Raw genomic sequence first — 144,179 nt, forward strand, 5'->3', positions numbered from 1 at the left:
AGAATTTAGATTATAAAAAAATGTTGGTTAGTATACATAAGATTAAAAATATCAATGGTAAACGGCTGTTGTACATTTTGAATAACATAAAAAACAATAAAAATTCTTAGCAAAAACACTTAACAAAGGATAAAAATTGGTTAAATTTTGAAGTAATGATCTAAATTTGATTGACTTTTAAAAAGTTTAGTTTATCATAAATACATGGCTGACAAAAACTAAATGTAACTATAGTAATAGTATATAGGTGTTTATAAGGAATTGAATAAAATTCTATGATAAGAAAATAAGGAAATTTATGTTCTCAAAAAGCAGAAAAGTTAATGTTAAATATTAGTTATATTAATTAATTTTGTCAAAGTTTAGTACCAATTTCAAAAGTATAGGAGATTTGAAAAATCTTATGATCTGATATAGATCTATGATTATTTTTCAAAAGAAAGAATGTATTATCAATTCAAAATAAAAGTTATGTTTTCAAAAAGCAGAAAAGTTAATGTTAAATATTAGTGATATTAATTAATTTTATTAAAATTTAGTGCCAAATTCAAAAGTGTAGGAGATTTGAAAAATCTTATAATCTGATACAGGTACCTATGATTGTTTTTCAAAAGAAAGAATGTAATTATAAATTTTGCTAAGATTGTCCATTTCAGATTTTTTGTTCATTGTGTTCAAACATAAACAAACATAAACGTACTTTTCTTGAAATGGTTTATATCAGCAAGGGTTTGAACACAATGAACAAAAAATCTGTAATGGACAATCTTAGCAAAATTTATAATTACATTCTTTCTTTTGAATAATAATCATAGGTACCTGTATCAGATCATAAGATTTTTCAAATCTCCTATACTTTTGAAATTGGTACTAAACTTTGACAAAATTAATTAATATCACTAATATTTAACATTAACTTTTCTGCTTTTTGAAAACATAAATTTCCTTATTTTCTTATCATAGATTTTTATTCAATTCCTTATAAACACCTATATACTATTACCATAGTTACATTTAGTTTTTGTCAGCCATGTATTTATGATAAACTAAACTTTTTAAAAGTCAATCAAATTTAGATCATTACTTCAAAATTTAACCAATTTTTATCCTTTGTTAAGTGTTTTTGCTAAGAATTTTTATTGTTTTTTATGTTATTCAAAATGTACAACAGCCGTTTACCATTGATATTTTTAATATTATGTATAGTAACCAACATTTTTTTATAATCTAAATTCTGGTAAGTTACTCATTACTATTTGTTCTTTGATACATATTCTAATATTTTTTTATCTTATTGCATTGTAGACATTCTTTAAAAAGGAAATAAACATTTCCGAAAGCTCGAATATTAGACAATAGTATACTTTAAAGCCCCAATTTGACTTCAATACCCAAAAAATTTGTGAAATTCGTATTTCCAATCAAGTCAATCAAAATACTACTTGTATATATATATACATATATATATATATATATGTAACTCGTAAAGTTTGGGGACAGTATCGGTTACTTAATGGTGAGTTTGAGGACATTAGTCAAGTTTGGGGACCGTCCTCAAACTTTTTTTTTGGGAAACGGTTAGTTTGAGGACATGTCCCCAAACTGTTGTGCCTATTGACTATTGGTGATTTTGAGGACATATCTGACAATAGTAATGTTTTTAAAGTATGTAAGCTCTCACGGCTGGAAAGTTCATGATGGGTGTTGTTTTTGGGGCTTATAAGTAAAAATTGTAATTGGCTGACGTTTAGTCTGGAACTGCATCACACTTTTTCAAAGTATGGTAAACGTTTATATTACTAATTTAAAAGTTGTTAGGTCATAAATTTTGTGAATTATAAAACATTATTAATATGTTATTTAATTTCACTATGTCCAACCAATATCTTCAGAGCACTAAATGTATTTGCAAAATTGGTTTTACATTACAATCTTAGTTTTTAATAAGCTACCTAGTGATGTTGTAATACAAATAAGGAACGAAAATTGTCGTGGCCGCGCCAAATTTCAAAAGTTGTCATTTTGAATCGAATTCAATCATGTCTGGATTTTAAAGCTATAAGATACCTTATCAAAAATTAAGATACTAATATGTCTGTAAACCTGTATTGCCCCAGTTCCCAATATATTTTTTCACAACTGTAGCAGTTAGTGCTAGGTTTGTTCTAGTTTGTTCTGTAATTTTGAAGTTTGTTCTAAAAAATAAAAGAATTATTGAAAAAAATATGTGGTTTTTTAACTTGACATAAACTTGTATGGCCCACTCGAAAACAAAAACTTTCCGGAATATTCAAGCAGATAGCCACTTAGTGCTAGGTTTGTTCTACCTCCCGGCGGAAGCCAGAAATTAGTTGTTTCCCATAAACAAAAAAGTTATTCAACATACAATGTAGCGCTCCCATTTTACGTAATTTCAGCTGTTTCTACTACGCCAACAATGGATGGGTGATACCTATGCCATGAAAAAAGAAAAAAAAAGTTTTGTGTAACGTGTAATGTGGCCGTTTTTTTTCTGTTTTTACTGTTTGGGGTTGTACGGAGGACAAAGCATTTCCAACCAAAATTCATGTTTATATTCACAAGATGCAAATGATAACACCTCAATGCTGTAGTGGCACTTTTTTACTATTTGACGTAAGTAAAAAAAGAGTTTTGTACTTCTTTTTCTTACAAGACCTCTTTTTTTATTTCAGCATTAGCTCCGATGATGACGTTTATGTCGAAAGCGCTCAGCTAAAGAAATAAATTATTTACACACTTTGACATACTACATTTTTTATTTCCTTTATTTTTATTTAGTCAAATTGACTGAACCGGCTGTGGAAATTGTGCGCAAAAAACAGGAGAAACAATTTGAATTTGGAAAGATCGATCAGGCGCATCTTTAGCGTACTTTTTAGCAATAAAACTCACAAATTTAGATACACTTAAACAGATGTTAGTCAATATACAGGGTGTTTCAAAAGTAAGGTATACTATTTAAGCGGATTCTTTGGTTTATTTTATATGAACGTATGTCTAAAACGTTTTAAATTTTTAGATACAAGGTAATAAAATAAATAAAAGCTACCTAATGTAATAAATATAATAAATAATCATCATCATCATCAATGGTGCTACAGCCGTATGAAAGAGCCTCGACCTTCCCAACTCTATTACGCCAGTCAGTCCTACCCATTGCCAACCGTTGCCAGTTTGCTGCGACTATTTTTCTCCCATCCTCATCTACACCATCGTTCCATTTGAGTTTTGGCCTACCCCTATTTCTACTTCCCACAGATTGTGACATAAGGGCTCTTCTAGAAGGGTTGTTCTGCTGTGATCTTGCTAGATGTCCTGCTTATCTTAATTTTCCTATTCTTATAAGAGATACCTACTACGTCTTTACCACCAAATTTTTGTTTATATCTGTGGTATACCTCGTAGTTGTACCTCATCCCCCAAATGCCATTTTCACAGATGCCAACGAATATTCCTCTGAGGATCCTTCGTTAAAATATAAGCATAAGGTTTTCATCTGCCTTGGAGATGGTCCATGTCTCTGATCCATATGTCAACAATGGTTGTATAAGGGTTTTGTATATGGTTATTTTTGTTTTTTGGTCGTAAGTTTTTGCTTTTCACAATATGTCTACTTAGTCCAAAATAGCATTTGTTTGCTAGGATTATCCTTCGCTTGATTTCTTCCGTCATGACGTTCTCCTTTGAGATCAGGGAGCCTAAGTATGTGAATTTGTCCACCACTTAAAAGTAGAGTTATCAACCGTGAATTGGTGACCGATGTTTCTGGCTCTATTGTTGGGTGTTGATGCCATCATCTTAGTTTTCTCCTCGTTTACTTGCAGGCCCATACTTTTTGAGGAATTTAAGAAGGTGGTATACATTTCTTCTAGCTTGCGTGTTGTGCGAGCAATTAGGTCCACGTCATTTGCGTATGCCAAAATTTGGGATGACTTATTAAAAATATTTCCTCTGTTGTCTATTTGGGCATGTCTGATCGCCTTTTCCAGAGCTATGTTAAACACGCCAGCACATCTCGCCAGTACACCTCGCCAGCAAAGATGTGGACATTATCCATGACTTCATACAATTTATTTCTTAGGAAAATATCATAGGCCGATTGAAATCTACGAAAATATGGTATGTGTCGATATTGAATTCATTGGTTTTTTCCAGTATTTGCCTTAGCACAAAGATCTGGTCTGTTGTTGATCGACAACTAAATAATAAATAAATAAAAAAATAAAAGGTAATCTTTATATACACAACGTTTCAAAAGTAAAGTAAAATATTTAAGGGGGTGATTTTTGGGTTTATTTTAAGAAGAAAACTTTATTCGAGATGTCATAAAGGTCTTAAATTTTGAGATATACGAAATATCTATAAATCCCTAGGTTGTTCAATTTGTTAATAGAACAGTCTAATATTTTGACCACCATGTACAAAGATAGGTATAGGAAACCTTAACAAAGATTGGAAGCTAAGTAAATTTTACATACGATAAACTAATAAAATACAGGACGTTTCATTTAACATAAGTACGTTATTACACCTTGAATATTGTTAATAGAACAATGTATTATTTTGACCACCCTGTACAAAATTTTGCTACAATAAATATCTATTTAAAACGCTGAGTAGTCTATTATTAAGATCCAAGAAAAAAATTTGTCACTGATACTTTTTTCTAAAACGTTACATTTTTATAAAAATCGAAATAAATCAAAACACCCTGAACGTAGGTATAGAGAACCCTCTTATGCCCTTATAAAAGTACAGCTTATTTTTTAAGGGAAATTAAAAAATGTTACCTGATATAGGGTGTTCCATAAGAAAAAATATAACTTTGATATACTATCTTTTGGAGCACCCTCCATAATTCACATTATTTTTAGATTGTAGTGTTAATGGTCCAGTATATTTCTATGAAGAAATTTTTTTAAAATATCAAGTCGTTTTCCGTGCAGAGACCGAGGCGAATACAATAAACCACCCCGTATAATATTTTTCTATGAAATAAAATGAACACTCTTGTCACAAACTACGTTTCCGTCAATAATTGGTTATTGTCGTATTTTTGATTATAAAATTATTGTAATATTCACTTTATTCCCTTATATTACATGGAGTATAAACTATAATAATACCTATAGTAGTAAGAAAATATTTTATAAGACCTTAATCTTAAGCTTATTACGAAGTCATTTGTATTTGAATGGCGTTATTAAGTTTTCGGCCCAGGTAGAAATTAATACATTTTAATCTATTGTACTTTTAATTAATATACCTGCTATTCAGTATGTCCACTGTCCACCTCTTGAAATTTAATGATAATACTCAAATACAAATAACTTTGTAAAAGGATTAATATACCGTTTTATAAAATATTTTGACACGGACTATAGATTACTTCATTTAAAGGACATCGCACACATCTTATGGAAAATATAATGTCACTCAAATTCAATAAAATTTATACGAATAGATTCGTTTTAAATTAACGGTCAAATCTTATCATTGCGCCAACTCTATATTTTCAATAATAAGAGCAGAAATTGATATAAATAAATCTTACATCAAATGGGTACGTACATAAGTTAGAGAGAGAAAAAATATTTAATACCCAAATAATTGTCGGTACTCCATAAATCAGCGGATTAGTTTCACTAACCGCTTAGGCCCAGCGGGGTTTAAGCTCTTTTGAATAGAACCCAGAGCAATAGTGATTGTAACTGACACTTTTACTGACTTCAAAAATGTGATTTCGATAAACTTTAATTGCAATTTGCGCCGTAATTAATCATAATTAAGAGTTGGCGCAATCATAAGATTTGACCGTTAATTTTAAACGAATATATTCGTATAAATTTTATTGAATTTGAGTGACATTATATTTTCCATAAGATGTGTGCGATGTCCTTTTCACTTCACTATTTTATTGTTGTTCTGAAGCTATTTCCTTGTGGCATTTTTATGATTAATTATTTAGATGGGAAATAAGCCACAATTAAGTTGAAAAAAATAATTTTATTAACGTTTCGACGCCCAAATCGGGTGCCGTTGTCAAAATACAAAATACTTAATTAAACAAAAATGTTGTTGCTAAGTAAAAAATTCTTCTAATAATTTATTTAATCTGACTCATTTATATTGGCAATTCAGACATATTGTTATACATTTTAAAGTAGAAGACTTTAAAATTATATTGCCAATATTTATGTGTTGCGTTTCTGGGACGACTTTACTGAAAAATAGTTCATTCGATTACATGAAATTAACCCCAACTCAAGAATATCCGTCACAAAAAAAAATTATAGCATGTGATTTGTCTTTAAAGAGACAACCAAATGCAACGATGACAGTAAAATTCTCGCGTTAGAGATTCCATAGTAAATCACGAGGGAAAACCAGGAAAACCCTCGTGATACTATCCCGACGTCGTGCGTCGTAAGTATTTGGTCTTACATTTAATTTTCTTTCAAAAAAATAATACCAGATTCTGACTTTAATATGTTTAAATTATATATAATATTAATAATACATAGATATATAATAAGTAATACTAAAATATAAAATATGTACCAGCTCGATATGTTATTGACTCACTAATCGTGGTATTTTCTTTCTTTTGACTTCTTCTTTCAATATGGGTAACCACATCCAAATTTCGTTTTAAACATAATCAAAACGAAATTAGAGAATGATAATACATTGACAACTCGGACAAGACTAAATGTATCAGCTAGAATGGAGTTATTGACATTATGTACTAATAATACCTATTTTCCACTAAATAATGATTTCTATAAACAAAATTTTGGTCTAGCAATGGGCTCTTCTTTATCTCCATTATTGGCTAATATATTTATGGAGGACTTCGAAACTAATATCATTTCTAAACAAAATTTAAAACCCACAGTATGGTGGAGATATGTAGATGATGTGCTTTCAATATAGCCTCATAGATCAGAATTGTTGGATACATTCCTGAATATTATAAATGATCAAGAAGAGACAATAAAATTTTCAATGGAAAAGGAATACAATAACACCATACCTTTCCTCGATGTTTTAGTCTCAAAGAAGGATACTGGATAATATGAGACTCAAGTGTATAGAAAACCAACACACACCAACAGGTATCTCAATTACAAATCAAATCACAACATCAGCGTTAAAAAGGGAATCATCAAAACCTTATATGATAGAGCCAAAATTACTTGTTCTAACGAAAATTCATTTTAAGAAGAAAAACAATTGTTAACATCTGACTTATTAAAAAATGATTATCCTTTATCGTTTATAAATAAGGAATTGTCAAGATTGGATCGAATGGAACAGAACAACTTAGAACGGGATCCTACAACATTCACAAGAAATAATACGAGGAAAATATCAATACCATATATAAAAGGACTATCCGAGAAACTTAAAACTATAGGAAATAAATTCAACTTTTCAATAACATTCAAAACAACAAACACATTGAGATCTATACTATCTAAAACTAAACCTAACAATGAACAAGAAAGAACAAAGAATTGCATTTATAAAATACCTTGCGAATGCGAACAATTTTATTTAGGTGAAACATCAAGACCCTTAAACGTTAGAATAAGTGAACATCAGTCTTATATTGTTCTATTGGAACAGCAGTTTGGTTTCAGGCGCCATAAGTCGACTGAACTCAATTTGCTGACATATACTAACTTCTTACTGAACGCCTTGGACGAAATACTACAGGTGGACGCCCTGTACACCGACTTCTCTAAGGCTTTCGACAGAGTTAATCACAATATTCTATTAGAAAAATTGCAGCGATTAGGGATACATGGTTCACTTCTGCTGTGGGTTAGGGAATATCTTCTGGACAGAAAACAAATCGTCAAGCTCTACAGCTTTTTTTCCTACGAAATAGTTGTCCCTTCGGGCGTACCGCAGGGATCTCATCTTGGACCTTTGTTGTTTAATGTTTTTATTAACGATATAAAAGACTGTTTCCAATATGCGAAATTTCTTTTATTTGCTGACGATGTTAAGTTTTACTGCCACATTAGGAATCCACTCGACTGTTTAAGGCTTCAGTCCGATTTGAATCGGTTGAATGAATGGTGCAGCAACAATGACATGGTTCTCAACTCCTGCAAATGTTTTCACATTTCATTCACGCGTTCGGAAAATCCTATCTCTTTCACTTACAAAATAGGTCATATAAATATCACAACAGTCACATCCATAAAAGATCTTGGAGTTACACTTGACTCTGGACTATCTTTCAATATTCATATAAGCAATATCATCTCAAAATCGCTTCAACTGTTAGGTTTTATTAAAAGATGCTCCCAAGACTTTAAGCAGTTGAGATCGTTTAAACTGTTGTACTGTGCAATGGTGAGGCCAATCGTGGAATATGCATCTTGCGTCTGGTCACCCGCCTATGAGACATACAACTGTAAGATTGAAAGGATCCAGCACCTATTCCTTAGGTTCGTCGCATTCAAAACAAACCGTAGAGACTGGAATCATATGGATCTTGAACTAGAACTTAACATTGACACCTTATCAAGCAGACGGAAAAAGAAGGACATGTACATGTTGTATAATATTATAAATTCAATTCACGACTGCCCTGAGCTCCTTGAGGAAGTAGGTTTACATATTCCCTCCAGAATCACACGTTCAAGATCTACGTTTCATACTCCCATCAGCAGAACTAACTTCACTGCAAATTCTTTCATCTCGAGGGTTTCTAGACAGGCAAATGCTTGCTCCAATTGTGTGGATTTCTTTGCGGATAGTTCGCGATTTTTAAAAACGCTAAAGGATTGCACCCTCTAGTTTTATGTTCTTGAATATTTTAAACTTGTGATTATATATCTTTACCTGTTATTTTTACTTTTTGACTTGCTTTATTGTCGTAGTGTTTATTGTATCTTATTGTATTTTACGTATATTTGTAATATTTTGTTAGTTCTTCATATCTTCTGTAATGTTTTATTGTAATGAGCTTTGCTCGTAAATATATATAAATAAATAAATAAATAAATATATTAAAAATAGAGAATTTGATAGATCTCAAATATGTCAACACGCATGGGACAATGAACATATAGTTCATTGGAGAGATTCAAGTATAGTCCTGAAAGAATCAGATAGTAAAAAGAGAAAAATCAAAGAAGCGGCTCTAATTATGCTAAATGAAACTAATTGTGTCGCAAATTCCTCGGTAGAATGCAGTAGGATGTGGTTACCCATACTGAAAGAGAAAGTCAATAGAAAGAAAATACCACGATTAGTAAGTCAATAACATATCGAGTTAGTACATATTTTATATTTTAGTATTACTTATTTTATTGTATATATATGTAGGTACTATTAATATTATTTATAATTTAAACATATTAAAGTCAGAATTTGGTATTATTTTTTGAAAGTAAATTAAATGTAAGACCAAATAGTTACCACGTCGGGATAGTATCACGAGGTTTTTTCCTTGTTTTCTCTCGTTATTTACTATGGAATCTCTAACGCGAGAATTTTACTGTCATCGTTGCATTTGGTTGTCTTTTTAAAGACAGATCACATGCTATGATTCTTTTTGTGACGGATATTCTTGAGTTGGGGTTGATTTCATGTAATCGAATGAACTATCTTTCAGTAAAGTCCCAGGAACGCAACTCATAAATATTTGCAATATCATTTTAAAGTCTTCTACTTTAAAATGTATAATAATATGTCTGAATTGCCAATATTAATAAGTCAGATTAAATAAATTATTAGAAGAATTTTTTACTTAGCAACAACATTTTTGTTTAATTTAGTAGTATTTTGTATTTTGACAACGGCACCCGATTTGGGCGTCGAAACGTTAATAAAATTATTTTTTTCAATTTAATTGTGGCTTATTTCCCATCTTAATAGTTAATCACTATTTTATTATTTCACCTGCAATTTATTTAACATAACAAAAATTGCTAATAATTTTCAAAATTTGGATATAAAGAATCGACACAGATAAATATAATAATTGATTAATCCTAATACTCCATCAGTTTCTATATTGTTCCGTTAATTATCTAGATATTTATTTAAAATAAATATGTAATGTTAAGTATGTAAATACCAAATGAAATATAAAATTTCTTAAGCCGGCCCTTTCCCTACTTATTACCTGACGAGGCAGAGGTCCCTTTATCGCTAAATTCTGCATAAGTAAATTCTTATAATTATTACTTATTAAATTATTAAAGTTAGCACTAGTTGTTGTCTATTCAAAATTTTCTTTGGATTTTATATGGGGCAGTACATTTTTAGGTAGAATTGAAGCAACGCATAATATATTGTGTAACTTTTTTTTGCGCAAATTTCACGCTTTGGCAGAAATGCAAAAAAAAACCCAGCACTAACTTATGGTCAACATATTTAGATTTCCTCCAATCCTTCGGATCCTATAATAGGTGGCAGAGCGCTATAAGGTCGCCTCATATTATAATGCACGTCGCGTTTTCGTCACGTAGCGTTTCGTTTGCGAAAAATATAATTTAATGGTTTTTAAATTGAACCATTCCTATTGTGCGTATAAAACACGTAACGTAGCGTATAAGACACGTTACGTCTGCGTTCGGTTCATTCGAAAACAATATTTTTCGGATGTTGACAGATACGGGTCGTTTTCCCCTTGTTGTTTATGTAGGTATTTCTTTGAATTTGATACCGAGTATTTAGACCGGTCAGTATCGTCGCCCTCGCTAGCGAAATTATTCCGATTCGATTTTTTGCACAAATTTACTCAAAGAGAGGTTCTTATAACATATCCACAGGGTGCCAAGCGGTGCCGTGGTCGAAAAATTGTTTAAACAATCTTTTTTAAACAAATTCACAAAAATATTTTTTCATTCGAGCAATATTTTTTTTAGATAATTTGGGTAATTCTGAGCAAAAAAGGTTTCTTGTCATTTTTCTCTAAAATTGCGAAAAATCAAGGCTTAATAACTCGATTAAAAATTATTATTATGAATTTCAATAAGTGACCAAATCAAGTTTCAAACAACTTCTTCAAGGTCCTGAAGAGATTTTTGTCATTATTTTATTACAAAGCTGTCATTTTTAACTATTAACAATTACCGCTATAGTCCAACTGTATCGTCGCCCCCGTTAGCGAAATTAGATTTTTTTGCACAAACTTGCTCAAAAAGAGGTCCTTATAACATATCAACAGGGTTCCGGGCGGTGCCGTGGTCTAAAAATTGTTTAAACAATTTTTGTTAAACAAATTCACAAAAATAATTTTTTATTAATAATTTAATTAAACCCAAATTAATAATAATTTGAGTTATTCTGGGCAAAAAAGGTCTCTTGTGATTTTTCTCTAAAATTGATTGTTGTCGAGTTATATGGCCATTTCCGCATTTTTGCAAGATATGTTTTTTGCTAAGAATAACCCAAATTATCTAAAAAAAATCGTTCGTAATGAAAAAATTATTTTTGTGAATTTGTTTAATAAGAATTGTTAAAACAATTTTTTGACAACGGCACCGCCCGGCACCCTGTGGATGTGTTTGTTATAAGGACTCTTTTTGAGTAAGTTTGTGCAAAAACATCTAATTGAAATAGTTTCGCTAACGGGGGCGACGATACAGTTGGACTATAGCGCTAATTGTTAATAACTAAAAATAACAGCTTTGTAGTAAAATAATGACAAAAATCTCTTTGGGACCTTGAAGAAGGGGTTTGAAACTTGATTGGTCACTTATTGAAATTCATAATAATACTTTTAATCGAGTTATTAAGCCTTGAAAATGGCCTTTTCGCATTTTTTAAATTTTTAATCGCATGTAACTCGACAACAATCAATTTTAGAGAAAAATGACAATAGACCTTTTTTGCCCAGAATGACCCAGTTTATCTAAAAAAATATTGCTCGAAATAAAAAAAATATTTTTGTGAATTTGTTTAAAAAAAATGTTTAAACAATTTTTCGACCACGGTACCGCCCGCACCCTGTGGATATGTTATAAGGACTTCTTTTTGAGTAAGTTTGTTTAAAAATATCGAATCGGAATAATTTCGCTAGCCGGAGCGACGATACTGCCTGGTCTAATTTAAAAAGTAGTTTTCGAGGCAATTTGTCATGTAAACATGTGTTGTGACAATAAACACATCTGCACCACACCAAACTGAAACCAACGTAAACGTTCTATGTATGATAATGTGAATGGGCAGTCCGATTGACGGTCTGCAAACTCTACGTGCCGAAAACGCGACGTGCATTATAATATGACGCGACCTATACTGTACATATCTTGAATAACTTTTTTGTGTACGCACAACAAATTACACGCTTTGCCAAAAATGCAGAACAAATCTACCACTAACTTGGTGGTTTATACCCTATTCCAGGAATATACGACTGTTTTGGATTATCTCAACAACGAATACTTCACTGTGGAAAATATAAAGAGCGAAACTAAATTGCAAATTACATTGTTGCTTAGTGAAATAATTATTGGAGCCATTTAATTTCGTACTTCTTATGTTGCACACTAAAATATTCGTTGACTCGATAATCCAAAAGAGTCATATATTCGTGGAATGACCTATATTCAGATTTTATTCAATGGTTTGGATTATATATGGATACGGATATTCTTGGGATTATATATGGTACAGCCTTACGTAAAATTGGAGCGCAACATTATATCTTGTATATCTTTTTTGTTGGATGGCAACGTGGCATTAGATAGAAAACAAAGTGTTTTAATTTTCGCCTGCATTTTACCCGATTTTCGCGTGGTGCAGCGAACATTGAATGCTGAGTGAGTGAAAAAGGTAAGGTATAAACTGTGCCCTACCTAATGCAAGAATAATATAAGTAAAAACGGTAAAAAATAGTATAAAATACTAAACGGACAAATAAAAGTGAGGTTAACAGCTAACAGATAAGCTTATAAACACTGGCGAACGCTGGTCAAATTTCAAGCGGTGTTACCGGATTTAAAAAAAATAGAAACACCTGCCGAAAAACAAAAGCAATTTTGGTGCGTGGATAATTGGGCATACCTCCGCGTGGTTGAAACGGGTGTGCCCAGTTAACGCTACGTACAAAATGGCTGAGAACGAGTATAGTGTGGACGAAAAGACAAGAAAAAGAGGAGATGAATCGGAAGATGAGGCAGACGATAGCAGAAGTAAAAAAGTACATCGGTGGCCTGGGAATGATAGGCAACTAGAAAAAATATTGGAGAGCCTAAATATTATCACAATGGAAATAAGGGAACTAAGAGAAGAACAAAAAGAGTACAGAGCGGAAATGAAGGAACTCAGACAAGAAAATGAAAAGCTGAAACAGGAAAACAGAGAAACCCAACAAAAAGTGGAAGAATTGGAAAATAAAATAGACAGAATGGAAAAGGACAAAAGACGAAATAATATAATACTGCAGGGAGTAGATATGGATACCTACGATCAAAACATAACAAAAGATAACGTCCAAGATTTTTTATGCAATGCACTAAAAGTTGAGACAAAAATAAAAAGCGCAAGAAAAATTGGAAGTAAATCCTGCTTGATTGAGCTCGAAAATGCAACGGACAAAGAAGAAATTATGAAAAATAAAGGCAAATTGAGAGACATAAAGGGAAAAGAAATATATATTAATGACGACATGGACAAAAATGAACGGATGATACAGGGTAAAATCAGAACGAAGGCAAAAGAGGCTAAATTGGAAGGAAAAAACGTCAAGGTAGGATTTCAAAAAATAAAAATAAATGAGGAGGTATGGACATGGAATAAGCATCAGCAACAACTCTTAAAAATAGAAAACCAAAACAGAAACCAAAAAAACTAAACGACGTAAATGAAACGGTAGCAACAACGGCAATGGACAAGGAGACGATTGGGATTAAAAACAAGAAAATGAAAACTAATTTGGGAACATGGAACGTAAGAGGCACTTATGAAACGGGAAAACTTAAAGAATTAATTAGAGAAACAAAAAGATATGAAATAGATATATTAGCTTTACAAGAAACAAAACAATTAGACACAGAAATAGTAGAAATAGATGATATAGTATTTTTTAAAAGTGGGGGGAATAACAGATTGCTAGGAACAGGCTTTATCATACAGAAAAGATGGAAAACCAGAGTGATGAATTTCAAGCCGATATCAGATAGAATGTGCACAATCAGGTTAAAAGGGAATCAACGAAACATAAGCATAATAAATGTACATGCACCAATAGAAGACGCCACCGAAGAAGACAAAGATGCATACTATGAGCAACTAGAGAGAGAATACGACAGATTACCAGCATTTGATATCAAAATAGTAATGGGAGACTGCAATGCTAAAGTGGGAAAAGAGGATATATATGAAAATATAACAGGAAAATACAGTAAACACGATGTATCAAATGATAATGGTCAACGAATTATAGGTTTTGCCACAGAAAGACAAATGGTAATAAAAAGCACATACCAACGCAGAAAAGATATACATAAAGGAACATGGATTTCCCCTGACAAAAGGACAATAAATCAAATAGACCACATATTAATAGAGAAGAAGCACGCCCATAATATAATAAATATAAAAAGTATGAGAGGAGCGGAATGTGACTCAGATCACTTTTTGGTAAGAGCAGCCTATAGAATAAATGCTAATATAAAGAAAGACAATCAAAGGGACAAAGAAATCAAAAAACAATTCAACACAGCAATACTAAAAGATAATATGACACAGAAGAAGTACGAACAACAAATAACCAGCAGACTAAACGAAGAACCAGAAACACTAGACCCGGAAGAAAAGTGGGAAAGCATAAAAGAAGCAGTTTTAAACACCAGTAAAGAAATATTAATTAAAGGTAATAGAAAACAAAAAGCAAAAGAATGGTATGATGAGGAATGTCAAAAAATAGCAGAAGAAATTAGAAAAATAAGAATAAAAAACTTAAGAAATAATAGTGACATTAGCACACAAGAATATAGAGAATTGAAGAGAATTATGAAGAGAACATGCAGAAATAAAAAAAGAAAATACAACGAAGAAAAACTCAAAGTGATAGAGGAAAAATTCCAAAAAAAGGAAATAAGATCCTTTTACCAGGAAACAAGAAAAATGGAAAGGGGATATCAGAAACATAACCCATATATGAAAAATGAGGAAGGAATATTAATAAATGAACCCGGGGAAATAATGAGAAATTGGCAAACTTATTTTACACAACTTTTAAACAAAAACGAAGAAGAAAGGGGAACAATCCAGGAAATTGAAGATGACCATATAGTAATAGAAACACCTACGAGGGAAGAAATAGAAAATGAAATAAGAGGGCTAAAAAACAATAAAAGCCCAGGAATAACGGAAATATCGGCGGAAATGATAAAGGCAGGAGGAAAAAGACTACACAAGGAGATACATAGCCTGATAAAAAGTATATGGGAAACAGAAAGAATGCCAGGAGAATGGACCAGGGCAAGGATATGCCCCATACATAAAAAAGGTGATAAAATGAGATGTGAAAATTATAGAGGTATCGCGTTGCTAGAAGTCGTGTACAAAATATTGACAAACATCTTAAGAAAAAAGCTGAATCAATACACGGAAAAGATATTGGGCGAATATCAGGCAGGATTCAGAAGTAATAGGTCGACGACAGACCAAATATTTGCGTTAAAAGAAATCCAAACTACGTGCTACGAACATAAAATAGCAGTATACGTCCTGTTCGTCGACTTTAAACAGGCCTATGATACGGTAAAGCGGCAACAGATGTACGCACTAATGAAAGAAATGGGCATACCAAGTAAAATCGTCAGGATGGTAAAGATGACTATGGATAACTCCACAAACGAAATAGCATGGAAGGGACATAAATCAAATAATTTTGAAACAAAGGAAGGATTAAGACAAGGAGACCCACTATCAACGACTCTTTTTAATGTAATACTGGAAGGAATAATCAGGAAAAGTAAAATAAGCACACAGGAAACGATTTTTAAAAATGGCCACCAATGTATTGCATTCGCAGATGATCTAACATTATTATCGACAAGTAAGAAAGAGCTAACAAAATTAATGAGCAATATAATAAAACAAGCCAAACCTTTTGGTCTTCTCATAAATAAGGAAAAGACAAAATACATGATAATGGGAGAAACAGATAAAGAAAATGAAGACAATTTCACATTGGAGATAGAAGGAGAAAATGTATGCGCATTTAAAAGAGTTTCAGAATTTACATACCTGGGTGTAAAAGTAGATGAAAAGGGACATGGGGAAGGGGAAATAAAAGCAAGAATAGCAAAAGCAAACAAAAAGTATGGAGCATTGCGTCCATTAATGAAATCCAAAGATGTGTCAAGAAAAACAAAAATAAGAATCTACAAAACAGTTATCAGACCTACAGCTACATATGCATGTGAAACATGGGTGCTTAAAAAATCAGAAATAGACCTTTTAGAAAGATGGGAGAGGAAAATACAACGAGCAATATATGGAGGCGTGAAAATAGACGGTCAATGGAGAAGAAGAAATAATAAGGAACTTGAAGAACTATATAATGAACCAAAAATAACGACGGCAATCAAAGCACAGAGAATCCGATACTTAGGACACATAGAAAGAATGGGAAAGGCGAGAATGCCAAAAATGGTTCTATTACGTAAGCCAATACAAAAAAGAAGAATAGGAAGACCAAGAAGGAGATGGAAGGACAGCGTATATGAAGACTTAAAACAAAGTAATATTGTAAACTGGAAAGAAAAAGCTTTGGACAGAAAACAATGGAAGGAAGTGGTGAAGAAATGTATGGAAAGACTATAATGTTAAGTGTAGTATTAAGTGTTTTATACAAACAAATGTAATATTGTATATATTATAGTAGTATAGGATATAGCATTATATATAAATATGTAATAGTAATTGTAAGGAAAAATTAAATCTTTCAGCCCTAGGCCTTCACGGCCTGTTGAGCTTAATAAATAAATATCTTTTTTGTTTATGCAGAAAAGATTACACCCTTTGGCAAAAATGCAGAACTAACTTGTGGTTTATTCAGATTTTCTCTAATCGTTTGGATTCTATTTGGGGCAGTACAGCTTTACGTAAACTTGGAGCACCACATTATAACTTGTAATATATTTTTTTCTTATGCAGAACAAATTACACGCTTTGGCAAAAATGCAGAACAAACTCAGCACTAACTTGTGGTTTATTCAGATTTTCTCTAATCGTTTGGATTCTATATGGGACAGTACAGCTTTACGTTAACTTGAAGCGCCACATTATATCTTGTATATCTTTTTTGTTTATGTAGAACAAATTACACGCTTTGGCACAAATGCAGAACAAACCTAGCACTAACTTGTGGTTTATTCAGATTTTCTCTAATCGTTTGGATTCTATATGAGGCAGTACAGCTTTACGTAGAAACAAAGATTTCTACTTGTGAAAATCAAAATATTATATTCAACATGCTGGACCATCGGCCTGGACTTTTTCGCCTTTGTAGGTTTTATTATAAGAAACTCGATGAGGAATCCAACAACATTGTTGGAAGTCAACTAAAATTAATATAAAATAGTTTACATTATCTATATACATATATCGAAAACTACTTTTTTGTATTACAGGATACTTATAAAAATTGGTTTGTGGATAATCCCCACAAAGTTATGACGAATATAAATTATGACTTCAGAGAATATTTTGACGACACGTCCCTTCTGTTTATACCTGTTCTGTTCTGTTATACCCAGAGCCGTGCGGTAGGGGAAGGCGGGCAAAACGGGGTAGCTGCCTAAAACGGGGTACCCCCTTTTTTTTTCAATATCACTCGTTCCATCTATACGACGTTAATGAAATTATATTATAGACTGCTGTTTACGCCTTCTGTCATAAAGCAGATATAATTAACTGTTAGATGATTGTTGTGAAGAGTACATGTGCGTTTTTAGTTAACCAAGTTATAAAATCGGCCGAAAAATAATCCCTCGTTAGTATTACTAAAACAATTTATTAATTATAAATATCATTACTTCCAACTAACAGTGAATGTGTTCTAGAGTATTTATTTGTCATTATGTTAAAAAATAAAAACTTGTAATAATTTAAACAGGTCATAATCTCAAAATCTGCTCTTTGGGCAAAATGGGGTACCAATAGGTAGGGTAAAATGGGGTACCCTTTTTACCATACCTATTGGTAGTCTTTACCCTTTTACCATACCAAGTAAGATAGCCGATGATCAAACCAAATGACAGACGAGTAAGAAATCGCAATTGAATAAAACTAAAAAAGTAGAGTCAGATTCAGAAGGCGAAGATAGTGACACTGACTGGTTCTGCGGAAACTTTTATTCAAGTTCCACAGAAGGATAGATAAGCTGATCAAGTTGCCTTAAATGGGTTAAAAATTCATGTGCAGGTGTAGAAGATGAGGATGATGAAGTAGTACTTGTATGCGAATTTTGTCAATAGGCTTTTCTTGGTTTCAATTTGGTACCCCATTTTACCCTATACGACGGGCATAATGGGGCAATTTACATTAGTTTCTGTTTTTTTCATATAATAAAAAACACTTTGACTTTTTTAAATTTAAATTATATTAATAAATAATTACTACTATAACAATGATATTTGTCTTATTTTAAGACCTTAAAAGTTACAGATTTTTTTTAAATCCCAATTTAAACCTTAAGTACCCCATTTTGTCCGCCTTTCCCCTACATATTTTAAATACAGTGCGTCCATAATATAACGCATAAATTCATTATTTTGTAAACCTGCCATTTTAAGGAAAAATCCCGAAACAGGTAGATTTTTATTTTTAAATTATGATTTTTTGGCATATATATCGTAGTAGTGACGTCATCCATCTGGGTGTGATGACTTAATCGATGATTTTTTTAATGAGAATAGGGGTCATGTGATAGCTCATTTGAAAGGGTATTCAATTCTCTATTCACTAATATAAACATTAATATAATTATTTGTACCTGGTGTCCAAAAAAATGTTTTATAAATTAAATTAATTGATACAAATAGATGAATGTATTTAATTTATTTAATCCTAAATACATTTTACTGCTGTCAGAAAACAGAAAAAAAATTATTTGAAAAATTAACATTGATTTTCGCTTAAAAGAAATGGTTAAACTGCTAAGAGGCTAGTGGGTGGGAGCTTTAACACTGAATTTAAGCGAAAAACAGTATTTATTTGATAAATAATCATTTTTCTTCCTTTTCTGTCCTTGTGGAATCGGTACTCACCGGAGGGACCGAAGATGTTCGGATACAAAATTAGCGTCTCTTTGCAAAGACAATGACGTCGACTTTGTAAAGTAACAAGACACTTACTCAACACACACACTACACATTACTCCCCTGATTTAGTGATAAGTTATACAATTACGTGGCTAAAGGTTCTAGTTCTAAACCAAAGCCAGAATAAGAGAAAAAAAAATTTTCTTCCTGTTACCTGACAACAGTAAAACGTATTTTGAATTAAATAAATTACATACATTCTTAACCCCCTCCGTGGCTCAGTGGTAAGAGCGCCTAACGTTTGGATCGAAAGTTCCGAATGGTAGTGAGTTCGAATCCCACCAGGGTCAGAAATGTTTTCATTTATTATAAATTAATAAATGAAAATAGTTTCTGTCCTTGTGGGATCGGTACTCACCGGAGGGACCGCAGACGTTCGGGTACAATTAGCGTCTCTTTGCAAAGACAATGACGTCGACTTTGCAAAGTAACAAGACACTTACTTAACACACACACTACACATTACACCTGAGTTAGTGATAAGCTACCTATACAATTACGTGGCTAAAGGTTCTAGTTCTAAACCAAGGCCAGAATCAGAGAAAAAAAAACATACATTCTTTTTTTTTCTCAATTAATTTAATTAAAAGATAATATTTTGAACACCCTGTATAGCTAATTATGTTAATGTTTATGTTATTGAATAGACAATTGAATACCCTTTTAACTGAGCTATCACATAACACCTACTCTCATTTAAAAAAAAATCATCGATTACGTCATCAGACCCAGATGGATGATGTCACTAGTATGATATATATGCCAAAAAATAGTAGTTTAAAAATAAAAATCGACTTGTTTCAGGATTTTCCCTCAAAGTCACCTGGCCATGGATTCCGTGCACTGTAGATATCTACACGTCGCTTTCTATCGATGTCAATTTTCGTAAAAATATTTGAATTTTTAGCTTTAATTGAATTATTTTCTAGTTTTACTAGGTTATAATCTAATTGATGTTGAAGTGACACTTAATAAAACAAGAAAATATTTGAATTAAAACTAAAAATTAAAATATATTGACATCGCGCCGATCGCTTTCTATGAATGTCAATATATTTGAATTTTTAGTTTTAATTCAAATATTTTCTTGTTTTACTAAGTGTCACTTCAGCATCAATTAGAGTATAACCTAGCAAAACTAGAAAATAATTCAATTAAAGCTAAAAATTCAAATATTTTTACGAAAATTGACATCGATAGAAAGCGAGGTGTAGATATCTACAGTGCACGGAATCCGGGCCCTGTTTACGAAATAATTAATTTATGCGTTATTTTATCTGTATACTGCAAGTCTTTGAAATGCCGCCCCTTATACAGGGTGTTTTTAAATAAGATGACAAACTTTAATGGGCAGTAAACTACATGAAAAAATAATGACAGTTTGCTCGATAAACATAATATGTACGTAAATGCTTCTTTTCCGAGATACGAGGTGCTGAAATTGTGATTACAAGCTGACGATTTATTTATTGCTCTAAAACCGGTTGAGATATGCAAATTAAATTTGGTGGGTTATAAGAGGTAGTTATGGTGTATTTTTTGACATATAATTAATAATTTTATACGCACCATTGGTGCGCATATTGGTAATGGCCTGAATTCTTTATAGAAAAAAAAAATAGTACGCCGCTGAGATATTTCAAATTAAAAATAATTTTTAAATCCCTTGTTTAATTTGTGACAAAAATATATCTTCCCTTTTTTTCATACGACGACGCTGTGTTTTTATGCAAAAAATATCTTAACGCTTACAAAGTTATGAGTTTCTAGAAGCCAAAATCGATTAATCAAAGAATTAAGAACATAGGCGAAAATTTGCTTGCAATGCTGTTTAAATGAATTCATTTTTTTCAAATTCTGAAAAATATATTAAATATTTTTGAAAAATTTAAACGCAGATTGAATGACTGAAAGAAAGAAACCGAGGGCCGAAAGTCCCTTAGAATAAACAAATGTTTCTTTTGAATAAGATATTTGAAATTAAAAAGTAGACTCAATTTTCTCTTTTTTTTTTCACCCCTGTAACTTGTTCAAATAAACATTATAGAGGTTTTCATGGACTTTCGGCCCTCGGTAATAATGTAATCTTTTATTCAGCGTTTAAATTTTTCAGTTTTCTCAGGATTCGAAAAATATGAATGCATTTAAAAAGCATTACAAGCAAATTTTGCGCCTACCCACTTAACGGCAATGTCTAAAGCCGGCCACTAACGATACTGCGGCGTCGTTCAATTTTGCCTAATTCCACCTAATCGGTAAATATTTTGATCGTGTGTGACCGTGCATCCAACGATATCGTACAATTTTACTGCAGACAGACAGTCTACTGCTGCAGTACTGCAGAATTGATATCATCGACGATTTTGTCGAACGACACCGCAGTACTGTGAGTGGCCGGATTAAAATATAGATGAACAAATTCATTTTAAATTTAGCTCCATCTGTTAAGACCGCGTCCAAAGATTTTTCGTAATCAAATAAACGCTTTTCCTCCTGGCTCGAATTTTCTTTTTCAGCTGGAAATTCGGAACTTATATCAAGATTTTCTGCAATTGTATTAAATTTTCCTTTGCTCATTAGCCATATTGTCTTTAACTTTTCAGTTTTTCTATAGTTTCTGACAACATTTTTACACAATCTGACACTACTTTAATTTTTGATTGTACTGATAATGCCGCCCCCCTTGTAATGCCGCCGAATGCGAATGCCTCGCCGCATCATAGCACGGCACGGCCCTGATTATACCCCATTCTGTTACCTGTTACTGACTGACTTTATTGTAGTTATCTCAAAGAAGAATAATCCCCTTTTTGCATCTCTTCGGAAATTTACAATACTCTGTGAATTGAAAGGAATATACTAATCCCGAGCTTAATTATTGTATTGTTACAGGCTTAAAATTTTTGGACTTTCCTAATAGTTACGATTTTCAGTATTGTGAGATATAAATGTATGGACCTTTGACTAATTGAATTTGGCACTAAAATGAAAAATGTGAATTTTAAGTACATAGAGATATAAAACTAATAAAAATATACCGGGTGATTCATTAAGCAATCTTATCCGGCAACCGGCAACCAAAAGCAGCCGGCAATATCTCAGAAACTAACAGTCATAGAACTTTGGGAAAAAATCCATATTGTGAAATTAACAAAAAAATATTAACATAGCACCTTTATAATATGAATTTATACATACACATTTTATTACACAAAAGTTTATAAGTAAAGAGTTTCTCAGAGGCTTCTTTCAGTGCGTCATAGTTTTTCGATTTCTTTCTAACCCATTAAGTTGGATGTGACGGAAAAAGTGGTAGTTCCGTGATTAAATATAAAAATAATGCAGCGTACATAGATAAGCGATCTATTTCTAACCTACGTTTGATTCGTTGATATTTAGATGCTCGCTTTTTCCAGCCAATCAAATACGCGTTTTACGAACATGTGACGGTTGTCGTTCAGGTCAGTATTTGTGTACGACTTGTGGTATTTCGAGTTCAACTTCCGACATAATAATATTTGATATTTCTTAGCGTTGTGCAGTTGTGTATTATTTTGCAGCTAACAAGTCAAAGAAAAAAAGTGATATTGTGACGACGTGTGCTTTTGCCCTGGGGGTGACTTTCACCCCCGAGAGGGGGTGAAAAAACTCGCTATCGCCCATTCTGCAAACTTTCACATGCGTGCCTTAAACGTGTACTTTTAACACTTATATCATAAATAACTATTAAATAAAGAAGCACGTTTTTGATTAATTCATGTGTGGACATTTATTGACCCTCCTTGGTCCTCGCCGTTTCTAATAAAAGGTTGGTCCTGCAAGGGTTAATAGCAAAATATGTAACAATTCATTAGCACTAACTTCAAATTAATTTTTAATTGATCTTTCTAGAAATACGAATTGTGTAGTACGTTCTTTAACGGTAAAATATTGCAAAACCTCTAAATTTTAAAGAACCGCTTGGATTGACATGAAATTTCTCATACACATAGCTAACAAGTCAAAGAATAAAAGTGATATTGTGCCTATATGTGCTTTTGCCCCGGGGGTGCTTTTCACCCCCTCTTGGCGGTGAAAAAGTATTCTTCCAAAGTAAGTCCGGAAATTGATAAACTGACTAATTTTAAGTAACTTTTGTTCTATAGAGTTTTTTCACTAAGTCACTACTTTTCGAGTTATTTGCCAGTGAATATGTTCATTTTTTCAACAAAATAACCACGCTTTTAGACGGTTTTTTGCAAATAACTCAAATAGTAAGTATTTTGTCGAAAAAACATTCGTAGCAAAAATATAGCCTTTAAAAAATGGTGTATATATCACGTTTCTATAAATAGTAGAAGCAGAGTTATAGCTAATTAAAAATAGGTTCATATTCGTCAAAATCCAAATTGAATATTTTAACGTGAAATAACCAAAAATGAAGCACATTTCGGGGAAAACTCATTACAACTTATTTAAAGTGTTCAAAAAAACTTCATTTTTGTTTTATAAAAAAAATTCTAGCATCAACGCTCAAAATAAAGTTAATCCCTTTTTTTTGGTAAAAAATCGGGAAAATCACCCCCTAATTAGTATCTCAAATGAACGTATCGTTACGACTTCACAAGTTTCTTGACTCGTGTATGTATTGTTTATATGATCTGTAAGTTTCATCGGTTCAAAGTACTTATTTTTGAAAGGGCTGTAGTTTAAAGGGGTTGATCGAATCACTGATCACGAATGTATGCAAAATTTAGAAACACCAAATCTTAATCAATTTTTGTCTAACAGAAAACCAAAAAAATACATGATATTCAAAAAAGCAATGCTGACTTTTTTTGTTTTTAGAGATTTTTGGTATCTCTAACAATTTTTAAGTTATTTTGAACAAAAGCATATTTTTCAAAATTAAAATTTTAAAAAATTTTATTTTAAAATGAAATTTTTTCCAAAATAAGCACTTTGTATCGATGAAACTTACAGATCATATAAACACAACATAAGTAAAATAATTTGTGGAGCGGTAACGATTAATTTCATTTAAGCTGCTATGCTAATTATGGGGTGGTCTTCCCGATTTTTTTTGCCAAGACAAAAGGGACCAACTTTATTTTGACCATAACTTGCTTAAATTTAATGCTAGAAACATTTTATAAAAACAGAAATAAAGCCTTTTTAAAAACTTTAAAACAGTTATAATGGGTTTTCCCCAAAAAGTGCTTAATTTTTTGTATATTTAACTTCGAAGTATTCTATTTGAAATTTGGTGAACATGAATCTATTTTTCATTGGCTATAACTCTGGTTTTACGAGGTCAAGAGACCTAACGCGTACACCATTTTTTTTTACTTTTTTACAGGCTATATTTTTGCTAAGAACGTTTTTTTCGACAAAATACTTACTTTTTGAGTTACTTGTGAAAAACCGTCTAAAAATGTAGTTGTTTTGTTGAAAAATGAACATATTCACTCGCAAATAACTCGAAAAGTGTTGACTTGGCGAAAAAGCTCTATAGAACAAAAGTTACTTAAAATTAGTCAGTTTATCCATTTCCGGACTTATTTTGGACTTATATTTTTTCACCCCCGAGAGGGGGTGAAAGTCACCCCCAGGGCAAAAGCACACATCGGCGCAATATCACTTTTTTTCTTTGACATGTAAGCTATGCGTATGCCAAATTTCATGTCAATTCAACCGGTTCTTTAAAATTTAGAGCAAAAACCGTGAAAGAATGGACTAGTGGTTTCATTATTAAAATCGTAATAGCCACAAGCGCGTATGTTAGAGGTATTTACGTTTTTCGCTGATGGATCTATCAGAATGACAGAGGAGTGCTATACTTTTTTTTATTCCATTTTGACATGTAAACGGAAGTTTATTTCGCTACCTGCTTAGTGTCAAGATTTCCTCCGCCCTAAAATGGATCTGCCAAAGAAAACACAAACCCTCTATAAAAATAACATTATTTTTGAGCATACATATCTGTTGTTAAATTGTTATTTACATTATATGTTAAATGTACAATTAGAAAAGTTGTTATATATTTCTTTAAACTTTAGTTTTAAATAAAGTTTTTGCAATATTATAGCTCGATATCTGTCCCTTTTTTGACAAAAATAATCTGATATTAAGAATCGTAAATAGAACAGATTATATATATTCATATCGTTTTGAAGTCTGTAGATACCATAGCAATTCAATTAAAGTAAAAAAGTGCTGCAATCTATTTGCAACATTTTGAGTTGAACAAAATGACCCGTTCCCATTATTTTTATCTAATGTTATAGTTTTGCGCAATAATAGGTCTGGATCCCGCGTATGAAAAAAAGTTGATTAATAGCAAGCTGAAAATTTGTTAATAGCTTAAGGGTGTCTAGTCGGACAAACTTTGATATATGGGAACATTGGAACAGGGGAAATTTTAATTGTGAAACCGGTTAAAAATTTGGAACGTCAGACAACAAAAACGTCACATGTATTTTGTACGACAGAACTTCCAATTAATTTGTTACCCTTTCATTAAACTCATGCAAAAATCAGACTGCTATTTATCACCTGTCATAATTCCTGTAATTTGACATGTTCTACGTGTTCCACTCATTAAAATGCTTATTTGGTCATAAATAGCAGTCTGATTTTTGCATCAGAGTTTAATGAAAGGCTAACAAATCAATTGGAAGTTCTGTCGGACAAAATACATGTGATGTTTTCGTGGTCTGACGTTCTATATTTTTAACCTGTTCCACAATTAAAACTTCCCCTGTTCCAGAGTTCCCATATATCAAAGTTTGTCCGACTAGACACCCTTAAGGTATTAACAAATTTTCAGCTTGCTATTAATCAACTTTTTTTCATACGCGGGATCCAGACCTATAATATATTATGTTGTTTGATCGCTGTAAGATCCAAAAATTTGATAATTTTTATCTATTTTTATGATCCTTCAGCATTATTGCTACAAACTTAAGCAATAATATATTATATCTGATGGCTGTTTCCAGATGGTGGTAAGATTACAAAAATCGATCGTTTTTATATATTTTCGTGATTTTTCTGCAATATTGCTACAACCTTGCGCAATAATATATTATATTTGAATGCTGCAAGGTTGCAGCAAAACTAAAAAATCAATGATTTTTATTTATTTTCATGATATTGCTAAAATCTTGCAGGATAACATATTATGGTATTTGAGTTATGTAAGATTGCAGCCAGACTTAATAAATTGGTGATTTTTATATATTATTATCTATCAATCAAAGATAGAATAAAATTTTTATTTTTTTAATATAACGCGGGCACATAAATTTGATACACCCTGTATATTGATTTGTAAATATTTATTAGAAGGTAGCTTTCACGTAGTAGATTTCTCCTTAATTAGTTTTTCCCTGAAAAATAAAATACATTTGTAAATAAAAGTGAAGTGAAAGTGATTTAGGAATATAAGTTTAAAAATATTGTTTACGGAAAAGATAAAACCACAGGTAGATGTAATTAGTAGTTTTTAGAAAAACAGGTAAAGAGAATTGGAATTTTAAATATGTTTGTTTAATGACAGGAATATTTAGATAATTTCCGTAAAGTCATTAGTGTTTGAGTAGAAATATTGTTTGAAAGAATGACTGGGTTTTTCGATTGAAACAGAGGAAGGTGGAGAGAGAAATGTTTCTGATTGGCTTGGCAATTTGGAATGGGAAGTTTTGTTTGAATGTTGAGACATTTTGGAAAAGAAAAGATCATTGTGTTACCGGCATCCGAAAGAAGCAGTCAAAAGTTTTCGTGAGTAGTTCAGAAGCAAGTACTAGTGTTTTGTTTTGATAGTGAGAGTAGCTGAAAGTTGAACGAGAGACAAATCAAATCGAGAAGAAATACCTCTTTGATTCTGTAAAGTCCAAGAGAGTAAGTTACAAGAATTATCATTATTAAAATAATTTGTGACACCAAGTGAAAAAGATACTTGGGTCTCAGGAGATTATTGTTGAGAGAAAGAGAGGAGAGAGTTTTGGAGTTTATTGAACGAGTACTGGTCAAAAGGAGCCTGGCTTGTGTTTTGGGAGAAATAGTGCTGGTTTGCTGCTGGATTTTTGCTGAGAACGGAGAGGGCTTTGATTGGTAGCCTAACATAATCAACAAGGAGGAGCTGTTTGGGTCAAGAGGAGACATCATTGTGTGTGAATCAAAAAGGTCAGTCAATAACCTATGTGATAGATTTTTTTTATAATCAGAAGTTAATTTTTTTACGTAAAAGCATATGCATTTAAGATTTAAATATTTCAAAAATTTAATAGGAAGTATAAGTAATTTGCGAATACCAAATTTGTTTGTTTAGCTTGTTTTATTAATAGTATCAAGAACAAAGCAATAAATATTTGTTTGAATTAGATTAATTTAAATGGTAAAGGTTTCTTTTGGACAGTTATGCCCACAGGATTTAATTAATAAATTTACAGAGCATTGCTTTTTATAATAAAGGTATTTGTATGTGTTTATTTATGATTTTTCTATTTATTTCCTTTTCCTATTTTATCCCGATAAGGATCAACTAAGAGATACTGAAGCCACGAGAAAGGATAAGTATAACCTAAGAGAATTTAATTAATTTTTTTTTTGTCAAAAGGCACCCTGAGATTTTTTCTTAATAATTTTTATGTATGATTTGTGTTAATTAAATAATTGATCAAATAAATAATAATTAATATAAAAATAATAAGCAGATCATAACAACATGGCGAACCAACGTAAGGCGTGAAAGTATCTCTGGTTGTGAATTTGAAAGGATAGGAAAAGGAAAAACAGCTGAAGGAAAATTTATTTGCCCGTCGGAAAAAGTTGATATATTTAAAATTTTTGAAATATTTCGTATCAGGCGGGGATAAATTTTAACTACATGTCGATAACCAGAAGCAAAAGCAAAGAAAACAAAAAACAAGAAGAACATTTGGAACAAGAAGAACATATAGATCAAGAAGACATTTTCGAAACAACAATCATGGCATCAGAACAACAGGAATTATCAGGAATAGATAAATTATTACAACTGATGCAACTCCAGTTACAAAAATGGGATGAAATATTAAATAAAATGGATAAAAATCAGGAAGAAACATCAAAGAAGATGGATAAAATGGATGAATCACAACAAAAAATGGATCAAAAAATGGATGAAACATCAAAGAAAATGGATGAATCACAACAAAAAATGGATAAAAAAATGTATGAAAATCAACGTGAAACGAAACAAGCCATGGAAGAAACATCAAAGAAAATGGATAAAATGCAAGAAAATCAGGAAGAAACAAAACGAGCCATGAAGGAAACACAACAAAAAATGGATGACAATCAACAGGAAACAAAACAAGCAAAAGAAAAAGAACAGGACATTCTGGAAATCGACAAGGAACATGAGAAACGGAAAAAGGATAATTTAGACAAAAAACAAACGGTGGAAATGAATTTGGCAATGAAGCAAGGACAGAAAAGAAAGAGGAGAAAGCTGCAGAAGATAAGTAAAGAAAATGAAGCCTGGGATTCCTCGAAAAAAGAGATGAGCCCAGAAGAAGAAAAAGAAGAAAAAAGAGTGATACAAGAAAATAAAGCTTGGGATTCCTCAAAAGAAGAGATGAGCCCAGAAGAAGAAGAGATCAGAATAAAAAAGGAAGGCGAAAGAGATACAATTGAAACTGGGATATTTGAAGAAGAAGTATGCAAAATGGAGGAGGCAGAATACACAATAAACATGTGTAAAGAATCGGAAGAAAACGAAAGAAAATTGACATGTGGAGAAGAAAAGGAGAAGGAACTGCGTGTAATATTGAGGGAGTATGAAAATCTAATAAATGAAGAAAACAGAGTAGCCAAAAAGTATGAACATTCATTTGAGGTTAAAGATGTAGGAAATTTTCGATCGAAAACGTACCCAATCCCATATAAGTACAGACACTGGGACAAAGGAAGCAATTGTTTTTCAGGCGGGAATAATTATTTTGACATAAGAGAAAACTGTTGTTGTCGAGAAAAATCATTTTTTCGTTGCACTTATTAAAAACGATTTTATCTCAAAACAAGGCAGGGATGTTATTGTGTATTCAATCTATCAATCAAAGATAGAATAAAATTTTTATTTTTTTAATATAACGCGGGCACATAAATTTGATACACCCTGTATAATGATTTGTAAATATTTATTAGAAGGTAGCTTTCACGTAGTAGATTTCTCCTTAATTAGTTTTTCCCTGAAAAATAAAATACATTTGTAAATAAAAGTGAAGTGAAAGTGATTTAGGAATATAAATTTTAAAAGATTGTTTACGGAAAAGATAAAACCACAGGTAGATGTAATTAGTAGTTTTTAGAAAAATAGAGGTAAAGAGAATTGGAATTTTAAATATGTTTGTTTAATGACAGGAATATTTAGATAATTTCCGAAAAGTCATTAGTGTTTGAGTAGAAATATTGTTTGAAAGAATGACTGGGTTTTTTGATTGAAACAGAGGAAGGTGGAGAGAGAAATGTTTCTGATCATTTTCATGATCTTGCTACAATATTGGGCAACAATATATGTATTATGGTATTTGACTGCTTCAAAATTAATTCAAACGATTATTTCCATGATTTTCTGCAATATTGCGACAATCTCGCCCAATAAAATTGATGGTATTTTACTGACGTAAGATAAAAAAATCTATGTCATCTATTTTCACGATGTTGATGCATTATTGTTAGAATCTTGTGCAATAATATATTATATTTTTGGATTACTGGAATGTTATTGCAATCTGGTCAAGATTGCTAAAAGTTTGCATATATATTAAGTGCTATTTAAATAGCAATTTTCAAAACGAAGGGCCGTGATATAAAAAATATTTGTTGGATAAAATCATCCTTCGTCTTTTATTGAGACAGAACAACAACTTGATTTTTGTAGTAAAAGGATCTTTAATGTTTACAATAAAACACCAGATATGATAAAACTAAATGTATATCCAAATATACAAAAAAATACTGTTAAAAAAATAGTCCTCAAAGTTGACACTTTACAAAAATAAATGTTCTCAAACTTTACAGTACATGACCATTTCTTTAAAATACTGTATTTTTCAAAAATTCGTATTTTTTTGTGATGACAATATAAATGTATACGAATGTATACAACAAATGTTCGATTTGTACAATGTCCCCAAACTTTACGTTTTACAAACATATATATATATATATATATATATATATATATATATATATATATATATATATACATATATATATATATATATATATATATATATATATATATATATATATATATATATATATATATATATATATATATATATATATATATATTCGGAAGGGTTTCCGCGGTTAATACAATGAAACTTAAAGCTAAAATCAATATCAATAAAAGAATTAATATTAAAAATAAACTCACCAGGCTTCCGGGTTGAACCGCGTCGTTGGTTTCTAGGCCGAGCTTTCGACGCCCTCTCTGACGTCATCTTCATGGCTTCCGGGGTCTCAGTCTCCTGAGGCTCTAGACACTACACTCACTACTCATGATCGGCAACATGGCATCAAATGGCATAGGCACGTTGGAAAATGCTCCTAAGCCAAAGTCCTGTAAAAAGTGTAAAAATAATGTTTTAAATGGTGTAAAGTGCAGTATTTGTGAAAGCTCTTTCCATACTGGCTGTGCCAGAAATCTTAGTGCAGTTACGTTTATTACTGACGAAGTAGTCACATGTTGTACTCCGACAGCGGCCACTACCGACCTAGACCAGGCATTTTACGATGCTATGGAAACTCAAGGAAGTAAGCTAGTTGACTCACAGGTATTTACATACATATTAAAACAAAAAGATGTAATAATAATTGAATTAAGAGACAAAATAAATATTTTAAATGATCTTATTGCCGTATTAAAATGTGAATTAAATAAAAATGAGACAAAAACTGACAATTTAAATCATGTACAAAAAAGTGGGGAATCCTCAAAAAGCTTAATTAACAACAAAACTTACGCTGATAAGCTTACTGTCCAACCAGACAAAAATAAAAGGTTAATTGAGCCTGTTGCCAGCTCTTCGATAAAATCAGAAGTGTCAAGAAAAGATGTTTCCTCTGCTATACTGAATGCTGCCACAAAAGAAAAATGTCACGAGATCATAAGTTTGGGGGAGGATACTTCTTCTCGTATCAACAACGAATGGAAAGAAGTGAAAAGAAACAAACCAAGAAGGCATCTTATAGTAGGCAAATATGAAACCATTAAAATAAACGGCAAAGAATTTAAGGGAGTTCCAAAAATGGCAAATCTTCACGTATACCGGGTGGATCCACAGGTAAACGCAAATGACCTACGAAATATGTTACAACCACACTTTCCAGAAGTAACTTGTGAGGCTCTCACTTCGAAACATCCTAATATATATTCGTCATTTAAGGTAAGCATTTATGAATCTCATTTCCAAAATGCTATGGACTCTGATAAATGGCTCCATGGAGCATATGTCCAGCGTTTTTATACCTTCAAAGAACGCACCAGACAAATTTGATATAACCAACCACGCTGATGAATGTACCATAAATAATAATCAGCTAGACTCTTTAAAACATTTTAAAATCATAAGTGTTAACTCTCAATCAAATGTTCAAAATAACCTAATTCAACTAGGCACGGTAAGCATGTTTCATGTAAATTTACAGTGTATATCAAATAAAGTCGATATGATCGATCAATGCTTTTCTTGCGGATAAAAAGTTCTATGACGTCATATGATTTTCAGAACACTGGCAAACTGAAGAAAATCTAAAACCAATTAACATCTCCGGCTTTTCACTAGCTAACTTTTTTTGTAGGGTTAAAAAAAACAAGGTGGAGTTGCAATTTATGTAAAAGAAAATCTTATGTATTCTTCTCTTAATCTAAATGAATATAACGTAGAGCAAACTTCAGAGTTTTGTGCAATTTATATACCTTCAATAAAAACCACTGTTTTAACTGTATACAGAACAGATCAGGCAATGGTGACTGTGACTTATTTTTGGTGAATTTTGAGAATGTTATAACGTTCTTAAATAATAAAGCAGACAAACTGATTATACTTGGAGATTTTAATATAAATTTAAAAATTAAATCTGACTCTTCTTATGATATTCAAAATGTGTTAATGTCTTTTGGTCTAGAAATAACGATAAACGATTATACTAGAATTACATCTCAGTCCAGTAGTTGCATCGATAACATTATGACGAATTTTTCTGAAAATATCTACAGAGTGGGCGTATTTGAACCCTGTTTCTCTGACCATCGAGCACAATTTATATCTATTGATTCTGAGCTTAAAGTTGTTGACACTAATCAATCACTTCAACGGTCTATTACTTCTTCTGGTTTGCAGAAGCTTAAATATGCACTAGCTAGTACAAAGATGGACTTTTTCTATGATACCAATAGCGATCCCGATGTTTTGATGTTCTTTCTAACTGAAACTTATAACAACTTAATATTAAAGTTTTTTCCATTAAAAAAAGTACGACAAACTGCCAAAATAATACCCGTGCAATGGTTTAATGACGAATTAAGGGCTTACAGATCTAATCTTTCTCTAACTAAACACATTACAGATGAAACTAAGGATCCCGATATTTTCAAACTATATAAACAACAAAAATATGAATATAATCGGCAGTTAAAAAATGCTAAAAAGTCGGCTTACTCTGATTTTATTATTTACTCCAATAATAAACCTAGAGACTGCTGGAAAATATTAAACTTCGAAAGAGGCAATACAAGATCCAGTTCGGTACAACCAGATCTATCTCCAGACGAAATAAATCAATTTTTTATTACAATCACAGAAAACATAATTACATCCCTTCCCACTATTAATAACGATATCCTCTTCCCCGAGCAAGTCCTTTTGTTTCCGACCCGTTGTGGAAGATGAGATCTCTCAAATAATTAAACCTCTTAATAATTCCAATTTTAAGGACGTTCACGAAATTAATAGCAAGCTTTTAAAAGAAACTTACCAAATAGTTTTAACACCTTTCACTCATCTTATTAACTTAATTCTATCAACTGGAGTATTTCCAGGAGCACTTAAGTACTCAAAGGTACTACCTATCTATAAAAGAGGTGATTCAGAAGTGCTCGTTCTACTACAAACGCGGTATATAATATTGTGAGCGAGGTGATTGAGAGACTTAAACGTGGCAATTGCGTAGCAATTTCTCTCTGCGATTTGTCGAAGGCTTTTGACTGCGTTTCACATGACATTTTGCTCCACAAATTAAATTATTATGGAATCAGAGGTATCCCTCTTAAGCTTATCTCTTCGTACCTATGTGGCAGATATCAGGCTGTTGTGTCTAAAGGTCATCTCTCCAATTTTCGACCCGTAAAATATGGAGTCTCACAAGGTTCGGTCTTGGGACCTCTTTTATTCATTATATATGTCAACGATTTGCCTCATTTCATATCTCCGTACAAATCAGTACAATTTGCGGATGATACGACATACATAATATCAGGTAATAATAATGAGGATTTAAAAATGGCTTACGACGAAGTTTCTGATAAATCTAGTACGTGGTTTGCTGCGAACAAACTAAAACTTAATACTGAAAAAACGCAAGACTTGATTATATCTGCAAGTGGTTTACATGGCGATCCAGATGAAAAAGAGACTGCTAAACTATTAGGAATAACCATAGACAATCGATTGAACTGGTCGGCTCATATTTCACAAGTAAAGAGGAAGCTGTCTAGTTCATTGTTTCTTATTCGTCAACTAGCAAGGGTTGTCAACTTTGAGACATTGAAGGTGACATATTTTTCTTTATTTCACTCGCACCTAAGCTATGGATTAATCTTATGGGGCAATTCAAAAAATGCTCTTCAAATTTTCAGGATGCAGAAGAAAGCTATCCGAATTTTAGCAGGGGTTAGTTATCTGGAACATTGCCGACCTCTCTTCATTAAATTAAAAATTATGCCGCTACCTACTCTGTTGATATATCAAGTTTTGACTGAAATTTACAGAAAACGGGCCCATTTAATAAAGCAGTCTGATGTTCACGTTCACAATACGCGAAACTCTCACTATTTGCGAACAAATCGCTGTAGATTGCGTCTTTCAAATAAAAATTGTCTTAATTATAACTATTACAATATTTTACCAAAAGATATTAAACAGCTAAGCTGTAACAGTTTCAAAAAAGTCATAAAAAGGTATCTGTTGAAGCATTGCTTTTATTGCTCGGAAGAATATATGACGCATTACAGAACATCCACTGAAATGCTTACCGTGACACAAAATATTTTTTGTTAATCTATGTTTCTTGTTTGTGATATTAATAAGTTATGTTTTATATTTCTATTTTATACACCTTGTACTTTTATACACCTTCTAATTTTTATAATTTTTTGATATACCTTGTAATTTTGACTTGCTACAAACAATATTTTTGTAAAGTAGTTAAATAAATCTATATATCTATCTATCTCACTACTTCACTACTGCCGTAGTGCAGTAGTGAAGTGGAACTATTAAGTCCAAAATTTCAGTTTTTTACTTTTTTAGCTCACTGGGCTTAAAATTTTCCGCTCTATTCACTGGTGTTTCTTATTCTATGTTTCGACTGAAATTGGCCAAAATAGCCTTGTATGAAAAGTATTAAGTCCAAACTTCGCTTAAAGCAAAACAGTATCTTCTGCACTTCAAATGTATTATATCCAAAATGGTGTATACGTTTCCCAGGGCAAAACCATATTATGTCCAACAAAAAGTATTATATCCTACACAATGTAATTCAGGCAAAGCATTAAGTCCACAATCTTTTAAAAGTTGGCAATTTTGTGCCTCAGAGAACACAAATTCACCGATAATTTTGGAATCATTGGACAACCATAGATCCAAAAAGACAGTTTTTATGTTCTTATCTTGAAAAAACGTGTATCAAAAGAAAAAGAGAGCGAACAGGTGCTCAAGCTAGCCATTGTAACTGGATTTTTTTGCCATTAAAGAAAAGATGCTCAAAGAAAAGTGAGACAAAAACAAGTGGACTTTTAGAATGTGACAAAAGAAGAAAGCAGCCATCTAAAAATAAAGTAAAGAATGAGGTAAAGAATAATTCATGAGCATGTAATGGCCTATCCATGTGAAGAATCACATTATAGTCGAAGAAGGACGGCTAACAAATATTTAGGAGGTCACTAAAATATTTCTACAATGTTTAGGATCTTTAAGGAAGAATGAGATTTGAAAAACATTCCTTCGGACGAAGTAGAAAAATAATGGCGTTGCAATCACATTTTTAATACAGAATTTACTTTATCATTCGCTGTTCCTTCAAAAATGTGGAAGCCACTTGTGATAAATGTGATTAATTTCTAATCAATCTAATACAGTCAACGTCTGAATCTGAGTGAAAAACATTACAAGTGATGGTACAAATTGAAACATATAGACAAGGAGATGTTCATCAATAGCCCTGGACAAAAAGTTTTAATGACAGATTTACAAAAATATTTTCCTTGCCCCAAGCTAACTGATCCTCAAGGCTTTCACAGCCTAAAACTCTGGTGTTTTAATTATACAATTTATGATTCAACGGAAAAACAGGCGAACTGTCTAATGTGGGATGAATCAATTGCTGTTTGAGGTGGAAACGAAATGGCCTCATGCTTGGTCCAATATATTCATTCATTACCTCAAAGCACAACTTGTATTGTTATTTGGACTAATAATTGCTCATCCCAAAACCGGCACTTACAAAAAATGATTATGTGCTACTTTTATCTAGTTTCGAGAGATCCACGTATAAACGAAATCACTTTCAAATTCCTTTTGCGAGCACATACGCACATGGAGGTGGACAGTATACACTTAGTTATAAAACGAAAGGCTAAAAAATGCCATAATTTTCAAATTATTATCTACTCCATAGGATTGGTTACATTTGGCTAAAATTTTCGGAAAAAAACAAATATTTCAAAGTGTATCAAATGACAATTTCTAATTTTAAAGACTTTAGTAAACTGTGCCATTCTTGCGATTCACGGTTTCAAAATAAAAATAATACATAATAATAAAACAAAATTAATTTCACAAAGAGTAGGTATGTATGTAACTCAGAATTCAGACAAGAAAATCGTGGGATTCTGTACTTTAAAACAAAGTTCGATTTGGAATTTCAGAGTGTAGACTAGGGTGACCAAACGTCCTATAAAAACGGGATTGTCCCGATTTTTAACGATTTGTCCCGGAGTCCCGAAAAAGTATCTCGGGACGCCTAAATGTCCCGTATTTGCGTTGGGTTGAGTTTTTTTATCTGACTATATTTTCTCTCTTTAATTTTTCTTTAATTTCTGCATTTGTTTTCATTCTTATTTCTCCCTCTTTTGTTACATTGTGGCCCAGTATTGTTCTCATTATTTTTCTTTCAAATTTCAGAAGACTATCTTCCCCTTTCTTGTTAATCGTCTTTGTTTCCATCCCATATGTAACATCAAGTCTTATTAAGGTCTTATATAGGTTCATATTATACTTAGAGTCTTGCTTCTCAGCAGATTTCTACCGTGTAGATGTTTTTCTGTCCTTCAGAATTCTTTGCTCTGTTCTCTCTTTTCCGGTTTTCCCTATTTTTACTCCTAAGTAGCTAAAGGTGGATACAGTTTCAAATTTATGGTTCTGTGTTATTAGATATTTCTGAGTTGGCTCATCTCTCCCTATCGCCATGTATTTTGCAGTGAGCTGGTTTATCTCTAGTCCTATTATTCTCTTCGCTTCCTTATGTAATTTTCCAACTGCAAGTGTTATCTTCGTCTTCGCTGTGATGACTGAATCATCTGCATATGTTACTATTTGAAGTTGATCTGTAATAATATTTTTGTTTGCAAGTTTGTCATCCTCATGATTACAGATTATGTCAATATCTGATATTGTCAATATCAGATTAAATACTGTCGAAGAGATAGAGTCACCTTGTTTCACGCCTTTGTGTACATTAATCTCCTTAGAAGTTGTTCCGTTGAAACTGATCCTTGCTCTGGTGTTCTTTAGGCTCACTGTTAGCATATGTCTTAATTTTTCTGGGATTCCAACATTCTCTAGCTGCTCCATCATTTTTGTCCGGTTGGTTGTATCAAAAGCGCTTTTGAAATCCATGAATATTAGGTGCATTTCTCTGTTGTATTCTCTCGATTGTTGAATTATTTGCTCCACTGTATGTATGGAATTAATCGTACACCTCCCCCGGTCTGAACCAGTTCTGGTATTTTCCTAATATTCGTTCAGTGCATGATTTAAGTCTTATGTTTCGTATATTTTCTAGAATGTTATAATATGTGTTGTTTAATAAAGTTATTGCTCTGTGTCTGTAATTCTCGCACTCCTCTAGATCTCCTTTTTTATATATAGGTACCTACTATAATACCTGCGTTCCAATCGGCTGGTAGTTTGTTTTTTTCATATTTGTTGTATCAGCTGGTTTATTCCTTTACGTAATTCTCTTCCTCCGTATTTTTTTCCACAGTTATTTCATCTTCTGTGAAAATTTTTTATTCGTCGTTATCTTGTACGGCCTTACTCCTTCATCGCAGTGTATTTACACAGTGAATACCATTTTCTCGTAATATTCTTCCCATATTTTTCTGACCTGTCTGTTCTCAAATAAGGGTTTTCTTTTTTTGCTTTTTTAGTCCTCTTGTTTTAATGCTGGGCGTATTTTTTGCTGCTTTGACTTTTGATAGTTTTCTCTGTCTTTTTCAATATCCTCCAGCGAAACCAGTCATTTTTATTCTTTTCTTCTTTTTATTTGTTGAGTTGGCTTTGTTTCTCGATATTTTGTATTCTTCTCTATTTTGTTCTGACGGGTTGTTGATCAATGCCATTCTGGCGGAGTTTTATAGTTTTCTGTTTCGCAGTCTTGATCGTACATAAATTACACATTCAAAAGTAAATTGAAAAGGATTTATAGGTCCCAAATTGGCTAAAAGACCATGTTTTAATTTCCCCTACCTGTTTTGGGTATCGCTCCAAACCCTCCTTGGCAGTGGCGCACCCAGGGGGGTTTTGGGGGTTAAACCCCCAGGGCATATGAAAAATATACAAAAAATCGTAGGAAAATGTAACATGTCTTTCACAAACAATACCAAAAAAATTCGACGCCCAACCAACCCTATCCCCCCAGAGAAAAATTCTAGGTGCGCCACTACTCCTTGGATGTGTCCCATTTTTTCAAGTTTATGATTTGGTTACCCTAGTGTAGACTTAACCGAAGAGTTTGTAGAAGAAATCATCAATATTGTAGAAGATTCTCCGATTTCGTTGAGAGATACCTTAAATCCGATAAGTATTTACTAAAAAATGCAATGATCTGCTAAAGTGGGTTCCAGCGACGATTCGCGATTTTTTTCAGACTCTAGTGCATAAAGACACAATTCAAATTACAGTGGAACCCCGATAAGTCGGCCCCCGATAACCCGGAACTCCGGCTAACCCGGACCGATTTTTATCAGACAAACATTTCAACAATAAAAATGTATTGAAAAATTGGAATAAATCCTTTGTAAAAGGTATAAAATTTATTAAAATCCCTAAAGGGCTACATCAGAACAAAACGTTTTCGATTTTATTACAAAATTATCATCAGTGTAAGACCTAAAAGTAAGTATAACCTATTTTATTAATGTAAAATTGATATTTAAATTCTGACTAAGGTTTAAAACACGTGGTTATACTCACAGTCTGGATGCTAGCTGAGCCACCAAAGAAATATAGGGGTAATAACCCTTCAAATATAAAATGTATGCTTTACAGATGCATATTTACTTAAAATGCCTTGTGATGGGCAAAAGGCAACAGGAATAATGCCCTAAGGTAAGGTATTTAAATTCCCAACATGTGGGATGCAAAAAAATTGAGTTTACATTTCGATGACTTTATGGCAACTGAACGAAAGTTGAGTGATGTTTCTGAAAGGTGTCAAAGATCAAACCGAACAATGTGACATAATGGTTACCATGTATTACCTCAGCCAACTGATTGTGATATGATATTTAAAAAAAAAAAATTCCAACAGTAATAACTAGACTTAAGCAAATATGCAAATTGCATATTTTGCATATTATGCATAAAAAATGCAAAAATTTCCAATTTTGCATATTTTATATAAGTTTGCATAAAGTGCATATAATTTGGAATTTTGGTTGTAATTATACATATCTCTTTATATTCAGATAACAAATAACTTGGAAATCTTAATATGTTATTTTGTAATCAATTATTTTCAATGGGAAATAGGCCACAATTTTACCCAAAAAATTATTTTATTAACGTTTCGACGCCCAAGTCGGGTGTCGTTGTCAAAATACAAAATAATACATTTTAATAATTGCTTATAAAAATGCCACAAGGAAATAGCTTCCGAACAACATTTTATTTTGTTTTATAATCTCTAGGTATCCAAATTTTTGGTATCGCAATGTGCTAACTAATAAAAGATACCGGCTTATACATTTTGTCACGTTTTGTCCTTGATACAAGGATTCCAAAATCTGCCAGTTTATACCTCTAAGTAAAAATTTTTATTTTGACGATTTCATTTTTGTTGTAAAATAAGCAGTGTCTTTGTAATTGTGAATAATTACTGTGCTTTGAAATGCCGAAAATATACAGTTCAGTACCATTCATAAAATCAAACTATAGTTTTGTTCAGAAAACTATTACCCAATTATGTAGAATCTTCCAAAATATCATTGTTAGACAGTATATTTTTAATAAAAGAATTATAATCATTGTGTCAAAACATTAAAAGTAATACATATTGGGAAGGAAATTTTCCAAAAATTTAAAGCAAGCATGGAAATAAACAGTAGTTGCCAGATTCTTTCTGAAGTGATTCAAGTACAAGCTGGGACATTTTTCGAACCACTTAATTTAGAACCACCTATTATCTTAAATTTGAAAAAAAAAATTGAAAATTTTGAACAGGATTTGATAATTTGTTGTTACCACAATTCGAAATAATATCATTTATTTGTTAAAATACCTACTTAAATATTTAATTACATAAGCTTGGTTTGTAAAATACATAAGTAGGTACATGTTAATTAATAAAACATGTAAAGATATTGTATATATTTTTGTAAATAAAAAATATTGTAAATATTGCTTTTATTACATGCATAATTTCTAGATAAATATGCATATTATTGGGTAAAATACTGCATATTTATGCGCATATTTCATACTTTTTCATTTGCATATTTGCCTAAGTCTAGTAATAACTAACATCAACAAAGATGTGGCTATAATAAAGTTTACCCCAATTTTGTAGGTTGTATTAAATGATTTTTATAATGTGGATGGAGCAGTAGCCAGATTGTATGCAACCAACTATACATAATAATAATGAAAAAAATAAATAAATTAGCGGAAATGGATCCATTTATGTATAGGAACATCTGGGACCCAGTAATTAAGTGGCAAAATCTTTTTGCTAAAATGTTTTATTTATGTGTAAAGGTTGATGATTGTGGTTCGAATTTAAAATGGAATCGAGTCCAACTGTGTTGATGAAAGTTGAGTTTACTATGAATGAAAAATGGTTTAAATGTACTAATTGTAAGAGTAAATTAGGTAGTCTATTGTGTGTGGAGGTCTGATATCACAGTAGTGTTGAAATTATGATAAGTAGTATAATTTACAAGAGGAGGCTGATATGATATAAAGATATGTAGGTTGGTTGGCTAAAGATAGGTGTGTGTATTAAATTGAAGTGAAAACAAGGTATCAATTGAACTCGTAACTTGGGTAGAAATGATAGGTCCTTTTATGTAACATAAACATCTAGGACTAAAAAAAAAAAGTTTCAAGAATTAGGGTATATTTTTAACAAGTTACTGAGTTAAATTGAAAAGGTTTAAAATTGGATGGATGTATGAGGGTGTTTTGGAATACAGCTGGCATTGTTGGGAAATATCAGTTAATAACTAATGAAAAATATATGGTTATATATCAAAATTATTTACTGTAATGAGGTGTGATGAGAAAGGCTGGGAGACCCAGAGATCATACTTTAAACTCTAAGGGTAAAAGAGTGGAAGTATTATGATATGAACGAATTTTTTTGTTTCGAAGTTAAGTTGGACCTAGGGCGAAAACTTGAATCGAATGATGATATGTTGTGAGAATGGGGGGGAAGAAATCAAATAGTGTCAAAGTTGTGACTGGCAGATTTAACAAAACTGTGAGAAATAAAGTTGAGTAGATTAATTTGGAAGACTAGTAGAAGATAAGGGGTAATGAGTTAATGTTTTAAATGTCAATGTGAGACAAGTAGATATGGAGGAAAATTAATATAAATGAAAAAAGGATTTATAAACAGCAAAGAAGTTCAGAGATTTAAGTTAAGAAAAAAGTTGACGATGTAAGGGATTAAAGTCACGATTGAAGGACACATGGCGGTTGACACAATTAGGGCTTCTTTGCTTTTCTTTAATTATTTCCAAGTCCTCGTATAGATCCAGTTTTAAAAAATTATTTTGTGGTATGTTGTGAATTAGAGATACATTTTCCGGAATGTTAAGAGTGTGACTGTTTTGTTTTAAATGTTGAGAAAAGGTGGAAGTGTTCTCTCTTTTTGTGTGTTCAAGGGAACGAGATGCTAGTGACCTACAAGTTCTTCCTATATACGTAGCATCACAGTCAGAGCATTGAAGTTTGTAAACCCCACTACGATTCATGTAGTTAATAGGGTCTTTGGAGTTGGAAAGACATTGTCCTAAATTATTAGAAATTTTAAAAAAGATGTGTATGTTGTCAACATACGTGTGTAAAAGAGATGTATTGCTGTTACAAAATCTCGTGAACCTAATTCATTCATTTGGTGACGTCAATATACGAACGAAACGATTGAATCCGACATTACTGAAAATATCAAGGTGCAGATGGGACCCTGTCGCGCAATTCGCAGCAAATAAAATAGTCGTATGTTTTTGGCTTCATTTTATTTCGGTTATACATACGCATTTTCAAGGTTCACGAGGTTTTGTACCAACTCTATGTAATATAATATTTGAGAGATAATGGGTATTTGTGTAATTTGAACTACATATACCATAGTAAAAATGACTCATGGCACACCACATCCATTGTCGTGTTATCGAAAACAACAGGCACCTGTATTATCCTTTATTTATTTGAAACTATCTTAGCATTGTTTAGAAAAGACTATTAAAATTCTTTTTTTAACAATGGTCTTAGTCATCACTGTTATTAAATAACATAACATCAGAGACGGTATTGTGTGTAGTAAAGTCGTACCTATTGTTCGCTTCCGTTCTGTAATCGTTCGTAAATCTATTCAGATTTTGTGTGCGTGTTTTTTGTCTATAAGGGCAACAAAACGTAAAAATGTTGTAGTGACAATGGAAAAGAAACTAGAAGCATTAAGTAGAATTGATAAAGGTGAATCTTGCAGCATTATATGGTGTCGGTACATCTACAGTATCGGATTGGAAGAAAAATAGAACTAAAATCGAAGATTTTTTTCAAAATGATAACAAAAGACAGTTTGGACAATCGGTGCAAAGCTAATAAAGCTAAGAATGCGACTCTTGGCGACGCTTTGTATGTGTGGTTTTGTGTGGAATGCGAACGTGGTTTACCAGTGTCTGTGTGACAATTATAACGGAGTTTATCTGTAAGCATACCATATTTTATTAATTTTTACCATTTTCTCCGGCTAACCCGGATTTTCGATAACCCAGATCGGCCGCGGTCCCGATTAATCCAAGTTAACGGGGTTCTACTGTACTGATATAGAGGCAGTAGCTCTGCATTTGTTAAGTTTTTAATTATTTTCTATGTACTTCAAAAAGTTATTGTTAATTTTTTTAGTTAATCAAAATACAGTTGCGTTACAACCATTTCTGTGTTTTTTTTTTCGACTTTTTAAGTAGTTTTTTTAGTACTCGTATTAATGGTTTTTTTACAAATATGTCCGTATAATATTTTTAGTTTATCCAAACATTTCCTTAATTTTGTAAAATAGGTATGATATTTTTCGTAATAGAGCTCCGTCTTTGCCATAGGATAGATAGCAAAATTAATATTAAGTCACAGTCACAAATTATTTTTTCAGAACGAAAATGTTTTAAGTACATTTTTCCCAAAAACAGTAATTTTCAAAAAATTTTCATTTTAGTGGTAAAAAGAAACAATGATCATTATTCACACTTATAAGAATTTGCTAAATAAAATTTAATGTATTAAATGGAAAATGTTACAAAACTGTAAAATTTACATTTTGTGACTTAATACACTTTTGTTCTGAGGTACGGATATGTTTGTGAACTCTATCAACTAATATATATTATAAAACAAATGCAACCTGAATCTGGAAAAAAAGTAATTATTAAACATGGTGAATGACGCAAATGTCTGTGATATTAGACGCAATATGTAGAAAGTCATTAACTCTCACAAAAACGAACCAATTTATCCAACGACTCCCCAATAAGGTTCAGTGCTACATCCCAGAAAATTTGCACAAGGAGCGTGCTAAACTGTCCTTCCAGTAGTTATTTTCGGTTTTCTATTTTTCACCTTATAGGTAAATAATAGAAAATCTGGAGCTAGAATGCTCCATAGCTTGTTCCCAAGTGACTTAGCTGTGACTGGAATTGGTCTATTAGTCTGGGCTGGTTATCGGAGAATAGGACATTTTTGGGAAAAGTTATTTACCAGCAATTTTATTGCTGGAATCGAAGCTTATGATTATATATATTAATAATATAGGTATGCAAAGTCCGCAGATAGTGTGCTACTTTTTTTATAAACAAAATGGCGCCCGAAAATCGTGTTTTTTTCAATTTTTGCTCTATAACTCCAAAGATTTTAACTTTAGACCAAAAATACTCAAATAAAAATTCACCGCAATTAAATTCTGCATAGAGACGTGTTTTTTCCGATTTACTTCGACGAAAACTTTCCCCGGAAAAAGCGGGTTTTTCCAACAAAATCTTTAATTTTCAACTAAACTTTTAGATAAGTAGTTGTTAATCAATAATTAAATAACTTGGTAACGTAAAAGCCCTTTCCGTATAAATTATAATTCCAGAAGTCGATGGAAATTGAATGAACAGTTTAGCAACAATTGAAATGTTAATTAAAAATTTACGGTCGCTATAATAACGACAATAATTAAGATGCATAAGAATAACTACAAGTTTTTCATAAAAAGACACTATATCTATCTAATGTACTTTACAGAAATGAAATTGGACTATTTAAGCGGCCTCAGGAATATTTTAAAATTATAAACAATTTTTTGGCTTATAAACAAATAGAATATCTCGGGAAATATTAAACTAAATTAAATAGCAAAAGCGGTATTCGAAAGACAGCGGCAGGACGCTTCTTTTAAAAGAAAAAAGTTTAATTATGACGAGTAGTTCCTGAGATACAACCGGTCAAAGTTGACCGAAATTTACGGCAAAGATATAAACAATAAGATCATGATTTTCAAACCGTCACCTTTTCATTTTTGTCCTCTTTCTCCACACCAATTTTCATATCTTTAAAATCCTCATAACATATATTATTGTAATAAAAACTATCGATAATACGTGTAAAAATTGCCAATAATAGCAAAATTTCAATCAAAAATTAGGATCGAAAAAATGTAACCCTCAAAGTTCAAACTCGGTATACTTTAAAAAATTGCATTTTCTCGGCTTCCCATGGAGCAATTTCCTTCATTCTTTTTTTGTTCCCAAGTAACTCGAGTAGTGCCATCGAACTAAACATTATTAAATGTCAAACTTGCTTTTGTTTTGTTATAATAAATTAATTTATTTATTATAACACAATATTTTAATTTGTTTAAATAAAAATTGTTTAAATAATTATACAGCTTTCAAATGAGGATATTTAAGTTTTTAACTTTAAAAGGTACACTTGTGGTAAGTTTATCTAAAATAAAGCCTACAACTGGAAAAACTATGTAATTTTCTGTTCTTATAAATAAATTAATCTATTATAACAAAACAAAAGCAAGTTTGACATTTAATAATGCATTAGTTTGATGGCTCTACTCGAGTTATTAGGGAACAAAAAAGAATGAAGGAAATTGCTCCATGGGAAGCCGAGAAAATGCATTTTGTTAACGTATACCGATTTTGAACTTTGAGGGTTACATTTTCTTCAACCTAATTTTTGATTGGAATTTTGCTAGTTTTGGCAATTTTCACACGTATTATCGATAGTTTTTATTATAATAATATATGTTATGAGGATTTTAAAGATATGAAAATTGGTGCGGAGAAAGAGGTCAAAACTAAAAAGGTGATGGTTTCAAAATTATGATCCTACTGTTTATATCTTTGCCGTAAATTCCGGTCAACTTTGACCCGGTGTATCTCAGGAACCACTCGTCATAATTAAACTTTTTTTCTTTTAAAAGAAGCGTCCTGCTGCTATGTTTCGAGTAACGTTTTCACAATTTAATTTAGTTTATTATTTCCCGAGATATTCTATTTGTTTATAAACCAAAAAATTGTTTATAATTTTAAAATATTCCTGAGGCCGTTTAGATAGTCCAATTTCAATTCTGTAAAGTACATTAGATAGGTATAGTGTCTTTTTATGAAAAAATCGTAGTTATTCTTACGCATCATAATTATTGTCGTTATTATAGCGACCGTAAATTTTTAATTAACATTTTAATTGTTGCTAAACTGTTTAATCAATTTCCATACACTTCTGGAATTATAATATATTCAGAAAGGACTTTTACGTTACCAAGTTATATAATTATTGATTAACAACTACTTATCTAAAAGTTTAGTTGAAAATTAAAGATTTTGTTGGAAAAACCCGCTTTTTACGGGGAAAGTTTTCGTCGAAGTAATTTGGAAAAAACACGTCTCTATGCAGAATTTAATTGCGGTGAATTTTTATTTGGGTGTTTTTGGTCTAAAGTTAAAATCTTTGGAGTTATAGAGCAAAAATTGAAAAAAACACGATTTTCGGGCGCCATTTTGTTTATAAAAAAAGTAGCACACTATCTGCGGACTTTGCATATCTATATTATTAATACATACAATAGTAAGATTCGATTCCAGCAATAAAATTGCTGGTAAATAACTTTTCCTTGTATTTTGCTAATTAGCCCAGAGTATATCTCAGTGGTGTGAGACTATGACTTCACATACGGATTTTAGATTTCTCCCAAATGACGGACATCTCAGTTATTCATTCTAGTTTCCCTCTAGAAACACTGGATCGATTCCATTTTACTGGAGAACGACCTGTCAATCTAAAATAAGAAGGTCCTCTTAAATCATGAGAGACACTCCGCCATTTTTGGAAGCAGAGACCGACTCAGAGTACAATTCACAGTCAAGTCTTGGTTGAACCTCATCGTTCAAATTACCACAGAACACGAATTAAATGTCAGGGATATCAATTATTTAACAAGTAGGTACCAACAAACATTGAAGTGTGAGGTCATTAAACAAAAAAAAATTTATTATTAATTTTAGTCCAGAAAGCCACTGCGCATCCGCTAGGAAAAATATTCTAATTCGGATTTTTTGCACAATCTTACTCAAAAAGGACTCCTTTTAACAAATTTGCATGTTGCCAGGGCCAAAAGGTGGTCAAAAATTTTTTAAACGATTTTTTTTTTTGTTTTTTTCCTAAAATTATTTTTTTTGCATGGAACAAAGTTTTTTTAGATTTTTTGCATCATTCCAAACAGAAAAGGTCTTTAGTGACTTTTCTCTAAAAATGATAGTTTTTGACATATAAGCGATTAAAAATTGAAAAATTGCGAAATCGGCCATTTTTAACCCTCAAAAACTATGTGAAAAAGTTAAAATTTGAATGTTGCCAAAGTAAGTAGATATTCTTTAAACATCGTTTCATGAAATCCCGAAGAGTTTTTTGCAATACAATATTCAAAACTCTTTTGTTTTTTAATTGATAATCAAGCGTGCGCGACACTATTTTCCACCGACAGTATGGTGCAAATAAAAGGAATAAATTCTTTATTTCGTAAACCGGCGACTTTAAGGAAAAATCCCGAAACAGGTCGATTTGTATTTTTAAGTTATGATATTATGGCATATATGATATACTAGTGACGTCATCCATCTGGCCGTGATGACGTAATCGATGATTTTTTTAAAGGAGAATAGAGGTCGTGTGCTAGCTCATTTGAAAGGTTCTTCAATTCTCTATTTAGTAATATAAACATTTATATAATTATTTATACAGGGTGTCCTTCTAATTCTTTTTTGTCAAATAATTTAATTTAATAAAAATTTTTTGGACAACCTGTATAAATAATTATGTAAATGTTTACATTACTGAATAGAGAATTGAAGAACCTTTCAAATGAGCAACCGCACGACCCCTATTCTGATTTAAAAAAATAATAGATTACGTCATCACGCCCAGACGAATGACGTCACTAGTATACCATACATGCCACAATATCATAACTTAAAAATAAAAATCGACCTGTTTCGGGTTATTTTCTTAAAGTAGCCGGTTTACGAAATAACGAATTCATTCCTTTCATTTGCACCATACTGTATACACATACAACGGTGGAAAACAGTGTCGCGCACGCGTGATTAGAAATTAAAAACAAAGGAGTTTTGAATATTATATTGCAAAAAACTCTTCGGGATTTCATCAATCGATGTTTAAAGAATATCTACCTACCTTGGCAACATTCAAATTTTCAGTTTTTCACACAGTTTTTGAGCGTTAAAAATGGCCGATTTCGCAATTTTTCAATTTTTAATCGCTTATATGTCAAAAGCTATCATTTTTATAGAAAAATCACTAAAGACCTTTTCTGTTTGGAATTGGAATGATCCAAAAAACCTAAAAAAACTTTGTTCCATGCAAAAAAAATAATTCTAGGAGAAAAACAAAAAAAAACGTTTAAAAAATTTTTGACCACCTTTTGGTCCTGGCAACATGCAAATTTGTTAAAACGAGTCCTTTTTTAGTAAGATTGTGCAAAAAATCCGAATTAGAATATTTTTCCTAGCGGATGCGCAGTGGCTTTCTGGACTATTTTATTTGACTATAATTTAACAATGGAACGTTATTAAAATTAAGAAGAAATAAATATAAAAGTAATTTTATGTAGTTGTTAAGGTACCAAGGGTATTACAAGGATAATACCGATTGAGGTCAATGGTGTGTATCTCAAAGGCCTTTAGCCCGAGGGATATACGTTGATCGCAAGCGTTATTATTAGACTTAGGAAAATATGCAAATTAAATATTTTGCATATTATGCATAAAAGATGCAAAAATATCCTAATTTGCATATTTTTAGATAAATGTGCATAAAGTTCATATAATTTGAAATTTTGGTTGTATGAATATTTTTATATTCATGTAACAAATAGCTTGGAAATCTCAATATTTAATTTTGTTTTATAATCTCTTGGTATTCAAATTTTTGGTATCGGAACTAATAAAAGATAGCGGCTTATACATAATTTTGTCAGGTTTTTTCCTTGATACAAGGGTTCCAAAAGCTGCCAGTTTATATCACTAGGTAAAAAATTTTAGTTTGACGATCCTCTTCACTTTTGTTGTAAAATAAGCCGTGAACACCTGTGTTCAGTGTCATTCATAAAATCAAACTGTAGTTTTGTTCAGAAAACTATTACCCAATTGGATTGTTCCAAATTATCATTGTTAGACAGTACATTTTTAATAAAAGAATTTGAATCATTGTGTCAAAACTTTAAAAGTAATACTTATTGGAAAAAAAAACTTTTTAAACATTTTCCAAAAACCGTCGAAAAAAAATGGTTACCAGGGTTCTTTCTGAAGTGATTCAAGTAGTAGCTTAGACATTTTCCGAACCACTTAATTTAGAGCCAACTATTATGATGAATTTGAAAAATGCCCCAGTTACATCAGTTGATGTCGAAAGAAGTTTTTCTATGTACTCCGATAGAAGCCTTATGTAAGGCTGTTAGAAAAAAAAACAGTATTTGATAATTTTGTTGTTACCATAATTCGAAATAATATCATTTATTGGTTTAAATACTTAATTATTTAATTACATAAGCTTAGTTTATAAAATACATACAGATGGTAATTAATGCAATATGTGAAGGTATCTAGTAGTCCAAGCTGTGGGTGAAAAATAGGTCTATTTCAGGATATAATTAAGGAATTCTTGAAACCTATCAGGCGTTGTAAAGGACGATGCCATAAATAACCTCTACTAAAATGTAACCAATAATTTTGTGCGCCTTTTTATTTATGACGTTTTTATTTGTTAAATTTGTTATTTTTTAAGATTTTTAATTTTGCCGTTTAGGATATTCATTTTAGACAAAAACTGTCAAATAGAAAGTAGTAGGAAATTAAAAAACCTACAATTTGGACTAGGTATGTCAAGTTTAATTTCTTTAATTGGTTATTGAAAACCAGCCTGCGAAAAGTCCAAAATGGCCGTTTTTGCAATTGCATTATTTATTGTAAAAATAACTTTTTTTTATTTTTTTAAGGCTTTAAAATGAAGATCTTTCAATTTCAAACATAAAAAATTTGTAAAGCCCGATTGGTGAACTCGTTGCTTAGATAAAAAAATGGTACAGAATTAACACTACATAGATTAACTTTCCTTCTAAAGACTTATATTTTCATATTCTAATGTAAATAAATGCCTAGAACATTTTCAACAAGTGAAGCGGCACATATACATTCTATGAGTTTCTAACTTGCAGATTATTATTGATGGAGAAAAAATAAAGATTTAAAAGAAAATAAAAAATGCTCACCTGCAGCCGAGATAATTGTTTTCTTAAATCGTAGTGACTTTATTTATAACAATTAAGAAATTATTTCACAGTCATTAACTAAAGGAAAACCTACATTATCTTAAAATAAAAATTATTTTAGCAGAAAATTAGATTTAATTATTAAAAATAATTTTTAAAGTGGCATGGACATTGATTTTTCATTACGATTGTGATTTATTTTATCGGTTGCCCTTAGCAACACATAGTATATTGAATAACTCTTTTTGCTCCAAATTTTAAAGAACCGCTTGGATTGACATGAAATTTGACATATTATACATAGATAACATATCAAAAAATAAAAGTGATACTGAGCCGATGTGTGCTTTTGCTCTGGGGCGAGTTTAACCCCTTATGGGGGTCAAAATATATAGGTTCAAAATAAGTCAGGAAATGGATAAACTGGCTAATTCTAATCAACTTTTGTTCTATAGCATTTTTACTAAAAAAATCGTTTTTAGTCAGTTGCTCGCAAGTAACTCAAAAAGTAAGTATTTCATTGAAAAAATATTTTTAGCAAAAATATAGCCCATATAAAATTTTAAAAAATGCTGTATATATGAGATCTCTAGATCTAGTCAAAGAATGAGTTTTAAGTAATAAAAAATAGGTTCATACTCGCCAAATTCAAAATCGAATATTTCAACGGAAAATAACCCAAAATGAAGCACTTTTTGAGGAAGACTCATTAAAACTTAATTAAAGTTATCAGAAAACGCTTTATTTTTGTTTTTAAAAAAGTTCCTAGCATTAAAGTAAGGAAGTAATGCTCAAAATAAAGTTAGTCCTTACTTTTTGGTAAAAAAGTCGTGAAAATCACCCCCTAATTAGCATCCCAAATAAAAACCACTTCACAAGTTACTTTACTCGTGTATGTAAACTTTATATTACATATTATGTAAGTTACATTATTTCAAAGTGCCTAGTTTTGAAGTGGCTGTAGTTGACAGAACTTGATCTAGTTAATAATCAAGAGTGTATGCAAATTTTGAACAGCCATATATTAACCAACTATTGCCTTATATAAAAACCAAAAAATACAGAAAAGCAAATTCAGAAAAGCAAATCCTACATTTTTATTGTGTGTGATTTGCGGTATGATTAATACACTTTAAGTTATTTCGAAAAAAGCATTTTTTTCCAAATTGAAAATTAAAAAATATTCACTTTGAAACCATTTTTTTTTAAATAAACCCTTTGAACCGATGATACTTACAGATCATATAAATAATACTTACATAAGTAAAGTAACCTGTGAAGCGGCAAAGATTAATTTAATTTAAGATGGTAATTAGGGATGTATTCCCTGAGTTTTTTTTACCAAAAAGAAAAGAGACCAACTTTATTTTGAGCGTAACTTGCTTACTTTTGATGATAGAAACTTTTTTAATAAACAAAAATAAAGCTTTTTTTAATAACTTTAAAAAAGTTATAATGAATTTTCTCCAAAAAGTGTATAATTTTTTGGTTATTCCACGTTGAAATATTTACTTTGAAAAGACCCCGCAACACTCCATATGTAAAAGTGGTTTCCGGTCACGGTACACGTACAGACGGTATGCAGTGGCGCATCTCTCTCGCTGGTGTGACGTCACGCGAGAGGAGAATGTTTTCCAAATGCATATCGTTTTAGGAGATACGTTCCAGTTTTATCGAATCTAAAATGATAGCGTCTGATTTTTTATTAAAAATGATTATAGGAGAAAATAGTTTTATGTACTATTATTATTCATAGGGATTTAAAATTTGTCCACCTAAACGTTGTTCATTAAAAATGTATTTGAAAATTATTTTCGAGGAAATACGTCCAAAAATAATAAGCCTTGGTTATTAATTCAAGAATAATATAAATACTTTTTTGCAGTATTGTCTTAATAACCTGATGAAATGTTTTCTCTGTTAAATTGCCAGGTATTGTCCAAGTAAAAAATACTGTAGCATAGCTTTAAGCCGGTGAAATATGATATTCTTCAAATATAGATGTTAGGTCAAACGTTTAAAAAGCGGCCCTTTGTGAAAGCATCTGTGTTTTTACGGCCAGACCTCCCGCATATCTATTCACAAGTTTCGTGCAAAACATTAGTTTTAGTTCGGTAGCCTAGCAGTGTATTAGTACTGGAGTGTACGTGTGTTAAGTGATACGAGTGTTTTGTTTGCTGTAATTATTTTGAATATTGGTTTAGTATTTTGTTTGGAGAGTGTCAAGTGTTGATTATTGTAATTTAATTAATGTGAATAGTGATGTGGCGCCCGTGGGATAATGTAAATATCGCGTACGATAACGCTGATATTGTAGAAATTGCCAGTGCTAGTGTGAATGTAATTACTAAAAAAAAAGAGATCGTAAAGAAGATTCGAATGCATTTAAATGCAGAAACACAGCAAGTATGTTTGAATGTATACAAAAATCTACGTACGAAATTCGGCTTCGATGAAACACTATTGGCACAAGCCACCTCTGATTTAACAGAAATTCCACTTTCTACTGTATATAAAATAGTTAAAAATGAACCCTATTATCGCAAGAAACGATGTGACTACTTTTCAAGACCTTTAAATCCTTCACTTGTAAAACTATTGAAAACCACAATATACGACTGCTACAAAAGCAATGAAATACCTACAATAGAAATAATAAGAAAGAAATTGGAAACAACCGGTCGAAATATGAACTGCTGTGAGAAAACTCTTCAAAATTGAATAAAAAAAATGGGCTTTAAGTTCAAAAAGATAAATAAACGTCAAGCAATTATGGAAAGCCAAAGAATAGTCAACAGACGTAATATGTACCTAGAAGAAATTACTAAATATAGGCAAGAAAATAGGAGAATTTATTATTTAGATGAAACTTGGTATGATACCCACGATACAGTAAAGAAAGGATGGACAGATGGTTCAAGCATGTGCATACCAGAAATGCCTGCAAATAAAGGCTCGCGACTAATTATTGTACATTGCGGAGGAAGTGAGGGATGGGTTCCGAATGCTTTAAAATTATGTGGGAAGAAAATGGAAGATTGTAACGTTGACTACCACAAGAATATGGAAGCTGACATTTTTGAAGATTGGTTTGAAAACTCTCTGATCCCAAACTTGGAGAAAAACAGCGTAATAGTGCTTGACAACGCTTCCTATCACTCCCGACAGCTCACTAAAATACCAAATACATCTTCAAAGAAAGCTGACCTGCAAAATTTTTTAATGAAAAATGATTTGTATTTCGAAGATTTTTACAAAAAAAAACAACTTATTGAAGTTCTACACACGAAGCAATTTAGAAAATTATACGCTCTAGAGAGTATTGCCGAAAAGCATGGACACACTATATTGAGACTTCCCCCCTACTTTTGTGTTTTCAATCCTATTGAGTTAATTTGGGGACAATTAAAACCAAGTAAAAGGCGTTCAAATAAATTTCCTAATTTTTTTTTTTAAAGCTCCATTTTATTTACAATCTGTTATCACTCGTAACAATAAGTAAATTTTATGACAATTATTAGAAGAACAAATGACATGTAGGAATTCTCTCCAGTGAGAGGCTTCCTTTAACATATAATTAACAAACTAAGTTAATAATGTAGTGGTAAATGTTAATTAATTTTATTTAAATCTGTTTAATAAGTCTGTAGGCTTAAAACGCTTTAGTCGACGCACTTCATCGTTGTCATTAAACAGTTCGCGCACTAAGTGATTAGAATGAGCACTAGTTTTGTTTTTGTATTTTTCACTGTACTTTGTGACTTCAGTTTTTACGGATTGAACTTGTAGGTCTTTTTCTATTATGTTGTTCGAAACATACCACGGAGCATTGACTATAATTCGAAGAACTTTGTTCTGGAATCTTTGTAGGATTTCTAGGTTTGAATTGCTAGCAGAACCCCATAATTGAATTCCATACGTCCATATTGGCTTCAGTACGGCTTTATATATTAAGAGCTTATCTGTGAGATTTAATTGTGATTTTCTGCCAATAAGTCAGTAAAGTTGTCTTAGTTTGAGACCCAATTGTTTTCGTTTTGTAAATATATGTGTTCTCCATGTTAATCTTCTGTCAAGATGTAAACCTAAGTATTTGACTTCATTTCTCTGAGTAATCATTTGCTTTTAATAACACTGCTGGACATATACCTCTTCTTAGTGTAAAGGTAACATGGGTTGATTTGGTCTCATTAACTCGAATTTTCCATTTTTTTAACCATGCTTGGATATTATTAAGGCTGGCTTGTAAGTTTCTTGAGGCAGTTACTGGATCATGATGTGAGGCGAGTATTGCAGTGTCATCTGCGAAGGTTGCTGTTATTGTAGTTCTTGAAGTTGGTAGATCTGCAGTAAAAAGCTGGTACAGCATTGGTCCTAACACGCTACCTTGCGGTACTCCTGATTTTATTTGGTGTAATTCTGAATATTCTGAATGGTATTTAACTGAAAAGAATCTGTCAGATAAGTAAGAATTTAGAAGTTCATAATACGGATGAGGCAATAGGTTTTTTAGTTTATAGAGTAGACCTTTGTGCCAGACTTTATCGAACGCTTGGCTTATGTCAAGAAACGCTGCTGAGCAATATCGCTTATTTTCAAAGTCGTTGCTGATATGTTTTACTAGTCTATGGACTTGCTCTATGGTTCCATGTTCTTGTCTAAACCCAAACTGATGTTCTGGTATGAGATTTTTGCTATCTAGTATTGGCTTGATGCTTTTCATTATTAATTTTTCCAGCACTTTGGAAAGCACAGGCAGTAAACTTATTGGCCTATATGATGTTAATTCCTCTAGTTTTTTTCCTGGTTTTGGGATCATAATTATAACTGCCATTTTTAGTTGTTGCGGAAAATAATTTAATCTTATTATTGCATTAAAAATTTGTAATATTGCCGTTATTCCTTTCTCTGTTAATTTTTGTAGTATCCTACCCGTTATCAGATCATAACCAGGAGATTTTTTAGGATTAATAACTATGTTGAGACTTCCCCCCTACTTTTGTGTTTTCAATCCTATTGAGTTAATTTGGGGACAATTAAAACCAAGTATAAGGCGTTCAAATAAATTTCCTAAATTTGACAAAAAGGTAATTGAGATAATTAAAAAAGAAGTAGCCAATATTACCAAAGTAGACTGGCAGAAAAGAATCGTTAAAGTGATCAAAGTGGAAGAATATTATAAGAAGATTGGGCACTTCCACATTAATGGTGGAAATAAGTTTATTATTGAATTGGGCGATGATAGTGACGAAGAAAATACGCAAGAAGGAGAAAATGAGTTAAGTGTATCAGTATTTTAATTGTTGTGTTGTGCAATTCATTTTCCAAGCATAAGTGTACTAATGAAAAGACTCGGTTAAAAAAATATTTTTAGATTTTGTATTTTTAATAAAAAAAAGAGCGGGGACATGCTTGCATTTTGTGCTGAATTTTAAAAGTTTTGAACTGTATACCTAAAGTAATTTTAGATCTAACTGTGTTTTTATAAAGTTCTTTTAGTATCAGTAATTCTAACAATAACAAGATTAATTATAAAATTTATTCTACATCAGTTATTAATGCAAGCATGCGGTAAGAGGGAGGTCCCTGTGAGGTTAAATGTTATTAAAAAATTGACAAAATTAATTTTAACACATACAATATTATGTCCTGCTTTAACGGTATTTACCTAAGTATAAATAAATATTTTTAACTACATATTTAATTACCAGAAAACACCAGCTGCCGGCCTAATATTAAAGAAGAACAACCCAAAGAAAGCTACAAATCTTACCTATTACACTATATAGATTGCTTGAACTATAATTAAAAAATATTTTCACGAAAAGAAAACATTGATGTTATAAATAATACTATTAGTTATATCGTCCTACCAAAAAAAAAAGGAAAGAAAAAATGCAGACATTTTATAGAAATTAATTTATTACAAAAGAAGAGAAAAAAATAAAATAATTTTATATTTTAAATTTGGTTAATTTTGACATTTTCTTCTCTAGGCTCCTTTGAGCATTTTGAAACAAATTTTTCTATTTAACTCTAGTATATAATATAACTTCGAGTTTTAGGACAACTTCGTAAGGCACTGACGTAGTTGTTATTTTTGACATAGTTTTATCAGCTAATTTGTGAAAAATTTTCTCCTCTTTAGATAAAGAGTTACCATGCATCTTATGGAACTCCGTCTCCAGTTTCAGAGCCACTTCCCACAAATCATCATTTGGATGTAAAAGAGAACCTCTAGAGACAGCTTGTATCCAGTCAGGGGCTCTATTCATGGCTCTATTAATGTTAAAATTAATTGTTAATCACATGTTGGAAACTGCGACTCCTTAATAATCGTCTCTATGTTCTTTTGTGCTAACCTACAACTTGAAATACTGCTTGATGATTATATAATATCTTCCACCTCTTCTCTACGTCTTCTTTTTGTGATTCTTAGTGTTATTTCCTCAGATTTTCGCTTTAGGTCAGTATTTGATAAGCCTCCAGGTAAGTTTAGAGTAGGTACTGAACCTTGTAGAGATTCATCAGCCTTTAAATGACGAGCATTCTTTGGAGAGTAATTCAAAACAAAAGCCTTTTTTTAGAGGAAACAGAGTTCACGAAAGAATTTTTCAGACCAAGGTGCCATGGACTTTTTTAATCTACTCACTGAGAACTATCATGGACCGACGTTTCGTTAAATTTGATCGTGACCACTTTTCTATAAGGAGTGTTGCGGGGTCATTTGACGGATAACAACATATTTTCCATTAGCGACAACTTTATTTTTACCGGATCTAGAGAGTTCTTACATACACAAATTTTTTAAATTTTTAGTGAACTACATTTTTCAAGAGAGTATTTTTTTCGATAAAATACGTACTTTTTAAGGTATTTGCAAAAAAACCGCCAAAAAACATGTTTTTTCTTGAAAAATGAACGCATTTACTCGCAACTAACGAACTTATAACTAAGTGAAAAAATGCTATAGAACAAAAGTTGCTTAGAATTAATCAGTTTATCCATTTCCGGACTTATTTTGAACGCATGTTTTTCACCCCTCATGAGGGGTGAAACTTACCCCCAAGCAAAAGCACACATTAACTTAATATCACTTTTCTTCTTTGACATGTTATCTAGGTGTATGCCAAATTTCATGCCAATCCAAGCGGTTCTTTAAAATTTGGAGCAGAAACCGTGATTCCATGTACTATACGTTGCTAAGGGCAACCGATACAATAAATCACAATCGTAAAGAAAAATAAATCTTCCCTCCACTTTAAAAATCATTTTTAATAATTAAATGTAATTTTTGTTTAAAATAATTTGTATACTAAGATAATATAAGTCTTTGTTTAGCCAATGACTGTGAAATAATTTCTTAATTGGTATAAATAAAGTCACTACGATTTACGAAAACAAAAACAATTATCTCGGCTTCAGTTGGTTGTCGAAAATTTTTATTGTGATTTGAATCTTTATTTTGTCTTTAGCAACAATAATCTGCAAGTTAGAAACTCATAGGATGTATAGAGGCCGCTTCACTTCTAAATGTTTATAACGAAATTTGCCTCCTTATTTTCAAACCCAAAATAAGAGATTGAAAAATGTTTTCTGCATTTATTTACATTAGAATATGAAAATATTAGTCCTTAGAAGAAGAGTGCATCTAGTATTAACTCTCTACGATTTTTTTTTCACTCCAATTTGAAAATAATTTTTAATAATTAAATGTAATTTTTGTTTAAAATAATTTGTATTTTAAGATAATAAGAAATAATTTCTTAATTGGTATACATAAAGTCACTACGATTTAAGAAAACAAAAACAATTATCTCGGCTTTAATTGGTTGTAGAAAATTTTTATTTTAATTTAAATCTTTATTTTGTCTCTAGCAACAATAATCTGTAAGTTAGAAACTCATAGGATGTATAGGGGCCACTTCACTTCTAAATGTTTATAACGAAATTTGCCCCCTTATTTTCAAACCCGAAATAAGAGATTGAAAAATGTTTTGTGCATTTATTTACATTAGAATATGAAAATATAAGTCCTTAGAAGAAGAGTGGATCTAGTATTAACTCTACGATTTTTTTTTTTCAAAAAGTTATATCCTTTTACATTTGACCTCTCGTGATATACAATTTATAATATCTAAGCAACAAATTCACCAGTAGGGCTTTACAATTTTTTTTGTATATTTGGAATTGAAAGATCTTCATTTTAAAGCCTTAAAAAAATAAAAATAGTCATTTTTACAATAAATAAATAAATTGCCAAAAACAGCCATTTTGGACCTTTTGCAAGCTGTTTTGCAATAACCGATTAACGAAATTAAACTTGCCATAGCTCAAACTGTAGGTTTTTTAATTTAGTACAACTTTCTATTTAAAAGTTTTTCTCTAAAATCTCTTAAGCTGCAAAATTAAAAATACCAAATTTAACAAATGAAAAACGTCATAAATAAAATAGCGCACAAAATTTTTGGTTACATTTTAGTTTAAGTTATTTTTGGCATCGCCCTTGACAACACCTGATAGGTTTCAAAATTCCTTAATTATAACACGTTTTTTCACCCACGGCCTGGGGTATAGGGTGTTATTTTAAAAAATAACGCGCTAAGAAAATATATCATATTTAACTGACTTTGAAAAATCATGTCATTATTTGTCAAATAATATACCAGTCGGACATTCAAGATTTTAAAATACTTAAGTAACATAACGGAACGTTACAAGAGCTTTGTTGAAAACTTTGACTTTTCTTATGAAAGATTGGTTAATATCAGCCCTTAATATCATTAATAATTAACGTAACGGTATTTAAAAAAAATGGGCCTATCTTGGCTCCTAACTTGATTGATCTAAATAAGCAGACATAAAATTTGACCACATATAGTCATATAACGTGAGTTAAGAGGTAGTCACTTGTCGGCACTCTCCAAGCGCCGTTTTTAATTTAATAAATAAATCTTGTTTTATTAAGTGCTCTAATAAAATTATGTTACAACATTTAATTACCTACCACCAATAATATTAAATTGTTTCTTCTTTATTTTAGTGAATTACATAGGTTCGACGAGATAATTGGATTTACTAGTAACCGTTCAGCATTTATGAAAATAAATGATACGGTTGCATTCATAAATAAAAAGGATTATTGTTTAGATATTGAGGAGGGCATGCTTGCCATTTGGATTTGTGAAGTAGACCTATCTAACCCTTCGGCAGGAACGAATTCGTTATTTTCTGATAAAACATTAGATGCGCAGGCTTATATCCCCAGTAAGTTCTTCATGTTTACACACTTATAAGATGTGCGGTAAGATATACATAGTAGATTATATTATGCGTAGCTATATTATTGTTTATATAGGGAGATAGTTGGTCAGCCCAATAGGTAAATATGTTTGATTCAAATTGAGACAGTCACCAAATATAGTAAGTAGCATGACATCATTAATTAAATTTCTAAATATACTCTTCTAATATTATATATTTTTGCACGGTTGATCATTATTTGACTGTTTACCGTGACAGATTTTACGTCAGTAGGTGACATTTACTAGCAACTCGACGGTAAGTAATTCACTTACCGTCGAGTTAAAAAATCTCTTAATTTTAATTTATTTTTTGAAAGAATAAAGAAAACTAACGAATTATTTATTTATATTGAAACTTATGGTACAATTTGTTAAATTATTTTATATTACCTTGTGAACTAGAAATTCTTCATCCGGTGCTTCCATCAGAAATTTTTCAAATTGCTACCGTGTAAAAATGCTCGCTTTCTTAGGCCTATAGCCAACATTTTTTCTCTTCAAATACGCGATCAAAGTTGAAAACTTGGAAATATCAATGCCATCATAAAGAAAAACGGTGGATTTAATCATTGAATATTCTACCCAGAGGCTTTCAGGAGCTTTCAACTGCATATGTCTTTGAACGAAATATGTCAATAGAATCTTTTCTTCGATTCTTAAATCCTTGCCTTCGCGCCATTTTTTAAAACTTTGGTAGGTATTTTGATAACGGATTTTGGATTTTTCGGGAATAATTGCGGAACACCCTTCTTCCCAAGCCCGTTCAATTTCTTCAAATTCACTTTCGCTCATATTTTAATTTATAATAATCAAAATTGTACTTAAAATTATTGACAACTAAATAAAAACTCAATTCTCCATTGTTGTTATGCACCCTAGTTACTACCTAACAACCAAAGTATCTATCTTGATAAAATGAATGAAACTAGTCAATATGACGAAAATGTTTAATTTTATAATTTATAATGGTATCAATCGTGCAAAAAACGTTATAAGCATGTCGAACGTTAAGGGTAACCGATCTCAGACAATAATTGGAGTCGTCGCTCCGCTCCTCCTCCAAACAATTGTCTTCGATCGGTATAAAACCCTTACCGTTCTCCATACTTAATATACTATTATTTTATATGGCCATATTTTATCCCCATATAAACAATGGCTATACGCTGTGAGCTCTTACGTAGAGGAGATATTTACAAATTCGCGAGCGCCAGTAGTGACAAGTCTGTAAACCTTTACCGGAAATTTGACATAAAAGTCAAAGTGATTAATTTAAAATTAAAATTAAAAACATTAATTATAAAAAATATTAGTTGGTCAAAGCTGTGGTATATATTTTTACCTTAAATATACTTACATTTTAAATGCTGAATTTAAGTTTTTTTAATGTTCCTTAATATGTAATTATAAATTAATCTATTAATCTTAGCGCCATCTACACGATAATTGTGAAAGTATCCGAAGTAAGAGATTCATATTTTATCAATAGAACGTCAAAATGATTAGCAAAATCTTACAAAAATCGATTACAATTTAATTACTTTTTTGCGTTGTAAATATTAAGCGATAACAATTAAATAATAAATTTAAAAATTACCGGTGAAAGTTGAATTAGTAGTCCGCTAGGACTACATATACGCTCTCAGCCTCGCTGGTGTCGCCACTAGCAGATTACTAATGCAACTTTCGCCGGTAATTTTTAAATTTTGCTAATCATTTTGACGTTCTATTGATGAAATATTAATTTCTTACTTCGGATACTTTCAGAACTATCGTGTAGATAGCGCTAAGATTAATAGATTAATTTATAATTACATATTACGGAGTATTAAAAAAACTTAAATTCAGTATTTAAAATTTAAAACGTAAGTATATTTAAGGTAAAAATATATACCACAGCTTGGACCAACTAATATTTTTTCTAATTAATGTTTTTAATTTCAATTTTAAATTAATCACTTTGATATTTATGTCAAATTTCCAGGAAAGGTTACCTGGCTTGTCACTACTGGAGCTCACAGCGTATGAAGTTTTAAATATCCCCTCTACGTAAGAGCTCACAGCGTATATAAAGTATATACTTGCAGGGTGTTTGGTAAAAATGGACCATAGCTTAACTTTAGATTCATGAGCTTAAAATAGGTCGATTTAACTTAACTTACCTTAGCACGAAAGTTGATAATAACCGAAATACGTCAAAGTTAAACTGTTATTTTATTTATTCTTGAATATTTCCTGACAGTGTAACAAAAAAAGAAGAAGAACTTCTGTTGGAGTGAAAGTAAAGAGGATGATAAACTCCAACAGAAGTAATAAAAAAACTAATGTGTAACTAAATGAAAATAAAAAGAAAATAGCTTCTCGTTGGAGAAGCGGAAGTAAATAAAATACTAAGAAAAAGCTGAAGTATTCGTAGAGGAAGATGCAAAGATATAGAATGTGAGATGGATGGATAATAAATCTATGAATAGACAAAGGCAAACTGAATATAGTTGGGCTAGCTAGAGATGCAAGAGAACGACTACTTGACACTCAAGGATGGATACGGCTCATTTGCATGACTGTCGAAGGCGGTAGCTCAAAGTAGATAATGATGATGGTATGAAGACGACAGAAAATGGAGCTGGAACGCCCCAGCTTCTTGTTCCCAGAAGTGACTAGTGGTTGGAAATTGTCCTACCTCTCAGATGGTATTGAGAGATCTAAGTTTTCACGGGAGTGGCTAAAAAAACACAAAATTCCCGTTTACTTCAATTTCTTAAGTGTACGAAAAAAAATCCAAGGAAATATAGAAGAAAAACCACGAAAGTGTCCTTTGGATAGATAGTAATTTAAAAAACCATTAGTTACACACAAAAATTACTGAAGTACTTGACCTTGACAAGAATTTATGTGAGAATTCCTAATTACAGACACGTGGATTTGGGATTTAAATCTTCTTCTTCTTTCTTCTTTTGACCTTTAATTCGTCCAATCTTGAACATAGGCTTCCGCCAGTTTCCTCCATTCGCTTCCGTTTAGTGCTTTCTGTTTCCAGTGCGTTCCTCCTATCTTTTTAATGTCGTCTCCCCATCTCATCTCATCATCTCTGTATTTATTATTTAAATACAGAATAAATATTATTTCTTTAAAATAATTATAGGATATTTTCTTAATGATGGAATAATTCAAATATACAATATACAGATAAATAGCTAAAAATTAGGGTTAGTATTTTCTCTACATGAATATTATCTATAGCTGTTGGAATAATTAAAAGATACCTACTAAATTCTCTGAACAAATTCTACGTAAGATTTAATTGGAAATATTAAATATGTATGTCACCATGAAACAGAGTGACAACAGGTTGTTATAAAAATTAATATGAACTGTAGTTACCATGACACTCGATGATTTTATACAGAAAATCCCATTCGATCGATTACTTATTTCTCCCAAATACCCTGAATAGGTTTGGTGATCCATATTTCGTAATTTACATTTTTTTTTCTGAAACTAGGTATTAACCTGTACTTGACCTAAATTTGTTACATGCCACCCCGAACAATTTCCAACTAAGAGTGAAAGCTGCGGTTCTTTTCGTCTGTCACAAGGACGACCTCAGAACACGAAGTAATATTCACCGCTACCAACCCACGAAACTAACAGGTAGTTTTAAGTGTGTTGAGGTATGTCGTCATACTAATCAACCAGTGATACCACACATACTTAGGTGTGGCATAGTCGCAAGAAATTTTAAATATAAAAGATAATAATTAGAAATAGGTAATTACGCGAAAGTGAGAGAAATTAATTAAAAGATCAAGAGAAAATAATTATGAAAAATAATTAAAGAGTTGAAAAATACTCTCATAACGTATCTAACCGTTAAAATAGACATGGGGTATCAACACGAAATTTGGCAATCGGTGGTTTTTTGGGATGAGAAATCTAAATTAGCCACCGAAAATGATGTATTATTACTTTTATTCTCTTAATATTTTTACTTAAAAAAAGTATACTACATTCATCTTGCTAAACTCAACCATTTTCGAGATAAACGCGTTTTAAATCTGCTATACAATGTAATATCATTGCATAATTTTTTGCATAATATCATTGTAGTTACACGAGAAAAATCCACTTGAAACCAAAATAATTGTGCCAGTTCTCATTATGTATGTCATTGCATCGCAAATTTCATTTTAAGAAATTTGCGATACAGTTTTTCAAATTTTTATGGTTTTGTTATTTTTCGGGTGTAACTACAATAATATTATGCAAAAAATGATGTTGCCTTGCAGAAATAAAATGCTTTTATCTCGAAAACGGTTGAGTTTAGCGAGATGAATGTAGTATACCCTTTCTAAGTAAAAATATTAAGAGAATAAGTTTTGAGCGCTGAAAGACATATGTGGCGCCCTCTGGGTAATACATCATTTTTGGTGGTTAATTTAGATTCCTCATCCCAAAAAACCCCAGATTACCAAATTTTGTGTTGTTATCCCCTGCCTGTCAGGAAATATTCAAGAAAAATAAAATAAAAGTTTAACTTTGACACCCTGTATTTCGGTTAATATCAACTTTCGTACTAAGGTAAGTTAGCTTAAATCGACCTATTTTATGCTCAGGGATAAGCAGATTTTAAGCTATGGCCCATTATTTACCAGGCACTATGTTTATTTTTAAAGGGTTTTTACCCACATATTATATGTATTTTTGTAATATTATATCTTGGTGGTTAGCGTGTTAGATCACGTAAGCGCTGATGATTGGTCAACCAATCGAAAACTAGTTCTGTAATGTAGCCCTTTTAAGAGATTTTAAATACATACCTTTCATAAAGGATTTTTTTAATAACAAAAATTGTAGCCAACTTTGAGCTTCACATTACAAAATTAGCTAGAATGTTACAGCGTGTTCGATAGCATAGTGGCAGACCAAACTTATGTTTTTTTAAATGGAACATCCTGTATTTTATTTTATATTCAAAATCCTCTTAACTTCCCCATCACACGAATATAAAGGTTTGTTACGTTATATAGGGTATTTACAAAGTTATAACCAATTTCCTATGAAAATCGTAACGAGTTCAGCTCCCTGTATAAATAAAAACAAGCAAAACAGGAATGGTTTATTGACGCCATATTTTTTTTGTTGATTGTAAATTTTTTTAAGAATGGTTGATATAGCTAATTATCTTTATATCGAATAGAGGGTGAGTCAAAACGCACGTACATTATTTTCTCAGTATAATTTAAAATTGAACACCCTGTATTTTATGTCACTATCGAAAAGTATCATTACCTTATTTTACTTTTTGTATAATATTTCGTATGTTTGAATTTGTTAGTTTTCGAGATATTTTCATTTTTTAAAGCAAATTATTAATAAGGTAAAAACTTAGTTCTCAATCTAGTAGTACAGAAACCGACAATAAATATCGTTCTCCACACCACCAGATTGACTACAGTTTGAAAATGTTTATACGCTATTAATAAGGTGTCTAAATTTTGCAAAATTGTAAGTAAAGTCCAAACGATCTGAATTGGACCAGACGAATTTTTGGGGTCCGGTCAATAATTCTACGCGAGCATAGAGATTTGTAATGTGTAATGTGTAAGATAAACATTTTTGTAATTGATCATTCCCCGTATATTGTCCACGTGGACACTGGTGTGGCTTATTATTTTCTAACGCATCTTATTGGGCAATACTGAAATGTAATTGGTCAAATTTTTCGGATGTACTTACGCTTAAAGCATTTCGTTATCTCTCAAAAATGCCTTCTCCTTTTTCAAAGGCGGCAAGCAATATAAACACAAATAAACAGTGTCGTCCGTCGTGATAGACTTATATCATCTTACATTTATTTTATTTTTATATTAAAATTATACTCTTATTTTTTAGTTTTCAAAATAAATAAGCACATTAAATTTAATGTCATTTGTATTGTGTACTTTTAATCATTAATTTTAAATTTTAATAAAAGTTAATACGATGTCAATTGGAACAGATGAATTTTTGGGGTCCAGTCAGTGATTCTAAGATGAGCATAGAAATAAATATAAACATTTTTGTAATTGATCACTACCGGTATTATCCAGATGGACGCAGCTGTGACTTATTGCTGTCTAGCTTATCTTATTGGGCATTACTGAAGTGTAATTAGTCAAATTCTTCGGAAGTGCTTACGCTAAGACTTTATCGTTATCTGCCAAAAATGTGATCTCGGGTTTTTCAGCGATATAGCCAGTATCGTCGTAATACGATAGTAAGCGCACGTATATTTTTAATATTTTTGTGCAAAAGGTAGGCTTGTGTTTTAGTTAGACAGTAGGAATAAGTTGTTGTAAATACATATTTAATATGGCTTTTTGACGACCGTTTGAATGTGATACCAACGAGAATACTAGTGACAATCCAACGGACGATTTAGTCATGTAAATTCTTATTTAAAACAATTCTTATTTAATATAAATAGAGTATGGTGCAAATGTTTGGAATAAATTAGTTATTTCATAAACCTGCGACTTTAAGGAAACATCCCGAAACAGGTCGATTTTTAAACTGATATTTTGGCATATATATATATATATATATATATATATATATATATATATATATATATATATATATATATATATATATATGTATGAATTAAATGAAAAGATTTCTCTGGTATACAGAAGAAATCGTTTCCGTAGCGGACGCGAAAATGTAAATTTCAAAGTCTTCATAAAAGACGATGAACGACAAAAGACACCTCTTTGTGTCACAGATTTGTCTACAAAGCCACGTTATTCGCTACACATTCGTCAATAACGGAGAAAAACCGTGATATGAAAGGAAACGGCGATTGCATTTTATTTCACTTCGACCACCACCGATATTCTACACGACGTGTTTCGAGCTCATGTCAAGCTCTCGTCAGGAACATCTAGGTGGATGGTCGAGGTGTAAGAAAATGCTTTTGGCCTTTCTGGTAATAATAAAATAACCAGACTTCAGTACACTTGGTACGACATCTATATGAATTAAATGAAAAGATTTCTCTGGTATACAGAAGAAATCTTTTCCGTAGCGGACGCGAAAATGTAAATTTCAAAGTCTTCATAAAAGACGATGAACGACAAAAGACACCTCTTTGTGTCACAGATTTGTCTACAAAGCCACGTTATTCGCTACACATTCGTCAATAACGGAGAAAAACCGTGATATGAAAGGAAACGGCGATTGCATTTTATTTCACTTCGACCACCACCGATATTCTACACGACGTGTTTCGAGCTCATGTCAAGCTCTCGTCAGGAACATCTAGGTGGATGGTCGAGGTGTAAGAAAATGCTTTTGGCCTTTCTGGTAATAATAAAATAACCAGACTTCAGTACACTTGGTACGACATCTATATGAATTAAATGAAAAGATTTATCTGGTATACAGAAGAAATCTTTTCCGTAGCGGACGCGAAAATGTAAATTTCAAAGTCTTCATAAAAGACGATGAACGACAAAAGACACCTCTTTGTGTCACAGATTTGTCTACAAAGCCACGTTATTCGCTACACATTCGTCAATAACGGAGAAAAACCGTGATATGAAAGGAAACGGCGATTGCATTTTATTTCACTTCGACCACCACCGATATTCTACACGACGTGTTTCGAGCTCATGTCAAGCTCTCGTCAGGAACATCTAGGTGGATGGTTGAGGTGTAAGAAAATACTTTTGGCCTTTCTGGTAATAATAAAATAAAATAACCAGACTTCAGTACACTTGGTACGACATCTATATGAATTAAATGAAAAGATTTCTCTGGTATACAGAAGAAATCTTTTCCGTAGCGGACGCGAAAATGTAAATTTCAAAGTCTTCATAAAAGACGATGAACGACAAAAAACACCTCTTTGTGTCACAGATTTGTCTACAAAGCCACGTTATTCGCTACACATTCGTCAATAACGGAGAAAAACCGTGATATGAAAGGAAACGGCGATTGCATTTTATTTCACTTCGACCACCACCGATATTCTACACGACGTGTTTCGAGCTCATGTCAAGCTCTCGTCAGGAACATCTAGGTGGATGGTCGAGGTGTAAGAAAATGCTTTTGGCCTTTCTGGTAATAATAAAATAACCAGACTTCAGTACACTTGGTACGACATCTATATGAATTAAATGAAAAGATTTCTCTGGTATACAGAAGAAATCTTTTCCGTAGCGGACGCGAAAATGTAAATTTCAAAGTCTTCATAAAAGACGATGACCGACAAAAGACACCTCTTTGTGTCACAGATTTGTCTACAAAGCCACGTTATTCGCTACACATTCGTCAATAACGGAGAAAAACCGTGATATGAAAGGAAACGGCGATTGCATTTTATTTCACTTCGACCACCACCGATATTCTACACGACGTGTTTCGAGCTCATGTCAAGCTCTCGTCAGGAACATCTAGGTTGCAAAATAAAATGCAATCGCCGTTTCCTTTCATATCACGGTTTTTCTCCGTTATTGACGAATGTGTAGCGAATAACGTGGCTTTGTAGACAAATCTGTGACACAAAGAGGTGTCTTTTGTCGTTCATCGTCTTTTATGAAGACTTTGAAATTTACATTTTCGCGTCCGCTACGGAAAAGATTTCTTCTGTATACCAGAGAAATCTTTTCATTTAATTCATATAGATGTCGTACCAAGTGTACTGAAGTCTGGTTATTTTATTATTACCAGAAAGGCCAAAAGCATTTTCTTACACCTCGACCATCCACCTAGATGTTCCTGACGAGAGCTTGACATGAGCTCGAAACACGTCGTGTAGAATATCGGTGGTGGTCGAAGTGAAATAAAATGCAATCGCCGTTTCCTTTCATATCACGGTTTTCTCCGTTATTGACGAATGTGTAGCGAATAACGTGGCTTTGTAGACAAATCTGTGACACAAAGAGGTGTCTTTTGTCGTTCATCGTCTTTTATGAAGACTTTGAAATTTACATTTTCGCGTCCGCTACGGAAAAGATTTCTTCTGTATACCAGAGAAATCTTTTCATTTAATTCATATAGATGTCGTACCAAGTGTACTGAAGTCTGGTTATTTTATTATTACCAGAAAGGCCAAAAGCATTTTCTTACACCTCGACCATCCACCTAGATATTCCTGACGAGAGCTTGACATGAGCTCGAAACACGTCGTGTAGAATATCGGTGGTGGTCGAAGTGAAATAAAATGCAATCGCCGTTTCCTTTCATATCACGGTTTTTCTCCGTTATTGACGAATGTGTAGCGAATAACGTGGCTTTGTAGACAAATCTGTGACACAAAGAGGTGTCTTTTGTCGTTCATCGTCTTTTATGAAGACTTTGAAATTTACATTTTCGCGTCCGCTACGGAAAAGATTTCTTCTGTATACCAGAGAAATCTTTTCATTTAATTCATATAGATGTCGTACCAAGTGTACTGAAGTCTGGTTATTTTATTATTACCAGAAAGGCCAAAAGCATTTTCTTACACCTCGACCATCCACCTAGATGTTCCTGACGAGAGCTTGACATGAGCTCGAAACACGTCGTGTAGAATATCGGTGGTGGTCGAAGTGAAATAAAATGCAATCTCCGTTTCCTTTCATATATATATATATATATATATATATATATATATATATATATATATATATATATATATATGAGATGTAGATCCTTGAAACACACTCAGTGATTTATATATATATATATATATATATATATATATATATATATATATATATATATATATATAGATATATATCATACGAGTGGCGTCATCCATACGTGTGTGATGACGTAGTCGATGATTTTTTTTAAATAAGACTAGGGTCGCGTGATGTCTCATTTGAAAGGTTATTCAATTCTGTATTTAGTAATGAAGGAATGGATACGCCACTGCCAAGACAACAACACAAAAATAGGTGTTCCGATATTTAATTCGTTATCGGGTAATATCGAACTAAATTGGTGAAAAATTGTAGTGAAAGTGGTATTTAACGGGTAAGGTAGACTCAGAATTATTATTGGTTGTAAAAGAAACTGTTCTACGACGAAAAACGTGATTTTTTAACAGTGGGTAGAGGTTAGTTATCCGCAAGGTTGAATTGTAACTAACTTCTGGCGCTAGCTGTGCGAAGCTGTGTAGGCAACCAGTAATTCACACCGAACCCAGTGACGTGGGAAATAGTAAATACAAATTGTGAGAGTACTTCCTAAAGATTAGGCAACCAGTATTACAGTAGCATCCGTTTTAAATTGAATTTAGCTTTATATTTTGATAAACTCCATTAATGTTGAAACTAATTATCAATAATTAAAAGAACGAAAGTTAATAAAAACTGTTAAAATTTGTAAATATTGGTAGACCTGTAGAGGTGGGAACGAATAATTTTAAAAGTTACAAAATAACTTCAATAAGAATTGATATAATTAATTATTAAAAATAGAATAATAATTTTTTTAATTACTAAAAATACACAGAAATTGCTACACTGTGAGAAACGGCAATTTTTTAAAGGGTCGACCTGGATACCAGTTTCTATCGCGGTGTAATCAAAATGTATGATTCCGATGACTCAACTACAGCAGATGAATCAGGAAAAAGAAAAGCTACAGATGTCTTGGATGCTTTTCAACAATCTAAAAAACCACCAGATCTCCAAAGAAAGATGACGGTTCCAACAAAGAAATGCTAATGCAAATTATGTCTATGTTAAAAAATCTTAAAGAGGACACAGAAGAAATAAGAAAACAACAAAAAGAACAAGATAAGAAAATGAAGGAGATTTCCGAGGAACTAAAAGAACTCAAAAAAGAACAGATTGAAAATAAAAACGAAATATCAGCAATGAAGAATAATAATGAAAAAATGTTAAAAGAAATTAATAATTTGCAGAAAGAAATAATGAGTTGCAACGAGAGAATTCAATACCTTGAAAGCGACAAAAGAAGGAAAAATATAGTGATACAAGGCATCCCGATAACTACAAATAATCCAAAGGTATTAAGAGATTCAGTAAAAAATGTTATCGACAAGGAAATGGGTATAGAAGTAAAAATAAATGAAGCAATGAAATTGGGAGATAAAATATACTTAGTCGAACTGGATAGCAAATACGAAAAGATGAAAATAATGAAAAACATACATAAACTAAAAGAACTGCCGAACCGCATATACATAAATGATGATCTAACAAAACGTGAAAGAGAAATACAATCCAAAATTAGAGCAACTGCTAAAGAAGAGAAGACCAAAGGGAAAATTGCTAAGGTGGGATATCAAAAGTTAATTTTGGATAATGAAGAATGGAAATGGAACAGAGAAAGAGAAAAGTTGGAAAGAGTAAATTATAACCGCTCCAAAAACTAATAAGCAATAACGGACAGAACAATACTGTAACAAAAACGAGCGTTCGGGTATTTATTTACGACTTTATTATTTATTTATACAAGTTTACTTTACAAACTTTAGCTTAAGACTAAAAACTATTTACAAATATGCCCGTATTTATACCCAGTTGTTATTCTGGAACAATCGACGCCCATCTCTAGCTATCAGCGTGTTCCGCCTACGGGTCGTACGTTTGAGAAGTTCCTCCTCCTTTCCGCCGAGGCCTAGATCATTCGATGACGTCATTCTCGAGGTGTTTACTGTTATACGGCGGTCGGCCAAGATTTCTCTTTTGTTACACTGCTCCCCTCTTAAGATCTGAGCGTCCCGATCAGCAACTCTAGATGAAGGCCCAGGATGGCGGAATCTACACGACTCTCCAGCTCTGCATACACCCTTCAAGAAGAAATAGCAGTCTACTGTCTTTGAAGGGTATGACATCTTCGGGTTCATGCAACACACAGTAATTCGTACGCCAGTTTCTCTGAAGATCACTTCAAGCATGCTTCTCACAATCTTCCAATCCAGATTTTCTACTGCATGGCCTATTTTTGGTATAGCCAAATCTTTGATGTCATAATTACACACGGTTTTCTTCAAATTAGTTAGAGCACGCCATATGTTCTCGTAGCTTGGCGTGTCCATGTAAGACTTCCTGGTCACCATATACAGCAAAGATCGAGGACCATCTTCCAATCGCAGTACTCTTCCAATTTTAGGGTGCTGATGTCTTAACTCGTCCAGGCGGCCGAACTTTCTATTGAATACGAACGAGATTCCTTTAGTCATCTCGAGGTCTTGGGCAACACAGTGGGCTAGAGAGACGTTTTCTGGAACACCAAACAGATCTTGCTGAACTTCTGTGGTCACGCCGAATCTAGCACTCTTTCTCGCTGCGTAATTTGACATAAATTGATTAAAACTTGGCTGTGCGGCGTCTTTCATCTCCTGTTGGAGGACTCGGGCTTCTTCTGTTTCATTTGAGCCAGCATATGGTGCAAGACGATTTATGTGAATAACTTTTGGTTTACCGTTTGGCAACTTCTTAATTCTGTATATTACGTCATTTATTTTCTTCTTAACTTCATACGGACCTTCCCATTGTCTTTGCAGTTTAGGACACAAGCCGCGACGACGTTGTGGATTATAAAGCCAGACAAGATCACCTACTTCGAAGCTTTCATTCTTGCATCGAGAATCATATTGATCTTTCATTCTGTCACTGGCTATCTGGACGTGTTGTCGGGCAAATTCATGAATGTTGTTCATTCGTAACTTCAGGCGGTCGACGTATTCTTCGCCTGCAACATGTTCCTCGGAAGGTCTGCAGCCAAACTCTAGGTCGCAGGGCAAACGAACTTCACGACCCAACATCAGGCAGGTTGGTGTTTGACCTGTAGTTTCATTTACGGCCGAGCGGTAGGCCATCAAGAATAAATGAATGTGTTGGTCCCAATCTCGCTGATTTTCAGATACAACTTTGGACAAGTGTTTACCCATCGTTCGGTTCATCCTTTCGACCATCCCATCTGATTGAGGATGCAGGGGTGTTGTTCTGGTCTTATTGACACCAATCAATTTACAAACGTTTTGGAAAAGAGCTGACTCAAAGTTTCGCCCTTGGTCGGAGTGGATCTCCAAGGGAACACCAAATCGGCTGAAGAATTCTTTAACAAGTACCTCTGCAACGGTAGCAGCTTCTTGATTTGGTAATGCATAGGCCTCGGTCCATTTCGTAAAATAATCCATGGCTACCAGGATGTATTTATTTCCAGCATCAGTTTCTGGAAATGGACCTGCAATGTCGATTGGTACTCTTTCCATAGGACTGCCAACATTATACTGTCTCATGGGTGCTCTCTTTTTACCAACTGGACCATTACCGGATGCACACAGTTCACATTTCTGGCACCATCTTCTTACATCATCTTTACAGTTCACCCAATAGAACCGTTCTCGAACCTTTTGCAGAGTCTTCGTAATACCAAAGTGTCCACCTGATGTACCGTCATGCAACTGACTCAATACTTCTGACACTTTACTTTTAGGTACAATCAACTGAAGCTTCGATTCTGTACCATCATCGTTCTCAAAGGTTCTGTACAGAAGATCATCTTTTAGTACCAGGCAATTCCATTGGCTCCAGTAGGCCTTGACTTCTGGACTATATGCACTAATGTTCTGCCAACTAGGTCTCTCACCTTGCCGCATCCAATCCAATACTTTTTTTATACATGGATCATCCTCCTGGGCGTCTTGTAACTGTTGGGGCTGCCACTGCTCATTAATTACGGTGGTTTGTCTCACGGGGCAAAATCGTTCCTCTAATTTGGCACAGTGATTACAATTTGCACTGCATGGTCGTCTCGAAAGGGCATCAGCATTTGAATGAACTCTTCCGGCCCTGTGTTCTATATCGTAATCATATTCTTGTAATCGTTCTAACCATCTTGCCATCTGGCCCTCTGGATTACGGAATTGTATGAGCCATTTTAGAGCAGCGTGATCGGTGCGAAGAAGGAACTTTCTGCCATACAAGTATTTATGGAAATGTTCGCAAGCCTTCACTACACCCAGCAGTTCTCTTCTGGTAACGCAATAGATTCTTTCTGGTTTTGACAGGACTTTGCTGAAATAAGCGATGACTTTTTCCTGTCCATCCTGGATTTGGGAGAGAACAGCTCCTATAGCACTGTTGCTAGCATCGGTATCCAAAACAAATTTTCCTGCCTGTCCCGGGTAGCTTAATATCGGTGCACTGATCAGAGCCATTTGTAGTTGTTCGAAAGATTTTTGGCACTCTTCACTCCATGTATATTCTTTGCCCTCCTCCGTCAACTTTGTTAGGGGCTTGGAGATATTGGCAAATCCTTTGACAAATCGTCGGTAATATGTACATAAACCAAGGAAACTTCTAATTTCATGTTTATCTTTTGGTACTGGCCAATCTTTAATGGCTTCAGTCTTTTCAGGATCAGCTGTTACACCATTACTCGATACAATATGTCCTAGGTACTTAACTTCTCGTCGAAACATGTGACATTTCTTCGGACTTAACTTCAAGTTCGCTGCCCTCAATCGTTGAAAGACTTCTATTAGATTCTTGGCATGTTCATCAAAGGACCTTCCAACCACGATTACATCATCTAAGTAAACCAGGCATGTTTTCCATGTTAGACCTCTTAAAACTGCCTCCATTAATCTTTCAAATGTGGCAGGGGCATTACATAAACCAAACGGCATAGCCGTAAACTGCCAAAGCCCTGATCCTATCGAAAATGCGGTTTTCTCCCGATCGGCTGGCTCCATGTCTACTTGCCAATATCCACTTTTTAAATCGAGTGTGGAAAACCAACGAGAACCGGAGAGAGTATCCAATGTATCGTCTATTCTGGGCAAAGGATAACTATCTTTTTTTGTTACCGCATTGAGCTGGCGGTAGTCGAAACAAAAACGTGTTGAACCATCTTTCTTCTTTACCAGAACTACTGGTGATGTCCATGGACTGTTCGATGGTTCAATTACCCCTTGTTTGTCCATATCCTTGATAATCTCTTCGGCTTCATCTCTTTTCGCAAATGGAAGTCGTCTAGGCCGTTGTCTGATTGGCTGAGCGTCTCCAGTATTTATTTTATGCGTTACTATGCTTGTTTTGCCTTTATCCTTCTTATCAATAGCAAAAACATCTTGATACTCTATCAGCATAGACCTCACTTTTTCCGTTCGTTTATGATCAAGATCTTGGCATCTTTCAATGATCATCTCAACAAGGTCTTTTGGATACTTTGACTTCGATGATTTCTTATTGGTATTCATAGAGCAAATTGAAGCCACGGGGACACACTCTCCGATCAAAGCTCCTCTACTTAACTTGATAGCAGTTTCCCTTAAATTCATAACTCTTACAGGGATGACATCTCGAACTTTTACCAAAGTTTTCGCCGTTAGGAACCCGACATTATCCACATCTTCGACCATCCTTAAACTTCCTTCTCGGCAGTGTCCATCAAGCATGGTCATCAGAATTTTCTCACTATTACCGGGTATGGTTACGTCGCATGTAGTTAGTAAGCGGATGGCATCTTCTTTGTCGTCGTGAAAGGGCAACTCTTCACCATTGATCCTGAGAACTCCATTTTGAACATCCAATATTGCCCCCACTCTTCTTAGTACGTCCATCCCCAATATGAACTCGTCGGAGATCTCGACAATTAATACTTGATGTTCAGCTGTGGTCTGGCCAATGGATATTGACATATTAGCCTCGCCATATGTATTAATTAGCTCACCAGTCGCCGTTCTAAGCTTTACTGTTGCAGGTGATAACTTATGGTGGCCTCGTACTACGTCTGGACGTGCGATAGTTCTCGTTGCACCTGTATCCACCAAAAACGATCTACATATATTATTGATACGACCTTCGATGTATAGGTTGTGGATTGCACCGGAGGACGTAAGGTTGACAGTTACTATGGGGGCTTTAGTTCTCGAGGTCGGCAGTTGCCCCTTGGTGTCGACCCGCTCTAGTTTTCCGACGGCTGTACGATCTTCTTGCAATTACGACGAATGTGGCCTACGTCGCCGCAATTCCAACATCTAGGCTCGCGTCTCTTTGGCATCTCGGTACGAACTACTCTCCGTATCATTTCCTCCAGAGGTTCATCGTTGTGTTCGTCACTTTCTTCAATGGTTCTTACTCTATGGCTTCGTGAAGTTTGACTAGCCGTTTCGTGCTCCAATGCAATAGCAAGTGCTTCATCTAAAACTTTCGGTCTTGCTAGTCGTAAGGCTTCCTGTAGTTCACTCTCTTTCAACCCATTGATGAAGGTATCTACGGCAATTTCTTCTAAAATACTGTCTGGCGCCTCCGGATAAGCCAACCGCACCACACGAGCAACATCTGCTTCAAATTCTTGCAGATTCTCACTTGTTCGTTGACTTCTACTTCGCAGTTGTGCTTTGTATACTTGTTGTAGATGAGCATCTCCATAGCGTTTTTCTAGACGAGTGAACAAGGTCTGGTAACATTTTTCTTGACCCTTCGGAATTGACCTTAAGATATCTGCAGCATCACCTCGTAAAGCAGCAGTCAATGAAAAAGCCTTTTCTTGTTCGGTCCAATGATTGGCGGTCGCAATAGCTTCGAATTGTCTAAGGTATATGGACCAAGAGGACTTTCCATCAAATGGTGGTAATTTGAATCTCATATTATGCGACATTTCGTCTCTCGGTAGTTCATCTTTCACTACAGGATCTAAACATACTGCATGAACTGACGGTTGCACTTTTGTATCGGTTATCATGCTCTCTAATTCTTTGATCTTCTCTTCTACGGCCAAAACTACTGCATTAACTGAAGGTAGGACTTTCGTATTGGTTACCATAGTCTCTAGTTGTTTGATCTTCTCTTCTAACATTTCTTTACTGTCGTCTACGCTTTTTTGTATCTTATCGAATGTTCTAGAAACCTCTTCAAATTTCTCGTCGTTCTGTCTACAAACGTCTTTAATTACTTGAGAAACACTTTCAAATTTCTCGTTGCTCTGTCTACAAACTTCTTTAATTACTTGAGAAGTCTCGTCGATCTTTTGAGAAATGGTTTCGAATTTCTCATTATTTATCTTAGAAGTATCATCGATCGTTTCAGAAACAGTTTTTAATTTCGATAAGATTGCTTGTTCTGCTGACTGGAAGTGGAACGTCTTTGGGTCTTCTCCGTTCTTCGTGAGGACATCCTCAAGTCATGCTTGTAGGACTATCTTCAGCCCACTGCTGTCCAGATCCCGTTCCTCTAGCTGTTCACGGAGCTGTTTTACTGTAAGTTCTTGTAGCAACATCTTTGGTGGATGCACACGTACTTTCCAAAATGTCTTTTAAAAGTCTTTCCGAATACCGAACAATCAACTCACTTTAACTATTCCCGACGAATAAAGTCCAAAAGTCTTTTAAAGTCTTTCCGAATACCGAACAATTAACGCACTCCGGTTATTCCCGACGAATAAAGTTCAAAAGTCTTTTAAAGTCTCTCTGTAATTCACTTATTTATATCGCACTAACTTTACCGAACACCGACACCAACTGTAACAAAAACGAGCGTTCGGGTATTTATTTACGACTTTATTATTTATTTATAAAAGTTTACTTTACAAACTTTAGCTTAAGACTAAAAACTATTTACAAATATGCCCGTATTTATACCCAGTTGTTATTCTGGAACAATCGACGCCCATCTCTAGCTATCAGCGTGTTCCGCCTACGGGTCGTAGTCGGCGCACACAGTGGAGGCGGTTTCCGCTAGCGGGCAACGCTAGCGGGACCCGCTTTTAAACGTTTTCAAAAAGAATGCACGTCTTTAAATGTACACGAACATAGTCAAAGCAGGTCCGCGCGGTCCAACCGCCTCAACCCGCCTGACCGCTTTTGCTAGAATGAGAATTTAGTTTTTTCCGCGCGGTTTTAATGTTTACTGCAATGATAATTTAGTTTATTCGCTCTTTTATAATAAGAATTAATAGTTCTCCATGGATTAATTTTATAAATAATTGTACATTATAATAAACAAAAGTAATAAAGTCAATCTTATTGAAACCGTAATTTTGTGTGACTTAGGTATTTCTAAAACCATTCCAGTATTAACTATTAACTAAATCAGTACTTGAAAAATAAATTTACAACATAACTACTTACCTCAATGTTATAACAAGCCTTTCTTCCGGAAGGATAGCCTGCTTATGTAAATTACACCAGTTTTTAATTAAACGATACTCCTTCTTCTTCTTAAAGTGCCTATCCATTCCGGATGTTGGCGATCATCATGGCTATCTTGACTTTGTCTACCGCAGCGCGGAACAGTTCAGTGGTAGTGGTATTATACCACTTTTGTAAATTTTGAAGCCAGGAAATGCGTCTTCTTCCCGGTCCTCTTTTATCATTTACATACCTTCCCTTGGAGAATCAGTTGGAGAAGGCCGTAACGTTCTTGATTTCTCATTACATGTCCTAGATATTCTAATTTTTTTGTTTTGATGGTTATGAGAAATTCACACTCTTTCCCCATTCTACGCAGGAATTCCAAGTTAGTAATTCGGTCAACGCAGGATATACGTAAGATGCTCCTATAACACCACATTTCGAAAGCTTCGAGCCGATTCATAGATGTAACAGTTAGTGTCCAAGCTTCCATTCCGTAGAGCAGAACTGTGAATATATAGCATTTCAACAGACGGTATTTTGTTTTTAATGATATGTCTCGACTGTTAAAAATGGGTCTCATTCTAAAGTATGCTGCTTTCGCTTTTATTATTCGCTGTTTAATTTCTGAGTAGTCCCATTCGCTATTTAAATTCGTACCCAGATATGTATATTCTCAAATCTTTCGATATTCTGTTGGTTGACTGTAAGTTGAGCGTTTAATATTGTTTTTAACGATACTCCACTTTCTCCAAAATATATTTAAAAGTCTCTTGAGTCATTCTCATATACTGGAAGAATCGTTCATTATCTTTTAATTTTTGAAATAGATGCTGATATTCTCCATATGGTAGGGGAGCCCAAGCGGGGATTTTTGCAGTTACTCGAGCGCGTCAGATTAGCATATGGGGAGAAACCTGGTACCCTGTAGATGTACCTCTACCATATATTGGCTCTTAACACAGGGGAGTTCGTTAAGGGGGGCCCGAAAAACAAAATCTATCCTTAGAAAAACTCGAAATTGTCAGATTAAGATAAGGTAAGTTAAGTACATGCAAAATAGTGTATATTTCAAAAATTTGATGATTTGAGCCGGGCGTAAGGAAATGGGTGAGTTTCAAAGTTTCACAAGAAAAAAGCTAATATTTCGCGAAATGAATGACAGATCGAAAAACTAAAAAATATGTGCTTAATATTTTTTAAAAATCTATCGAATGATACCAAACAAGACTTCCCACGGAGAGAGGTGGGGGGTAAATTTAATATTTTAAATACGAATCCCGAGATATTTCGCGAAATGAACATCAGATCGAAAAACTGTAAAATACACTTATTCAATATTTTTGAAAAATCTATCGAATGGCACCAAACACGACCCCCCACGGAGGTGGGGTGGGGGGTTACTTTAAAATCTTAAATTGGAGCTCCCATTTTTAGTGCTGATTTGGATTCCTTATGCAAAAATAAGTAACTATTATTCGAAACAGTTTTTCGAATTATGGATAGATGGCGTTATAATCGGAAAAAACCATTGTTGGAAATGAAAAATTAAATTAAAAAATGGCAAGCGCCCACTAAAATGGAAAACTTTACTTAACTTTTTTTGGTTTTAGGACCTACTCTTCACAACCCAATAGGTCCCCAAAGCGCTCGAGTGACTGCACATTTAGCATACTTCGCTCCCCTACTAATAAATTAATCTTTCTCGATTAATAGGATGTACATCAACTCTCTTTCTTTTCAGTTTAGTCAAAACAGAATCTAAAGCAATTATATCATCATCGGAAGACGACATTTTGCTACAAGTAGTAGACGCAACTGCCAGATTTGAACGATCTCTCTCGCTTTTACCCGTCTTCACTGTGTTACCATACCCGCGCGCGAGAACCGCGCGGTTTGCCCGCTAGCGGAAACCGCTTTCACTATGTGTGCCGCCGTACGTTCGAGAAGTTCCTCCTCCTTTCCGCCGAGGCCTAGATCATTCGATGACGTCATTCTCAAGGTGTTTACTGTTATACGGCGGTCGGCCAAGATTTCTCTTTTGTTACAATACTATAAAGACGACACGGCAAAGAAAAAGGAGACAAGAGGGAAAAGACGAAACAAAAAAGAAAACTATGGTATTAAATAGTTTTTTAAACTATGGTATACAGCCAACTATTGGGATTTTCCCATTGATTTTTTTTTTAAAGAAAACAATAAAAGCAAACGAAGTAATACGTATGGCGACATGGAATATAAGAGGAAGTCACAAAGAAGGAAAATTAAAACAAATGGTACTTGAACTTAAAAGATACAGTTTTCAGATCGTCGCATTACAAGAAACAAAGCAATTAGGGCAATACATTCAAGAAATAGAAGATTACTTATTCTTTAATAGTGGAGGGCAAAATAGAATGCTGGGTACAGGCTATTTAATACATAAAAACTTTAGAGCATCAATTGTCGAATTCAGAGCAATATCCGATAGACTTAGTGTTCTTAGAGTAAAGGGAAAATTCCAAAAAATTTCATTTTTAAATATTCATGCACCTTCGGAAGAAAAAGAAATAGAGGTAAAGGAAGAGTTTTATAACCTACTGGACCAAGTATATGAAAGCATCCCCAAATATTATCTCAAAATAGTCCTTGGAGATACCAATGCCAAAATAGGTAGAGAGGATATATTTAAGCCTACTATAGGAAAATACAGCTGGCATCCAACAACGAATCAAAATGGACACATGCTCATTGACTTTTCAAGAGAAAAAAAACCATTTAATAAAAAGTACCTACTTCCAGAGAAAGGAAATACACAAGGGCACTTGGAGATCGCCGGACGGTCAAACGGTAAACCAAATAGACCATGTTTTAATAGAGAAAGATGTAGAAAAAAGCATAATGCATATACGTACATATAGAGGGCCAGATATAGATTCAGACCACTTTTTAGTGGGAATAAAAATGAACCAAATAATACCTATAAATAGAAACAGAAACAGAGAAAAACGCATGATGAACAAGCTAGTCAGGTTACAAACAGAAGAAGAAAAAAATGTATACCAGTTGACACTTAACAAGAAGCTGGAACTTATTACAGAAAATGACAATGTAGAACAAACATGTGACTTAATTAAAAATACTTTAAAAGCCGTAGCAGATAATACTGACAAGCCAATCAAGAAACAACAAAAGGCATGGTTCGACGAGGAATGCAAACTAGAAATAGAGAAACGGAACAAGCTACGATTAGAAAGTCTAAGACTAAAATCAAAAACAGCGGAAACACTTTACATAGAGCAAAGAAGAAAAACCAGCGCAATTTTACGAAATAAAAAGAGAAAATTTTACGAAGATAAGTTGAAAGACATTGAAGAGAATTACAAAAATAATCTTATTAGAAATTTATATCAAGGCATTAAAAATCAAAAAAGAGAATATAAACCACAGCCCATTTATTACAAAGATAAAGAAGGAAAAATGATATTTGATGACCAAGAAATATTAAAACGATGGAAACAATATTTTGATGAATTGTTAAACGGGGAGTACACAAATAATCACAATAAAGAAGACACAGATGATGGAAATGAAGAACACATAAATCACGATAATGAAGGATACACAGACGAAATAATGAATATGAAAAAAGACAGTGCGGAAGATATAGCACCATCCCTAAATGAAATTGAAATTATTATTAAGAATCTAAAAAACTATAAATGTCCTGGAAGTGATTCTATAACAGCGGAAATGTTAAAATATGGAGGAGCGCAGCTGACAGACAAAATACACAAATTACTAAAAAACATATATGGGAAAAGGAAGAACTACCAATGGAGTGGAAGCAAGCAGTGATATGTCCTCTTTATAAAAAGGGGGACAAAGCAGAATGTCAAAAATATAGGGGCGTGGCACTATTAAATGTAATATATAAGATATTAGCAGTCCACATCGAAAACAAGCTAGCAAGAAGTCTTAACAATAGCATAGGTGAATACCAGTGTGGCTTTAGAAAAGGAAGAAGTACTATAGACAACATCTTTACTTTAAGAGAAATACAAGCTGAGAGCTATGAATATAATAAACCAACAATGGCACTCTTCTTAGATTTTAAGCAAGCTTTTGATAGAATAAAAAGAAAAGAAATATATAAAGCGTTAAAAAATCTAGAAGTTTCACCAAAAATAATAAGAATGATAAAGCTTACACTTACGAAAACAGAAAATAAAGTAAAAGTAAATAACAAACTAACAGAAAATTTCGAAGTGAAAGAAGGAGTACGACAAGGGGATCCGTTGTCATCACTGCTATTTAATGTAGTATTGGAAATGATAATAAAAGAGGCTAATATTAACAGATCAGGACATATATATCACAAAAAACATAAATGTTTGGCATTCGCGGATGATGTAGTAATTCTATCCAGAAGCAAGGAACAATTAAAAGAGGTAGTAGAACGACTAGAAAAGGCAGCTCGAGAAAAAGGACTTTATATAAATGAATCAAAAACTAAGTATATGGAATGGACCGACAAAAAATTTGAACAAGGGCAATATTTAATGATAACAACGAATGAAGGAACAATGTATAAATTTGAAAAGGTCGACAGATTTGAATATTTAGGGACCTTATTTTCTAGTAAACCAAATATCCGGGATGAAATACACAAAAGACTAATGTCAGGGAATCGTTGCATGTATGCACTCAATAGAATACTCAGAAGCAAAAATATATCCAAAGCAGCTAAATTAAGAACGTATAAAACTGTGATACGACCAATAGTTACGTATGCCTCAGAAACTTGGACTATGACAAAAACCGAGCAATCAATGTTACAAGTATGGGAAAGAAAAATACTTAGAAGGATATTTGGGGGAAAAATAATCAACAATCAGTGGACACGAAGAACAAACAATGAGTTAGAAGAATTGTATAAGGAGCCTAATATAATTGCAGTTGTAAGATCACAAAGACTTAGATGGTTAGGACATGTCCAAAGAATGGCCCAAGTTAGAATGCCTAAAGTCATGTTAAGTGCTACAGTAGGTGGTAGAAAGAGAAAAGGAAGACCTAGGACCAGATGGAGCCATGAAGTTAATGATGACCTGAAGTATCTCAATGCAACCAATTGGAAAGAAAAAGCGAAGAACAAGCAAGAATGGAGGAAGATTGTAAACCAAGCCATGAGCCTGCTTCGCTCGAAGTGCTAATGTATATATATATATATATATATATGATATATATATATACAGTTTTTGGTTATTGGGTTATGCAGCAATTGATAAGTGTACTCTTTTAAGTCTTTATTCCGAGCTTTCGTTCATGATTATGAACATCGTCAGGGTGCTACAATTATATTATATATGTGAAACAATATGAAAATATGTATATAAAATTATATGTACTTACAACTTATTGAGGATATTTCAAATAGGTGGTCATTAAAATGAGAATTGTACTTATTAAAATGGTCATGTAATGTCTCGATAAAACAAAATTATTCAAATAAAAATTTTATAATTTAGTTCAACTTCAAAATCGACGAAATATAAAATGACACTTGGACATTCATGACATGGCATTATTTGAAATATCTAACAAAAATTTTTAAAGATGATCAATTTAGTAAACAAAAATGCATTGGGTGAACATGTTTTCAATAATAATCATCGAATTGATTACAATAACGCTAAAATATTGGACCGTGAGTCACATAATTCAAAGCGGCTTTTTTTGGAAATGGTTCACATAAATAAAAATCCAAATTCGATGAATCATCGTACTGATATAGGCCACCTAAATGAAATGTTTTCTTATCTACTATTTTTAGATAATCGTGAGTTATCTCCTAACTCCTCTTCTAGATACTCTGACTTGTCAACAACATTATAAATTACTTTTGTATAAATTAATTTTTGTCAACAACTTTATAAATTACTTTTATATAAATAATTTAAAACTTCTAATTAAACTTGATCAAAAAATCTTACTAATTTTTTTAAATTTTACCTTAATTTATAATTTCAACAGTAATTTATAAAATTTAAAAAATACTTTCTTAATTATCATTGACCCTATTGGTCGTTTACTAAATTGATCATCTTTAAAAATTTTTGTTAGATATTTCAAATAATGCCATGTCATGAATGTCCAAGTGTCATTTTATATTTCGTCGATTTTGAAGTTGAACTAAATTATAAAATTTTTATTTGAATAATTTTGTTTTATCGAGACATTACATGACCATTTTAATAAGTACAATTCTCATGTTAATGACCACCTATTTGAAATATCCTCAATAAGTTGTAAGTACATATAATTTTATATACATATTTTCATATTGTTTCACATATATAATATAATTGTAGCACCCTGACGATGTTCATAATCATGAACGAAAGCTCGGAATAAAGACTTAAAAGAGTACACTTATCAATTGCTGCATAACCCAATAACCAAAAACTGTACATTTACTGTCAGCAAGGACTCATTGTCTTCTTATATATATATATATATATATATATATATATATATATATATATATATATATATATATATATATATATATACATATATATATATATATATATATATATATATATATATATATATATATATACATATATATATATATATATATATATATATATATATATATATATATATATCAAACAGATGAAATAGAGAATGTGGAAAAATCCCCTTACGAACAATTCACACATCCACCATTTCGGACATTGTTTGTAATTGAGTTGAATTGTTAATTAATTAATAATTGAATTGTTCGTAAGGGGATTTTTCCACATTCTCTATTTCATCTGTTTGATTTCGTACGAGTGGTCGTCAAACCATTAACCTTGGATCTTTTGATCACTGAGTGTGTTTCAAGGATCTACATCTCATGTTTTTAAATATATATATATATATATATATATATATATATATATATATATATATATATATAGTAATATAAATATTAACATAATTATTTGTACAGAGTATCCAAAAAATATTTTTTAAATTAAATAAATTGACAAAAAAAGAAGGATGTATGTAATTTATTTAATTCAAAATACATGTTACTGCTGTCAGAAAATAGAAAAAAATGTTTATTTGAGAAATAAGCATTGCTTTTCGCTTCCATTAAATGTTCAAATTTCCAAGAGGTAGGTGGTTGGTGGGAGCTGGTTTAAACATTGAATCTAAGCGAAAAACAATGTTTATTTACCAAAGAAACATTTTTTTCTATTGTGACAACAGTAAAATATACTTTGAATTAAATAAATTACATACACTCTTCTTTTAGTCAATTTTTTTGTCTAGTAGAATCAATTAATGTGATTAAAAACTTTTTTTGTACATCCCATATAAACAATTATATTAGTATTTACATTACTGAATACAAAATTCAGTAACCTTTAAAATGAGCTATCATACGACCCCTACTCTCATTTTAAAAATCATCGATTACGTCATCACGCCCATAGGGATAACATTACTCGTATGATATAATATATTATGTATTAAAGTGTGTATTTTATTTCCTTAGTTAAGCGCTATCGACAAAATTGTCATCATAGGAGCTAATGGTCAATATAAAAATAAGTATTACTGTTTAACAAATATTAGACCTTAATAATTGAAAAAAAAAATGTATTATTTAATTTCTATTGCGCCGCGTATGTTTTACAGAAGAAGCCGACACTTGGTGTCAAATTTTGTTTTTATAATTGTCCAACTGACATCGTAATTACTTTAAGCCATGACTGAATTGTCTAGTTATAGACTGAATAGCTAAGATGAATTTTACTGTTGATGAAATGGTAGATATGATCTGGAATTGGGGAGTACAATAAAAATGCGTTATTATCAGTAAGAATTTATCATGAACGGTTCCTTGAAAGACGACAACCTACAACAGCAAGATTTCAAAAATTAAGGATTGGTTTTCACCCGCACTGGTTCAGTTATGTAAAAAAACACGGGCGAACATAAAGAACTGTAACAGAGGAAAACGAAATAACTGTGCTTCTGGCAGTTACTAAAAATCCACCTAAAAGTATAGAAATATTTAAAAAGCAGAACTAATTTACTATTCTCTGCACATAATTCCTGCAAAAACGGAATGCGCCCTTATCGCATTCAATTGTACTACCAAGAATTAATTCAGGATAATTCTGAAACGTTTTCATGTTCGCCTTTCGCTACAGGGTGGATTTCTTTCTTAGATAAATATTGTTTTTATTTCATATCGATGTCGTACCTAGCGTACTGAAGTTGGATTAGTTTATTAAACTACCTAGGCATCATATATGGCACTTTATTTCGCTCTGAACGCTATCTAGCTGCTCCTGACGAGTTTTTGATTTGAAGATGAAATACGTATAGGGTACCAATGGTGCTCAGAGTGAAATAAAATGCAATCGCCGATTCTCTCATATTCCGGTTTCTCCGTATTTGACGAATACTTGGCAAATAACGTCGATTTGTAGGTATATCTGTGAGACAAAATGGTCTCTTATACCGTTTCAACGTTTTCATGAAAGCTTTGAATTCACATGTCACGCTCGCAGTTCGCTAGAGGGGGACTTCTTTCTTTACGAGAGAAATATTTTCCTTTATTTCATATATATGTCGTACCTAGCGTACTGAAGTTAGTTTAGTTTATTTAACTTCCTAGGCATACGGCATTTTATTTAGCTCTGAACACTATCTAGGTGCTCCTGACGAGTCTTTCATATGAAGACGAGATACGTATAGGGTACTAATGGTGTTCAAAGTGAAACGAAATCCACTCGCCGATTCTCGCATAATGCGATTTCTCCGTACTTGGCGAATGCGTGGCAAATAACGTCAATTTGTGATCTCTGTGAGACAAAATGGTCTCTTATACCGTTTCATTGCTTTTGTCAAAGCTATGAATTCACATTTCACGTTCGCCGTTCGCTACAGGGGGATTTCTTTCTTTACGAAAGCTGTTCTTTATTTCATATATTTATATCAGTGGCACCCAAAATCCCGACGTTCAAAATCCTGACACGCCAGAGTCCCAATACGCCAGATTTCCGACACCCAAAATCCCGACATACCAAAATCTTGACATGCCAAAATCCTGACATGCCACAATCCTCGCATAAATAAAAATCCCGACCGCTACATTTTGAATACTGATTGTTTCCTTTTCAAATATAGTACCAAATTATACAGGGTATTTCATTAATAATTGTCCATATAGTAACTGGAGAAATCTTAGCACAAAATACGAAGATTTAACCTAAAACACTTAAATAAAATGTGGTTCCTTACTGAGTTACAGGGTGTTTTATCTAAAAATTTAAAAATTATTTTTGCTCAGAATTTTAAAACTGTTTGACGTATCGTTTTCATACTTGGCAGGAAGTATAAGTACGGTACAAACTACTAAATTATGTTAAACAAACGTTTCTGCATATTACCAGAGGCGTACGACGGGGGAAGTGAATGGTTGACCTTTTCCAAATTCTACGCCACTGGCGTAATTGCTATTCTAGTTCAATTTTTGGATTCTCCAATACTTTCTATGAAAATAATATACTCTTCATTCGTAACGATAAAATCATTAGTTTTCGAGATCTTTGCAGTTAAAAATTAAATGACACATGATTATTTTGATTAATGTATTGTGTCACGTCATTTTTAATTTCAAATATCTCGAAAACTAATCATTTTATCGTTATGAATGAAGAGTATATTATTTACATAAGAAGTATTAAAATATTAAAAAATTACACTAAAATAGCAATTTCGTCAGCGGCGTAGAATTTGGGAAGGGTCAACCAGTCACTGTCCCCTGCCGTACGCCTCTGCTAGTATCTAAAAACGTTTATTTAGTAGGGTGTACAGTACCTACACTTTCTACCAAGGATACGCCAAATACTTTTAAAGTACTGGATATAGGGCTTACAATACCGGGATTCCGGGATCCCGAATACCGGGATCCCGGACGATATTTTCCGGTATTTGATACCGGTATTTATAATAAAAATACCGGTATTTCGGTATTAGCTTAATTTATAAAAATGGAATTGATGCACAATAAACTTTCTTCTAAGATATTTTTTGCTATTACAAGAAATTATTTTTGAAGATAAACTACCAATATCAAATATCATTGTAAAAAATATTTATTAAACACATTCATTACACATACAAGTCAAGTATATCGCTTTCTAAAAGCGTGAATGTCGTTAATTTAAGGCGAACGGTGATACATATCAGCTTGTACAACCAAATTATTAAGTCTCGTGTAACAAATATATAAAATGAGTTCTTAAACTTGAGTTCAAAAATTCTTAAATATTTAAAATTAGACTACTTTATTTTATAAATAAGCCGAAAGATTTATTAACCAGAATTGTTTTTACATTTTCAGATCTATTTTTCATTTTTTTGTGTATTGCGGTGTATAAATTAGGCTCACTTATTTTCTGAATTATTAATAATAATTGAAAATATATAGCGGTCTAAATACAGAGTAATCCATATAAAATATTTGTCATAGTAAATTAATCTTTGTATTAATATATTTTAAAGTGAAATTAATTTACAAATAGCAAATTTCATGAGTAAAAGTACTATCCTAGAACCAAATGTATAGTTTTTCTATTTGCACATTTTTTGTATCTATCTATTCCTACTCTCTAGGAATGTTATAAACAACATCTACTCATTTCAAAACAAAATTTAATAGGTTTCATATATTATTTAATAACAAGTCGATATAACAACTGAGGATAGTATAAATATAATGCGTATATTTTTTATTCATAATACCGGTTTTAATACCGGGATCCCGGTATTTGAAATTTTAAATACCAAATACCGGTATTGAGATTTTGGCTCGGTATTGTAAGCCCTAACTGGATACAAATAATTTTTAAATTTTAATCATATTATGAATCATATCATAAATTAATCAAAATAACTGTGCCGTTTCATATTTAACTTCAAATATCTTGAAAACTAATGACTTTATCGTTACCAATGAGGTGTATATTATTTACGTAGAAAGTATTGGGGAATCTAAAAATGGCACTAAAATAGTATTTCCTCCAGTGGCGTAGAATTTGAGAAGGGTCAACCATACACTATCCCCAGTCGTACGCCTCTGGTAGTAGCTAGAAACTTTTGTTTATCATAATTTAGTAGGGTGTATAGTATTCGCACTTTTTGCCAAGTATGAAAAGGGTACGTCAAATAGTTTTAAAATGCTGAACAAAAATAGTTTTTAAATTTTTAGATAAAACACCCTGTAGCTCAGAAAGGAACTACATTTTATTTAAGTGTTTTAAGTTAAATCTTCGTATTTTGTGCTAAGGTTTCTTCAGTTACTATATGGACAATTATTAATGAAACACCCTGTATATGTATAGAGTATTGAAATTACAAAATTAATTACTTACTTACTAATAAGTCTTCTTCTTCTTCATGTGCCGTGCTCGATTATCGACCGTTGGCTATCAAATTGGCCCTAGTAATTTTGTTGACGGCAGCTCGGAAAAGGGATGCAGAGAATCTGTTAAACCATTTTCTGGGGTTTTTAAGCCATGACGGTGTTCTTCGACCTGGCCCTCTTCTTCCATCTACCTTGCCTTGTAGGCACTATTAAATGGAGTACCTATATTTTATCTCTCTGGAGATGCATAATATGGCCAAAATATTCAAGTTTTCGATTTTCAACTCTTCTGACGACTTCCGTTACTTTTCCCATCCGGTGCAAAACAACTTCGTTACGAACTCTATCCACCCAACTTATTCGTGGAATTCTCCGATACCAAGATTTTAAAGTTTTCCAATTTCTTCAAAAGTGTAGCTGTTAAAGTCCAACCTTCGACACCGTACAAAAGAGTAAAGAACACATAACATCTCACTAATGTAATTTTCAGATTCAAAGTAATGTTGTTTCCACATAAAAGTTTCTTTATCTTAAAGAATGCAGCTCTGGCCTTCTCTATACGTATTCTAATCTCTTTGCTCATGTCCCAGTTCTTATTTTTAGATTACAACCAAGGTTCTCTCTAATTGTTTACCATAAGCTGTTACTACTTCCGGTTGTATTGGCATCTTACTGACAACCATTACCTTGGTCTTTGCTGTGTTTAGCTAGAGTCCATATTCATCATACGTTGTGGTAATCCTATTATATCAGATGTTGAAGTTCTTCGTAATTGCTCGCAATTAACACCGTGTCATCCGCGGATATCAAATTACTAATATTCTCATATTACTAAAATTACACATATTCACTCACTGCTTTATTAAAAACAAACTCAGAATAGATGTTAAATATTATAGTGGGGGCAAAATTCAGCCCTGCCTTACTCCTTCTTCTCAAGGCCTTCTCAAAGTCAACGAAACCAGGGCTGGCGATAACGGGCCTGCAAGGGCCCCTCTGTTTTAAGGGGTGCCAGAATGAGCTTTTTTCTGCTGGTGTTATACAAAATACTAATTAAAAAAACCGCCTACTCTCACCTATGCTACTTTTGCAGGCAGGCGCGCTATAACTTAGCACCGGTGTCATAAATAGTGTGATGTTAATGCCTTTCTGGTCCATATTAATTAAAACGCTATTACATCGTATAAACTGTGATTCAACCATAATTGTTTATAAATACAACTCATTATCTAGACCAATACATTTGTACATATTAAATGTCTAATAATAACTCTCTCTCGAATTTACCTACGCTGCATTTTTATACACGACATAATATGTAAACCTCACTTGTCTAATTCACGGTCAGGAGTCATTGTCTTCGGGCCGGGCTAATACCCTGCATTATATTTTGATAAAATTATTTACAACTTAAAACATATTTTATATAGATTATCCTAACTATATTACATGCCCTCCGTTTTTTTAAAAGAAAATCCTAGGAAGAGAAGAAGCATATCTGACGATATATTCCTCTTACCCTTTTACAAAACGTTTATGGTTACCTAATACTAACTATAGGCCTTTTTAGCGTTTACTAACTATAGAACCTTTTTTTTCTAACTATAGACCTAACTATATAAAACCTAGATAAGGGATTCTATAAGTTAACTGTAACCCTAATATACCTATGCAAAATATAATCTCAAGATATTTACATTTTTTCCTATTTAACTAAACTGTCTTTTCTTAACCTATCACTAGTTCACGTACTTTCACGTCGTGTCTTTTCGTCCTTTTTTGTCGTTCACAAAACAGTGTCCACAGTGAATGAAATTGATCCTAACTTTTAAATAGTCTTTCAGTGCCTATAAGCCGTAACTAATCTATTTGTAATAATAAAATCTCGAATTTAATACTTCCTCAGCTAAGCTAAATATTACCTTAACCTCTATTAAATAGTATATATATATATATATAAAAAAAATTTAACGTTACTTTACTAGTTCATCTTATTATTTCAGTCTTATTTTGATTTATTTATATACGCCTTACTAACTTTAAAATAATGTACCTATAATAAAAATGTAAAAACTTCTAATATGTCTCTATAAAACTTCCAATAACTCTCTTGTACCTATAATAAAGATTTAATCTCTCTAAAAACTTCACTTTTTGTGTCCCTTTGCTTACTCTCTACTAACCCGTATTGTAAGATATTGTCTATCCTTAATTCAAATACTTCCATTTTCCGCGAAAATTTAACCTGAAATCATTGTTTATATTTAAAAATAAGTTATTTATAATTTACGTTACTTTAGAGAAAAAATGTACAACTTTAATTCTTAGATATAATTTAATGATTAGCTAGTTATTTGATATTATTCTTATTTCTGCTTGTTTATTTTGACATTTCTGACAAATTTTATGTTTCTTCTTTCATTTTTCCCACATATTTTAATAAAATTCTTTGTTTTTTCTTTCTTCTTCTTCTTGTCTGGTACTATAACTATATTTCTTCATTTTTCTCCACATAATAACACATCTACAGTGTACATAATTCATCTTCATATACATATTTCATGTAACAATCATTTGTCATTTAATCATCAATATATCATTTCATAATATAACATCATAATAATCACTTTCTTTACTTATCCCTTAATTCCTACGTTCGACTAACCAAAGCGGCTTTGCTCGAGAGGAAAGTTCCAATTCTTCTACATATTCCATATAACAATCATAATACTCGATACTAGCCACGAAACCTCTGCATTTTACCTAAATAAAAGCGGGTATAAACTTCGTTGCATAGATCAAATTCTTCTACATATTTCACAACCTCAATATCTTGCTTTGAATCCGTCATTTAATCATGAATAATCATGAATAAAATAGGTACCCTTCAAAACACAGAGTGGGCCTCTAATAAGCTGTCGAGCTTCTATAAATCACTTAGTACCTTCCTAATTTGACAAGAGCAGTGGGTTTCTTATTGTCTCAAATTTCCTCATAATATTCAACTTATAATATTGTTAGTTCTTATTCTTATCTATATAGTTCTTCTCCAAATTCCTTATCTCGACTCATCAGGTCGGTTCGTTAAAAATATATCTCTTGCTTATAGCAATGTTTGTCTTAAAGCTCGTATGTCATCACTAATCATTATCCATTAAAAAAATATCATTTATCACACAAAAAATTATTAATTCATGTTCATATCATACAAAATTTAACACAAAATCGATGAAAATGTACTAAATATACTCAAGAAATATCAATAATAAAACAACTGGCTAATAAAAATTCAATAACAGTGTACATATTCGACACAAATTCAATTCAAAATGCAAAAGTTAGATAAAAATATTCAAAATCAATTCATATCTCAAAATTCGATAGAAATTTTTGGAAAAAATTCGATATTCCATAAAATATTCAAAAATAACCCTACTAAGATTCTAAATCGGATAAAGATTTTTCAAATAAATTCAATAAAAATTCAATAATAGCATATATAATAAACTTCGATAAAAATATTCAATTAAAAATTCACTTCATGTTTCAAAATTCATAGATATTCTTAAAAAAAATCGATTCTTCATAAATTTCAATCAGCAAAGATAAATATTCAATGTTCAATAGTAATATGTATATATATATATATATATATATATATATATATATATATATATATATATATATATATATATATATATATATACGAGGGAAGCATTTTCAATAAAGATAGACTAAATTTCTTACTTACATTTTAACACTTGTGTCTTTTTTCACTGGGTTCCCTGTCCGGTTCCTGGGTCCTTTTCCATGGTCCATTTTCCATTTTCGCCGTCGGTATTTCCAATTTTTATTGCCCATTTTCAGAAGATTCTCCTAATTAATTTTCAGGAGCGCCATGTCATAAATAGTGTGATGTTAATGCCTTTCTGGTCCATATTAATTAAAACTCTATTGTTTAGCTAACTTTATATTTACATCGTATAAACGGTGATTCAACCATAATTGTTTATAAATACAACTCATTACCTAAACCACTACATTTGTACATATTAAATGTCTAATAATAACTCTCTCTCGAATTTACCTACGCTGCATTTTTATACACGAAATAATATGTAAACCTCACGTATCTAATTCACAGTCAGGAGTCATTGTCTTTGGGCCGGGCTAATACCCTGCATTATATTTTGATAAAGTTATTTACCACTTAAAACATATTTTATATAGATTGTCCTAACTATATTACACCAGTGCTGAACGAAACACACACTACCAAATACTAAATAGTGCTTCTCTGGTTCCAAGGTTATTGCGGAATGCAGACGGTGTATCACCAAGCTCTTCTTATGTTTTTTTGGTACATCCTAAGTCCTAGAGTTCCAAATTCGTAGAAATATCAAAACATTAATCATGAAGCTAATGGTTCGGTATTCTTTACATCTTTTCGAGTTCGCTTTTTTAGGTATCGTCACAAAATTCGACAGCAGCCAATCCGTTGGTATATACACACTAACTTTATAATAAACTTCATTTTCTACAATATTAAAATCTGTTAAAGGAGCAAAGTGAAACATTAAAAAGAAGTTTTTCAATTATTTTTATTTCTTCTAGTTAACAATTGTTTTGCCTCATATATATAATTCTGGATAATGTAAAATAAAAAAACTTAGTATTAAATTTTAGCGCCCTTCGGTCACAATTGTGGTTGCCAAAGCACCCACGGCACTCACAGTGCTCAAGCCACTGGGTATAGAGCTAGTTTGGTAAACTTTACTAAAAAGGTGCAGGAGAGAACTTTTACCTGAACTTTCGAAGAGCTTTATTAGTTCACTCGGTATTTTATCTGGTTCCGTCGCTTTTCTGGTCTTTGCTGATCTTATTGCTTGTTTAATTTCGTCCATAGTTATGTCAGGTCCTGTAACTACTTTGTTTATTTCAAAGCTTCGGCCTTTCATCATTAAACAGTTCCTCAAAAATTTCCAGTCTTTACATTTGTCTATTTTATCAAAATCAGTGATAATCAGTTTTCCGTCTCTATCACCGATAGGGCTTACAATACCGAGCCAAAATCTCAATACCGGTATTTGGTATTTAAAATTTCAAATACCGGGATCCCGGTATTAAAACCGGTATTATGAATAAAAAATATACACCTTATATTTTTATACTATCCTCAGTGGTTATATCGACTTGTTATTAAATAATATATGAAACCTATTAAATTTTGTTTTGAAATGAGATGTTATTTATGGTAGAGGAGCCTAAGCGGGGATTTTTGCAATTACTCGAGCGCGTCAGATTATTACATGGGGAAAAACCTTATATCCTGAAAATGTACCTCTACCATATTGGCTCTTCATGCAGTGGAGTTCGTTAAAGGGGGCCGAAAAAAAATCTAACCCTAAAAAAACTCGAAATCGTCAGATTAAGATAAGGTAAGTTAAGTACATGCAAAACAGTGTATATTTCAAAAATCTGATGATTTAAGCGGGGCGTAAGGAAATGGGTTAGTCCCAAAGTTTCACAAGAAAAAAGCGAATATTTCGCGAAATGAATGACATATCGAAAAACTAAAAAATATGTTCCCAATATTTTTCAAGAATCTATCGAATGATAACAAACACGACTTCCCACGGAGAGGGGTGGGGGGTAAATTTAATATTTAAATAGGAATACCGCGATATTTCGCGAAATGAACATCAGATCGAAAAACTGAAAAATACACTTATTCAATATTTTTGAAAAATGCATCGAATTTGAAAAATGTATCTTAAATAGGAGGCCCCATTTTTTATTGCAGATATGGATTACTTACGTAAAAATAAGTAAGTTTTATTCGAGGTATTTTTTCGAGTTATGAATAGATGGCGCTATAATCTAAAAAAACGATTGTTGGAAATGGAAAATTAAAGTAAAAATGGAAAGTCCCCACTAAAATGGAAAACTTTACTTAACTTTTTTTGGTTTTAGAACCTACTCTTCACCACCCAATAGGTCGCCATAACGCTCAAGTGACTGCACATTTAGCATACTTTGCTCCCCTACCATTATAACATTACATAGAGAGTAGGAATAGATAGATACAAAAAATGTGCAAATAGAAAAACTATATATTTGATTCTAGGATAAATTTTGCATATAATAGGATAGTACTTTTACTTATGAAATTTGCTATTTGTAAATTAATTTAACTTTAATATATATTAATACAAAGATTAACTTACTGTGACAAATATTTTATATGGATTACTCTGTATTTAGACCGATATATATTTTCAATTATTATTAATAATTCAGAAAGTAAGTGAGCCTAATTTATACACCACAATACACAAAAAAATGAAAAATAGATCTGAAAATGTAAAAACAATTCTGATTAAAAAATCTTATGGCTTATTTATAAAATAAAGTAGTTTAATTTTAAATGTTTAAGAATTTTTATATAACTCATTTTATGTATTTATATAGACGAGATTTAATAATTTGGTTGTAGAAGCTGATATAACCCTTCGCCTTAAATTAACGACATTCACGCTTTTAGAAAGCTCTATACTTGACTTGTATGTGTAATAAACCTGTTTAATAAATATTTTTACAAAGGTATTGGTTGTTTATCTTCAAAAATAATTTCTTCTAATAGCAAAAAATATCTTATAAGAAAGTTTATTGTGCATCAATTCACTTTTTATAAATTAAGCTAATACCGAAATACCGGTATTTTTATTATAAATACCGATATCGAATACCGGACAAAAATCGTCCGGGATCTCGGTATTCGGGATCCCGGAATCCCGGTATTGTAAGCCCTAATCAGCGATGTTATTTGCATGTTTTTGTTCTGACCTGTGAGTTCTTTTATTTTTTTATACATATGTCTTTTCTATGCAACTGTTCAATGTCTAAACATTTGTTTTCACAGTAAGTTTCTTTTGCACCTCGTATTTTAGTCCTTATCTCTTTAGTAAAGCGTTTATACATTTCGATGATTGGGTTCTTAAATTTGCGTCATTTTTACATTAAATTCAAAATCTCATCATTCATCCACTGTTCCTTTGATTTTTCTCTTTTTTGAAGTTTGGAGTTGAGCTGCTTTATAATCGTTATAATTTGGTTCCAATGATCCTCGATGGATTCTTTTTGTTCGCTATTCTCAAAACTGCTCTCTAAATTTTTTACAATCCCCTGACTGTGGTTTCTAATAAAATCAGTATCCAGTTTGTTAGAGGATCCGTTTATGTAGTTTTTGAAAAAGGTATTCATTATACATAGATTATGTTCTTTTTAAAATTCTGTTAAATAGTCTCCCCTTTCATTTCTATCTCCCAGTCCATAACATCCAATAATGTGACTTTGTCTGCCTTTTCCTATCTTAGCGTTAAGGTCACTCATCATAATGGTGAAATCTCTAGTCTTGAGTTGGTCGGTAACAGTTTTTACATCGGCGTAGAACTTATCAAGTTCTTCTAGTTCACTTTCCGCTGTCGGTACATACACTTATAATAAATTTAAATTTCTCGATTTCGCGTTCAACTGAATCATTATGACTCGTTCAGATACCTGGCATACCGCCCTAACAAATTTGCTAACTTTCTTTGAGACTTTGAATCCTACACCATGACAATGATAATTACTCTCTTCTTTTGCATAATACACTTCATGATCATCCAGTGCCGGATTTACCACTAGGCCGACTATGCCGCGGCCTAGGGCCGCAAGCAAAAGGGGGCCACAGCGTTTTGTAAAAAAAAACTTTTTTGGTAAAAAAATGTTTACTAATTGAACTGAAATCAGTTAACAATTTTTCAAATAAGAGAATGGCTATTCTACTAAACACGTGGTACGACATTTTACAATGTTTTGACAAGAGTAGCAAAACATTGCAACAACTGCTACAGACTTAAATGTGACTTGCAACATTGAAATCTCTAAAGGAGTACGCATTGAGTCTGAGAGACAACTTTGAATCCTATGAAAAAAGAGGAAAAGAGTTGTCTAAAAATGAAACCTCTACTTTTGAAATAAAAAGACGCCCGAAAAGAAAAGCTCTCCTTGGCTAAGACAAAGAAGATGAATCCACTGAACCCCACTTTACTGGCAAAGAAAACTTAAAGATTAATACACTCAATGTTGTAATTGACACTCTTTATTCAAAACTGAATTAAAAGGTCCGAAGTTTATTTCAGTTTTAATGAAAATTTAAATTTTTAAACAACCTATCGTCAATTTCCAATGAAGAAATGGGTAAAAGTTTCAACTTTGACTAAAAAGTGTCGAATCGACATGGTTGGTGACTTTAGAGAAGAGTTTGTACAGTTCAAAGGCTTTGTTGAAGGTATATTTAATGAAGAAAGAGAATCTCATGACAACAAGATTACCAAGCCTCCGAGGAATACACTTTTGGAGTACCTATCTGAAACTCATTTATGAAAAACAGTTAACAACATTATTTCCGAATATGGACACGGCTTTGCGCATTCTACTATGCATGATGACATCTAATGCATCTGGAGAAAAATCATTCAGCGTGTTAAAAAGAATTAAAAACTACTTGAGGAACTCGACTTCTGATGAAGATTCTAGATTGTCTAGTTTGGCTAGTTTTGTTTGAAATGCTGAGATTTTTCAAGCCTTAGACTTTAAAAATTTGATTAAAGATTTTGCAGCCAAAAAAGCTAGAAAAGTGAGTCTTTAGATATGATATTTATTATGAGTATGGAGTGGTGTGAGTTTCAATGTTAATCACTAATCCAACTTTATACAAATTAAGAATTTAAGAACATGACATTGACGAATGACGATTTTCAGTATAAGAGAATAATGAATTGAATGATCTAGAAGATTATTTGTTGTATTCTTATGCCTGGTTGCACCAACATATCTTAAGATTAAGGCGTGCATTAAAGAAACATATGCGTTGCGCCATTGAGTCTTAGCGTGTGCTCACTACGGAGACCAAAGGATGGTATCCTAGCCTAGAGCATATAGTATCCTACACTTCGTATTCGTGAATTTTGTCATTCAAATAATGCATTTATTTTACATAGCGATCGATAATATAGTTTCGATCGCCAGGTAAAATAAATACATTATTTTAAATACGAGAATTCACGAATATGAAGAGTATGATACCATACTCTAGGATAGGATACCATCCTTTGGTCTCCGTAGTGAGCAAACCCAAAGATTAATTTTCAGCTTACCAAAATGGATTGTCATGTGGATTGCATCGATAAGAATTCAAAATTATGGTTCAACGGACGTGACACTTAAATTAGCCCTATTTATAAGCTGAGCTGGGTTAAGCTGGATCTTAAGATTTGTTAGTGCAACCAGGCATTATTATTTTTATTTTTCAGTACCGTAGCCTATTACTAGTACAGTTCATATTATTTTGCCTGTTCTTTTATTTATAATGTCTTTTCAATAATTAACTAAAATACTAATTTATAATAATAATTTTAGCAATATTAATAATTTTACAAACAACTGCTGTTTGATAACATTTTGAATTATGTATTTTATATCTTCTTCTTAAATTATTAAGGTGCCTTCTCCATTACTGAAGGTTGGCTATAATTACAGCAAATTGCTCTCTATCTTGTGAAATTCTTAGTATCGAATGTGTGTCCACACCTGTCCAGTCTCTCACGTTCTTCAGCCAGGAGCATTTTCTTCTTCCTGAACCTCTTCTTCCTTCCACTTTCCCTTCCATTATGAGTCGTAAAAAGTTGTATCTTTATCCTCTGTGAATTATGTCTAGATATCTCGTTTTTCTATTTTTTACAATATTTAGGAGTTTTCTCTCAGTCTCCATTCTTCTCAGCACCTCGTTGTTGGTCACGTGATCTGTCCAAGAGATCTTCAGCATTCTTTCTATAAATTTTCTTTTTCGAAATTTCTATAAATATAGAAATTGTCGTTAGAGCTGTTTCGGAATTTTAGCCAAATTTGCCAACCAAGATTATTTAATTATTGAATATATTTCAACCTATTTGTGTCCGTATTCAAATATAATATTAGAGGCATTTCTGTTCATTTATGTTATACTTTATATTACGAAATTTAAAAAGTAAAATTAAAATAAAAGTTTTAATTATTACTATTATTATTAAGTCTGTATTCTTTAATTACATAATCGTGAAGTTATCGGGGGCCGCTCGGGGTAATTTGGCCTAGGGCCGCAAATACCCTAAATCCGGCACTGTGATCATCCATATGGCATTGGCAAGATCCGGGCCATCGCATTTCATTAATACCCAGAATTGATATTTGCAGCCTTTTCATCTCATTTATAGAATTGTGTGTTTTTCCGGGTTCATATAAACTCCGCACATTCCATGTGCCTATTCTACAACTTCTCTGGATATCAAATTTGGCCAAGTGGGAGATTCTTGGCACCCCTGCCCAATTTTAGTTTCGCGAAGAATAGACTGTATTGAAAATCAAACACCCCATTATTTTATATATACAAATTTTGTTTATATATTTCATTTATTTATTTTATTTATTTCACTTTATTTATTCTATTTACCTATTTATATTATTTATTTATTGAATAATTTTATTTATACAAATTTCAACTATTTTACCAACTTATTTATTTTATTTATATATATTTATTTATTTATTTTAGTTTATAAGAATTTTAATTCAGTAGAAAGACGCGAATCCGTTGCAGATACGACCTCAGGGAACTGAACCAAAGTGAACCTCAAGGATCAACCTGGTATACGGATTTTGCAGATAAACGTGGGCAGGGCGCGCCGAGCGCACGACCTTGTCCTCGCAAAAGCCTGCAAGCTAGACATAGACCTGCTCATCGTCCCCGAACCAAACATAAAGATTACGTCGGGCGGTGGTTGGGTTCAAGACAATGGAAAGAACGTGGCGGTGTTCATTAGAAATAGGGATGTGGGAGTGCAGAACATTGTCAGGGGGGGAATCATATCCTCATCAGGTTGAAGGGTTTCAGCCTCCTGGCATGCTACATATCTCCGAACATCCCTATGATGAGATACGAAGCCATCGTTGATGAGATAATGAGCACCGCCATAAACGAAAAAGAAATATTGATCGCCGGGGACATTAATGCGAAGTCCAGATTATGGGGTTCCCCCATAAACGACAAAAAGGGGAAACTATGGAATGAATGGATAGCCCAGGCTAGCCTCCAAGTATTAAACAACGACAAACCTACATTCGTAAGGGGGGCCAGTCAATCACATATTGACGTCACGCTCACAAGCGAAGGGCTATCCAGAAGGGTGCACGGATGGGACGTCCTCGATGATCAATTATTTACCTACCACCGTTACATACAATATGAGGAAAAAGTTAAAGTAAAAGTTAAGGTAAAAAAAATCATACTTCAATAAAAACAAGTACCTATCGGAGGTTAGAAAAATAAACAAAGAAGAGATTTCTGACCTTGACCAACTGAGAAGAGCTTTACAAAATGCAGCAAAGTTGGCTACCGTTAAGAAGAAAAATGATAAAAAATCCCCCTACTGGTGGACGGATGAGATAGAAGGTTTACGGGAGAGATGCCTCAGAGCTCGAAGGAATTACCCGAGAAGCCAGGGCAACCTCGAGCTCAAAGAAATATATAAAGACTTAAAGAAAACATTAAATACTAAAATAAAACGAAAGAAAAAGGAAAAGTGGCAGACCCTGATAAAAGCACTGGACGAGGATATATGGGGCGACGCATACAGGATTACAATGAAAACCTTGAAGATAATGGCCCCATATAGACTCGACGAAGACCAGCGGATGGAATCAGCTGAGCTTCTCTTCCCCACTGAGGAACCACAGAATTTTATTAAGGTATTTCCTACCATGATCGAGGAGTTCACGGAAGAGGAAATAAAAACCGCTGGTCAGGAAATGAAGACAGGGAAAGCTCCCGGCCCTGACAGGCTGCCACCAGAGGCAATAAATATTATAGCAATGGAGAAACCAGGTTTGATCAGAAGAATATATAATGAGCTACTGCAGGAACAAGAGTTTCCCAGGGACTTAAAGAAAGCGAACTTGGTTCTATTCCTAAAGCCTGAGAAACCCCCTGATTCACCAACTTCTTATCGGCCAATATGCCTCCTGGACTGCTTTGGTAAATTCTATGAAGGACTTATCAAGCGGAGGCTGGAAGGCATGTTGGAAGATGAGAGAATTTTATCTAGTCCACAATATGGGTTTAGAAAAGGTAGATCGACAGTCGATACCGCTACCTGGATAAGGGATGCGGCTAAGACAAGCAAGAAAAGATGGGTGGTCCTTGTTCTGTTGGACATAAAAAACGCTTTTAATTTAGCAAACTGGGGTCTCATAGTGAACCGAATAGGCGAATGTGGGGCTCCGGAATATTTGTCCAACATAATTAAGGACTATCTATCTGAGAGATCCGTATGCATATCGAAGAAGAAAAAGAAACAAATGACCGCGGGAGTACCCCAGGGGTCAGTCCTGGGACCCTTACTTTGGAATATATTATATAACGGGGTACTAAAAATTCACAAGAGAACAGGAGTTAGAGCGATAGCATACGCGGACGATCTAGCCTTACTGGTGGAAGATGATATGAGTCGCGGTATAACGGAAAAAGTAAATAAAGCGATAGAGAAGACCGCGGCGTGGATAGAGAAAAACGATTTAAAGTTAGCAGTAGACAAGACAGAAATAATAATCTTGAGGGGACCAAGAAAAAGAGATGATACAGTTTTCAGATATCAAGGCTCCGAAATAAGACCCCAACGGACAGTAAGGTATTTAAGCATAACTTTTGACGAGAGATTGACATTTGGACAACATGTGATAGAAGCATGTCGAAAGGCGGAGGAGAGGACCTCAACGCTGAATAAACTAATGCCAAATATAGGGGGCCCGGATCCCAGAAGAGGCTAATGATGTTACAATCAATATTATCCATAATATTATAGGGGGCCCCAGTGTGGCATGAGGTCCTCCGGATGAAAAAGTATAAAGATATGCTTCTGAGGGCTCAAAGGAAACCCCTGATCAGAGTATCCAGCGCGTACAGGACTGTATCAACCATTGCCTTACAGGTAGTGGCTGGTTCTCTGCCGGTGCACATCCTGGCCAGAAAGAGAGTCCAAATGTACCGAAGGGGCAACGGGGCGATAGGTTCAGGGCCACTGGAGAGAGCTAGAAGTTTAGAGATGTGGCAGAGGGAATGGGCAGCCGAAGTCGGAAGGGCCGCCTGGACGAGATCCATGATCCCGGATGTAGTGAGGTGGTACGGATGTCGACATCGGCGCGTCAACTACTACCTTGCACAGTTTCTGACGGGGCGTGGATCGTTTCGACAATATACCCATCGTATTGGGAAAACTAGGGACTATCTATATCCCGAGTGTGGTGTGGTGGATGACGCTCGGCATGTCGTGTTCGTATGCCCTGCCTATCGCGCGGGGCGTACCGAACTGCAGTTGGGCCTAGGATCTCCACTAGGCGAGCCTCATGAGCTGATCGATAGAGCTATCAACAACAAACGAGACTTTGAGCGGATCATTGCCTTCGTCACAAAGACAATAAAGCACAAAGAAGAAAAAGAGGGGCGGCTGCAAGCGGAATGACCGCTTTATATTTATTTTCTTAAAATGTGTTTGTGTTGTGATCGGGCAGCCAGCGGGGGGTGGACCCTTTACATCCAAACCACGCTGACTGCCCATTTTTATTTTTATTTACTTATTTTACTTTTTTATATTTTTAGTTATTTATTTTATCGTATTTTATTTATTTACCTATTTAATTTTATTTATATAAGTTTATATTTCGAACAATTTTTTAGTTTTCGGTTTTTCCTGTCTATGTGTTCTATCTTTTCTTTCTTCTCTGTCCTTTCTTTTTTTTCTTTCGTTTTTCTTTGTCTTTTCTCTTTGTTTTCTCTTCTCTCATTGTATCTCTGCTCTTTTCTTCACTTTTTCCTCTTAATTCACTCTCGTTTCTCCATTTGTGTTATGTTTTGTATCGTTTTCTGAGACAGTCAGTGTGGAAGGACCATTTACATCCGACCTACACAGACTGCCCCTTTTAATTTCCGAATTGAATGGGTGGATGAGCATGCATAGATGAAAGTATGAGTGATTGGAGTTAAATGAGAGAAAGTATGAAGGGGCGCGGACGAGAAAGAGTGCATAGATGAAAGTATGAACGACTGGAGTTGCTCGTAACTGCCAACTGACATCTTCTGGTTGTTTCCATCCGGGATTGGGGGCCTCCTTGTCGCCCTACCTGCGCACGGGTCGCGCCAGACGGTCGCTTCGCTGACTGACCTGGTGCGGGGCGTGGGCGGGGGGTCGGACCGAGGGCCAACTGATTCATGGAATGCACGCTAGGAGTGCCGGAGGGGAGATATGAGTAAGGTCGACGGGTCAGATATGCTCGCTAAGAGCGGTCCCAGACCCGTCGGCTGGAGAAAAGAGGGGGTGGGTTTAGTCGGTAGGCGGCCCGTGATACATATAGGATGGACCTAATCCGACACACCTGGGACACCTTCCCAGACGGTCTTGAGAAGATTCCCACCTCCAAAAAGAAGCCTGGTCGACCAACAACAGACCAGATCTTTGTGTTATGGCAAATACTGGAAAAAATCAATGAAATCAATATCGACACATACCATCTTTTCGTAGATAATACTGACCATCCCTGATAAACTGATAAGATTTGTTAAGGGTACAATGCGTAGAGTACTTTGCAAAGTCAAAATACAGGGCGAATAATCACAGGCATTTGAAACGCATGTTGGGCTGCGACAGGGAGATGTGATGGCGTGTCTTCTCTTTTATAGCTCTGGAAAAGGCGATCAGACATGTCAGAATAGACAACAGATGAAATACTTTTAATATGTCATCCCAAATTTTGGCATATGCAGATAACGTGCCACTTCATTGCAGATAACCATCTTCTCAAATGCCTCAAAAAATATGGGCCTGCAAGTAAACCAGGAGAAAACTAAGATGCTGGCATCAACACCCAGCGATAGAGTCAGAAACACATCGGTCACCAATTCACGGTTGATAACTCTACCTTTGAAGTGATGGATAAATTCAAATACGTAGGCCTCCTGATCACCAAGGAGAACGTCATGACGGAAGAAATCAAGCAAAGGATAATCATAGCAAACAAATGCCATTTTGGACTAAGTAGACATATGAGAAGCAAAAACTTAGGCCAAAAAAACAAAAATAGCCATAAACCAAACCCTTATACAACCAGTGTAAATATATGGATCCGAGGCATGGACCATCTTCAAGGCAGATAAAAACCTTATGCTTATATTTGAACGAAGGATCCTGAGCGGAATATTCGATAGCATCTGTGAAAATGGCATTTAGAGGAGGAGGTACAACTACGAGGTATACCACAGATATAAACAAAAATTTAGTGGTAAAGACGTAGAATATCTTATAAGAATAGAAAGACTAAGATGGGCAGGACATCTAACAAGATCACAGCAGAACAACCCTCCTAGAAGAGCCCTTATGTCACAACCTGTGAGAAGTAGAAATAGGGGTAGGCCAAAACTCAGATGTAAGGACGGTGTAGATGAGGATGGGAGAAAAAGAGGCGCAGCAAACCGGCAACGATTGGCAATGGATAGGACTGACTGGCGTAATACACTTGGGAAAGTCGAGATCTTTCATAGGGCTGTAGCACCATTGATGATGATGATGATTATTTATTAGATAGTGATGAGCGCGCTAATAACCGGAAAAATAGCACAAAAGGTGGAACACGTGAATTCTGTTGTCAGATAAAAAGAAATAAAACTAGGCGAGTTGGGAAATTTAGCGATATTAACCAATAAATTTACATTATTTTGACTGTTTCCAATATTTACACGTATCAGAGGAGTATGTCAACTAAAACTGTCACTGTGACAGTGGTAGTTGCCAAATGTAAATTTATAGGCTAATGTCGCTAAATTTTCAAACTCGATTAGTTTCATTTCTTTTTATCTCACAACTTAATACGTTTTCCATCTTTTGTGCCATTTTTCCGGTTATTAGCTCGCTAATCACTGTATTTATTACATTAGGTAGCTTTTATTTATTTTATTACCTTGTATCTAAAAATTTAAGACGTTTTAAACATACGTCCATATAAAGTTTTTTCGTAAATTAAACCAAAGAATCCCCTTAAATAGTGCACTTAACTTTTGAAACGCTCTTTATATTGACTAATATGATTAAGTGTATCCAAATTTGCTTTTGTTTTTGCTAAAATGTACTCTAAAGATCCGCCTGATCGCCCTTTCCAAATTCAAATTGTTTCTCCCGTTTTTTGCAAAACTTATTAATTTCCACATCCGGTCCAGTCAATTCGACTAAATAGATCTTAATAATTTTGGGCGCATTTTCTTCGTTGAGACTCAAACTAATGAGAGTTTTTTGAAATTACGCATGAATGATAATACATATTATTAATTGATCTGTTGATAATATATGTACCTACAGTTGACTTACTTAGAGGCTGGTCCTGGTAACTTGGGTAACTCTGAATTACTATACAACAATAGAGTAGGTATTTACAGGGGATTATTCAGCTTTACAGCTGTTATTAAAATAACTTTTATAATTAAACACTAAATTTCTGGATACAGATACATTTTTCCATAAGCGTTATAATAACAAAATGAAAACTGAAATAATGAGAAATTTCACATTCAGCAGCAATACATGCATTTTTTCAGCATAAATAAAAACTCAGTTTATCAATAACACACACAGTATTTGTCAAGAAAGGGAAACAAGAATTTGCAAAATGTAACCATATCTATGTGTTCCGTTTGTGGAAGAGACATAATTGTTGCTACATTTTCAAGCAATTTTTTGCTCCCATCCAGGTTTTTGTCTTGAATTTATTTGGCGTATGGCTTAAGTACATCACAGAATATATTTAGATTTATGCATTATAAGTACAACGCATCACAAACAGATGTCCAATTTTTTTATATATTCGATTGACCCTTTGGTTGCCATTACAAAGTCTATAGGGTCGCCTGTATGCTCTGCGTGGGCAGTCCTGAACAATGTGACTGATCGTCTGTCTTGCAGCGCCGCAGTCACAAGAAGGCGAGGGGAGTTTACCCCATCTGCAGAGGGAGTCGGCGCATCTTCCATAGTTTGTTCGAATTCGATTAAGGGCTGCCCAAATCTTACGGGGACGTTCAAATTCGCCAGGTTTCCCTATGATATCCGGTAGACTATGGTAATGCGGATCTGTCCTACTTTCCCAATCTTCTCTCCATCGGGTATTTAAGTTAAAGTTTGATTGCTGCAGCGCTTGAGCAGAATGTAGAGGGGGTAACCTGTATCGGAGACGGTTTCCAAGAATATCGGGGATGTCGTTGTGGACTAGAAGCCGGCGACTCTCCATTATTTTGTTATATTCTTTATCCAATGCATGTTCGTGGCGTAGGTTGGGTGGTGCTATATTACTAAGGGTAGGTAGCCACATTGTAGGGGTGGGCTTAATTTTGCCTGTTATCATACGCATAGCACGGTTTAGTTTGGTGTCGACCAGGTGGGTATGCCTGCTATTTTGCCACACTGGAGCACAGTATTCTGCCACCGGATATATCAGGCCAAGAGCAGAGGATCTCAATGTTGATGCCGTGGACCCCCATGTAGTGCCGCAGAGTTTCTGTATTATATTGTTGCGTGTTTTCAATTTTGCTACTGTTTTCGTCAGGTGTTCTGTGAATGTGAGCGTTCTGTCTAGAGTAACCACAAGGTATTTCAGGTATTTATTTTGTTTTAACAGCTTGTTTTTTAAATAAACTCGTAATTCTCTGTTTGCCAGCTTGTTGATTAGATGAAAAGCTGATACTTCAGTTTTTGTAGTATTTGAATAGATAAGTCATTCGTAAGGGTGATTTCTGTAGTTTCTAAAGATTGGTGGCTTGTTGCAAGGGTCCAGTCGTCAGCATATCCAAACTTCCGAGATTCGATTTCAGGCATGTCAGCAATATAGAGGCTGAAAAGTAAAGAGGCAAGGACAGAACCCTGTGGAAGACCATTGCTAAGTTTCATCTCTCCACTCGTCTCCTTTCCCATTATAACCTGGAAGGCTCTGTTTGTCAGCATGTTGTCAATGAGGTTAATTATCTTTCTGCGGGGGATAATACGGGCCAGTTTATATATTAATCCCTGTCTCCAAACAGTATCATATGCTGCTGTTAGATCTATAAATACTGCTGCTGTCTTTTGTTTCTTTCGAAAACTAGCTTCTATAAAAGTTGTTAATGACAGCACTTGATCCGTACAGCTTCGATGAGGGCGGAAGCTAGCTTGTTCAATGGGGACATTTTCTAGTGTCCTATGACTAATTCTGTTAAGGAGAAGCTTTTCTAATAGTTTGTATACCATGCTGAGTAGAGCTATGGGACGGTAGTTTTCTGGCTTATCATTTGATTTGCCCGGTTTCGGAATTGCAATTATCTTTGTTCTCTTAAGTGGGAAAGGAATGTTACCTGACTGAAGTATTTCATTAAAGAACATTGCACGCCACTGTTTCGTGTATGCACCACTGTGTATCAAGAACTCTGGATGGAGACCATCAAACCCAGGTGCTTTACATGATTTCATTTCTTTCAGCGCATGTGTGATTTCAGAAATAAGTATTCTTGCTGAATATTCGGAGTTCGTACTGTTCATTTGTTTCAATGCTCTTAAGTCTATTTTCACGTTGGTAGTATGTGTTAGATCTCGTGGAGCTCTGGATAGAGATACTATATGGGAGGCAACCTTGTTAGAAGACATTTTAGACTCTCTAGATTCCAGCTGGTTAGCTCCTCCAATTTTCCGCAACAGGGACCATGCCTGCCGGCTTTATTTTTTAAAGTCAAGGTTTTCGACAGTCTTTATTTATTTTTGGCGTCTAGCTGTATCGATGTTGTGTAAAAGCTCATAGGCTATTTCTCGGTCACCACTTTCGAGAAACTTCGTGTATAAGTCTTCACATGTTTCAGTCCATCTGGACACATTCTTTGCGATACCCCCTAGGGATGGTTTCCTTGGCAACGCTCATTACTGCACCCACAAACCTCTCATAATGTTTGCTGGTTGGAGGGACCCAGCTCAAGGTCCGGTCTAGTTGTTCAGAGAACTTCTTTCCAGTTTGCTTTTCTAAGATTCCACCTGGGTCGAGGATATGATCTTATTATTGGAATTGATATTCCGATGGTGATAAGCACAGAACGATATTGAGTATGTGTGAAGTCTGCAAGGACGCTTCTCGCAGTTGTTAGTGGTCTGTCATTGGCATCTTTTGAGACAAAACATAGGTCTGGGATATATTCTTTTCTCCATGCAGCTGATTTAAATGTTCCTCTGTCTTTGGCATCAAAAACTAGATATGTGTTTTGCTCTTCGGACCATTCTACTAGTGTCTCCCCATTTTCATCATTCGTGGTGTACTTCCACATTTCGTGGTGGCTGTTGAAGTCGCCGATGTATATTTTATTCAGGATGTGGATGAGTCTTTAGCACTTCTGGGTTCCATGTAGTGGCTGGAGGTTTGTATGTTAACTACGGTAATATCTCCAATCTTGGTGAATAATTCATGTATATTATTTTCATTGGAAGCAGAAAGCAGGAAACCATTTTCTATATTGTAGCGAATGTAGGTTGCGACGCCGTAATGTTTATCATAAGTGGCTCCCAGTAAATCGTAGCCAGGTATCTTTCCCCTTAAATCAAGCTGGACTTTGTGTTCAGTATGGGTTTCTTGTATGGCAACCAGGTCAATGTCGTTATTGTGTAGGATTTTTTGCAACACTTGGCATTTTGCCTTGCTTATGCCCTCGATGTTAAGGTGACAGACTCGGATACACGGTCCGAGATCTCTAGTCAGTTGGTTCTGAGAAGAACATTTATTTGTTCCCATCGTATATTTACTATAGATAAGATTTCTGTTTGTGATCTGTAATGTTGGCAGGATTTTTTTTTTGGTTGGTCTGCCGCCAAATTTTTGCTAGTTTATTTAGCGTTACCCAGGGTGCACCACATGGAGGCGAACTAGCATTACAACCCTTTGTCTTGAAAACTATATATTAGTCGAGTTAACCGACATTCCAGCAACAGTTAGGTACGTTAAAAAACAAAACATAATAAATTAAAGGCATTGTTGAGTTCCTCAAGCAGGTTCCTCCTGAAAACGAAATAACAATTGGGCATTGTATTTCTCACTGCCGCATTCCGACGAAATAAAAATAAATGGGAAACTTAATATGATCTTAAAACTTCGGTGGGGTCAAACAAGACAAAAAGCGAATATTTTGTTTTATTCTTGATTATAGATTATTTTTTCTAACAAGTTTTCTTCCAATAATCAGTACTATACGAGCCCCAAATCATATCGTTTCCATAAACGTTTGTGGGGCACTACAGTTTTAGGTAAAATTGGAGCGCCACATTATATTATGGTGTGAAACTTTTTTGTTTCAGTACAACAAATTAGACGCTTTGGAAAAAATGCAGAACAAATCTAGCACTAACTTGTGGTTTATTCAAATTTTCTCTAATCGTTTGAATTCTATATGGGCCAGTACAGCTTTACGCAACACTGAAGCGCCACATTTTATGTTGTATAACTTTTTTGTTAATGTAGAACAAATTACAGGCTTTAGCAAAAATGCAGAACAAACCTAGCACTTACTTGTGGCTTAGTCAGATTTTCTCTAATCGTTTGGATTCTACGGGTATATGGGGCAGTACAGCTTTACGTAAACTTGGAGCGCCACATTATATCATGTATATCTTTTTTGTTTATCCAGAAAAAATTAGACGCTTTGGCAAAAATGCAGAAAAACCTAGCACTAACTTGTGGTTTAGTCAGATTTGATCTAATCGTTTGGATGGATTCTACGAGTATATGGGGCAGTACAGCTTTACGTAAACTTGGAGCGCCACGTTATATCCTGTATATCTTTTTTGTTTATGCAGAACAAATTAGACGCTTTGGCAAAAATGCAAAACAAACCTACCACTAACTTGCGGTTTATTCAGATTTTCTCGAACAGTTTGGATTCTGCATGGGGCAGTACAGCTTTACGTAAACTTGGAGCGCCACATTATATCTTGTATATCATTTTTATTTCTGCAGAACAAATTACACGCTTTGGTAAAAAAGCAGAACAAACCTAGCACTAACTTGTGGTTTATTCAGATTTTCCCTGATCGTTTGGATTCTATATGGGGCAGTACAGCTTTACGTAAACTTGTAGCGCCACATTATATCTTGTATATCTTTTTTGTTTATGCAGAACAAATTACACGCTTTGGCAAAAATGCAGAACAAATCTAGCACTAACCTGTGGTTTATTCAGATTTTCTCGAATCGTTTGGATTCTATATGGGGCAGTACAGCATTACGTAAACGTGGAGCGCCACATTATATTTTGTATATCTTTTTTGTTTATGCAGAACAAATTACAAGCTTTGGCATAAATGTAGAACAAACCTAGCACTAATTGTATATCTTTTTTGTTTATCCAGAACAAATTGGACGCTTTGGTAAAAATGCAGAACAAACCTAGCACTAACTTGTGGTTTATTCAGATTTTCTCGAACCGTTTGGATTCTGCATGGGACAGTACAGCTTTACGTAAACTTGGAGCGCCACATTATATCTTTTATATCTTTTTTGTTTATGCAGAACAAATTACACGCTTTGGCAAAAATGCAGAAAAAACCTAGCACTAACTTGTGGTTTAGTCAGATTTGATCTAATCATTTGGATGGATTCTACGAGTATATGGGGCAGTACAGCTTTACGTAAACTTGGAGCGCCACGTTATACCTTGTATATCTTTTTTGTTTATGCAGAACAAACTAGACGCTTTGGCAAAAGTGCAGAACAAACTTAGCACTAACTTGTGGTTTATTCAGATTTTCCCTAATCGTTTGGATTCTATATGGGGCAGTACAGCTTTACGTAAACTTGGAGCGCCACATTTTATCTTGTATATCTATTTTGTTTATCCCGATCAAATTAGACGCTTCGGCAAAAATGCAGAACAAACCTAGCACTAACTTGTGGTTTATTCAGATTTTCTCGAACCGTTTGGATTCTGCATGGGAGAGTACAGCTTTACGTAAACTTGGAGCGCCTAATTATATCTTTTATATCTTTCTTGTTTATGCAGAACAAATTACACGCTTTGACAAAAATGCAGAAAAACATAGCAATAACTTGTGGTTTAGTCAGATTTGATCTAATCGTTTGGATGGATTCTACGAGTATATGGGGCAGTAGAGCTTTACGTAAACTTGGGGCGCCACGTTATATCTTGTATATCTTTTGTGTTTATGCAGAACAAATTAGACGCTTTGACAAAAATGCAGAACAAACCTACCACTAACTTGCGGTTTATTCAGATTTTCTCGAACCGTTTGGATTCTGCATGGGGCAGTACAGATTTACGTAAACTTGGAGCGCCACATTATATCTTGTATATCTTTTTTATTTAAGCAGAACAAATTACACGCTTTGGCAAAAATGCAGAACAAACTTAGCACTAACTCGTGGTTTATTCAGATTCTCCCTGATCGTTTGGATTCTATATGGGGCAGTACAGCTTTACGTAAACTTGTAGCGCCACATTTTATCTTGTATATCTTTTTTGTTTATGCAGAACAAATTAGACGCTTTGGCATAAATGCAGAACAAACCTAGCACTAACTTGTGGTTTATTCAGATTTTCCCTAATCGTTTGGATTCTATATGGGGCAGTACAGTTTTACGTAAACTTGGAGAGCCACATTGTATCTTGTATATCTTTTTTGTTTATGCAGAACAAATTAGACGCTTTGGCATAAATGCAGAACAAACCTAGCACTAACTTGTGGTTTATTCGGATTTTCCCTCATCGTTTGGATTCTATATGGGGCAGTACAGTTTTACGTAAACTTGGAGGGCCACATTATATCTTGTATATCTTTTTTGTTTATGCAGAACAAATTACACGCTTTGGCAAAAATGCAGAACAAACCTAGCACTAACCTGTGGTTTATTCAGATTTTCTCGAATCGTTTGGATTCTATATGGGGCAGTACAGTATTTCGTAAACGTGGAGCGCCACAATATATTTTGTATATCTTTTTTGTTTATGCAGAACAAATTACAAGCTTTGGCAAAAATGCAGAACAAACCTAGCAATAACTTGTGGTTTATTCAGATTTTCACAAGCTTATCACACAAATTACAAGCTTTAGCAAAAATGCAGAACAAACCTAGCACTATTTGTATATCTTTTTTGTTTATCCAGAAAAAATTAGACGCTTTGATAAAAATGCAGAACAAACCTAGCGCTAACTTGTGGTTTATTCAGATTTTCTCGAACCGTTTGGATTCTGCATGGGACAGTACAGCTTTACGTAAACTTGGAGCGCCACATTATATCTTTTATATCTTTTTTGTTTATGCCGAACAAATTACACGCTTTGGCAAAAATGCAGAAAAAACCTAGCACTAACTTGTGGTTTAGTCAGATTTGATCTAATCGTTTGGATGGATTCTACGAGTATATATGTACAGCTTTACGTAAACTTGGAGCGCCACGTTATACCTTGTATATCTGTTTTGTTTATGCAGAACAAATTAGACGCTTTGGCATAAATGCAGAACAAACCTAGCACTAACTTGTGGTTTATTCGGATTTTCCCTCATCGTTTGGATTCTATATGGGGCAGTACAGCTTTTCGTAAAATTGGAGCGCCACATTTTATCTTGTATATCTTTTTTTTATGCAGAACAAATTACACGCTTTGGCAAAAATGCAGATCAAACCTAGCACTAACCTGTGGTTTATTCAGATTTTCTCGAATCGTTTGGATTCTATATGGGGCAGTACAGCATTACGTAAACGTCGAGCGCCACATTATATTTTGTATATCTTTTTTGTTTATGAAGAACAAATTACAAGCTTTGGCAAAAATGCAGAACAAACCTAGCACTAACCTGTGATTTATTCAGATTTTCTCGAATCGTTTGGATTCTATATGGGGCAGTACAGCATTACGTAAACGTCGAGCGCCACATTATATTTTGTATATCTTTTTTGTTTATGCAGAACAAATTACAAGCTTTGGCATAAATGTAGAACAAACCTAGCACTAATTGTATATTTTTTTTATCCAGAACAAATTAGACGCTTTGGTAAAAATGCAGAAAAAACCTAGCACTAACTTGTGGTTTATTCAGAGTTTCCCGAACCGTTAGGATTCTGCATGGGAGAGTGCAGCTTTTCGTAAACTTGGAGCGCCTAATTATATCTTTTATATCTTTCTTTTTTATGCAGAACAAATTAGACGCTTTGGCAAAAATGCAGAACAATCCTAGCACTAACTTGTGGTTTATTCAGATTTTCCATAATCGTTTGGATTCTATATGGGGCAGTACAGCTTTACGTAAACTTGGAGAGCCACGTTATATCTTGTATATCTTTTGTGTTTATGCAGAACAAATTAGACGCTTTGACAAAAATGCAGAACAAACCTAGCACTAACTTTTGGTTTATTCTGATTTTCCCTAATCGTTTGGATTCTATATGGGGCAGTACAGCTTTACGTAAACTTGGAGCGCCACATTGTATCTTGTATATCTTTTTTGTTTATGCAGAACAAATTAGACGCTTTGGCATAAATGCAGAACAGACCTAGCACTAACTTGTGGTTTATTCGGATTTTCCCTCATCGTTTGGATTCTATATGAAGCAGTACAGTTTTACGTAAACTTGGAGGGCCACATTATATCTTGTATATCTTTTTTGTTTATGCAGAACAAATTACACGCTTTGGCAAAAATGCAGAGCAAACCTAGCACTAACCTGTGGTTTATTCAAATTTTCTCGAATCGTTTGGATTCTATATGGGGCAGTACAGTATTACGTAAACGTGGAGCGCCACAATATATTTTGTATATCTTTTTTGTTTATGCAGAACAAATTACAAGCTTTGGCAAAAATGCAGAACAAACCTAGCAATAACTTGTGGTTTATTCAGATTTTCTCTAATCGTTTCGATTCTATATGTTGCAGTATAGGTTTACGTAAACTTGGCGCGCCACATTCTATGTTGAATAACTTTTTTGCTTATGGGAAACTAATTAGTCACTTTCGCCTGGAGGTAGAACAAACCTAGCACTAAGTGGTTATCTGTTTGAATATTTCGGAAAGTTTTTGTTTTCGACTGGGCCATACAAGTTTATTTATAGTTAAAATACCACATATTTTTTTCAATAACTCTTTTATTTTTTTAGAAAAATCTTCAATATTACAGTACAGGGCCAATACAGCTTTACGCAACATTGAAACGCCACATTGTATGTTGTATAACTTTTTTGTTAATTTAGAACAAATTACAGGCTTTACCAAAAATGCAGAACAAACCTAGCACTAATTGTATATCTTTTTTGTTTATCCAGAAAAAATTAGACGCTTTGATAAAAATGCAGAACAAACCTAGCACTAACTTGTGGTTTATTCAGATTTTCTCGAACCGTTTGGATTCTGCATGGGACAGTACAGCTTTACGTAAACTTGGAGCGCCACATTATATCTTTTATATCTTTTTTGTTTATGCAGAACAAATTACACGCTTTGGCAAAAATGCAGAAAACACCTAGCACTAACTTGTGGTTTAGTCAGATTTGATCTAATCGTTTGGATGGATTCTACGAGTATATGGGGCTGTACAGATTTACGTAAACTTGGAGCGCCACGTTATACCTTGTATATCTGTTTTGTTTATGCAGAACAAATTAGACGCTTTTGGCAAAAATGCAGAACAAACCTAGCACTAACTTGTGGTTTATTCAGATTTTCCCTGATCGTTTGGATTCTATATGGGGCAGTACAGCTTTACGTAAACTTGGAGCGCCACATTATATCTTGTATATCTTTTTTGTTTATGCAGAACAAATTAGACGCTTTGGCATAAATGCAGAACAAACCTAGCACTAACTTTTGGTTTATTCAGATTTTCCCTAATCGTTTGGATTCTATATGGGGCAGTACAGCTTTACGTAAACTTGGAGCGCCACATTTTATCTTCTATATCTTTTTGGTTTATGCAGAACAAATTAGACGCTTTGGCATAAATGCAGAACAAACCTAGCACTAACTTGTGGTTTGTTCGGATTTTCCCTCATCGTTTGGATTCTATATGGGGCAGTACAGCTTTTCGTAAAATTGGAGCGCCACATTTTATCTTGTATATCTTTTTTTTTTATGCAGAACAAATTACACGCTTTGGCAAAAATGCAGATCAAACCTAGCACTAACCTGTAGTTTATTCAGATTTTCTCGAATCGTTTGGATTCTGTATGGGGCAGTACAGCATTACGTAAACGTGGAGCGCCACATTATATTTTGTATATCTTTTTGTTTATGCAGAACAAATTACAAGCTTTGGCATAAATGCAGAACAAACCTAGCACTAACTTGTGATTTATTCAGATTTTCTCTAATCGTTTGGATTCTATATGTTACAGTACAGGTTTACGTAAACTTGGAGCGCCACATTTTATGTTGAATAACTTTTTTGCTTGTGGGAAACTAATTAGTCACTTTCGCCTGGAGGTAGAACTAACCTAGAACTAAGTGGTTATCTGTTTGAATATTTCGGAAAGTTTTTGTTTTCGAGTGGGCCGTACAAGTTTATGTAAAGTTAAAATGCCACATATTTTTTTCAATAACTCTTTTATTTTTGTAGAACAAACTTCAATATTACAGAACAAACTAGCACTAACTGCTACAGTTGTGACAAGATATATTGGGAACTAAGGCAATACATGTTTATATACATTTATACCTCAATTATAAAAATTATGATTTATTTTTTCATGGAGTTGTTTGGTGACATATTTAAAATTGCGAAATATCATAGCCTTCTTGCACTTGGCTCTGTTGTAAAACAGTCTTTGTTGTTGCTGCATTTGACAAAACGTTGTCCGGATCCAACAGAATCTCTCGAAGATGCAACCCTTAACGATATTTTAGAGCATTAGTTTATATCTGCTACCTCTCAAAAAGTTTGATGACGAATGTCGAATTCCGATCTGAAAAAAAAAGTATCAAATGCATCTGCAACAAGAAGTATTCTAAAAACAGATGCAAGTGCAAGACGGTAGCGATACTTCGACATTCTAAATGTCACCAAAGCACTCCATGGAAAAATAAATAATAATTTTTATCAAAAATGAATAACCACTTTCAATTTCATTGCAACACGAAATTACAGCCGCATCATTATTCCAGTTCAATCAGAGAATGCAGCAAACACCTCTACCGGTTTCGAACCTTATTAGTCTCTTATCAGGAGGCACATCTAGATGCGGCTGTAGGTTCATGTTGCAACGAAATTGAAAATGGTTATTCATTTTTTATTTAGATGTTTACTCTGATTAGAGTACGAAGGGAACCATTCTCGTAGGAACTTTACTGCGCTGAGCAGATGGGACGTGAATTATAAATTGTAAAATTCCCTCATCTTCTTTAGTCTCAACATCCGTTATGGCTTGCAAATTGTAGAAGCCTCGGAGGTGTTACCAGAGAAGGTTCCCATTGCTTTCAGTCTGGTAGGATGTGGACAAGACACAAAAGCTGCAATACATGGGGCATGTTATGCGTAATGAGAGATACAACATACTTCAATTGATTATACAGGGGAAAATCCATGGCAAGAGAAGTGTAGGAAGGAGAAGGATCTCATGGTTGCGTAACTTGAGGGAATGGTACGCATGCATATCAACCGAACTATTTAGAGCATCTAAGATTAGAATAGCCATGATGATTTCCAACATCCGTCGCGGAGATGGCACGTGAAGAATAAGGATGTGAAACAACATTTTTGGTGTTGTTTTATGTGCTATTAGATTGAAAACTTAGTCTTTTGCTAACAGTTGCCGCTAGGGCATCACTGCCATTTCGTTCGTTGCAATCCGTAACTGCATGCCGGGGTTTATCCTAGTTGGGTTAGAGAGAGAGCAGCATATGTGCCTCCTGATGAGAGACTGATAAGTTTCGAAACCGGTAGGGGTGTTTGGTGCACTCTCTGATTGAATTGGAGTAATGATGCGGCTGTAGTTTTGTGTTGCAAGGAAATTGAAAATGGTTATTCATTTTTTATTTACATGTTTACTCTGATTGGAGCACGAAATGAACCATTCTCGTTGGAACTTTACAGCGCTGAGCAGATGGGACGTGAATTATATATTGTAAAATTCGCTCATCTTCCTTAGCCTCTACATCCGTTATGTCTTGCAAATTGTAGAAGCCTCGGAGGTGTTACCCGAGAAGTTTCCCATTGTTTTTAGTCTGATGGGATGTGGAACAACATTTTTTGGTGTTGTTTTATGTGCTATTAGATTGAAAACTTAGTCTTTTGCTAGCAGTTGCCGCTAGGGCATCCCTGCCATTTCGTTCGTTGCAATTCGTGACTGCACGCCAGGGTTTGTCCTAGTTGGGTCAGAGAGAGCAGCATATGTGCCTCCTGATGAGGGACTAATAAGTTTTTATACCGGTAGGGGTGCTTGATGCACTCTCTGTTTGAACTGGAATAATGATTCGGCTGTAGTTTCGTGTTGCAAGGAAATTTAAAATGGTTATTCATTTTTGATTTACATGTTTACTCTGATTGGAGTACAAAGGGAACCATTCTCGTTGGAACTTTACCGCGCTGAGCAGATGGGAAGTGAATTATAAATTGTAAAATTCGCTCATCTTCCATCCGTTATGGCTTTCAAATTGTAGAAGCCTCGGAGGTGTTACTAGAGAAGGTTCCCATTGTTTTTAGTCTGATAGTGTGTGGAACAACATTTTTTGGTGTTGTTTTATGTGCTATTAGATTGACAACTTAGTCTAATCTTTATAATAATTTTTATAACTGAGGTATAATAATTATTGATTTTATCAAAAGACACTGATTATTTTTTATAATACGATTGTTTGTATGTATTACCAATTGTCCATTCGTTTTAACGACGAATTATTATCGTTTTAATAAAAATGATTGTTTCCAATTATAGTAGAGTTTAACATTTTATAAACATTTTATTCAGTTTAACTATCTATTTTGGATATGTAGGCATACTATAATGTTTATACTAAGACGTACTACTTTATCCTGCAGTGTCATCCATACTAATATTAAGATAAACTAGTGTGGCCTAGGCTAAACTAGTTTATCCTATCGCGTTTAAGACAAACTAGTTTGGCATAGGCCAAACTAGTAATGATATTTGGGGGAAAATGATCAATAACCAGTGGGCACGAAGAACAAACAAAGAGTTTGAAGAATTGTCTAATAAGGAGCCTAATATAATTTCAGTTGTAAGAGCACAACCACTTAGATGATTAGGACATGTCCAAAGAACGGCCCAAGTTAGAATGCCCAAAATCATGTTAAACGCTACAATAAGTGGTAAAAAGAGAAAATGAAGGCCTAGGACCAGATAGATCCATGAAGTTAATAATGACCTGAGGTATCTCTTCTTCTTCTTTCTCAAAACTCCTTATGACCCTCAGGGGCGTAGGAGGTTTTATTCATCCTCTATCCATATCTTCCATTTCTTGCGGTCCTTTGCTAACTCTTTCATTCGTTGATGTGTTTTTCCTTTTTCCTGTCCAATTTCTTTAATCTGATAAATCCTTTTTTTCCTTGGCCTCCCTTTCCTTCTTTTACCATATCTTCCTGATTGCATCACCTACTTTGGTAGTCTTTCATCGTCCATTCTGTTAATGTGTCCATACCATTTTAATTTTCTTTTTTGGAACTTTGTTATTATCACCTCCTGTTTAAGTCTTTGTCTAATTTCCTCATTTCTTATTCTGGGCAATTTTATTTTTCCTGTTATTTTGGAAATATTTGGAATACGGAATGTTTTGAGATCATTGTTTCTAGATGGTCCATTAGCATATCTGATATTAGTAGGCTTAGAGGATTTCCCATGATAAGTCCTGCACTGTTGTTTGTGTATATTTGATTATTACATTCTAAGGTATAAAATTTATGATGTAATAATTGCATTTTTCAATATTAAGGTCCAAAATATTTTTTAGTAGACCAAAAGTTTCTGTAGGAAAAATATTTTTAACATTAAATGAAATAATAATTATTATTCTGGAGTTGTTGGGTAATTGAAAATGTTGTATGTACTTATTAACTATTTAGTCCTAGTGTTTAGTTTTGTTTAGAGAATTTAAGTGATTATTTCACTCATAGACATTCCGACCAATAGAAAGGTACATAAATAAAAATTACTGCGATGATTTCATTCATAGAGATTCAGACCAATAAAAGCCTACCAGAATAAAAATTACAGCGATTATTTCATTCATAGGAGATTCTGACCAATAGAAAGCTACAGAAATCTAAATTAGTATGATAATTTTTGATAATTTCCCGTCGTCAAGTATATTACGTCAGATGGCCTTCGTTGCTATGAAAAAATACATTCAGTGACATTAATGGCAATTAATGTTTTAAATATTATAAAAGTGATAACTTTCAACCGTAAAATATTTATAACAACTGTGTGTTTAATTGTACTAATTTGTACTTACATAAATAAATTACAATAAAATTTTGGTTTTGAACAGTTTTATTCATGAAATATTCGCAACAAATTGCGCTCGATCTCTAAAATTAATATTATTATTTTTTAATGGTTTTAACTCCCAATCGTATAGTAAGACATTTGATCACGTGTTTAATTCTGTCCAATCAGATTAAAATTATACTGAGAATTATCTACTGTAGAAAATTGCCGATAGAATTTTTTTAAGTAGGTTGTTTCTGTTTAATGGCAACCAGTTTCCTATCAGCAAAAACAAAGAAAAATCATTTACGGACCTAATGACAGAAGTTAAAAATAACCTCACAGGAAGAAAGACCATTGACATAAAAAGGATCAGACAGACCAGAAACCAAGAAATATCACTGGAGCTGGGTGGAGAAAGGGAAATGGCGGAGGAAGTGGAGGAACTCCTCTCTGGTAGCACATGTGTGTCGAGAGCAGTGGCAAAATGGGGCGTCGTAAAGAGAAGAAACTTGGTGCAGGAAATCCCACCCGACACAACGGAGGACGTGATCCAAAATGCCATAGAAGAAGCAGCAGGTAAGAAGCGGGCATGTGATATCGTAAAGACCTGGATCGAGACACGGGGCGGAGTAAAAGGGATGATGAGTGCCATGGTGGATGTGGACGAAGACGCGGCCGAAAATATCCTAAGAATGAGAAGAATTAGGGTAGCTTATACCTCCTGTCGAGTCATAGAATCAAAGACAGAGATACCGAGATGCTTGAGATGCCTAGCCTTTGGACACAAGCAATGGCACTGTAAAGGGCAGAACAGAAGAGGATGTTGCTTCCGATGCGGTAAAGAGGGTCACATAGCGTCGGAATGCAAGGCAGAAACAATCAGATGCCTTAACTGCGATGTGACCGGACATGTGACTAACTCAAGAAGATGTCCAAAGTTCAACCAACTGGTTGAAGGCAGGGACCACTAAGGACTAGTCCCAGGAAGAGCGCGCGAGTTGCAACAGTATGAAAGAGAGCGTGAAAGAAGTACGAATCTAATAAATGGCGAACACAGTAAACGAGATCCGAGAGTGCTTCAAACGAACGTTAGGCCGGAGAGATTAGCACATGATCTCGCCGAGGCTACCGCCGTAGAAAAGAAGATCGACGTGCTGGTGAGGGCGGTTCCAAACCCAACAGCGGCTAAGAAAAGAGGATGGTTTTTGGATACGACTGGGAGGGCCGCTGTACGAATCTACAATAGAAAACTGCGAGTGTATGAAATTAAACCGAAAGAAGGATAAGTGATCGTCCAGATGGAGAGGATGCAGCTGGTCTGCTGTTATGTTTCTCCAAACATAACAGTGGGCGTACAGAAGAGGGAACTCTGCAGGAAAATTCGTACAAAAAAGAGAAGGTACTGGAGAGAACTGTGTGAAAAACTGGATGAAGACGTCTGGGGTCAGGGATACAGGATCGCCATGAAAAAGTTCCATGCGTACCACTCGTATGAAATGCCTATGGATAAGAAGCTCAAGGTACAACGAGAGCTCTTTCCCGCCGGCAGGTGGCATGGAGTACGGAGGGACGAGGAAGCTGAGCGGGCTGTACCCTTTACCATGGATGAACTCGTCGAGGCGTTGGGCGCACTAAAGACACGCAGGTTCCCCGGTCTGGACCAGATATCACCTGAGGCGGTGAGGTGTCTGGGACGGGGCGGAGCCCGCGTGGCTTCTGGAGCACATGAATTCACTGCTGGAAGCACTCCCCTTCGGGTCGTGAAATTAAAACTGTCAAAGTGTCAAAGAGTTCTCGTGTAATTACTACTGATATTTTTTTTATAATTTCCCGTCGTCAAGTATTACGTCAAATGCCCTTCATTGCTACATAAAAATACATTCAGTGACATTAATGACAATTAGTGTTTTACAACTTGTCACAGAGAACACCAGGACACAGGTTCAGCAAATATTCAGGAAAACATATCAATAAAATATTAGTTAAAATGATTTAAAAAGTCAGTTTTACTCATGAAATAATCTTACCGAATTACTCTCGAGCTCAAAAAATTATCGATTTGTTTTGCCCTCGTGACACTTTTACATAATTTCACTCCCCTCCGGGTCGTGAAATTAAAACTGTCAAAGTGTCACTCGTGATACAAATCAATATTTTTTAAGATCTCCTTTAATTACTACTGATTATTTCATTCATAGAGATTCTCACCAATAGAAAGCTACAAAAATAAAAATTACAGCGGTAATTTTTTCAACAATTTTCCATCATCAAGTATGACGTCAGATGCCCTTAGTTGCTACGCAAAAATGAACATTTAGTAACGTTACTGACAAAATTTGTAATAATGTTTTACAACTTGTCAAAAAGGACACCATGAACAAGTTTAGAAAATATTTAGGTGAAAATATCAATAAAATATTATTTAAAATGATTTAAAAAATTGTTTTATTTATGAAATAATCTTATCGAATTACGCTCGAGCTCTTAAAAATTATCCATTTGTTCTGCCCTCGTGACACTTTGACATAATTTCACTCCCCTTCGGGTCGTGAATCTAAAACTGTCAAAATGTCATTCGGGATACAAATCGATCATTTTAGAGTACTCGTATAATTACTACTGAAAATTTAGTGTATTTTAAAATAATATCTAATAATCTAATTTTTGAAATTTTATTAGACGGTGCTGTATAAAGAGACTGTCTTATTGAATGATCAGGTTATTGGATGATCAGTGACATAGTAGTAAAATTTAGTAGGTTGTGGGTTTATAAGATTAAGGTATTTCTTATCTGTTGGTTTAAAATTGATTTTGAATTTTTTATGGCTAGTTTAATTTGTTTTTGGTATCTTTCCGTGTGATCTTTGTTTATGGGTATAATATTTTGATTTTTTAAAAATTCTATTGATTTGTTATTATAATTTTTTTTATCTCTAGCAATAGTAGTGGTAGGAATCCACCAATTAGGTACAATAAACCGTGTAAAATGAAGATAAGTTCACGTCTGCGATGCAATTGTCATCTTTTATATCTACAAAATACGATGCTCTGTGGATTTTAGAATGCTAAGTACAATATTTTCATAGCTTGGAAGAGTGAAACTGGGCTAAATCTGCATCTGTATTTTGTGAAATATCCTACCATCCTAGATATTTTCTAATGTTATTTTCATTCATTTTCATTTTTGGCATATAGGTCTGGATCCGGCGTATGAAAAAAAAGTTGATTAATAGCAAGCTGAAAATTTGTTAATAGCTTAAGGGTGTCTAGTCGAATAAACTTTGATATGTGTGAACACTGGAACAGGGGTAGTTTTAATTGTGGAACAGGTTAAAAATTTGGAACGGTCACAGCACGAAAACGGTACATTTATTTTGTCCGACAGAACAGACTTAAACTCTTCGAACAGAGATTAAACTCTCATGCAAAAATCAGACTGCTATTTATCACCAAATGGGCGTTTTAACGAGTGGAACATGTAGAATATGTCAAATGACAGGAATTATGACAGGTAATAAATAGCAGTCTGATTTTTTCATGAGAGTGTAATCTCTATTCGGAGAGTTTAAGTCTGTTCTGTCGGACAAAATAAATGTGCCTTTTTCGTGCTGTGACCGTTCCAAATTTTTAACCTGTTCCACAATTAAAACTACCCCTGTTCCAGTGTTCACACATATCAAAGTTTATTCGACTAGACACCCTTAAGCTATTAACAAATTTTCAGCTTGCTATTAATCAACTTTTTTTTCATACGCGGGATCCAGACCTAATACCTCACTACTTAAGAATTATTGTAAATTATTTACTTTTTGGTTGCATACCTGTGATATCATTATAAAAGTATTATTGGATTAGATTATCCTATAATAAATAATTAGTGTAACATTAATACTTATAATAGTTTTCTATTCTTTTAGGTATAACAATTTCAACTTGTTGCTATTATATTGCTGCCATTATTTACCAATTCGTTCTGGAATCACATAAAGGGCACAGAACATGCTTTACAGCTTACTCACTGAGTATGGGTACAACTTTTTTATGTTTAATTTTACTCCAAAAGATAAACCTTCACTGCTCATGCTTGGGTAAGGAATATAATCGATAATAATTTTGATACCATTTATTGTAATAAAATAAAATCAATAAATAATAATGTATATCGATGCCAATAGATAATATTAAAAAATAAAATCAATTGGAAAACCCAATAGTTGACTGTATACCATAGTTTAAAAAACTCATACAGAAGTAAAAACTTTAACTTGTATTCTGGTATAAAATCGTTTATTTAAAAACTATCTAAAAAGTCATCCAAATGGATTGCAAAACGTTTTCGTTCTAATTCAGAACATCTTCACTGCATTCTGCAGAGTAATTTGAAACTAGCACACCATTTAAGGTGGTAACCCCATAATATATGGTTTAAATATGTTATTTTAACAAAACATGGTGACTACAAGTCGATGTTATTGGTCTGTGCCCATTGTACTGGCAAGCACCTAGCATTTTCGAGCAGGGAACCATGTTGCCCTTTGAGCATGTGTTCTACTATATCTAGTAACATCGACTTGTAGTCACCATGTCTTGTTAAAATAACATATTTAAACCATATATTATGGGGTTACCACTTTAAATGGTGTGCTAGTTTTAAATTACTCTGCAGAATGCACTGAAGATGTTCTGAATTAGAACGAAAACGTTTTGCAATCCATTTGGATGACTTTTTAGATAGTTTTTAAATAAACGATTTTATACCAGAATACAAGTTGAAGTTTTTACTTCTGTATGAGTTAGATATTAATAAGCAGGACACTGCTAAAAACTAAACAATTAACTACCCTTATTATTATAATTTAATCGTCTTCAAGCTGGGATCCTACTTTCACACGAGATTTTGTGTCACTTCGTTGCTTTTCGTAGTTTGTATATTATGTCGTATATTAATGATCTTTTAAATGCTTGCAGATGTGAGCTTGTAACATCATATTATACAGTGATGAGCGCAGTGATGAACGTATTTTATCAAAAATATTTATATTTCGTAGGTAGCTTAGGGTGTGGAATATATCAGTTGGCAAGTTTAGTGCTTCATTCAGGCTACTCTTGAGTCCATGAAGTCGTCGTTCATGTTGATATTTTGGACAATCGAATAGGATATGTTTCACTGACAGCTGATATTTGCAATATTGGCCTGACTATTGCAATATTACTTACATAGGAGGGTCTTAAGAAGCCATTAAATATCCGTGTGTTAGTCTGGTATCCCAATTCTTAGTCTTCTAAGTACTACGATTGGTTTTCTGCAGATATTCGGCGGTTTAGATGTACCAATATTCGGTTGAATTTCTTTCAGTTTCCAACGCAGCCTATTTCAATGGGTTTGCCAGCAGTTGCCTGTTAAATGTTTAAAATGACGTTTTAGATCTTGGTCTGCTCTTTCATTGCCCTGAATACTTACATGGGAGGGTACCCAGATGATTGTCGTAATGACTCCTTGAGAGGCCAGTAAGTTGTCTTGTGAAAATATTTTTTATGGAATTGATAGATGCTAAGGAGTCAGAGCAAATTGCTAGAGAGGCGTAATTATGTGATAAAGAGTTTATTGCGTGAAGTATTCCTACTAATTCAGCTGTATGAATGCTGCAAAACGATGGAAGTGTCGATGTTTTGATGATTTCTGTTAACGTTGTGACTGCACATCTAACTCCGTCATTATTCTTGGAGCCATCAGTGTAGAATATTAGGTCAGGGTGCAATTGGCTAACAATATTTAGGAACATGCGTTGGAGAGTTAACGGATGAGTTTCATGCTTGGGAAATTGACTTAGGGTGGTATTTATTTTGGGTATAGTTTTATTCCAAGGACAAACGGAGAAGGTCTTATTGAGGGAAGTAGCTGTCAAGTCTATATTTTGTAAAAGCGGTGAAAGTAGCTGTCGAATCGTGGGTAGTTTGCCCGAAGTAAGACCAATATTTTTTGGGGGTTAGCCATCAAAGAATATACTAAATGACTGGGAGTGGCTGATATTCTAGCAGCGTAGTTAAGTAGTAGCTGCTGGCGTCTGACCCAAAGTAGAGCTTCATTAGCTTCAACGTGTAAACTATCTGATGGACTGGATCTGAATGCTCAAAAGCATAGCCTCAGAGCACTGTTGTGTATCGGATTCAGCTTTTTTATATCAGATTTTAATGCAGTCATGTACAAAAATCAACCATAATCTAACCTGGAACGAATCAAGGATCTGTAAATTATCAGTATCATTTTCTCTTCTGCTCTCCATTGATGATGTGCAAGTGTTTTCAAGATTATTAGTTTACCAGAAAAGTTGTCCTTTAGATTTTTAACTGTATTTTCCAGTTTAACTTCTGATCGAATACTACCCCAAAAATTTTATGACGATTTACTGTAGGTAAAGCAACATCGTTTAGATATATTTCCGCGTGACCAGACATCTCGTAACGCGACAATTCGTAATCGGACAAGTGGCAACGGACAACTCGTAACGGCGACAGTTCGTAACAGCGACACTTTGTAACGGCGACAGTTCGTAACTATACAAATTCGTAACGGACAATTCGTAACGTCAAAATTGAATTATTAACAAAAAACAGTTTTTGTTGTTTAAACAAATTAATAACAAATTCGCGGCCAAATCTGTAGTAGAACTTTTTACTTTAACATGCATTATATTATAAACTAGCAAAAAAGATTTAAGAAAAATATAAGCTTGTTTGTTATTTGTCCTCAAACAATTCGATCTACATTGACTCCCCTATTTAGTGATAATTCAAGATAAAAAAATTTTTAAAAATTTAGTTGTTATATTAACAAAAATATGTTCTGAAATACAAAATATGAAATGCCTTAAAAATCTTTATCCTGATACTGATTCTTTAAATTGATAAACATCCAGTTTTAGTCATACAGCTCACACTCCCTCTAAGGGGAAAATTGACTCAACCCAGATACCTACGGTATCAAACGGATTGAGCTCTGGTGGGACTCTTTCCGTGTTATCGATCCCTAGGTGACTTGGTATGCAGGAGTATCTCCCAAAAATTTTCGTAAACATCTGGCAGTTGCGAGTAGTACAGCTTTGTGCATGGTCTTGTAAAGATATTCATTTAGACCCAGCATTTTTATGCTTTCGAGGAGGTTTTTCGGAATGACTCCAGTAGTAGACATAATAATAGGTATCGTCTGGATAATTTGCATTCTGCATTGTCTTCGTATTTGAATTTCCAGATCTCTGTACTTGGCGATTTTTCAGTAAAAGGCCCCGCAGAAACCTTATGAAAAATGGCTCTCTCAAATGTTCCGAAACTTAGGGTTCTGGTAGTTCTTGATGAGTAAAACAAAAGACTCAATGGGCGCGTAGCTCCAAAAAATCATGGTTTAAGATATAAGCCTCTGAAGTTATAGGTACAATGAGGACGTTTAAGTTGGAATAAATTCATTTTCTCAGGTCGATTTTTATTTTTAAATTATAATTTTTTGGCATATATATCATACTAGTGACGTCATCCATCTGGGCGTGGTGATTTTTTAAATTAGAATAGAGGTTGTGTGATAGCTCATTTGAAAGGTTATTTAATTCCTTATTTAACAATATAAACATTAACATAATTATTTATACAGAGTGCCCAAAAAATTTTTTGAATTAAATTAACTGAGACAAAAAAAAAGAAAATATATACTAATTTATTTAATTCGAAATACATTTTACTGTTGTCCGAAAAGAGGAAAAAACGTTTATTTGATAAATAGATATTGCTTTTCGCTTAAAATAAACGTTTAAACTGCTAAGAGGCAGGTGGGTCAGCTTTTATATTGAATTTAAGCGAAAACAATATTTATTTATCAAATAAACAAATTTTCCTGTTTTCGGCAACAGTAAAATGTATTTCGAATTAAATAAATTATATATATTCTTCTTTTAGTTTCGGTTAATTGAATTCAAAAATATTTTTTGGGCACTCTGTATAAATAATTATGTAAATGTTTCAAATGAGCTATCACACGACCTCTATTCTTATTAAAAAAAAATTGAAGGCACTCATGGGAGTGCCGACAGAAGTGAAAATAATAAGCTTCTTATAGTAAATAAATTACGAGCTCAATGCTTTTTCCCCCTGTAAAAAGAAGTGCTATACCTATATCATATTATACGCGATGCGTATGCTCTATGCTATTTACGTATACATATACGTAATTTATATACGTACAAAATTTATTTCAGCGAAGTAATGACGGTCGCAACTTCAATACTTTTCCCCATCCAAGAAATGCATAGCGTCCCTAAAGAAATTTTCAATTAAGAAATTTATTTCTTCAAAGCGATGACGTTCCCTAATTTAATATTTTTCCCCATCCAAAAAGTGCACAACGTCCCTTAAGAAGTTTTCACTGCAAATATTTATTTCGTCGAAGCGATGATGGTCGCGATGACGGTCGCTAATTTAATACTTTTTCCCATTCAAAAAGTGCACAACGACCCTAAAGAAACTTTCAATTCAAAAATTTATTTCGTCGAAGCGATAACGGTCTCTAATTTAATATGTTTCCCCATCCAAAAAGTGCCCAACGTCCCTCAAGAAGTTTTCACTTCAAAAATGTATTTCATCGAAGCGATGATAGTCGCTAATTTAATACTTTTTTCCATCCAAAAATTGCACAACGTCCCTAAAGAAGTTTTCAATTCAAAAATTTATTTCGCCGAAGCGATGACGGTCGGTAACTCAATACTTTTTCCCCATCTAAAAAGTGCAGAATGTCCCCAAAAGAAGTTTTCACTTCAAAAATTTATTTCGCCGAAGCGATGACGGTCGCGATGACAGTCGTTAATTCAATACTTTTTACTCATCCAAAAAGTGCACAACGTCTCTCAAGAAGTTTTCACTTCAAAAATTTATTTCGTGGAAGCGATGACGGTCGCTAATTTAATATTTTCCCCATCCAAAAAGTGCACAAGGTCCCTCAAGAAGTTTTCACTTCAAAAATGTATTTCGTCAAAGCGATGACGGTCGCTAATTTAATACTTTTCCCCATCCAAAAAGTGCACAACGTCCCTCAAGAAGTTTTCACTTAAAAAATTTATTTCGTCGAAGCGATGACGGTCGCTAATTTAATACTTTTTCCCCATCCAAAAATGCACAACGTCCCTCAAGAAGTTTTCACTTCAAAAATGTATTTCGTGGAAGCGATGATGGTCGCTAATTTAATATTTTTTCCCATCCATAAAGTGCACAACGTCCCTCAAGAAGTTTTTACTTCAAAAATTTATTTCTTCGAAGCGATGACGGTCGCGACGACGGTCGCCAATTTAATACATTTTCCCATCCAAAAAGTGCACGACGTCCCTAAAAAAGTCTTCACTTCAATAAATATACGTACAAAATTTATTTCGTCGAAGAGATGACGGTCGCGATGACGGTCGCGAAATAAATCCTTTTTCACCATCCAAAAGTAGGTTTTACATTTATTTTAAATTTAAATACTTCTATACAACTTATGTATACATACACATAATATTATTATAGATACGTACAAAATTTATTTCGCCGAACAAATGACGGTCGCGAAATAAATCCTTTTTCTCCATCCAAAAATAGTAAATTACATTTATTTTTAATTTAAATACTTCTATACAATTTATATATACATACAAATAATATATAGCATAAGCGATGACGGTCGCAATGACGGTCGCGATGATGGTCGCGATGACGGTCGCGATGACGGTCGCCAATTCAATGCTTTTTCCCCTATCCAAAAACCGCACAACGTCCCTAAAGAAGTTTTCACTTCAAAAATCATCGATTACATCATCACGCCCAGATGGGTGACGTTACTAGTATGATATTTATGCCAAACAATTATAATTTAAATATAAAAATTTACCTGATTCGTAATTTATCTCCAGAGTCGCCCATTCTCGAGGAAACTAATTTATTCCAACTCAAACGTCCTCACTGTACCTATAATTTCAGAGGCTTATATCTTAAAACCATGATTTTTTTGGAGCTACGCGCTCATTGAGTCTTTTGCTCTACACATCAAAGACTACCAGAACACAAAGTTTCAGAGCATTTGACAGAGAACCATTTCCCATAAGGTTTCTGCGGGGTCCTTTACTACGTAATTTATTGTTGTTAGGTATCGCCAGATCAATTAGTGTTGTTTGTCTTGTTAATTTATTAACTACTACCAGATCTGGCCTATTATGTGCCACTGTTTGGTCTGTGTGCAGAGTAGCTTGTAGTTGCCATCCTCAAGCATACAAACGGAGGGTTCATTACTGGCCATTCAGGATCATGTTATGCCAACCAGAAATTACCTGAAATATTTATATCATCAAAGACCCACAGTTCCAAAACGACAAATGCCGATATCGATGTCAAACCCAAGAAATCATCCAACATCTTACAGGGGGTTGCCAGGCATTTGCTGCAACTGAATACAAGGAACGGCATGACGCAGTGAGAAATATCCTTCATCAAGAGATAGCTATCAAGCTGGGACTTCTCCAAACGGACCATCTCCCTATTATCAATACGTCCCTGAGAGTATGCTTAAGGTTGGCAACTACAAGCTATACTGGGACCGCACTGTGCTCACAGACCAAACAGTGGCACATAATAGACCAGATCTCGTAATAGTTAATAAATTAACAAGACAAACAACACTAATTGATGTGGCGATACCTAAAAACAATAATGTATGTAGTAAATTTACTGAAAACATCGCCAAGTAAAGACATCTGGAAATTCAAATACGAAGACAATGGAGAATGCAAATTACCCAGGCGATACCTATTATTATGTCTACTACTGGAGTCATTCCGAAAAACCTCCTCGAAAGCATAAAAATGCTGGGTCTAAATGAATATTTTTACAAGAACATGCACAAAGCTGTACTACTCGCAACTGCCAGATGTTTACGAAAATGTTTGAGGTACCTTAAGCTAGCATGGCCACATGAGCAAAACCCAATTAACCTATGCCATAATTTTTCACCAATTTTTCACTAATTTATTACCACCCTAATAATTTTTCACCCCTTAACCCCACTTCAGGAAAGATGTCACGCTAGCTTAATATTCAAGCTAGCAAAATTCTCGAAAAAACGGCATTGCATGAGCGGAATCCAATTTAACCTATGCAATAATTTTTCACCCATGGTAAACTAATTTATTATTATCCTAATAACACTGGAAATGGAGTTGGTATAATTGCTGATAGTGAAATGAAAGATAACGTAGTGGAAGTTCTAAGAACGAGTGATAGAATGATGTCAGTGAAATTTGTAATTGATAAAGAGGTACTGAATGTTGTGTGTGTGTGTGTGTATGCTACTCAAACAGGTCTGGTTGAGAATAAAAGAAGAGCTTTCTATGACCAATTAGGAGCCGTCCTGAGTGATATTCCGTCAGAGGAGAAAGTTATAATAGGAGGTGATTTCAATGCACATGTGGGCCAAGCCAAGGCAGGAGACGAAGCAATACACGGGGAACTAGAGATGAAGCTGGAGACGACATGCTTGAATTAGCAACAGCATTGGATATGGCGATTGTTAACACATTCTTTAAAAAGAGAGGAACTCAACTAATTACCTACAAAGGTACACAACATCAATCCCAAATAGACTACTTCATGATACGTAAAGAAGACATACGTGAATGCAAGGACTGCAAGGTAATTGTTAGTGAGACAGTAAGTCAACAACATAAGCTGCTTGTTCTGGACATCGAAGTAAAAAGCGAAACTAAACAAAAATATCGGAGAGGACCACAAAAAATCAAGTGGTGGCTGCTAAAAGATGAGAAAGAAGGTCTATTCAGGAGAAGAATAGTAGAAAAAATATGTTGGAACATGAAAGGAAGCCCTAATACAATTTGGAGAAAAATGGCCAGTAGTATTAGAGATAATGCTATTGAAATATTTGGGAAAACGTCAGGAAAAAAGTTTGAGGAAAAGAGACTTGGTCAGGTGGTGGAGGTGGTGGTCAAACGAAGTACAAGGAAAAATAAAAGAGAAGAGAAAATTATATAAAAAATGGCAAGAAACCAGATCCGACACAGATCTTCAAAAGCAAAACTGTAATATATATATATATATATATATATATATATATATATATATATATATATATATATATATATATATATATATATATATATATATATATTGATGTGATCTTGATTATTGATATGAGATAATATTCTTATATGTCATTTAATTAATCAATGCATTAATAATAATCTAATTAATTTACCAGATCACATATCAATATGTTTTCAATCTCAGGGTTTTTATAAAATTAATTACTTACTTACGTGGCTTCTAAGTATTTCTCAATGGTTCCTGATCGGGATAGGAAAGAAAAGAGTAAAATAATACACACATATGGGTTACAATTATAATCAAAATATTGTTTATTTTATTTAAATGGCAATCACTGCTTAATATTTGCTAGATCTTATTATTCTTAAACATAACATTTACAAATGGGAATCTTATTTCCTTTTGGTTTCCAATTGAAAGTTTTTATTAACATTTAACTATTAGGATTTATTAGCAACAATTCTATTTAAGTTTGATGAAGCTTTTCTGATATTATTTATTATGTTCTTCAATTTATAATGTGGTATTTAATACGAAAAACCCATACATTCATGTCCAAACAAATGAGACTGACCTTTTTCTGGTGAACTGAGAATGTCTTCACACAAGAACCGTTTCCTGCTATCCTTGGCTGCGATCAAAACCTCGTCCTGGCTTTCAGTAATGTTCTCCTTTGAAAACTAGCTCGTATAGCTATCGTTCCTGCTTCTGTCGTGATGCTGTATTCTACCTTTTTCGAAACTGCAATCAGCTACCGGGACACTCTTGGCTCAAGGAGGTTCTTTTACTCTCAACCTGGCCTACCTCTCGTTCCACGATAGATACTCCACACTCACGGAACTACACCGGCTTTCTCACTCTCCGTACACTACCGTCTACTGCTGGACTTCACTTCTCGACAGCTCAAAACATTCTGATCTCTATTTGTCATTCATTTCCCTACTTTCTAAATATCCCTTCCAGATTCACAAATCAACCTTCCACCACCAACTCTCATTCGCAGTATTCCTCAAAACCAATTTTTAATCTTTCTAAATATGCTTAATGGATTTAAAAAAAAAAATAGTTAATTCCCATTCTAAAATTACTTTCTACTATTTACAAAATTTAATGACCTATTCTCTATTTCAACTGAGCCTTATTTAGCATCCGGCTAATGATCGAATCTTCCGCGAACAACGATAATGACCTATTATCGATTCCAACTAAGTCTTATTTAGCATAGGCTAATGATCGAACCTTCCGCGAACAACGATAATGGTACGCGCCATTCACTTTGTTTATTCTAAGCGCATTTTCCCGAGTTTCGTTTAATCACTTCTTAAAATTAAATATAACAATTTGTTGTATACAGGTTGTTCTAAATTTATATGCCCGTGGTTGAGAAAATTGAAAATATTTTATATTAAATTGAATTTTGTTCATAATTATCAAAATTTAATTTTCAGATCAAATAGAAATATAACAAATCCCCGCCTTGTATTCGATAAAATTTATCTGCATTTTTAAATAAATTTTCTCGAGGCAAAACCAACTCCCTGTATATTTCCTTACTTTAATCTACGTCTTATACCCCTTCTTCTTGTATTAATCTAATTAGTCCCACCTGTAGAGTAATTGTTTCCTTATTTTCAGTGTCCTCATCCTGTGTTAGAGTGTCGGCTATTATGTTGTCTTTCCCTTTTTCCCATATCAACCTTCTGTCTTTTTCCTCAGATTTTTCACATACTTTTACCGTGTATTCTGCATCCTCGTTTTCATATGCCTCCTCTCCAAATGCCACTGTTTCGATCATATCTTTTTCGCTTTCATTTGTTAGCTTTATTTCTTCTTCTCCTGAGCTCATCTCTTCTTTTGAGGAATCCCAGTTTTCTTTTGCTTTTGATACTCTCAATTTTTCTTCTTCTGGGCTCAACTCTTCTTTTTAGGAGCCACAGGTTTCATTTTCTTTTGTCTTTTTCTGACTTTTTCTCCCTTTTCTTCTTTGTCCTTGCTTCGTTGCCAAATTCATTTCCACTGTTTGTTCTTTACCTGATTCGTCCATATTTTGTTTCTCCTGTTCCTTGTCCTGTTCTTCTTCTTTTTCTTCTGTTAGATTCATCGTATTATTTTTAAAATCTATCACTACATGTTTTTCTGCCAATTCGTCAACTCCTACTATCATGTCATGTGACATGTTTGGCATTATTACACATTGTAGTGCATACATCTTCTTACCCAGTCGTATCATTACTCGTATGCCTTCATTTATAGTTGCCAATGTCCGTTTGTTTGCGCCCACTAAATTTACCCTAGGTATTTTGTAAATTAAATTTGTTAAGTTAACTTCTTCTATTAGTTTTCTGTTGACCAATGTTATTTCAGATCCAGTGTCTATCATAATTTTAATTGGTTTCTCGTTGATAAATCCATCCACAAATTTTAAATTAACTCCATTTTTCTTTTCGTTGTTTCTTGCCAATTTAATAAACTCCTTGGGGTTACAAAAGATTCCTGTTTGATTTTTGGTTTTTAGTGAGCGCCGTCGTGAAAAGACGCCGGTTGCTCATCGTTGTTTATATTTTCGTCATAATGTCTCTCTCCGTCATATTCATCTGTCTGGGTATTATTTACTTCTCTTCTATTTTCTCTTGGTCTGTCGGATCTGTTTCGGTTTTCTCGATATCCCTGTTCATTTTGTCTACCATTATTTCTGTTTTCTTGATTTGAGCGTGTGATGTTTCTACTCTGGTATTCTCGATTTCTGTCCTCATTCCATTGCCTATTTCTTTGTTCATAATTTCCTCTTCCGTTGTCTCTATTTTCGTTTTCCCTTCTGGGATTAAAATCTCGTCTTGTATAGTCCCTCCTATTTTGGTTTCTATCTCTGTAATCCTGTGTTTCTCGGGGCCTGTAATCTTCTCGCGACCTTCTTGATTTTCTTTCTCTTAAACGTGATTCTCTTATTTGTAGGAATTGGCATAAACTATCTATGTCTTTGTAGTTTTGCAATGTGATATGATCTTCCAGCGTTTCTTCGAAATGTCTTGCAATCAGTTCGACTAATTGTTCCGATGAGTAATTATATTGTAAATGTTTTGCGTTATAGTAAATTTGTAATGCATATGTCCTTTCTGATATACCCATCCTATTATTGTATTTCCCATTTTGCAATTCCTTGTTAATTTCCAATTGTTGGACTTTTCCCCAGAAATAATTCAAAAATTTTTGTTCAAATTGTTGCCAACTGTCAAATTCTTCTTCTTTGCAATCGAACCATAGGCTTGCTTCATATTTGAGATGGTTTCTGATAGTTTCTTTTGCTGTTTCGAAATTTCCGATCTGCTGTATTTTCTTTTTCAGGCTATTTATGAACGGCACTGGGTGTAATCTTCTTACATTCCCGCCAAACCTTATCTTCACGTCATCTGTGCTGTGTATAACCATTTCTCTTCTTTCTCCGACATTCTGTTGCGTCCTGTTTTCGGTGACTTGTTTTTCTATTTCTGTGATTCTTTTTTCCACTTCTTCTCTGTCTACTTGAATAGCATTTTCCAACTTATTTTCCAAATTTTCTAGTTCCTTTATTTTATCTTGAATTTTCATTTCATACTTTTCTATGCGTTCCTCCATTTTCTTGTTGTTCTCTTCTATGGCTTGTTTTGTTTCCTTCTGATTTTCTTGCATTATTCTTTTTGTTTCATCCATTTTTTGATCCAATTTTTGTTGTGTTTCATCCATTTTTTGTTGTGTTTCATCCATTTTTAGTTGTGTTTCATCCATTTTTTGTTGTGTTTCATCCATTTTTTGATCCACTTTATCCATTTTCTTTGATGCTTCATCCATTGCTTGTTTTGTTTCTCTTTGATTGTCATCCAGTTTTTGTTGTGTTTCATCCATTTTCTGTTCCATTCTTTGTGACTGGAGTTGCATCATTTGTAATAATTTATCTATTCCTGATAATTCTTGCTGTTCTGATGCCATGATTGTCGTGTCTAAAATATCTTCTTGGTCTGAATTATTCTCTTGATTTGAATGTTCTTTTTGTTTTTTGTTGTCTTTGCTTTAGCTTCTTGTCACAGACATTTGTTTTCAAGAAGTACTGTCCCCGCCAAATATGAAATTTTACTAGTATGTTACCAAGACGACTTTTTCTCACCCAAATATTATAAATTGTCAATAAATATATCAAATGTAAATATCGTAAAAATAAAATATTAAATCAGTTATGTAAATTTGTACCTAAAGAGATCTAAAATTTTATGTTATCAAATGTAAGTATCTCACTTTTTACCATAGGCATATAAATTTTCAAATACCGGCTTTACTCTTTCTATCCTTCAAATTTGCCACTAGAAATACTTTCCATGCTTTCCACGTTGGACGACAGTTGATGTGATCTTGATTATTGATATGAGATAATATTCTTATATGTCATTTAATTAATCAATGCATTAATAATAATCTAATTAATTTACCAGATCACATATCAATATGTTTTTAATCTCAGGGCTTTTTATAAAATTAATTACTTACTTACGTGGCTTCTAAGTATTTCTCAATGGTTCCTGATCGGGATAGGAAAGAAAAGAGTAAAATAATACACACATATGGGTTACAATTATAATCAAAATATTGTTTATTTTATTTAAATGGCAATCACTGCTTAATATTTGCTAGATCTTATTATTCTTAAACATAACATTTACAAATGGGAATCTTATTTCCTTTTGGTTTCCAATTGAAAGTTTTTATTAACATTTAACTATTAGGATTTATTAGCAACAATTCTATTTAAGTTTGATGAAGCTTTTCTGATATTATTTATTATGTTCTTCAATTTATAATGTGGTATTTAATACGAAAAACCCATACATTCATGTCCAAACAAATGAGACTGACCTTTTTCTGGTGAACTGAGAATGTCTTCACACAAGACCCGTTTCCTGCTATCCTTGGCTGCGATCAAAACCTCGTCCTGGCTTTCAGTAATGTTCTCCTTTGAAAACTAGCTCGTATAGCTATCGTTCCTGCTTCTGTCGTGATGCTGTATTCTACCTTTTTCGAAACTGCAATCAGCTACCGAGACACTCTTGGCTCAAGGAGGTTCTTTTACTCTCAACCTGGCCTACCTCTCGTTCCACGATAGATACTCCACACTCACGGAACTACACCGGCTTTCTCACTCTCCGTTCACTACCGTCTACTGCTGGACTTCACTTCTCGACAGCTCAAAACATTCTGATCTCTATTTGTCATTCATTCCCCTACTTTCTAAATATCCCTTCCAGATTCACAAATCAACCTTCCACCACCAACTCTCATTCGCAGTATTCCTCAAAACCAATTTTTAATCTTTCTAAATATGCTTAATGGATTTCAAAAAAAATAGTTAATTCCCATTCTAAAATTACTTTCTACTATTTACAAAATTTAATGACCTATTCTCTATTTCAACTGAGTCTTTTGTTCATAATTATCAAAATTTAATTTTCAGATCAAATAGAAATATAACAATATATATATGTTACAGTTCAAGTTGATTATCCAGTTGGAGTTGACTCCAACTAGTTGGAGTCAACTCTAACGGCTGGTTTCAGTAAAAGTTGATTTTAAATATAAAATGAAGATTTATACTCAACATTTACTAGTAAAAGTAGACTCCAACTAGGAAAAGTATACTCTTCCCAATGCCGTTTAGTAAAAGTTGATTCTGATTCACACAAACAGCCGATTCTAGAAATTAAATGTTACTGAATATGTTCAAACTAGTCTAGGCTGTATCGTCGCCCCCGTTTGGTAAATTACTCCGATTCGAATTTTTTGCACAAACTTACTCAAAAAGAGGTCCTCATAACAAATCTACTGGGTGCCAGGCAGTACCTTGATCGATAAATTGTTAACAATTTTTTTTAGACAAATTCACAAAAATAATTTTTTCACTTCGAACAATTTTTTTAGACCATTTGGGTTATTCTGAGCAAAAAAAGGTATTTTGTGATTTTTCTCTAACATTGATTGTTGTCGAGTTATACGCGATTTAAAATTTGAAAAATGCGAAAATAGCCATTTTCAAGGCTTAACTCCATTAAAATCCATTATTATGAAAGTCAAAAAGTAACCAAATCAAAGTTTATAGCCCCTCTACAAGATCCAGCAGAAATGTTTGTCACTATTTTATTACTAAGCTTTATCTTTAATTATTAACAATGAGCACTAAGTGCGTATCAGGCGGCCGTCAATGGGGAGTGCTAAAGAGATGCACCATTCCGGCCGTCCAATGGTGAATCTCACTCGCACTCACATTGACGGCCGCTTCAATACAAGGTTAGCGCTCATTGTTGATAATTAAAAATAATATCTTATTAATGAAATAATGACAAAAATCTCTTCAGGATCTTATAGAGGTAGTTTTAATCTTTGATTTTTTTTAGTTTCTGACTTTCATAATATATAATATCGTATGGCATTTTTGCCTTTCGGACAGTTCCGGCGCCAATTACATCTTTAAACCTGTTTCAAGTAACTAGTGTCGATGTACACTAGCCCACGGTGAGACGGCTCGTGTCATTATTGAAAATGAAAATGGTTTGTCTTTAGCGGGGCTCGAACCCACGTGCACTGGCGTATGAGGCCAGCGATTATGCCGTTACTCCACGGCCGCTCGCTCGACTTTCACACAATAATTATCTTTAACAGAGTTATTAAACCTTGAAAATGGTTATTTTGGCGTTTTTCAAATTTTAAGTCGCTAATAACTCGACAACAGTCAATTTTAGAGAAAAAAAAAGGCCCAACGGATCTAAAAAAAAATTTGTACGAAGTGAAAAAATTATGTATTTTTGCGAATTTGTTTAAAATCATTGTTTATCGCCAACTTCACTAAAATCAGTCAGTATTGTACTCATTTGTCCTCATTTTCGGCAGTAAAGTAACACTTTGTTGTATTGAAAGAAGAATGTTACTTTACCTGCCGCGATAATTAATCAAATTAACCGAGATTGAATGTAAGTGGTCAATGTCAGCAATCGATTATTTATTTGAGTGAAATTAAAATTTATTTACTTTAATTATTAAAAATATTGTACGAAATTTATCTTATTATTAATAAAATTTATGTCAAAAGGTAAAATTCTATAGTGTTTCGCAATTATATTCATACAAAATAAATCAAAACTTTACAGATTTAGTAATTAGGTAGGTATACAATATTGATAACTATCGATTACACATCAAAACCGACCATCATGCAAAAGTCATCTGTCATTACTGTCATACGAATTTTTTATTTCGTCTAAAATTAAAAAAAAATCCTCAAAGTTTAAGTAAGTGTTAATGTTTTTTATGATTGACGATACAATTTTACCACCTTAATACTCTTTATCGAACGCGTCTGTTCCTCTGCTTGTAATATCAGACTCTTTCGATAAAGAGTCACTTTACTGACTGACTTTACTGAAATTGGTTAAACAATTTTTCGACCGCGGTACCGCGTGACACCCTGTGTATTTGTTATAAGGATTGTTATACGGATGTATTTCTTTGAGTAAGTTTGTGCAAAAAATCGAATCAGAATAATTTACCTAACGGGGGCGACGTTACAGACTATACTAATAAGTAGTTGAAACGGTCAAAACAAAGAAACGCACACTCATCAAAAATGCACTTGAGATTCTCGTATAATCAACATTTATTGAATCGATCCCGGAAGAGTCAACTCCAACTAGTAAAAGTTGATTTAAATTTTTAAAATCAACTTTTACTGCTCGTTTCAGTTGGAGTTGACTCCAACTAGTTGGAGTCAACTCTGACTGAGAATCAAGTTGAACTGTAACATATATATATATATATATATATATATATATATATATATATATATATATATATATATATATATATATATATATATATATATATATATATATATATATATATATATATATATATATATTTATATATATAAATTAAGGATCACTCGAAGAGTGGTGGGTTTTTCGGTCAATAGGTGGAGAAATAAGACAAAGAAGGTGGCTACTTCATCTATTTATTCGAAGACGTTTCGCTCTCTAATCAAAGAGCATCATCGGTTCATCTAAAAAGAATAATATGAAAAACCAAACATCCAAAGAGCAGTTAATACAACAGTGTTACCTCAAAAAGACATGTAGCAGTCAAAGGTATAAAATTTTAAAAAAAGCTTGAAACAATGAACCATTGAATCGTTAGGTTGTAGAAACAATCAATAAAAAGTACAGTTTAACAAAGACTTTGAACAGCAAAAGCAGCATGTGGTTATCATACATGTGATTAAAAAAAATATGTAAAAAACTTGCATTCGCCGAGGAACTAAGTAAGATCACAAGATCAACCTTCCAACAAAAGCATATTAATTTAGTTTGATTTTGACTTTAGGTAACATTATTAAAATGATTATAAAAGTTAATAGTAGTAAAATTTATAAAAAGGTATTAAAAGTTACCACAAAAGCTTCTACAATATTCAAATCCACTCGGCAAAATGGGCATTTCTAAAGACAACGAACCATCCCGTAAAAGACAGTGACCTTGAAGTCAAAACTGACACAACAAGGCGAAATACCAACCGCTAATGCATTTGAGCGGTAAATTTGAAGATGTAATATAATATGGTAAGAAAAACTTGTTGTTTGTACGAAACATTATAAAGAAAGCAACAAATGGTTAGTAAACACCATTTAACTTTCAAGGAATGGTTCGAGGAAAAAACAAACTAGTGAGGACGATCTTTCCATATTACCATACAAGTGACTTGGTTTTAGCTGGCTAGCCAGCCAAAAACAAGTATAAATTTAATTTAACTTCCACAGTCCAAGGTTCATAATATTATAGAACTGAGTAAGTAATGAGAATAAATGAATCCAATAAATTTAAAATTTCATTAAACTATTTTATCAAATATTTATTTCCAGCAATAAATATCTAGTTAATAATAGTTATGGTTAAAGTAAAAAATTTTAAATTGAATTTACTTAAGTGAAAATGTATACAGAAACACACCATAGGAGACAATATTACAGTAAACTGACAATGACTAATTCTGCAATATTAATGCATGATAAATTTGGCTCAGGTTACTAATGTCCATTCTTTTATTCAGAGCATTGGGGTGCTTCAATATCGAACACATTTCCAAGAATTGCCTTTTCATGAGATTACGTTCGTTGCCAAGAATCCTAACTTCATTGAAGTCTACCTTGTGTTTTGTGGTAATAGCATGCTGAGAAAGAGCACACGTATGCTTGGATAAGTTAATATCACTGCGGTGTGTTGTAAGACGCCCCCTTAGTGATCTCCCTGTCTGACCGATATAACAAGAGTCACACTCAGCACAAGGTATGTGATAGATGACGTTAACTTGTTCCAGAAGGGACAAGGGTGTTTTAGTTTTAGAAAACAAATTTTTGACCGTCTTGGCATTCTTAACAGCAATTTTGACAGGAATGTTATTGTGTTTATACAGTTTAATAAGTTTTTCAGTAACATGAGGAAAATATGGTAAAGAGGAGTAATGGGTAGTTGGAGTCCCAAGTACAGTAGTAGGCAGAACAGTGTCATTGACAGTGTTATTTGATATTGATCTGAGTTGGTCACCATTGGGTATGTCATTTAAAGAAGAACCATAACTCTGTGAATAAAGGTATTTATTAATGAGGGAAGATGGGTAGGAATTCTCAATCAATATGTTTCTGAGCAGTATAAGGGATTCCCTTCGATTAGTCGGATGTGTCAACCTACTCAGCCTGCAGCTTAAAGCTTTGATAAGGTTTAGTTTGTATTTAAAGGGATGACAAGAATGGTAGTTGAGAAACCTATTGGAGGCCATTGGTTTCCTATACCAACTTGTAGTTAAAGTATTGTCTCCCATTCTGATGACACGCATGTCTAAGAAGGGTAGACTTCAATGAAGTTAGGATTCTTGGCAACGAACGTAATCTCATGAAAAGGCAATTCTTGGAAATGTGTTCGATATTGAAGCACCCCAATGCTCTGAATAAAAGAATGGACATTAGTAACCTGAGCCAAATTTATCATGCATTAATATTGCAGAATTAGTCATTGTCAGTTTACTGTAATATTGTCTCCTATGGTGTGTTTCTGTATACATTTTCACTTAAATAAATTCAATTTAAAATTTTTTACTTTAACCATAACTATTATTAACTAGATATATATTGCTGGAAATAAATTTTTGATAAAATAGTTTAATGAAATTTTAAATTTATTGGATTCATTTATTCTCATTACTTACTCAGTTCTATAATATTATGAACCTTGGACTGTGGAAGTTAAATTAAATTTATACTTGTTTTTGGCTGGCTAGCCAGCTAAAACCAAGTCACTTGTATGGTAATATGGAAAGATCGTCCTCACTAGTTTGTTTTTTCCTCGAACCATTCCTTGAAAGTTAAATGGTGTTTACTAACGATTTGTTGCTTTCTTTATAATGTTTCGTACAAACAACAAGTTTTTCTTACCATATTATATTACATCTTCAAATTTACCGCTCAAATGCATTAGCGGTTGGTATTTCGCCTTGTTGTGTCAGTTTTGACTTCAAGGTCACTGTCTTTTACGGGATGGTTCGTTGTCTTTAGAAATGCCCATTTTGCCGAGTGGATTTGAATAGTGTAGAAGCTTTTGTGGTAACTTTTAATACCTTTTTATAAATTTTACTACTATTAACTTTTATAATCATTTTAATAATGTTACCTAAAGTCAAAATCAAACTAAATTAATATGCTTTTGTTGGAAGGTTGATCTTGTGATCTTACTTAGTTTCTCGGCGAATACAAGTTTTTTACCTATTTTTTTTAATCACATGTATGATAACCACATGCTGCTTTTGCTGTTCAAAGTCTTTGTTAAACTGTAAACTGTACTTTTTATTGATTGTTTCTACAACCTAACGATTCAATGGTTCATTGTTTCAAGCTTTTTTTACAATTTTATACCTTTGACTGCTACATGTCTTTTTGAGGTAACACTGTTGTATTAACTTCTCTTTGGATGTTTGGTTTTTCATATTATTCTTTTTAGATGAACCGATGATGCTCTTTGATTAGAGAGCGAAACGTCTTCGAATAAATAGATGAAGTAGCCACCTTCTTTGTCTTATTTCTCCACCTATTGACCGAAAAACCCACCACTCTTCGAGTGATCCTTAATTTATATTGGATTAACGGTCGTACTCCTTTTCTATATATATATATATATATATATATATATATATATATATATATATATATATATATATATATATATGAAAAAACAAAAGATGTAGATCTTTGAAACACACTCAGTGATCAAAAGATCCACAGGTACTGGTTTAACGACCACTCGTACGAAATCAAACAAATGAAATAGAGAATGTGGAAAAATCCCCTTACGAATAACTCACACATCCACTATTTCTGGCTGGGAAAAATTTTTCGAATAGAATCAAAGATCCAAACACCAGTTCTTAGAAATGTGTTTCGCCCTCTTCAACCTCCGTGGGCTCATCGGTAAAGATGAGAGGTTGAATATCTTTAGACACATTCCATCAAAAAACAACATCCGAGACATAGACATAACAGGAGCGTAAATCTACGCCCAACCTGAAAATGAGAGTCTCAAGTTTTAATTCCCTAATTACTTTAGAGTAAGTAAGATAATGTTTATGAAAAAACAAAAGATGTAGATCTTTGAAACACACTCAGTGATCAAAAGATCCGCAGGTACTGGTTTAACGACCACTCGTACGAAATAGTGGATGTGTGAGTTATTCGTAAGGGGATTTTTCCACATTCTCTATTTCATTTGTTTGATTTCGTACGAGTGGTCGTTAAACCAGTACCTGTGGATCTTTTGATCACTGAGTGTGTTTCAAAGATCTACATCTTTTGTTTTTTCATAAACATTATCTTACTTACTCTAAAGTAATTAGGGAATTAAAACTTGAGACTGTCATTTTCAGGTTGGGCGTAGATTTACGCTCCTGTTATGTCTATGTCTCGGATGTTGTTTTTTGATGGAATGTGTCTAAAGATATTCAACCTCTCATCTTTACCGATGAGCCCACGGAGGTTGAAGAGGGCGAAACACATTTCTAAGAACTGGTGTTTGGATCTTTGATTCTATTCGAAAAATTTTTCCCAGCCAGAAATAGTGGATGTGTGAGTTATTCGTAAGGGGATTTTTCCACATTCTCTATTTCATTTGTTTGATATATATATATATATATATATATATATATATATATATATATATACATATATATATATATATATATATATATATATATATATATATATATATATATATATATATATATATAATCAAATTCCCTTCTACCTATTGGTGTCGGGATTACAATAATAACTTAGATATTGTGTACAAATTTACGCCACTGACTTCTATTTTGTGCCAATACTTTTGCTTCTTTCCAGGATTTGCCTCTCTTTTGTAGAACTTTTCCAATAGCTTGGTCCCATGTTTCTCTTGGTCTTCCTCTCTTCCTCTTGATATTTACTTTCGCTT

Source organism: Diabrotica virgifera, chromosome 4, assembly GCF_917563875.1.
Source record: "Diabrotica virgifera virgifera chromosome 4, PGI_DIABVI_V3a".
NCBI lineage: Eukaryota > Metazoa > Arthropoda > Insecta > Coleoptera > Chrysomelidae > Diabrotica > Diabrotica virgifera.